Source organism: Lemur catta, unplaced genomic scaffold, assembly GCF_020740605.2.
Source record: "Lemur catta isolate mLemCat1 unplaced genomic scaffold, mLemCat1.pri scaffold_65_ctg1, whole genome shotgun sequence".
Taxonomy (NCBI): Eukaryota; Metazoa; Chordata; class Mammalia; order Primates; family Lemuridae; genus Lemur; species Lemur catta.
In genome coordinates, this window is record NW_025423864.1 from 889341 (window position 1) to 1011236 (window position 121896).

At 42.0% G+C, this 121896-nt stretch overlaps 1 long non-coding RNA gene and 1 pseudogene across 1 annotated transcript; one reads left to right on the forward strand and one right to left on the reverse strand.

Annotated features, from left to right (window-relative positions):
• Positions 1-11929: 11929 nt before the first annotated feature.
• Positions 11930-103738, reverse strand: LOC123629950 (annotated as a pseudogene).
• Positions 103739-104040: 302 nt separating this feature from the next.
• Positions 104041-121107, forward strand: LOC123629972. The gene is made up of 9 exons (XR_006732478.1): positions 104041-104845; positions 106640-106719; positions 111497-111634; positions 112536-112700; positions 115845-115929; positions 118413-118539; positions 118627-118685; positions 120581-120755; positions 121068-121107. It is a non-coding gene; the product is annotated as an uncharacterized LOC123629972 (long non-coding RNA).
• The last annotated feature ends 789 nt before the right edge of the window (positions 121108-121896 follow it).

Below are 121896 nucleotides of genomic sequence, written 5' to 3' on the forward strand. Positions count from 1 at the left end.
CAGGGACAACAACTGAATCCTTAGATGCAGGGCAGAGCTGGGGTGGCGGTGAGGAGATGGAATTTCTTTTTTTTTAATCCTGTCTCACATAGTTCATTAGAATTCAAAGTAAATAAAAACCAGAGCAGGGGACCAAGGAGTAGGGGGATGGATATTGCAGCTTCTTTAGTCCATACCTCGGATACATGTGATCCTAAACATTTTAGAAACTTCAGCTTCTAAGTAAAGAAACCCAATTTAGGGGTAGACATTTCATAGTTGGTGGAGAGACTCAAAAGATTGTTTTTTCTCTGCATAAAATTGACTGACAATTAGACAGTTGTGGGAAATAGACCCCCCCAAAAGCGCCATTGCACATTCTGGAGCAGCAGGTGGAGGTGCAGCAGCCACTGAATTAGGGATACCGAGAGCCAGGCCAGTCCTCACCCAGAGAAAGTCTGTGTCCCTCGCTGCCAGGGTAGCAGGCGACTCCAACGTCCTTGCGATGGCCACAGTCATGCCGCCCCCAGGGCTTCCTGGAACAGTCGAGGAAACTGGTTTCCTTTCCGGAGCAGGTGACATCGTCCAGCCATATGGGACCCATGCTTTCTGGGAAGTGGTTTGCAGAGGTTTGTTTGCCGTATCTGTGACAATAAAACAAACATGGCTGGTAGACTGCTGGCTTCAAGGAACCACCACACATAAAACAACCTCATGAAGTGTCATGACTTCAGAGGGTAAGTATTTGTTCCTTTCCTACCTTGGGGACAAAGTTCTAAGAGCTATGTTTGCTCCATCACACATGTTGGTCATCTTAAAAATTTTCTATTATTTCACTGGGTAACTAATGAATAACTAAACCTCTTTCCCCATTCATTCTTGTGTTTTGTCTGCAATGTAACCCGCCCATCAAAGAGAATGCAGACAAAGAGGAAAACCCTCAAATTCCTGACCATAGAAGTCACAGTGTGGACCAGACGGTGAGAACACGGAGCTCGTGTTGGCCACCTGAGCTCACTGATTCCATCTGCTTCTCCAGGCTTCTCTGCTAACTGACCTCTTCTCCGCTAGGAAAAGTGCGGATTAGTTCAGGGATGACTCAGGCACTGTTCCTAATCCGTGATGAAATTTGGATTTCGGCCCATTAATATCAGAATGACAATGTTCTTGGCTTTTCATAAGATTATAGAAACCCAACTTTTTATAAATTATATTTGCATTCCAGCTGACTTTATTTGTAACATTGCACTACCAAAAAACTAAATATGTTATAACAAATATATACGTTACAGAATAGGAAAGATCTACAAAATAAAAATGGTAATTTAGTCTACAATCCTTTCATTCTCCCCCAATTTTGTTTTCTTTTGTCCCATAAAATCCAAACCTCCAGAAATCACTGAGTTTAAGGATATTTTAGGTATCTTTCAGTTTGAACAGTCTATGAAATCCAACTCTTACTCATAAGTTTTATGTCCATCATCTCCCTCAATTCATGTTCTTATTATTTCTGTGCTAAGAATACAAAGAGATCTTTCTCCCTGGCATGAGTTTTCTTAATTTCTTTCTATACAAGCATTTATTAAAGAACATTTTACTAAATTAAAACAATGAAACATTTAATAGACCGTTCTAAGGCTTTTTTTCCTATTTGCTAATTAGGCCTTAACTAGAAAAGTAATTCACCTAAATGTCCCATTGCTATCATTTTTCACCATTCTTACATGAAATGCCCCAATCTGATTATCATCTGTCCTTATCAACCATATAACATACAACAGGAAGTCATTTTACTTTGGGATTGCATTTGTACAAAGAAACCTAAAAAGTTTATCCTTTTCTCATGCCCCCAAAAATTATTTTTCAAAAATTCCTCCCTAAACTACAAGTAAATGTAGCACATGCTTTTACTACCATCCAAAACAATCACTTAAAACTTCTAACACACATTATTGAGAACATTTTTAGAATCAGTAAGTTTGTATACTACTGTGTATGCAAGAAAAACCGAATGGATTTATGAAACTAAATAAAATATGGAGAAAAAAAATCAATGTCATTCGTTTTCATTAATAAGGAAAAAATGTGGATATAAATAGTAAACAATAGGATTTATGACTCTCTAAATCTATGAAATTGGAGTATAGTTAACAGTCTAATAGAGATTTACTTAAAATGACACGTATTAAGTAATTCTCATTAATTAAATGTCAATACACTGTATTTATTTGGCTGTTACGTCATAGCCCTTTACCCAATAAGCGCTCTGCCCAAGAATATTCAAGACATGGCACAATTACATGCATTTATATCTTCCTGATAGCATTATTGTAACAGGCAAAATTAAACTAAACTAAATATTCAATAAGTTATGGTATGAACCTTCTATGGATATTGTTATTAAAAATTATGACTACATAGCAATATAATGGTAAAAAATATGGATATAAAAATTACACGTCCACTACTAGCACTGATATAAAGTCATACACACAAATTATAATAATGATGGTGTAAGAATAAAACATTATGGATTTTTTAAAATTTTCTTTCTTTTCCAAACTTTCTCTGTTTTATGTTACTTTTATAAATTTTAAAATATACATTTAAACACAGCTTTACCTAGCTTGAATGAAGGCATATTTTTAAGATGGAATGAATATTTGCAAATAGCTCTATCTGAAGCTGCAATGAAACAATGTTGCCAATTTTCTTCAAGCTTCAAACAATTCCTTCAAGCATGACACAGAGACACGAAAAACAAGAAAGAATGGGCGTTCATTCAATATTTAACGGAAAGGCATCGTTTGCGGTTACGGGGACATACTTGGGTCTGCTCTGGAATGCACTGTGTGTGGCAGGGGATGAACGTCCCCAGGGTGACACTTGGCTTTTACGTGAGTGAGGGCAAAGGCGAGTTCTAGAGGGCGTCTCATAACAAGAGGGCTGTTTTTCTCAAATAAAAGTGAGAATCACCATCACATTCTGAGAAAGGGAATAATGAAACACGAAAGCATTTGACACCGGACGTCTCTGCAACATTAGACACGACGATGTCGAAACTAATGACATGCAACAGTATTGGAGCGTGAGAATAAAATCGAGCAAAGTCTTGCTGGAAGAGACACAGAGAGACCTAGAAGTCACCCTGGCTTCAACCAATTGTTCAAGACGAGGGGTGGTGGCGGGAAAGGTGAATGAGACAAACAGCAAGACATGATCACCCATCACCTTACAAACTGTCATGGCTTTTATTGTTGTGCTTCCCTAGATAGGCAGAGAGATGATAGCGAATATGCATTTGTAGTATTATAGAAATTCCAGGCCGGGTGCGGTGGCTCACGCCTGCAATCCTAGCACTCTGGGAGGCCCAGGCGGGAGGATCGCTCAAGGTCAGGAGTTTGATACCAGCCTGAGCAAGAGTGAGACCCCGTCTCTACTAAAAATAGAAAGAAATTATCTGGACAGCTAAAAATATATATAGAAAAAATTAGCCGGGCATGGTGGCGCATGCCTGTAGTCCCAGCTACTCTGGAGGCTGAGGCAGGAGGATCGACTGAGCCCAGGAGTTTGAGGTTGCTGTGAGCGAGTCTGACGCCATGGCACTCACTCTACCCAGGGTGACAGAGTGAGACTCTGTCTCAAAAAAATATAAATAAATAAATAAATAAAATAAAAAAAAGAAAGAAATTCCAATAGAGATTACACAATAATATTTTTAAAGACAGAATCTGGCATTCAGCTGCCTCATCCCAGTGAGCCTTACTTAAATCCCAGCTGCCGACAAACCACATATGTGTTCAGCACCGTCCAGCCGTCGTCAGAGACAGAGCCCCACTGTCCCTGGTGATACACCTCCAAGCGGCCCTCGTGGCTGCCTTTGCCCCCTGCGAGTCTGATGGCCCCATCTGTGATGAGAAGGAGACACAGAGACTAAGCAAATCAATGCTCAAAAACAGGCAAAACAATGCTGTCATTTCATGAGAACTATCAGCAGCTCCAGGCCTCTTGTTAAACTTGTATCACATCTGTGCTCGGTGACCTGGGGTTACTGTATCGATGCTGAAGTGTGACAGTGTCCCTTTCTATCTGTACTCCTGTCCTCTGAGTAGAAAAATATATCCTGATATAATTCCGAAGTATCTATTTAAATTTTTCTGGACTAAGTAATATTTGTGACGTTTCCTATAACATTAGTCTTTGAAATCTAAGCAGCATGGGCCATTTAAATGTAAAAAGTAAGAACACATATTAACTTGGAGATGGTTCAAAATTTCAACTGCAAATAAAAAATATTAAAATAAGACGACAGAAGAAACTATTCTGGATAAAGGACAGTCTGTCGGGTCAATGCATTTATTATTCCTTAGGCGTCCATGAGTCATAAACACTGGAACGCACATCTTGCCTTTGTTCTTTTATTGATGACACAGATCTGAATTGGAATCTTATTAACTGAATAATTAAAAGAGCTTCGAAGCAGATACACAGGACAATAAATTTAAATTTTAAAAATGTAGATTTAAAAGCCATTTTCCATCCCAAATAATCCAAATAGTCCTCCTATCAAACATATATATAATCTTGGGTAAAAGTCAGACTTCTCATGAATCTCTGGGATCATTTAAAGCAAATAAAGGTCTCTTAGCAACAGAACCATTTACGAACATAACACTGCACTGTCTGCAAGGCACGCGACGAGTATTACCTCATCGGACCATCACAGCAACGCTACAAGGCTATCTTCATTTGAAAGAGGGGGAAGTTGTGACTCAAGAAGATCATGTGCTCTGGTTTAAAATCTGGCATAAATTATCTATTTTTATTGACTACCAATGTGTTAATCTGCTAATAAAAACAAAGGCATGTAGAGAATTGTCAATAAAAATATAAATTTAGTATTTTGTAGGCTCCAAGAAGTTATTTTTTTAATTTTTATTAAAGAAAGATTTAAACAAAAAAATTTTATTCAAGTTCTTTTTGCCATAAAAACAATGGATTTGTGATAACTCAACTTCTCTTGACTGTTCATTTCCTTCTTCTCACCCCCAACATGTAATCACACACACACACACACACACACACACACACACACCAGTCTGCACTCAGACACGCCCTTCTCCTACCCCTTGACATGTTTCCACAGTTGTGCTACAATCTGGAATAGTCTAAAAACTGAGCAAAGCTAATTGGTTTCTTTAATAGTGTGCTTTCGTCAGCAATCGCATCACTACGGTTTTACCAGCTTTAAACACCTTCTGAGAGTCAAGCCAAGGTAACAGCCGAATGGACTAAAGACGTAATCTTTACATCTACTGCCTGAAATTTATCACTGCACACTGATTTCATTACTGAACCCTACATTGCAACAAAGTCTCGTGTCCTGATCAAGTTTTACAGGACTGTAGAGCCTTAAATTGCACAATTCAGAAATATCTGTGAATAAGGAGATAGTATTTTGATATACGATTTGTGTTCATTTTTTTTTTTTTTTAGTTTGATTTGGGGGATTGATGTGTGTGCCCACGTGGTGATACCATCTAAACTGAGGGTGAGGGGCGCCGGGGCAAGCCCCAGCGGTGCCGGGGCAGGGGTCCGCGCACGAATGGGGCCAAGTCCTTGCCTGTGACGGGGGTGCAGGATACTCCCGCGTCCTCTCCGTGGGCACAGTCGTGCTGTCCCCAGGAGCTCCTCGCACACTGCTCGACGGAGAGCTCGTTCCCCGTGCAGCGCACTTGGTCCAGCACCACGGGGCCGGAACCTTCGCCAAAATACACCCCACTCCACGCTTTGGGGATGCCACTGTGGGAACACAGGATTCCGGATTAGACATCGGAAGTTGGTCTGGCGCATTTCTGTGGTCCCTGGTAAAAGCACAGTTATTAATCCTACTTGCCAACTCACTTCAAAGCTCATGCACGACTTTCTGTGTCTCTTTTTTGTTTGTTTGGTGTTCTTCTTCTCATTTTCAGCCCTTACACACGTTTCAGAGATCATTAGGGATGCCCCAATGTGTACCCTCCTTTTCTCCATTAATAATGGAACCTTGGCCGGGCACGGTGGCTCATGCCTGTCATCCTAGCACTCTGGGAGGCCGAGGCGGGAGGATCGCTCGAGGTCGGGAGTTTGAGATCAGCCTGAGCAAGAGCGAGACCCCGTCTCTACTAAAAATAGAAAGAAATTATATGGACAGCTAAAAATATATATAGAAAAAATTAGCTGGGCATGGTGGCACATGCCTGTAGTCCCAGCTACTCAGGAGGCTGAGGCAGGAGGATTGCTTGAGCCCAGGAGTTTGAGGTTGCTGTGAGCTAGGCTGATGCCACGGCACTCACTCTAGCCTGGGCAACAAAGCGAGACTCTGTCTCAAAAAAAAAAAAAAGGAACCTCAGATTTTCAGGAGGACAATGGCTATCTGGAATAAAGATCATTTCTCCCAGCCTCCCTCCCCTCCTTCTTTTTTTTCTTCAATGTATTTTTTGTTGTAAATTGTCAAGATAGTTGTAATGTTATGGGAAAAGGGCAACTAAAATAAGGGGAAGAGATATAGGATCAGTGAAAAAACAAACTAAAAATATAGATGCTGTAGTCTAAAAATGACAAGGCTGACAAGGGCTGAAAATGCAATTTCTGCAGTCATTCATCATTTTGACAGGCGGTTACCATCACTGGAATCTGAGGTTCTAGTGGTGTCACTTCCAACTGTGGAAGAAGTAAATTTACTATGGATAAACTTGAGTGAAGAGACGTTTTTGTTAGAAATAGAGGTGGCTGCAACAGAACTGAAAATCACAGCGACTTAAACAAGTTTAGACCAGAGGTAGCTGCCGGCTCGAGGGCAGTAATTAGGGCCCCAAGCTCGTTCTCGCTTGCTCTACTGTCATCCTTAGGGTGGCACCTTCTGGCCCAATGTAGCTCCTCAAGCTCCAGCCACCCCCTCTGCCCTGCAGTCAGCGAGGAGGCGGCAGTGGGACAAGGACAGGACACTTCCTACAGTGATACGTGACACTCCTACCTAAACATCACTGGCCCAAACTCAGTCATCTAACATGGGTGCAAAGTTTGATTTGGGGATGATGAAAAATTCTGGAGAGGGACAGTGGTAATAGTTGTACAGCAATGTGAATATACCTAATGTACTATAAACTTAAAAATTGTCACAACGGTAAATTTTGTGTTACATATATTTTACCTCAAACTCCTGGGCTCAAGCGATCCTCCTGCCTCGGCACCACCCCAGTAGCTGGGACTACAGGCCAGCACCACCACACCCAGCTAATTATTTTCTATTTTTAGCAGAGATAGTGTCTGTTGCTCAGGCTGGTCTCGAACTCCTGACCTCAAGCGATCCTCCTGCCTCAGCCTCCCGAGTAGCTGGGACTACAGGCATGTGACACCATGCCCGGCTGATTTTTTTCTATATATTTTTAGTTGTCCAGACCATTTCTTTCTATTTTTGGTAGAGACGGGGTCTTGCTCTTGCTCAGGCTGGTCTCGAACTCCTGACCTCAAGTGATCCTCCTGCCTCGGCCTCCCAGAGTGCTGGGATTACAGCGTGAGCCACGGCACCCGGCCAGACTCTGAGGTTTAAATCTGGGCTACTCTGGGGAACTGACTGAAACCTCCCAGGCGTGGACGCCACAGCTGGACACAGGGATGATCAGGGCTGACCCGCAGGGTGGTAGGAACTAAGCTGACATGATGCACGAGCTCAGTGAACACCGGTTCCTGTTCCTCTCCCGGCACCGCCAAGCAGCTCCCCCTCTGCCCTGGCCCCCAACAGCTGATGAACAACACATCCTTCACAGGATGCAATTTACCTAAATACTTCCTGGTATTTAGTTTAAACAGACACCAGAGTTTTTACCTTCCCTGCTCCCCAAAAGGCAGAGCTGGGGAGTGGGGAGGGAGGAAGAATCAGTCAGCATCTTAACCTTTTCTGGTTTTAGTGCTGTAAATCTGTTTTATTTATTTATTCATTTTAACGTAATTTTAGGAAGAATATTTATGGAGGTAATTTGTAGCCTATAAAACACTGGACGAACATACACGTTATTTTTATTACAGATTATAAGGTGATGGCCCAAAAGTTAAGCTGAGACTTGCATTACTCAACTTCAGATTCTCAGTGAACACATACATAATCAGAGGCAAACCTTTGCAAGTATTTTAATGCCTGCAAAGTATTTTACCAAAAAAAAAAAAAAACCACAAGGTTGTAGTGGCCAAAACAAAACTTTTTGTGCAAAGAAATTATTCATTTTCCTATTAACAGTGTCACTCTGCCTCCCACTAACTGTGACTTCGGGGCCACTGGGTGACCTCAGGGGGCCGAACTTCCTTACCTATCAAACAAGGTCTCTTTCCTGCTCAAGAATTCCATATACCAGGCTATCTTTATTGTAAAGTTTATAAAATACTTTTTTAATTTTCATGAACAGTAAAATACATGAGCAAAAAAAATTTTTTTAAAGAGCAATTTATACCAGAAAAAAATTTATTCTAACTACTCAATAATATGGTTGTACATGATCATTTTATGGCCAAAAAAAAAAAAAAACCTCAGGGGAAAGAAATGTCCAAAATTTTAAAATTCCTGTGTAAATTATGGCACGTCCACACAATAAAATATGATGTCACAGGACTCAGCCATGCTTTTAAGTGTTTTGAAAGACACGGGGAAATGCTTTTAATGTTAAGCAAACAGAAAGGAATTCTAATTAAAATGTGTGCACCTGAAACTTCACTGGGTATATATGTAGTCTCAAGTTATCTAATTTTCTAACATCTGGCTGCCTCCTTTCCTGCACCTTACCTTTCTCCAAGTTCTGAGTTAATCCAATTTAAGTATCTTAAGTATAATAATTTGTTTTGTATCTAGGAAGCTTGCCAGCTAGCAAAATACACAGACAACATTAAAAGATGAGGGTCAACACAGACAGCATCGCACAGGGAAATTGCAAGCACTATTCCAGGGAGGCATGACGTAGCTGCCCCCTGGGAATTCAACAGAGCAAATAAGACAGAGATGAAATTTGCTTAAGAACAAAGCATACATTGAGACAAGCCACAATTACACTCTGATGTCAACCATGTGTCATTAAAAAACTATCTCATCTGAAAGTACTTAGCCTTTAAATCAATGAGCAAGACAGATTAGAGAGGAGGAAGAGTTTCAGATTACTCTTTAATGCAAACTTACGAGAGAGCTATAAAATCCAGTGCAAGAAAGGCAAACCAACAGTGTCAGCTCAGGGCATCAGAGAACTTGTGCTAAAAACAAATCTCTACAGAGCTGGGTTCCTAGTTGTTATGAGGGCTTTGTGGAGGATCTTTGGTGCCTTGTATATGCAGAGATATTTTTCCTTTTAGCTACTTTTCCAAACATGAATCCCCTCATACAAAAAGAGCAGTGAGCTAGTGCTTGAAAAAGATGTTAGCACTTTGCTTAACTCATGCGTGTGCTCAACACGAACATATGGCCTCCTTGTGACTCCATCTCTATGTTCTGTGTAACTGACTGTTGTTGTCAACATGGCTTTGGTTCGAGAACTACTTAGATAAGTGAAAAAAAGTCTCTGTCACTAAAGAAAGAACTCTGCATTACAACATGCATTTTTAGGATGACTTCAATAACTATAAATGCAACTAATATTCAGTGTCATTTAAAGTTTCTATGCATCTTTCTAAGCAACAAAAGCTTGGCTTTTCTTTTTTTTTTTTTAGACAGAGTCTCACTCTGTTGCCCAGGCTAGAGTGAGTGCCGTGGCGTCAGCCTAGCTCACAGCAACCTCAAACTCCTGGGCTCAAGTGATCCTCCTGCCTCAGCCTCCCGAGTAGCTGGGACTACAGGCATGCACCACCATGCCCGGCTAATTTTTTCCATATATTTTAAGTTGTCCAGGTAATGTCTTTCTATTTTTAGTAGAGACAGAGTCTCGCTCTTGCTCAGGCTGGTCTCGAACTCCTGAGCTCAAACAATCCACCCACCTGGGCTGCCCAGAGTGCTAGGATTACAGGCATGAGCCACCGTGCCCGGCCAAAAGTTTGGCTTTTCGCCACAGAAACATATTAATAATAAAAATGCCTTACAGCTTAAACTTAGAATAATCCATATTGCCACTGGTAATATTAAATGTTATTACTATACTCTTAAAGGTCTTAATACTTTTAGCAAAGACATAGGTTTCCTAGTAACTCATATGAAAATCAATTAGCACACTCCATGCATAATTAATAACTCAGTAACTACACATATATACACTTGGAGTGTTTTTTAGAAGATAAAATTCATAGATACAGCTAACTAAGTAAAAGTTCTAGATAGATAGTGTTTGATGATCTCACCATCAAATGCTCAGTTTACTTTGAACATATAATAACATTTGTAAATATAACAGTACCTAATTGGACTGCCCTTGATAACCAATGTATATGGTAGACTGACTATGTGAGCTAACTGCCCTGTAGACACAAAACTCCATAAATTAGGAAGTATGTTATAGATGAGAAAACTGGGACTAAGAGGTTCTGTTGCTTAACTCCAAAAGTAGGACGCAATCTCAGGCTGTTCTCACAATCTTATGCTATGCTAACTCCAACACCAACACCGGGAAGTTTAAGAAAATTGGTCTTGAAATTGATACCCAGTCAGAACACTTAAAAAAAATCTAGTCTCGGGAATTTAATGATTAATTAGTTTCCTGAAAAGGAACCGAGTGGCCCTACTCCCGACTAGTCCAAAGAAAATGATCACACCAGTAAACAATGCCAGTAATTATGGTCACACCTGTTGGCAGAGGATTTATCATGCTTCTTCCTGCCCCATGTATGAACTACAAATTAGTAGTTAGACCCTAGACTCAGTTACAGAGGGAAAAATGTAACTTTACAGTGAAGAATCAGAACCTGGTGCTCAATATTGGCCTCAGGTGTAGGGAAAACCAGCTATTCCATGACCACTGAGGAGATGCAAGATGAGAACATGTCACCTGTGATGATTTCTAGCCAAGTGTTTGCTTTGATCTTCAAGCCTTTGGACCTAAACTCTATTTCAAGAATTGCAAGAACCAGAGGAATAAACTGAATGCACTAGGAAGAAGAAATGATGAGAATTCCAAAGAGAGAACATTCTCTGAACAACCGGCCTGGTCTCTCCAACAAGTCAGGGCCATGGAGAAAAGAGAAAGAGGGCGCTCTGGAGCCAAAGAGACTCAGGACACAGCACCCAGACACACTGCATGTCCTGGACCAAACTCTGCTTCAGACAAACCATCTTCCAAGGACATTGCGGGGGCAGCTGTTAAAATTTGAATATGACAGAATATCAGACAATGTTAAGAATGATTACCAGTCATATTAATTATGATAATGATTTGGTTATGTAGGGCGGTGTTCTTATTTTTAAGAGATGCATACTGAAGTACTCAGAGATAAAATGTTAAAATGTCTATATTTTGAAGTATAAAGTTCAATATAAACAGAGTTTTGAAAAACAGGAGAGCCAATTATAAAAAAAACTGGAAAAAATTTGAGTATCAATGGTTCAAGGTTAAAAAATCACGGCCCAGTGTCAAGGGTGATGGCTAACCGGACAAAATGATACACAAACAAGATTTAATCCCAGGCTGGGTGTGGTGGCTCACGCCTGTAATCCTAGCACTCTGGGAGGCCAAAGCAGGAGGATCGCTTGAGGTCAGGAGTTTGAGACCAGCAAGAGTGAGACCCCGTCTCTACTAAAAATAGAAAGAAATTATCTGGCCAACTAAAATATATATAGAAAAAAAATTATCCGGGCATGGTGGCACATGCCTGTAGTCCCAGCTACTCGGGAGGCTGAGGCAGGAGGATCGCTTGAGCCCAGGAGTCTGAGGTTGCTGTGAGCGAGGCTGACGCCACGGCACTCACTCTAGCCCAGGCAACAAAGTGAGACTCTGTCTCAAAAAAAAAAAAAAAAAAATCTCCGGCTTCACCTGGGCACCTGTGCTGGTTTTTCTTATTACCAGAAGGTGTATGTTTCACAAGCCTTTTAACCATCCCTTCAGGGTCTGGGCCGATCTGCGCTGCCGTGTACCTGAGCCCTCTCCGCTCGTCTCCTCGGGCAGCTCCTGCAGGCTCAGCTTCCACTCCAAGGGCACGTCGCAGGGTGTCACCGTGACCGACAGCGGGGTGTTGTCTTCTTCAACCACAAAGAAATACCTGTGGGAAAGCGAACTCCATTCAGACCACGGTAATTCTTTCTAACATTTACAATCCAGAGTTAGTGGAAAAATCATTTGGTTTTCATTTTCATAAAATTTCATTTTATTTCCATTTCATAGACACTGAAACTTCCTGCTTGGCACAAAACGTGATACGTACGGCACTAACTGTGCAAGTCCGGCAGCTCAGGGCTCCGCAGCCAGACTTCTCACCAGCAAACACAGCGTGAAATAAGCAAAAAACACTGAACCAAAAGCATTTTGACTTAAAAATCAACCCTCACCAGTGTCTGGCTGTTACTTAACATAGGCCCTGCCATTGCAAAGTAAGCCACTATCAAGGAAATTTCCAGGTTTATTGCTGTGTTTTCCATAATTTTGGTGATAAATTTGCACGTTACACTGAGGCTGCTCTGACATAGTCCCAACTATTTCGAAACACCATCTTCACAGCAACCTAGTTCTGAAACGTACGTTGATCTCTGGCAAAACAACATTGTATTCACATTTTTACATTAGTGACTTTTATTCACAGCTTTGCTATTCCGTATCTTTTTCAATAGCAATATCTAATCACCATCTGAGAAATATTTTTAAAAAGTAAAGACCACTGTGTCAGTCAGTGGAAAGATACATTTGTCTGTCACTTCTCTATCACCAGGATTTTCTGTTGAATTAATAAGTTGATGATTTTTTAAAATTTAAAAAATTCAAAATATTCTGCTCTATGCTTTCTCCTCGGACTTTGTGATCTCTCAAAAGACTTTTTAAAATGCATGAAATATTGCTTATCTATAAAAATATTAAGACTGTATATTCTTACTCCAAGTGACTTAGATAATTTCACTTAATTGTATTTCAAAGCCTATAATCTTGCAAATGAGGAAATGGTGATTTTAGTTCTAGCAAGCCCGGAGTTGCTCACTGATTCCATGGTAAAGAAAAGGGGGTTTTGCCTCCTATAGATTGAACCTCCTGGGCACCTCTTCTCTCTCTGCTCTCTCTGTATCTGAGACCACCACGCTCTCCAAACTGACCACCACAGCCATCCACGCCTGCAGTCTCCCCTGCTGGCAGCCTCTCGCCTTCCCAAACTCCAACTCCTGGCATGCACCATGGGCCTGTGCTTGGAGCATCCCTCATTCACCTGTGCTCTCTTCCTGGGTGAACTCACCAGGCTCGTGGCTTTAACCTCTGGTACGTTAATCACCCCCAAATTTAAAACCTCAGCCTGAACTCTTGCCTAAAAATTCCAGTTACAACTATCTTCTTGCCATCTTCACTTAGATGTTAAGGCAATTTCACACTGAAGATATCTAACCCAAATTTCAGATTATTTCCCCCAAATTGGCTTCTCTTGCAGTCTGTCCCTTCTCAGCAAATGACCATGCCACCCTTGCAGTCATGTAGGACAAACAGGGTCACTGTCAACTTTCTCTTCTGCTAACACACTATGAATGAGCAGACACCTTTGGCTGCACTTTGAAAATATACCCAGAATCTGGCTCTTTGTCCTGCTCCACCTGGTACCACCTGATATGAGCCACCACCTCTTGCCTGGGCACTGCAGCAGCCTCCTGACTGAGCTTCCTGCTTCCACCTGGACCCCTCAGTTTATTCCCCCCTCCAGGCAGGCGGAGGGGTCCCAGTGAACCTAAGGCAAACACACCACACCCCCTTGCTCAAAACCCTCCAAGAGCTTCCTGTTTCCTGCGGGATAAGAACTTGCAATGTCTTACAAGCAAATATCTAAACCCTTCTCCTCCCCCCTCCACTCAGCCCCTTGCTCGCTTTGGAACACGCAGACTCCTGCCCCCGCCTCTCACCTGAGATCCTCCTCCTCCAGGTAGGGACCCTGCCCGCTCATCCCCTCCCCAGCTCTCTCCTCCAGCTCCACCCTGTACAGAACCACCCTGACCCCTGGTGTAAAGTATGGTACACTTCCAGCCCACAAAGCTCCCTTTCACTCCATTTTTCGTCAAACCACTTACCACTACCTGACATGCTATATATTACTTTTTTTTTTTTCCATCTTCCCCAACTAGAATGACAGCTATAAGAGAGCAGGGCAATCCCAATACACATCTGTTGAATGAATTAATGAACAGCTGTTTCCTACACATCTACTTTCACTATCTCTAAATGATTCTTCACACTGCAGCTAGAGTAATCTCCTAAAAAAAAAAATGTAATTTTTAAGACAACTTTTAGAACCGAAACTTACTTAACTTTTCGGGGAGTGGAAAACTAAAGGAGATAAACGATTTGAGTGATATGATTATATAATATGGAATGCTGTGTTTAAAGAACACTGCAAAACAAGCAGTACACATGTACATTTGGGAAATGAAAGTAACTTCCAAAGAAAAATTTTGATTTGATCTGACATACTCAAAAATTTCAAGGGACAAAATAATATGAAAAGCAAAATGTACTCAGTGAGAACTCAGTTAACAGTAAAGGTTAACTTGAAGTGCTAGGACTGCTTTGTGTTCCCTTTCCTGTTTGCGCAGACTTGAGTCTTAGCAAGGACTAGGACAGCAAGTTCCTTCTACGTGATCATCCTTTCATTTTGTGCCTCCCTCTCATGAATGTCCTTTAAAGACTCATGACAAGTCAGCTCCTGGTCCATTGCATTCATTCACATAAATGATTTCACCCGGGCAGTGCTGAAGTGATACCTAAACAGTAGTTCACTTCAGTCAAAATAGGAAAACTCACCTCCGAGCATCGTCCAGACTGACCAGACGGTGATATCCTTGGGCCAGAAGTGGAAGGGATTCCAAGCGTCACCTTCCCTTACTCTTGATCAAAATAGAAAGATGACCCGATGGTGGGGGATACCTCAATCTTTGGAGAATGGCTTATTGACTGTGTGAGACAGTTTAGTCCTTTGGAATGCCAATGTGCCCCAGGTTAAAAGGAGAAATTGGGTTTGAAATATAATTATCCAAAGAGCAACCATGTGTTCTGCAAGTGTAGAGAGGGGTTTGAGCACTGCAAAATAAGTAACTTTATTTAATTAGTTTGTAAGACATATTTTATTTATATGAGGTAAATAATTTATATGAGTTCAAATTCTAAATAATTTTTAGAGTTCAAAATATTCAGAAACATATGCGAGCCCAATTTGTTGATGTTGGCATAAAGGTAAATGAACAATGCCAGCTTTTTATCACTGGTTTGATTCCCTCGGGATCTGATCAGATTTGTCAAAGAAATATCATCCATATAAAACTTAATGCAAACCCTTGAAGAATCATCTATTCAATTAATTTCATCTTAGTCCTACAGGGGCCTTCTTAGAAATTTCCTACTATCCTGAAAATAAGAAAATAATCATTCTAAAATGCAAGAAATGCAAGGATTGCCCCCTCTTCCCAAAAGGAGATCACAATCAGCAAGAACCAAACAGCTCCATTTAATGAATAGAAGTTGCATTGCCATTTTTTTTTTTACTTAGAGAAAATAAGTAATGCCATTCATAGGTTGATTTGCAAATTCCCTAAACTAAGTCTAAAAGGTTACTTTCTTTTTTGGAGGCATCCTTTATGAGATTTTTGATAAAGAAAGCACTGCAGGGAGAATACCTTTTAAGCGTATCTCTAAAGAGATAACTGCTGATTTCAGCCCCGTCTGGAATGACTGACGAATCATGGAAAAACGCCTTGTCCCGGATCTGCATCTGGAACAGCTCCTCGTCTCGCGTGGGCAACTTCTGGGTCCCGCAGCCGACGGGCAGGAGGAGCCACAGCAGACAGCAGCGGAGCAGCGCCATCCTGGGCAGCAGAAGCGATCGCTTGGGTTAGTTCTGCAAGCAAAACTCACTAAAGCGTTCACATTATGTGAGCTTTGATGGAAACTTAGGGACGTATCACATATTTTGAATACATGCACATGATCTTGAAGGCAACTCTCCTATTCTTTTTCTTCAAACTGTTTTACGAAGTTGAGAATGAATTCGCCAGAATTTCAGACATTACAGAGATGCTGAAATGAAAGGATTCTTGGTGCCTTAACTTCCCTGGGTATTCAGAGAAAACCCTCACTTCACTGAGGCGGAAGCCTATACGGACAGTAATGGATAATGTTACATCGATGTGTCAAAGCTTACGCTGAAATGGTCACTTAGGGCGAGTTCTCTTGGCTGTTATAAAAGCCCTGGCAGTGGCTGGCCGGCACCACTGCTCAGCAGTCACCTGACACCTGAGCCACTGCCTTCAGCGTGAGTCACAGAGACCCCCTGAGAGCCACAAAATTATCCCTGTACAGTCGTTTTTATTCTCCCTTAAAACTGGACTAAGAATTATACATGTATAGATTATGCTTATTCCAAGATCAAATTTCATGTATCAGAGATTTTTAGAGATTATAAAGTTCAGCTCCCTCACAGGTTAAGCAATTCATCCAAAATCACAAGGTGAGTTGCTTGCTGATGTCCGGATGTCACAGAGTCCCAGACTCTTCAACACAACACTGACATACACACACCTACAACACGAGAACGCGAGCTTGGCTCCCATTTGCAGATCAAGTCAGATCTTTGGAAAGTCATATATTTAGACCCTTTGTCTTAACCTCTAGCAGAGCATTTTCACTGAGCTGCATTTTGGCATTTGCCACTGACTTTCATCACAACCTTGTAAGTGATTACGGATGACCCTACTGCACATGGCCGTAGGGACGTCGTCAGAAGCTGGCTTCCACGTGTCTCAGTGCTAACAACACTGAGGTGCACAGGCGCTTGGCACGGCAGGTGCCAGGGAAAGGCTGTGCCTTCCGGATCATTCGGTACAAGTTCTCCTCACAGGAAGAGCCATGTAAGGAATTGTGTTCCCTTACCTTTTTCACTCTACCTACATCAGGGATTTCAAGCATTACAGAAATATAGTGTTTTCACATTTAAGTACCTTAAATAGTGGGAAAGCCAAATGCAAACATCTGTGATTATTCAAGATGAGGTGAATGCTTGTTTTATTTTTAAACAGACAGGATTACAGATACGAATAATTAAAAATCTCTACTTAAAACATCATTGGACTTTAATTTCATCTTTCTTTGAGTGTTATCAAAAATAGATCGGGACAACTAAAAATATGTTTGAAAGAAAAAAACTGTTTCTTTTTTATAATGAGGATGTGAGAAGTAGTTCTTGCACCATGAGCTTGCTCAGAAAGTACTTAACTTCTTTTTTCCGAATGTTTTGTCTGCCCCGTGTCCTGCAGCTTTCTACACAAAATACCTGCAGTGATTTAGCTGCCGGGCGCGAAGCACAATGCTCCTCTCCCTGCCTTCCTCCCGTTAGTCCTCACAGCGACCCTGTGAAGTGGGCACCGCCACTGTGTAAGAACAAACCTTCGCCATGCAGGCAGAGAGAGGACACAAATCCAGGTGGATCTGACCGAAGAGCCAAAACGTGCCTCCTTTTTAACATCTCTCAAGACAGCCCAACGATTTTTTACAGAGGTTTTTATTTGCCACTGTTATTTCTTAATTGTATTACAACGGAAAGAAAATTCAACTGAGAGCTAAGAAACTTGACGCGTAGTTTCAGCTCCTCACTAGATGTAGGATCTGTTCACTTACCCACCCCAGGCCCCAGTCTGTACGGGTGTGGATAGGTGATCTCTAACGAGAAACGATTCTGTGACTGAGTATCAGACTCTTCCCAACCAGCCGCAGTTTAGGAACCAGACCAGGCTGCCGAGGTTTCCTGAGATAATCTGTCCCTCAAACCCCAGATGACTGTCAAGGAGAAACCCACGGGGCGCTGGGGCTGTGAGTGGGAGCTCAGGCGAGTCACTAAGAGACCAAGGTCATGTCTACGAAAGACAACTGGAGGGACCAAAATCAAGGCCAAACAGGGACATGGTCTGCTGAACCCACAGGACCTCCAATCACTACCCCCAGCCCCGACTCCTGCTCCCCCTTTGCCTGGAGCTAAGAGAAATGGAAAATCTGAGTAGCATTCGATAGGCTGCCTGTGTTCAGAAATACTTACGATTCTAGCAAAATAAAACACATTCAGGTCACTTCTCTTTGTAGTACCATTCCTGATACTGGCCTCCTGAGAGCAGAAGAGGCCAGACAATGAAAAAAAGTCTCTTTAGACACAGGTAGGATGTGGCTTTGCATCCTTGTTGGGAACGCAGAGCAAACGTGCCGGGGGAGTATGCGAGTGTGTGGTGCCAGGCACCTCCGCCCGGAGCCACCACTCGAGGGCAGGTCACCTCCCCAGGCCCGTGCTTGCCCACAGAGCTGCAGCTGTGCCTGTGCCTGTGCCACTCAGCAGGACAGGCGGCCAGTGTCTCGGGCTGCCTGGGACACGCAGGCCAGCCCAGAGTCAGAGACATCGCTAGGCACGGTCCATCGGAATTTTTCCAGCATTCTCAGCTAATTATAAAAGATGAATTTTGATATAACAACAATATTAATAAAACTTTGCTGTGTACATGCTGCAAGCCAGGCACTCTTCTAAGTGTGTTACATATAGGTATGTATAATCTGACCTAACGCTGGCAACAACCCTGTGATGTGGGGGCTATATTTTTCTCATATTAAATATAATCAAACCAAGGCTTAAATACCGTATGATGTAAAAAATATAAACTATGTACTATGGGTGACTTAAAATATGGTAAATCTGATTATTCTATATTTCTCTACATCAGCTACTTAGCAATTTAATATTAGTAAACATCTCAAATTATAGGACTCTGCAGAGTAAGTGTTAGGAGATAATTCTCCAGGGGTCTCTGTGTTTGATTTTGCCTGTCTTGGGAGCAGAAGTGCTGGCTGCCTCTGTTCCACGTTATCTTTCCCAGGATGTTTGTAGAGTGAACAGCCTCGGAAGGCAGAGCCTCCAGGGCAGAGGGCAGGCCTGACTGCTACCCATGAAAACCAGATCTGGGTTGCCTGAATTCAGAACTTCTCTCCTGCAGCAAACCCCCCTGCGTGGGCTGGTGCCCTCTGGCCTGTCTGCATCATCCTACGGGCGCTGGGCAGGGGGTGGGGGCTCAGGGAGCCAGTGCAGCGAATGATGGCGCTGCGCCCACCGCTACAGCTCCCAGTAGTAAGGCTCAGAGTCGCGTTCGTTCTTCCAGCATCCATGAAACTATGGCAGGCATTTACTAGCTTGCAAGTGGAATAAAATCTCAAACTCTTCACAGTTCTTGACACTAAGCTTTTCCTTTCATATTTTACTGGTTGGCCTACTTTATTGGCTCAGGTAGACATTTTCATTTAAACTACCACCAATAGAGAACAGACTCAATTTGATCTTTTGTTTCATCAAAAGATCGTATTTCCCCAACTAAAATTCTGTCAGGTCCCACTTTTTGTTTCTGAAACAGTTTTAACCATCTTAATTGCCACACCAATTATGGACAAAACAGGTATTTTTCAGAAAAGTGTTTAAAATTAGCATGGCCCCCAAATGCAAGAACTTATATTGTCACTTTATGGTTTTCAAGATGTTCTCTATTAATAATAACATTCAACTACTATTGGGGAAAAACTTGGATATTAGGAAGCATTAATCATCTGTTCAATTTGATGAGGTTACAGGCAGAATTTTTTTAACACGATGTATTTAAAATACGCAATGAATATAGTTGATCAAAAAACTACTGTGCAGATACATTGTGCATATTTTTACAACTTATATTCACTGATCAAAAATTGAACCTTTACATAAACATTGTTTATACCGTAGTTTTAAGATTTTATAGATTTTTTTCCCTTACCATGAAATATTCTCTCTCAGACATTTAGTTTAAGAATTACTCACTTTAAATAAACATCTGAAAATTCATTGTTAAACATAAGTCTTAGTTAAGTCAGTTTATAAGAACAGACTTCTCTCTAAGATTACAAAAGTGCCCTCTAATGGCATAACTTTTCCTCTCATTTCTTTTTGCTATTTCCAGGTATCCAGAGCATATTTAGATTTAATGTTCAGATTAAATAACACTAATCCAAATTTCACCTTCAGCACTACTTCTTTTTTCATGGCCATCTGGTGGGTAGTGCAGGAAATGTGTCTGTACAGCAAGAAATCTTACATCTTTGCAGTATTGAGGCTCTAGTTCAAACACTAGTAGCAAGTTGCTAGGGTAATTCCAAATATATTTACTATGCAGATCAATCAATTTGGTTGCACAATTATTCACAACCCAGAAAAACTAGGTGGTGTTATCCTATTACTGAGGAGATTAACTTTGTTTCGATTGAAATGTTCTGATGAATCAAGCACATGGACACTAAACTGAAACTCGGACATTGTTCATGTTGCCAAAAGCCTTCTTCATATTTATGCCCTCAGATCCTGCCAAAACTGAAATGAGAAAAGAAAAATGACCTAATGATTTGATACACCTCAATCTTTGCAAAATAGATTATTGTGACATGAGATAGTTTTATTCTTTGGAATGTCCATGTGTCCTAGATTAAATGGAAAAATTATTTCTGAAATATAATTAGAGATTATTAGTGTGTACAAAGGTAGAGATGGGTTTGGGTACTGCAAAGTAAATAAATATAATTAGTTTAGACAGTATATGTATATAGACATACATATTTTTTCGGTCAAAATATTTAGAAACACTATGAATCCAATTAGTTAATGCTGGAGTAAAGGTAAATGAGTAGTAGTCCCCAAAGAAGAGTCATTTCAGTATAAAAACAGAATGTGTGCTGCCCCTTCTCTGGTAAGCAGATAAACACTACAGCTTAAGACGCATATGTGGAGAACGGTTTTCTTTTCAATATTTGAGGACTTTGATGATGGGAGCTGCTTCTCCCCCTCAAATCCTTCGGTTTTAAAAGAAACGCCAGTGAATAGATATAAAGCATCTGCGTTGTTCTGCAAGGAGTAGGGAGTCGAGCAAATGATGGATAACTAAAAATGTACAAATAATTCCAAGACATAATGTTCAGCATCAGTTTCAACTTCTTATTCTATGGAGAAGCCTTTAGTGTAGCTAAATGGTCAAACTGACCTGGTGTAGCCTTTTCCCACAAACCTGTGGGAATGCTTGTGAATCGTAAAATCGCCAATGGTAAGCAAAACAAAAAATTAAAAGGAGCTTGAATAATTTGCCATTGTATCAATTAAATACCCAGGATGGCCACAAGAAGCACAGTGTATGTAAAAGACAATTAAACTTGCCCCAGGATACCTGCAGTGGTTGCCCCACTGTCATTTTGCAAAATTTATCTGCAATTACATACGATCAACTAGTCAATTTACCAATCTTGGTTAAACCACAGGTTCACTTAGAGAACATAAACATTTATTATTTGAAATCGTATAAATAATGATAATAAGTAAATAAGCCTGGTTAATTTTTTACTACTTAAAAATATATTAAATGGATTTAACCATGAATAACAACTGTCTTAAGAGTAAGGAAACATTTCAAACCACTAGAAAGCTTGTCTTTAATATTTATAGACTGCTGTTTAGTTATGCTAGCTCACCAGCGCAAGGGATTTGCAAATCTAGTAAATAAAAGGTTCCTTTGGGTTTTCATATAGCTGTGCAAGGCTCTCTGAATAGAAGGTATGACATACATGAAGCCATTATGACCCTTTCTTGGCACTGGAGGCTCCTCAGGACAGCAGCCAACAGTCCTGCCTACCTGTGACAACACGTCAAAGCACATTCCCTCATCCCTCCACCACCAGCCACCAAGGTCCCGTAAGTCACTTGCAGAAACATGAGCATATTTGTCAAAGCTCTTACAGACAGTACATATTACAAAACTTAAAATCAGATTCATCTGTATAAATACAACACAAAGTATACAATTTAAAAAAAGAACCCATAGTATCATTCAGATTCACTTAAAAACTATCCAATGTGCCTGATCATGTGTAGGCCACAAAACTGAAATAAATTCACGATGACCAAAAAGAAGGATGGGAATTCCGATTTACTTGAAGCAAATGCATCTGGAATAAATGAAATCCACTGTTTTATTACAGAGAGTGGAAAGTGCATGAGTATAATTTAGTGAGAATAATTTCAAGGAATGGTCTGCCACAGAGAATTCTGTTACTTTCTTTTCCTTTTTAAGTGCAAATATTTAGTCTTTAGAACTTCTATTTTAAACTCGAGGGCGTTTTGTTTTTGTTTGGATCTTCCATGCCACATCTGATAATAACTCTGAAGCATTTGATCTAACTGCAAAGAAAAAGAATGTAGTTTTGGTAGCAGGTGGGGTCCCCGTGTTTGCCGAAATTGAGAGTCCCTGAGCAGTGAGCAAGCAAGGGCTCTGTGCACTTTCGCCTTGGAATGCCCACCATTTGCTAGCTTGGACAAACAGAATCCCTCTAGGCAAAAATGCAGCAATAAAAAAAGCTGGATTCCCAAAAGTGGTTTTATTCTGTCGTCTTTTGCAAACAATGAAAATGTTGACTGAAGTTAGTTGGATGTTTTTAAAAATCCAAAAATTCTCTGATACAGTTAAAAAATTTGAGAGAAATATAGCATATCTGTAGTCTGATCTTTCCATATTTGAAAAGGGAGAAATAAAGTAGGGAGAAGTAAAGGCTCCTGGCCTGCCCTAAGGAGCGGTTTCCGGCTCGTGCTAGGTGAGCCCTCATTCTGCAGGTAACTGTGGAGAGCAGTGGAAAGATACCGACTTCCGCCCGGCCCAGCGAAGGAGAGCTCACTTGACGCACAGAACCCATGTGCTAACGCTCCCTAAACGCAGGCTGTCGGCACGTGATGGCATGACTGGGAAGGGTTTTCAAGTTCATTATGTCAATAACCTGCGGATTGGGGATTTCCACATGCATTTCAACTGCAATGACTCCAGCCTTCTCCAGCACTTCCCTAAATGGCTGCCAACTTTCATTCTGGAAGGAAATTAAATTAATATAAAAAATGTGAAATTAAAACATGCCAAGGAGTTAAACTTTCCATTCTGTCATCCACTCCCCCTGACCCTCCCGGTGCATAGTTCACGACAGGGCTGAGGTCAGGGGTCATCCTGTTTCAAAGGCTGGCCAAGCCTACAGAAGGAGATGGCTTGAAAGAGGATCAGACTTTCAAGTAAGTACCTTGGACTCCCACCACCACTCCTGCCAAAAGAACAATGAATAATAGCAATGGTCAAACAAATGCACCACAGATAGGAACAGTCTTTAATCCAGAAAGCCAGACCCACTATATTAAAGCAAGGAGTACATCTCCCAAAATGGACCTGATAGGTGATTAGAAGATATCAAAAACAATGTAGAAAATAACGCAAAGAAAAATGGGCACAAAATACTGCATACCTTCTTCCTACCAAAATGTCATGTGACAAGTGACGTAGCTGGGATAACTTCCACTGTCTTGGGAGAAACTGATGACTGCTGGAATAATGAAAGCTCCTCAGGGAACAGTAATATGCCTGGTTGCTTTCTTAGTTTGGCAACTAAGCCTTATTTCCTGTTGACCTGCCACAAAATGAAAATGACTTCCTGTGTAATGTTCCCCAAAGCGGTTTACAAACTGCACACCTCATTCTCTACCGAAATCTAGCTACGATGGAGCATAGCAGATGCCACAGCATTTAGCAACAGCACACGCCACCCAGGAAGGCGAGACATGAATTGCCATGGCCAACAAACAAATACTGAGTCCTCGCTGTATGTAACACCTATAAATTAGATTTTTATAGTCATGGTAGCCAAGAATTGTACGACTTCACAGATTCCTTAGGATACCAAGAGCTAAATATGGCCCAAAGAGCTAAAATCAAGAGAATAACAGTTTGCCGAGAAATGACTCCATACTTTAAACTGAAGTGGGTGATATGAGGGCTCAGAATAAATATCTTAGCAATTTATAATCTGCTTATAAAGACAAAATATATATCCAGGTAGCAGAATCCAATAATGTCAGTATATTCACTCATTCATTATTTTTTCCTTCAACGTCTGTGTAATGAGTCCCTGCTACACGCCAGGCACTCTTCTGGGGAGAGTGATGACCTCATGAGGGGGACATTCTAGTGGGAGTGAGAGACAACACATAAACAGATACGCAAATACGAAAACACTGGTAGACTGGTAGCTATGCAAAAATTAAAATAGGCTTGTGTGAAAGACCGTGTGTGATTTCTTGGAGGAAATGACATTTATGCTGAGATCTGAGTGACAACAGGAAGCCAGTGAAGCAAACGTACGGCAAAGAGCATTCTGGGGAGAGAAATGGCGGGTGCAAAGGCCCTGGGGTGGCACTAAGCTTGGGGTATTAACAAAAGGAAAGGGCATCAGAGAACAGAGTGGGAGAGAGGGAAAGGTAAAGTGCAGACCACACAGAGCCTTGCAACCATATTAAGGTGGCTGGATTATATTCTGAGTGTGATGGAAAGCCCTCGAATCCCAGCAGGGCCACGATACGATCCATGTTGTCCATGGTGTAGAAAATGGATTTCAGGGAAACTGCAGAAATAAAAAACAACCTCATCTCTGTAAAAGCAAAAAGATCAGATGATGGCTACTGCAGTTGTGCAAGGTAGAGATGGTGGTGGCTTGGAGTTTGCAGAGAAGATGGAAGAAAACGGAGAGCCCTGGGATGTGTTTTACAGATGGCGGCCCAGAGTATGCAGGTGAGCTGTCGGCAGAAAGCGAGGAAAAGAGAGGAATCAAAAATAACACACTGACTACAGGAACACACATACAATAAAGTGATAAAACATAATGGAAGAAATCAGAGAGAAATAAAATTTGTCAAGCAGAATTTCCAGGTGGCATCAAATAAATTACGAATAGTGGGACATTTTAGATGCCTTTTTAAAAACTAGTTATTATACTTAACAAGGTGTTGGAGCAGAGGAGCAAAGAGGAAGGTGGTCTCTCCATGTGATGAGAAACACAGAGGAGGAAGGCCAAGGTGGAAAGTAGTAAGATGTGTCGGTTAGAAAAATAAAAGTACTGATTCCCATTGTCACGGTCGGACATGGGGTTTGCCAGACGCAGGGAGGGCTGGTGGGACACACTGGAAAAAGGCAGTAAGTGCATCCCTGCCCCCCAAACCTGCTTCCTCAAACTTACATTTCAAATGCAAGAATGCACAGTATTAGAGGCCAACTAATTTGTCAAGAGTACCTGGAGGAGGAATAAGTTCAAAGCCCTATTTTAGTTCTGGAAAGTGGTAGTTTATAGCAAGTAAGAAGGAAACAGCATAAGAGAGACATACAGAAGTTATGAAGAAAATTTGACAAGAAAGTATTACTATTTGGCATACATGACTGGACATATTCATAAGCTGTGTCCAAATAAGATGATTAAAACCCATGAGCCTTCCGACAAACACACACCTGCCAAAGTCATATAACTTAGGCTTCCAGGCACGTTTTTGGGAAGCAACAGCATCAGTGGAGCAATCCTAAAGTCAACGGAATAATCGGGACTGCAGGGGGCTGCCCAGGCCTGGGCCACGAAGATGCAGATGGTGAGTTCACAGAGTGGACCAGACCGGCGAGAAACGCGGGCTGGAGGAGAAAAGAAGTGACGGGCAGCATCCTTAGGATGGAAGCCACGCTGGGAAGTATCACACCCTAGAGGAGAAAAATCAACAATCTCTTCATACATTTTATAGTACACACGTTAAGCGCTCGTTAAATACGGATGAACTAATGGACCAAACTGAATAATCACTCTATCTTCTGACCTGAGATCATTACTAATTTTGTGTGTTAGTGACAGCAAGGATGAAACTGAAAACCAAAAACAGAATACTATAGCAGGAAAAAAATTTTCTAAAACACTACCCAACTTTTCACTCGTCCATCAGCAACAACCTTGAATTTTTACACACTTTCCATCTATCTATCTATCTATCTCGAATCATACGTACTGCCTTCTCAAAGGATCTTAAAAATTCAAAAGGTCTTTCTAGGTCTAGTTACCACATTAACAAAACAAGGTACTTAAATGATTCAAGCTCAAAGATATTCCTGTTCTCAAGACAAATCTGGTTTTAAAAACGGCTTTGGTGGTTCTGCCAGCTCTGTCTGCTAAACATCTGGGCTGCACCCTCCCTAAAGTCTGGATCAAAGAAATGTTTTATAACCTAGTTTCTAGTGACGTAATAAGCAGCGATACCACCAAGGAGGCAGTGACAACAGAAACTTTTCAAAGAGTCAGCATGGCGGGATGGGAGAGCTCCCAGCTGACACGGCAACTGCTGCCAGCACTGCCCGAGCCACTGCGGACAGGCCAGCAAACAACACGTGTGCCGATCGTGAGCTTGCAGAGCCTGTGCTCGTGGGTTAGAGACATGATGCACAAGCAAACAAGGAAATGCAATTAATATGCTGATTCCAGAGAGCAGTGAGCACTGTAAGGAAAACAACACTGGCTGAGAGGCCGGAAGGGAATTACGGAGACAGGGTGGGTGGGGGGAGAAGGAGCCCTTCTGGGCAGAGTGGTCAAAGACGGCCTCTCCGAGGAAGCAACATTTCAGCAGAGACTCAGATGAAAAGTGAGCCACCCAGAGCCAGTGGGGATGTTTCACAGTTGAGGACACTGAGGAAAGAGAGAGGGGAAGGGCAAGGTCCTCCCAGGCTTCACACCTGGGAAGCTGCCTCACCTGTGGGTTAACTGCCACCATCAGCCGTCAAGAGGGACACACTGCCAAGCTGCAGGGATGAGGACACAGGCACTGGCTCACTGTGGCCTGCCAGTGGCATTCCGTGAGGGACAACTGGCCAGTGCTAAGCTCAGGGAGGACGGCAGAGGCTTGGAGGCCCATTGTCAGATGAGAGACGTATCAGAGATCTGGCCCAGCATGGCTTTCGAGGGAAGGAGACTGAGCTCAGCAAGGCACAGACCCCGAAGGAAGGAGTTTGAAAAGCAGGAGGTGTCCTGGCAGAGGAAGGATGCTTCCTGACTGTCCAGAGTGACAAACAAAAAAAAAGAGTGCTATAAAATCTCCGGGGAGAGTCTTAACAGGATTGTGGCAGGGGGGTGTTTACTTAGACGATATGTTATCTGAGCTCTCCCTGTACACTGTCAGGAAGTCAACTGGTGTTTATCAAGTGCCTATTGCCAGTCCCCTGGAAGCCCCGGAGGCCGATAACGTGGAATCAGAGTCCTCTGGTGAAACTTGAGACTTTGTTTCTTATGGTACTTTATCTTATTTGAATTATATTTTTTTTAAATATATTTTTTCTCGTCCCTACAGAAAAGATCTCCATGAGGCTTACATGACATAAGTTTAGGAGCAGAAATTACCCTTCACCTATCTTTAGATCACCTGCGCAGCTGTTTTTAGTCTCCTAGCATAAAGTAGGTGCCAGATAAATAGTTGCTGAATTATACTGCTTTCAAGAAGCTACTAGCAGAGAGCAAAGCAGTCTGACATACGGTATAAGGAAGCCTCTTTTCCGTCCTTAAGAATACGAAAATGTCCTGGTAAGGATAAATACAGTGCATTACTCAGGAGGGCCTCTTTCCTCTGAAAACGTGTAAATTTTGACCTGGCTGGGATACATTCTGATCTGAGAGCAGGCATGGTATAGAATAGTGCTTCTCAACCCTTAATGTGCACACGAATTACCCAGTTTTCCCATCAAAATGCAGGTTCTTGTTCAATGGGTCTGGGGGGCGGGGTCTTGAAAATGGTCCCTTTCTGACAAGCGCTTGGGAGATGCGGACCCGACAGTTCATGGACTGCACTTTGAGTAGCCGGGTTATACGGCTTTGTCGCTTCCAACCCTAGTATTCTCATGTATTTTTATTTTCAAACTCCCCAAATACTAAGACCTATCACCTGATAGTGGCAGCACTATGATATTCACCTCCAGCACTTTGGTTGTTCAAACATTCTGATCTCTAATTTTCATTCATTACCAAGGTTTAATATTTAATATTTTAGACATCTATTTAGGGAGAGGAGTGGATGAAATAGAGACTGTCCATATCCTTTCTTCCTTTTTTTAAGAGAACTATTATTATGGCCACGTTATTTCACAGTGATCTCTTTTCTCTACCTTATTTACATAAAAGAGAAGTCCATTCTCTCTGAGTAGTTCGTGTTTCTCTTAAAGCCCAGTAACGGACCAGTGGACCACTCGTGTACTTAGCGGAGTTTGGAAAAACACTAATACATAAAATGTTATCAAGAAGAAACCACTCATTACTACCACAGAATAACAAATACCACAGATTAAAAAAGTGATGCTTCATTCCATGGGCCTAATCCCATATTTTCCCAAATAGCTGATGGTTCTCAAGCTTCACCTTCTCCAAGCAGTTTTTTTGATGTGTCAGCACTAAAGCCTGTCTATCACCACAGAGAATTTGTGGTGGCCTCCAGTGCCAAAGCACATGACGTAACCAAAGTAGTAATTTAAAAATAACTATAATGAAGGTAATATGATCCACAGATAGATGAGTGAGTAGATATACCAGGGATCTTAAATAGTTAAAATAGTTAAACCCTTTCCATGCCCTAGAAATATTCTTATTTCTAGAAAAAAAAAGAAGAAAAAAGAAGGTACACAAGTATGTAGTTGTTATGCTTTAGCAAAAAGAAATAATTTAAAATTCAAATATGTATTTATTCTACCAGCCCTCTTATCTAAGCACCACCACCCCCCCCAAAAAAAAACAAACCAAGACACATCTTTGGAAAGATTAGATAATATTCTCCAAGGACACTGGTTCCTAACAATCTAGTAATTTGGAGAACCCAGCAGAAAGCATAGTTAACACATCACTTCCCTTTTTATTCCCTCTCATTCTCTCCTAGCTCATGTGTCTCAGGGTCTCAGGTGAGCTCTTCCCACATCTTAGTTTCCTGTCAATTCACGATCGAACGTTCTTGCCAACACCTGAATTTAATTTTTGGTCTGCTCTTCACTCTTCCATCCTCCACTATCATGCAATTTTTATTTTTTCATTCATTCATTCATTCAATCATTCATTCAAATTTTGGTACAGTTAAAAGGCTGCCAAAGCAAAACAAAAAAAGATCACTTAGAGTAAAAAGATCTGAGTTGAAGAAGTCCTAACCAAACCATTATCACATTATCTGCTTTTGTACTTTGAGTGAGTCTTTTAATCTCTTTCAATCTCAATTACCTCATCTACAAAATGGAGACAATTATTCCCAGGATTGTTATAAGATTAAATGAAATAATGATGTGAGTACTCTTTTAAAACTAAAAAGGTTCTATTTATCTTTAAATGGTGTAGGCCAGTTTCTCAAACTGGTTGCAAAATTTTATTCAACAGCAAAAGACATGTTTCGACTTGCTCTTCAAATGGAGATAGAAGGAGTTCCAGCATCAGATTATTCTATCTTTATTCACCTAACCTCTAAGGTAAGAGGTTAGGACCCTATTCAAGTAGAGACTGACTAGAAAGAAGAACAAAGGAAAGGCCACAGTGTTGGATTTTTAAAAACAATCACATCAACAACAGTAAACTCTTAATATTTTTTAGCTTTGCTACACTGTATCTGAGGACATCAATGTTGTTTAATAAACAAAACTAGATTAGAACTGGTTCAAAGGTGAGCCTGCTCAGGCTCCTCAGGTGCTAGATCTAGCCAAGGATTTCAGAGGCACGTGTTGAGATTAACGCACGGAGGATCAACATCAGTTCCTGGGTTGTTCTGCATTATTATCTCTGGCTTAAGAGATGATTAAAGAAAAGGACACTTTCAAAAGGCAGATGCTGAACACAGACCCCACAGTCATTTCTAATAATGCGTTTATAGCAAATTATGATGAAATGATACAAGCATATAAACCTACAGCAATTACAGAGATGACAAACCACAAATACTGACCTGGTGTGGGAATTCAGACCCACAATTATGTCATCCTTCTCCCCGCAAGGAAGTAAGATATACAGTTAGGTGTGGTTTGTTTTGTTTTTTTTTTAAAGGAAGCGCTAACGAAAAAGCTGCAGCTTGGGGTCCACAATGTTCCGTGGTCATTACACAAAATAGAGGCTGCTGCCAAGAGAAAAAGAGGTTTCAAAACTGCCTGGTTGTTGTCACTGCTTTGTAAATGTGTGAATGAACTTTAAATGTACAGATTTTCTTTTTAAATTACAGATTGAATTTGGTGGCTGGAGTATTAATATGGGTGTATAAATACTTTTACGGTCTGAACTTATTTTTTCTTATATTTCAAAGGGCTTTAAGCTTTTAGAATAGAATATATCCTCATATATATGTCTATGATAGTTCTCATTATTTCACTGAAACATACAGTTTCATTCAATATTTTGAAATAATCCATTTTAAAAATCTTAGGCTGATCTAATTTCACCTCTTACCTCTCAAGAATGCCACATAATTAATGGAATAATGTAATAACTGTATAGGTGAATTACCACTAATTATTACTAATTTTCAAAAGGGATTCTGTAACTTATTGATTTTTCAGTGATACAGCTGCCATACGTAATTGGAGTATGTTTAAATATCATGGGTTATGGGTCTCTAATAAACTTATAACTTACTTTTTTAATCCCCAATTTTCTTATTAGGCTCTACTTACTGAAGAAAATGTTTTTATTTTTTCTTTTATCAAATAACTTGTCTCCAAGGTATGGCAAAGGCTCTATTACATGTGTATGCAGAAAGAGAGAGAGCTCAGACTCAACACATAGCACATCCTAGAACATTTTAACACCCAGATTTGAATGGCTCGTCAGTCGGACTAATCAAGAAGGCTAAAGAAAGGAAAAGGGATTTGATTTCAAGAGATAGTCTCACAGCTATAAGTAGGCTTAAGAAAGCAAACTGATAATCGAGCTTGCCTTTTACGATTGGAGCAGAATTTGTGCGAATGGTGGCTGGGGGTGTGGGAAGGCCAGGGGAGGTTTACGTCAGAACCTACACACATTCTGAGATGGAAACTCTATTATACTTTCCATGATTTCCCTATTAAAAAAGACTAACCTTCTGGAAGGACAGATGTTAGGCGTTATTTATCTGTTTATCACTGGTAGCCCTTAGCGCCATTTGGAACTAGAGTGTTTTTACTCTAAAAGAGAAGTTGTTTCTGCTGCACCTTAAATAATGATTTGAAAGTGGAAAAGTTTAATGGTTTCCCCTAAAAAATTCTCTATTAGCTAACTATTACCAAAAACAAACAGTGCACAGGAAGCCTAGAATTATGGTCTCGTGGATGCAGGCTTAATAAATGATACTCCGAATCATTAAATTGCAAAAACATTCTAAGCAAATTGGGTCCATGCGAATGAATTTGGCAATTAATCTCAACTTAAAATTTTTAGAAATTTTCATCAGTTTTGCTTCTGAAACCAAAAACTTATGACTTTATTTAAAAAGTTTCTGCAAGTTTAGATAAGTCTCTTCACTAAAATGGAGTGTCAGGTTTCTCAGGCGTAAGAGGATACAGTATCTTCCTCACTGGGTTGCTCTGAGGATTAAGGAAAATGATGGATGTGGAAGGCCTATAACAACCAAGGGTTATATAAAGTTATACTATTATTAATAAATAGTCATTTCCATTTCTGTTGTAAAATTCAAAGCACAGAAACAACTGTAACATCGGTTAATAACTAACTTAACTGAAAAGCAATAAAATTTTAAAGAAAAACTTTAAAATGTAACACAACTGATATGGTTTGGATGTTTGGCTCCTCCAAATCTCACGATGAAATGTGATCCCTGCGTTGGATGTGGGGCCCGATGGGAGGTGCCTGGGTCCTGTGCCGATCCCCTCAGGAGTGGCCCGGTGCCCTCCTGCAATAATGAGTAAGGTCTCCCTTTATTAATTCCCGAGAGAGCAGGTTGTGTGGAGCCTGGCACCTCCTCCTCCCTCTCTTGCTCATCTCTTGCCATGTGACACACCTGCTCCCCCTCACCTTCCACCTTGATGGGAAGCTCCCTGAAGCCCCCACCAGAAGCAGCTGCTGATGCAATGCTTCTTGTACAGCCCACAGAAGCATGAGCCCAATAAATCTCTTCTCTTTATAAATTACCCAGCCTCAGATATTCCTTTATGTCAACGCAAAATGGACTAATACGATGATATTCATGAAAAGTGTTGGGAAGTATTTTTTAAACTATCAGAATACTGAAATTTTCAGAACATAACGGCATATAATATCTATTGATAACAGAGGAATTATGAAATGCTTATACAAATAACTAAGAATACTCCCGACAACAGTGACTAGTTTATGTGGGAAATTTTTCAGCTTCCTGCTCAACTCCTTTCAAGACCTCTCATTCTATAATGTATTGTCTACACCGTGGTCTTCAAACCTCTTAGAACTGTGATTTAAAAATATATATATATATTAATGTGTAATGTATAAAATACTTAAAGGCAATCTATACTGGGATGAGTATCATAACTATAGTGGATGACATTGTACATTTCAAATTTTTTTCAAGTTAATATCAGTGGTGTTTTGTGAACAGGGCTAATAAGAATGTCACTATTATTATTATTATTACTACTTTATTTTTTCGAGATGGGACCTTGCCATGTTCCCCAGGCTGCAGTACAGTGGCTATTCACAGTTGCGATCATAAAGCAACACAGCCTCGAACTGCTGGGCTCAAGCAATTCTCCTGCTCCAGCCTCCCAAGTGATGGGGTCTATAGGCACGTGCCATCACGCCCAGCAGAATGTCATCATTTTTACTTCAGAGAAGCTGTCACCATTTCCATTTTTTGTTGTTCCACGACCATCTGATATGCTGAGTAAGACTGTGCCTTTGTTAATTTGTTTATTATTAATAGTCATAAAACTTAATTTCATTATTTATACATAAAAGTGAATATAAATATTAATAGATCTGCTATTTCCTTCTTACACTATAATGGGGCATCTTGTCCACCGCAATGAAACAAAGAGGACACTCCCTTTCAGAGGCCTTTGCTTTACCAGGCCGGTGCTCTCAGAAGCTGGATACCTACTCCGTGTGACTTCAGAGGCAACGGGAAACTTCCACCACAAAATTAAAAGAGTATCTCGTATCTTTCATTGTATCGTCCTTAAAAGACAAGTTTTTAAATGCAAATATTCACTGGGCCTAACCTTGCAAAGTTAATCTCAAATGCACTTTCTATTTCCCGGACATCAGAATTTTAAATCTTTGATTCACACCACGGCATAATGAGCATGGGTTACATAATTTGTGGGGCCCAGGGCAAGACCTCTTGTTCAAAAATTAGGAATTTCAAGATGGTGACACTGGAGCATTCAGCCAAGCCCCAGGTCCCTCTAAGAGTGGCCCATGAAGCTGACCCAGGACGTAACTTAATACTTTTATAACAAACTGAGAATTATCAGGGGAAGAGAATAAAGAGCAGGTATATACTAAAGGTAGACTGTCCAAAACAGTAGAGCCTAGAGGATATAAATATATGTATACACAGACATACACACACACATATATAGATATATCACCCCTCTCTAAAATTTTGTCTAAGCTGGCCTCATTCCTATCTGGCTTTATCTAGCTATTAACATATCTTGGTAATACATTAGCTGATATCAGTTTATCCATTTCCCATGGCAGGGCTATTTTCATATTTATAGGGGACAATAAAAAAATTACTTTAAAAGTAAAGGAAAAATTATTTTTCAGGTAGTCTTTTAGTACCCTGAGAGGCCCAGGTAACATCTGGGGGCAGGGTGGCTTCCCTGGTATCTCCCAGGCCATCTCTCCTGTGACCCACCTGTTACTTCATCTGCTAGTATGGTGAATCTTGCTACTGCGATCATTAATTAGAGGGGCACAGTTTTGTCTCCATTTGGAGGTAGTTTTATTTTTCCATAAAAAAGTAATGTATTTTCATAGCACATTTTCACAAACTTCGACAGATCACCCAATAGAACTAACAATATCAGAGACTCAGGGAAGCAAAGAGATAAACAATTGCTGTCCTTTTCCAGTTTGCCAGGTGTTCTAGCTAGCAAACTCTGTTACCCTGTTGACAACAAATGCCTCTTCAATTACAGGATCTAATTACTTGTGAATCAGTCCAAATTTGAAGCTTTTGACCGTATCAATGAATTTTAGTGAATGCTGTAATTTAATATGAAATTATAACCTTGAGGACTATCAACATACACATGATATTTAGATCTACATCATGATATATATATGCTAGTGTTATGCATAAAAAGGTACTTATATGTTTTCTAATGTATTTTTAACAAAATTACTCAAATGGATCAAGTATGTTTATGTTTGTGTGGGTTTTTTTTATATGACAGATAATTTAACAAGAAATGTATTTCATCACTGGATAAAATGCATAATGTTCCACTTGGCAATGCCTACAAGCTTAGCATATATATGAATTAAACTCAGTCATCAAAGCCGTCTCCAAGTTGTATATGGATTACTATGGTTTACTTTTCACTACAATGTGCTGTAAATTGTAACCATCTACATTCCAGTAGGTACCTAACATCATAGCATCTAAATTGAAGAAAGCAATCCAAAACAACTCAGGCCCTTTTACACTAGCTTTTCTCTCTTAAACACAATATCAATATTTTCAAGAAAGTACCACAATGCCACCCCCTCATTTTGTTTACCAACTGTCTGGATACAGTATTGTCTGTGTTGCATATACTAACTTGTTCATAGTTCCTATGTTATAATTTGTAAAAATAGTCATGGTGATTTCAAAAACAAGATATCACACCTTACAGGTATTTCTAATTATGAGTTCAGATTTTACTGCTTATTTTCAAAAACATTAAATTTCAATCTCATATTTTATGTACATCTGTATATATAAGGACATTGCTTCAGAAAAGAAGATATAGTTATGGTGATTTTTAGTTGTTGATAAAACACACATTTGAGTATAGTCCAATTTGGAATATATGTTTTCTGAGCACACAGCTGGAAGAAGAGGGTGTTTACCTTGATATTCTCTTAGAGGGAAGAAACATCGACAGAAACTTGTACAGTCTCCATTTATTTCAGCTGGTCACCACTATTTGTGGTATCGGCTGAAATCATTCCCATTAGAAATGCATGGATGTTGTTAACTCCATTTTTGTAATTTGGTTGTTACATTTAAACGTCTCCATCCTGCCAAGAGAGTGTCTAAGAGTTCCGCTCAAATGAGCTGACTTCTAATCATCCATAATCATGTTTTTATCAAGTTCCTTCCAAACTTTATATAACCCCATTATTTCTAAAAATGTTATTTTCTCACAACTATGAAAAGGGAACAAGTTATTTCAAAAGAAGAATTAAAAGAGACATTTGGTAAATTAACTATATATTTATACTACTACCTCCATCCATATTTTTTTTAGATTCATTTCAGTTTTCATAAGTGAAACTAAAAATACTTCAGAGAACTATAGGAAACATTAAGTATGTGTCATGTTCAAATTTGCTACAGGAAAAAATTAACAAATGAAAACCAAGACTCATTCACTAATTTACTAAAATAAATCAGCTTCCAAAGCATCCGGAAATTATTGAAGGAATAATGACATGTAATCTTGGAAGTTTCTATACTTTTCTTATAAACATGAGGTCTCTGGACTTCAAAGTGAAATTTAAATCAAATTTAACTCAATAAGTTCCTTGAAAAAAATTGACATTGTAATAGGACCCAATACCCAGCTGTTCTGTGGTCAAATCTGTCTCTTCATTCCAAGAGGAAAAATCTACAGAAACATATTGCTAGCTGGCTTTTTACTCCACATTGATCAAATTCTCTATCCTTAATTTTTAAAATGTAAAACAAGCAACTCATTTTTTATTTGGGAGGGGATTAATAAGATATACTTCATGTTTTCCAAATATTTTAAAGGACTAAAATTCATGTATTTGTTGGTGTGCAGTTTTTAGTAAAATACCAAAAGGAAAAAAAGGTGTGGATATTAAATCTTTGGGTTATGTGTTTAGGAAGTAGGCAGCCAAGAATCCTGCTTTTAGCACTGGCTGGGGCACTCATAGGCTATGGAACAGCAAATGCCGGGTGTCATCTCAGAAGTTTCAAGAAATACAGGAAATACATGCATCCAAGCAAACGCAGACTCAAACTGAAATGCTGTGGTTTTTCCCAAATATATAACTGAATTTATAGTCAATATACCACTATATGATACAATAAAATATTAGCATTTTTATTTTTCCATGTCATACTCTGTTATTGTTTTTAATGACAATGAAGTATGTACTGTTCTTCCTAGGTGGAAATAAACATGGAAGCGTGACGGCATGCATCCTAGATGTCATTTAATTTTGCTCTTGTAATATAACGGAAAAATAAAGCAGAATTTATCCTAACTTCAAGGCACGAAATGCAAAGTATTTTTAAAAGGAGTATTTAGTAGATACCGAAGGACTTTGATTTTAAAACCAGTTTTCAAGGCAAAACTATTAGAAAGGAACATAGATCAGTAGTTACCAGGAATTAGGTTAAGGGAAGAGGATGACATCAAAGAGACATAGTGTGAGAGAATTTTTGGAGTGACAGAATTATTCCATAGCATAACTATGATGGTGGACACGTCATTCTTCCCATTTGTCAAAATTCACAGAACCTACACCATGAAGAATGAATTTTACTGTACACAAATTAAAAATAAAACACAAACTAATTTTAAAAAAATAAAAATTTAAAATAAAATCAGCTTTCAAAGCAAACATTTGGTGTGGTTTACTATTTATTATTCAGTTATGCTGTGGCTTCTACTAAATGGCTGTGAACCAACAGGGGAAGAATAAATTATGTTCTTCAGAATAATCCTTCCAAATAAACATTTATAAGGTCTAGCTATTATTTCAAGGTCAAATGAATTAGCTGGATTATTTTTGTTGGTTATGCTTGCCTTTGACCCACAGATGACTACGGGATATACTTTCTTCCTAATCAGTAGCTCGTGGCGACTGACTCTGGCAGGGTTCAATCTGTGAGCTGCTGCTGTGGGCCCCTGGCTCCCCCAGGCTAGGGCTGACAAGAAGACCGAGCAGAAAAAGTGGGAGCGAGCACTGGTTGGTCACAGGTATCAACCTCCTCATCACAAAGAAACTCAGGAAGGGAGATTAAAATCGTTTTAATCAGCACGTATTATGTGCAATTCACACACTGCTCCCAGGCTTTCTGATAATTCAGGTGCAATCATTCCATTTCCAGTATCTGCTCATCCATCATATCAAAGTAATATGTTCTAACAACAGCAAGAAAAACACTCAGTTTTAAAATAAAAATTCTGACCTCTGGACAGTCTGAATAGAACTGCTATAGAAATAAATACACAAAGATAACAACAGATACACTTTATTTCTACACCCCCGTTCATTTCAAATAGTTTATTAGAGTTTTAGAACATATTTTTCCCCCTACCAGAGAGTCTCTTTGGTGAGTCCAAGTGAGAAAACTGAAATCTGAATCGCCAAGGTTCATAAAGCCAATTGAAAAAGCCTCTTGCCGGGATCATATAGTGGTTAGCACTCTGAGCTGTTAAAAAGTCTTTGCATTAAGTTATCTGAGGACCGACCCACTGTGGCTGCTTCCAACGCACCATAGCCTCTGCACGACAGTGCAAAGGCTGTGACATCAGTTTTGAGTCTTTAACATTCATACTTTATCACATGAACATCAAACAGACCCAGGACAAATAAACTGAGGGTAGGGGCTTCCCTTACTCTTAGAAGAGTACTTTCCAATTATATATTTTGTTAACATCTTAAGAGATAAAAGCTGTATCTGCAAGTGATTAAAAGATGTTTTATATTCGTGGCTTGATTTCTGCTAAAATGAATGCGTAATTTAAACCACACATAATTCATAGCAATTTAGTCCTATTACAGAGTTCTAGCTTCTTTTTTATGATACTTACTAATTAAAACAGAGTGTTACTGCCATGCTGAGCCTGAGTCTTTGACATACAGGTTTAATGAATAAAATGTCCTGACACACAAATGAAAACAATGATGCAGGCAAGGCTGCAAGCTGTTATGTTTCAAGCGTGTGGTAAAGATTAAGGACATTCACCGAAGTTAAGAACTGTGCAGAGAAGGGACTCGAAATTTCTTTCCTTAAAGGAAGAAGTAAAGGATTTTTAAGAGAAATCTGAAATAGTCCTAATTTCTCTAACTTCTTGGCCCCTTGTTCCCAGTTGTCCCCTTACCCCCTCCAGGAATTTAAACTCGTAAGAGTCACTTTTGAAGAATAAGGGGTATTTTAATATAATCCTGAATACAGGTTTAGATTGAAAATGGGAATCGGGACCATAATTAATTATGTTGCCAAGATTTTTAAACTTTAAGCAGACAGACTGAGGCAAATGACATTTCATAAAGAGTACAACCTTCTAAAAGTTCACAGATTAAAAGTCTGATAAAATGACAGTATCTTTCTGACATTTGATTAATCCCATATGCAGAAGGACTGTGAGGAATTAATGCCGTTTTGGCGTTTTCACTTTCTGAAACCACTGTAATAAGAGACTGACATGCAATCAAGTATAAACACGAGTCCTCAGCGAGGGTTAGGGCCTTATTATCACTCTCAATAAACAGTAATGAATGATAATAAATGCCAATCGCCCTCGCTACCCTCTGCTCCATACACATAGCGTCCATCCATCACTTCTTCCGGGATAACAGAGCAGTTGGATCCCACCAAACCCTCAGCAACCGCCCCCTTGGGAAGGGGGTTTTCTCTCCCCTTCTGGGACCCCAGGGAGGGCTCTGCTTGTCTGCAGGGGTGGAGAGCGGAGCAGGCCCCATTTATTTGCACTGATGACTCCCCCGTCCCGGGCGCTCAGGGGACGGGACGGGGCGGGGGGGGGGGGAGGGAAAGGGGGAGGAGGGGGGAGAGGGAGGAGGTGGAGGAGGGGGGAGAGGGAGGAGGGGGAGGAGGGGGGAGAGGGAGGGGGGGAGGGGAGGGGAGAGGGAGGAGGGGGAGGGGAGGAGGAGGAGGGGGAGGGGGAGGAGGAGGAGGAGGAGGGTGCGGGGGAGAGGGAGGAGAGAGCCGCGTGTCTGCCGAGATCAACTAAATGCAAACGCAGATTCTCCCTGCCATCCAGCGGGACCGTCAGACAAGCAGCGAACAAATCCATCAACCCCACGAAGTTGCTAAAAACTCTGCAAAAGACACACACAGACAGACGTTTGCTCGGGTTCATTTCCCGCTCCAGGTCTCGGCTTCCGGGAGCCACTCGTGCCCGCAGCCAGGGTGGGCAGCACCCCGCAGGGGCAGCTCGGCGCCAGCGGGCGGGGCCGGTGCGGGGCAGTGCGGGATGCTGCGGGATGCTCACCCCTGCTGGGGCCGGGTGCGGGCAGGAAGGGCGCAGGAGCAGAGGACATCGCCCCCCACCTCGGGCAGCTCGCCACGGGCCCCAAGGAAACAGCTGGGACCCGGAGTCGCGGGCGCGGCCCCGCGTGTCGCAGCCGGGAGGGAAGGTGGCGCGGCCGGCGCGCCCCGACCCGCGCACGGACGGCCGAGGCCGCGACGCCGAGGCGCCCGGCTGCGGCGGGAGGGTCCCACCGGGGGCGGCTTTGCCCTCGGAGCGAAGTAGGAGCCGGCCCCAGGCCCCCCGCTCCGCCCGGGGAAGTTTCTCTGACGCCGCCGCCCCGACCTCGCGCCCTTCGCCCCCCGCAGCCGCCCCGCACACCCCGGCCCCGCAGACCTTCCCGCGGGCCGGAGGGCGCGGGCCTGGAGAGGGGCACGGCGCTCCCGGCGGGCGGGCCTGCGCGGGGTGAAGGCTCCGCGGCTTCCCGGACCCCGCCGCACCCCGGGTCCCGGTCCCCGCGCCTTCCCCGCCAGCGCGACGTCCGTCCGCCGCCTAGCGTTTCTCGGGGCCGCCCCGCCACGGGGGCAGCCTGGAACCCGAGGGAAACCCGCCCCGCACCCCGCTGCCCGCAGCTCCCGGGAGCCGGCGCCCTTGGGAGCCCCGCCGGCGCTTCCGAATCGGGCCCGCGGGAGCCCGCGAGCGAGCGCCCCTGCGCCGGCGCTGCCGCTCGGGCGTCGGGCTCTGCCTGCTCTCGCCGCTCACCTCAGAGATCCGTCCGGCCTCCCGGGGGAGGCGGAGAGCGGCCGCCCCGAGGTGCGGCGCGAGCAGCCCGGCGCCGGCGTCCGGGAACCGGGCGACCGGAGGGCGGGGGCGGAGCGGGGAGAAGCGAAAAATTCCGTCGGCCGAAGCGTCCCAACTTTGCCGCCGGCACAGCAAACTTCAAAGGCGGGCGAGGACGCGCGGCGGGCGGCCGCCGAAGTGGCCGCGAAGCGAAGCCGGGAGCCGCGCGGGCCGGGGAGTCCCGGGCGGAGCTGGGAGCGGCGGGAGGGCCTTTGAAAAGGCGGGGGGCGTGCGGGCGCCGGGCGGCGGGACGATGCCGGGCGCGCGGCTGGGTTCGCTCCGCTGTCTGGCGGCTCCGAGCGGGGAGTGTGTGTTCGCTCCGAGTGTCACCGCTGAGCCCGGAGCTGTCCCCTCCCAGCCACAGCCGCTCCCGCCCCGCCGCCACCGCCCGCCCCTCCCTCCGCTGCCCGCCGCCTCCCCCCATCCCTCCTTCCCTCTCCCGCTGCGCGCCAGCGCGCTCGCACACTCCTCTCTCTCTCACACACATATGCACACACTCCTCTCTCACACTCCTCTCTCACACACACACTCCTCTCGCACACTCCTCTCTCTCTCACACACATATGCACACACTCCTCTCTCTCACACTCCTCTCTCACACACACACTCCTCTCTCTCACACTCCTCTCTCTCTCACTCCTCTCTCACACACACACTCCTCTCGCACACTCCTCTCTCTCTCACTCCTCTCACACTCCTCTCTCTCTCACACACATATGCACACACTCCTCTCTCTCACACTCCTCTCTCACACACACTCCTCTCACACACACACGCGCACATACTCCTCTCACACACTCCTCTCTCTCACACACACTCCTCTCACACACACGCGCGCACATACTCCTCTCACACACAGACTCCTCACACACACACACGCGCACATACTCCTCTCACACACACACTCCTCTCACACTCCTCTCTCTCACACTCCTCTCTCACACACACGCGCACATACTCCTCTCACACACACACTCCTCTCACACACACACGCGCACATACTCCTCTCACACACACACTCCTCTCACACACACCTCTCTCTCACACATGCAACTTCTCTGTGACACACATCTCTCAGGCACACAACTCACACACACCTCACACACACCGCACACACACTTCTCACACACAACCTCACACACAGTCTCTCACACACATTCTCACACACACACACCTCTCACACATTTCTCTCACACATACCTCTGTCACATACACACCTCTCACACATACACTTCTGTGACACACACCTCACACACACACCTCTCTCTCTCTCTCTCTCACACACAGTCCCACACCCCGCCCAGCGACCAGCGCTCCCCACACGCGACCCCCGCGGGCAGCTTGGCGGGGACACACGCCGTCCCTGCTTCCTGCTGCCACGCGGGGAGGATGAGGGAGGCGCCGCGGCAGCGAAGCTGCAAAGCCCGGGAGACAGCGCAGGGCCATGGCAGTGCCAGGGCGACCGGGGTGGTCTGGGGGCGGAGTGGCGAGCCGCGTCCCGTCCAGGCGGCCGGAGGTCGGGGTGGGAGCGCTTTCCGCGCCGCCCGCCGGCCCAGCCTCCCCGCCGCAAACTCGGCAGCCCTTTGAGCAATTGAGACCCAGCGGAGTGCGCGCGGCCATTGGGGCTGAGTAGGCAATTACGATAAGAAGATAAGAAGTTACCTGATTAGCAACCTGGCCTGGGCAGGAGGACGGGCGCGGGGTGCCCAGCGAGTCAGTGATCTCATTCTCCAACCGCGAGCCTAGTTTCCCGCAAACCTGGTTTCCAGACTCTAGTGTGTAGAGCTGGAAGTTCTAAGCATACGTGACATTTGAAATACGGCCTCGGCATTGAAAGCGCTGGCCCCTTCTCACGCCACGGTGCAATGAGGACAAAGAAGATGAAAACCGGCCTTGCCGAGAGGACGCTAGGAACGACCCGGTAACGGGCCGCCCGGTGCGGCTCCCGGGTGAGATTTATAAACCGCTTACATGGCAGGAAATCGTTTCGTGGACGCCACAGGATGCTTAACCTTTACAAGGAACATTCCAGGTCACTGGGCAAGCTTGACTTCTGCAGACGAGAGGACAGTGAGGTGGGAAAAGGGACCCCTGCATCTCAGCTCGGGAGACAAGTCTCCTCTCTGGAGAAGGCGCTGCTTGCCCTGGCGACGTACGCCCGGGCTTCGGGCCTTCGGGAACACACACTAAGTTCCCAGTGGGCCGGGGGTGTCCGAGCTGCGGAGGTTTAGGGGTAAGACACGGTGCCACCTTTGAGGAACTCACAGCCTGGTGAGGGGACAGAGGCACAGATGAAAATGTGATCAGCACTATATAAATGTTCGTGCCTGGTCCTTCCCAGCTGTTCTCGGCAGGGATCCTCGGGCAGCTTCTGACGACGGGGCAGCAAACGGGGATGGCGGAGGGGACGGGCATTCCAGAACCAGAGAGAAGCAAGAGAAGGGATTAGGAAAGTGTCGGAGTGCTCAGTGTGTCCCAGGAAGGAAGAAGTCAGGTGTGGCTGGGTGGCGGGTGACGTGAGCAGGGCCAGGGTCCGCCGGGTTCTGCTGGCCTGAAGAGCCAGAACTTTCCTGAAGGTGGTGAGTGGCTGGACAACTACTGAAGGTCTTAAGCAAGGACAGATCTTAAGGTTCTTACGTGTCATCACATAATGTGTTTTAGAACGTTTCCTCCGGCATCATGGTGCCAGACGAACAGGAGAGAGAGCACAGGGAGAAGGTTATTTCCAGAGGAAAATATTAGGTCTGAACCAGGACAGCAGAAATGCCATGTGGGAGGTCGGGACGGCTCGAGAGAGATCTAGCAAACAGAATAGACAGGCCTCAGTGATGGACTGGATAGAGAGGCTAATGGCGAGGAGGCGCAGTCGAGACTCACTCCCAGTGTTCTGGCTGGGGCGACAGGGCAGCTGGTGGTGCCCGTTAGCCAAGACAGACAGCACACGGAGGGAGCGGTTTCAGGAGGAACGAACGAGTTCTACTTCAGACTTGTGGAAGGGGTGCCTATGTGACATCGGAGTGCAGCTCCGTGCGGACAGCCAGAAGCGGAGTTCCCAGGAGAGGAGGTCCAAGCCGCAGGGATACACAGCAGTCATCAGCAGGCAGGGGTTTTGCAGAGCCAGGGAGAGGAGGAGGGCAGGCGGGAAGAGAAGACTTAGGATGGAATGTGGCAGAACACTGATGTTTTAGGCATGGGTAGAGGAAGAGGACCCTGCAAAAGAAAAAGGTGAAGACCACAGAGGAAGGAGCAGGGTTGATGGAGCCAAGGGAAGACAACACTGATGACCGGGGCAAACTGTGGAAGACACATGAAGACAACCAGACTGAAAAGCGATTGCGCCTCTTCACAAAACGTCTCTGTGATCTTGACCCAAGCAATTGTAGTCTATGTTGTAGGTGTAAAATTGCCATTAGGAAGAAACTGAGTCCTAATGACGTCAAAGTGACTTGTCATTAATACATCCAGCCAAATAATGACAGACATGAATCTGTCAAAAAGTTCTGCAGACCCTGTGAAGGATATTCTTATGAAAGTTCCAGAAAATACCTGTGTTTTGAACATCACAATTTGCAAATATCAATATACCCTGTCTTCTCAAAAAAGATATGCCCATAGTAAAACCAATGGCATTGTGCATATTTATATTTTTAGTTATGTAAGTATTTTCAGTGAGTCCTGAGAGATTTGGGCAACATGCCATATTAGACAGAGCATGCATTATTTAGCCAGACAGACTTGTATTTAATTCTAGACTCTGACAATTATTTGCTGTGGGACAAAACCTCTCTGAACATCAGGGTTTTTTTTTTTTCAAATATAAAAATGGAACAAATTATAGCTGACTTACAGATGTTTTGTGAGTATTGGGTAGCATAACACATTAAAGTGTTTGGAAGATATTTATTTACTTATATCTGAATTTACTTTTAAATTATGAAATTCATAAATATTCAGTAAACTGGGAAAAAAAGTCCAAAACAATTATAAAATTGAGAGTATAATTTAAGTCTACTTAGGAGAACTCCTGATGCAAGCCTATGTCTTAAGGCAGTAGTCCTCTAAGTGGGATCTGTAGACCCCTAAAGGCTCCTGAGATCCTTTCAAGGGAGATCTGCAAGGCCAAAGCCATTTTCATATTGATCTAAGACATTAATTTGCCTTCCTTTACTGTGTTGAATTTGCACTAATGATACAAAAGCAATGATAGGTGAAACTGCTAGCACCTTAGCATGATCAAGGCAGTGGCATCAAACAGTCCTAGAAATAACTGTATATTTTATTGTCAGAAATGTCGGTTCCACTTAAGAATGTCTTTAATGAAGCAGTAAAAAATTATTCATTTTATGAAATTTCAACCCTTGACTATGTGTGGTGCTGGACATTGTGGCTTATAATCCCAGGATTTTGGGAGGAGGAGATGGGAGGATTATTGGAGGCCAGGAGTTCAAGAGCAACCTGGGCAACATAGCAAGACTCCATCTCTAAAAAAAATTAATTAGCCAGACATGGTGGCATGCACCTGTAGTCCTAGCCACTCTGGGAGGTTGAAACAGGAGGATCCCGTCAGTCCAGGAGCTCAAGGTTACAGTGAGTCATGATTGTCCCACTGCACTCCAGCCTGGGTGACAGAGCGAGACCCTGTCTCTAAAAAAATAAAAATAAAAATAATTTAAAAAGTCCCTGTGGCAAAATGGGAAGCACAAATGAAGCTCTTCTGCTACATACTAAAGTATAGTGTTTGTTCTGAACCAAAATACTTGTGTGTTTTATGAGCTATGAGCTAAACTAGTTTTTTTATGAAACATATTTTTACTTGCAAGAACAACCGACAGACAAACTATGGTTATTCAGACTTGGATATTTGGCAGACAGATTTTTACAAATGAATAAAATGAGCCTTTCACTTCAAGGTAAACAACCCACAATATTTATTTTCAATTAGAAGTTTGAGCTTTCAAGTAAAAAATTAGAATTTAGAAAACTTATGTCTGCCACCATGAGCTGGACAGTTTCCCTGATACTTAGTCTTTCTAATAAGACTATGATCATTTAAATTAATATGGTTTTAGATACTATACAGCGAATTATATTATTTGGAAGATCTGCATAAATCAGTGAACCAGTATTTTCCAAATGACTAATAACACATGGTATTATAAATTCATCCACAAGTTAAAGATCCATTTAAAGTGCAAAATAGACAAATGGATTTTGATATAACACAGTATGAAAAGGTAACTGACATGGTTTCATATTCCACATTGCAATTATAAGGTTTAAGAAACTACCACTTGTTGAGTTTTGGTGTAGCATTAAAGAAGAATGAATATCCAGAATTATTTGAAAAGATGATTAAAATGCTTCTTCATTTTTCAACTGTATATCTTAGTGAATCTGAATTTTCCTCATTTACTTCAAACAACAACAAAAAAACCCAAATTGAGACAGATTGAATACAGACATCATATTAGAATCCATCTGTCTTCTATTAAGCCAGACATTAAAGAGATTTACAAAACTGTAAAACAATACCACTTTTCTCACTAACCTATTTTGGAAAACATAGTTATTTTTCAGAAAGTGATGTTATTTGTGTTAGCATGTAGTAGGTTTACTACAGTTATTTTTAAGTGAGTTAATAAATATTTTAAAGATTTCTGTTGTAATTCATAGTATGTTGAATACAAATAGAAATAACCCATAAAAACAAAAGCTCCTTGGAATCCTTAATAATTGCAGACTGCAAAGCTGTCCTGAGGACTACTATCATGAAAATAGGTTGACAGATCATCAAAAGCTTGTCACAATATTCTGCCTATAGCTTGGCTATCACCTCAATTGTATTTGTACAATTCTCATTTCACACAAATGTGAATAGGTCCTTCTATACATAAACTTAATTCTATAGAGTGTTATAATCGACACCTCTACTCCGGGGACTGGGACAAAAGAACTAATGGAAAGCATCCTCCAAATCCTGAAGCTTGTATGAAACAGTATCACGCCCCTGGCCGCACCAGCGCTGGTCATTCCTGTCTGTGGTTCGGGTTCAATCCCTCCCTGACTGCACTATCGCCATGGGTTGGGGGTGCTACACAGTTCAGGAACTGGTTCTCCAAAGCCCCATAAAAATTAATGATTACCTCTAATGTGATGACTCTTACACACGTAATCAATGTGAAGTTGAAACATCAAGTCTTAGTCACCTATTATTCATCCTGAGGGCATTTATTCACTTAATTAAACATTTGTTGAGCGCCTCTTATGTGCCAGGCACTATGCTAGCTGCTGGGAACAAAAGAATAAACAAGGCCCTAGCTCTGAGCACCATGCAGTTTAGTGAAGAATTAGGTAGTTACTGGGTGATATAACGAGGGCATAACACGGTACTATACCAGTCAGTCGGTAGGGTGAGAGTGGGGCATCAGGGAAGGATTCTTGGAGAAAGTGACATCTAAGTAGAGACCTGAAGGATGGGTCAGTCACCTTGGGTTAAAGGACGGGGGTGTGAAGGAAGAAGGACTAGCATGGACTATTCTGTAATAAGGAAATGTTACAGAATTGGCCATTACTATAAAAAAAATCTTAATTTTAAAATACATAAGATCAACCTATTTTCCTTGAGTTTTAGTTTGTTTAATAAGTAGAACGGACTATTTTAAAATTATTATTAATATTATTTTTTGAGACAGAGTCTCACTCTGTTCTCCAGGCTAGAGTGCCGTGGCATCAGCCTAGCTCACAGCAACCTCAAACTCCTGGGCTCAGGTGATCCTTCTGCCTCCGTCTCCCAAGTAGCTGGGACTACAGGCATGCACCACCATGACCGGCTAATTTTTTTGTGTATATTTTAGTTGTTTGGCTAATTTCTTTCTATTTTTAGTAGAGATGGGGTCTCGCTCTTGCTCAGGCTGGGTGTTACAAAACTATTATAGTACATTTAAATACATGTAATTTAAATCAGAATTGCTACTATCTTACAAAAGAAATCATTAGATTAAAATAAAAGATTAAAAACTCCAAATGCAATTTGCACAGATTTCCAAAAATTAACTTAAAACATGGAAAAAAATTTAATTCTTAACTTTGTTCAAGGTCTTGAACTCAGTGCTGAGATACAAAGAACATAATATTTGCCCAGGAAAAGTCTGTAAGATGAGTTTAGACATATTTTCTTTCATTCCTTTAGACATTCAGTAAATATTTATTGAATGCCTATTTCCTTCCATACCCTGAGCACTCATTATTACAAAGACAGATGTCACCCCTACCCTCAGAGAGCGCACAGAGGAAGTGACAAGTTAGTTGGCTTTCAGGTATCATACACAGCATCAGACACCAGAAGACAACTGCCAAGGGAGTGGTAAGATTACAGCGTATCACTTACTCACCACTGAGAAAGGTTTGAAACGACGGAGATGTAAGAGCATCAAAAACACAGAAGTGGCACCAGGAAAGGTTTGCAGGGAGGAAATACCAAGGAGCACTTAAAAGACAGTGAGTAGAATAATTTGGCTGGGGTGGATGTTGCTAATGGAATTAATAGAACTAAAAATTGAATATGTAGGTTGGGCATATTGGAGAGAAGGTGTTAGAAGAGGAAGTCTGGGCTTTATCCTCTTGGCAATGGGTAACACCTAAATTCACAAAAGAACAAAGCAAACCCCCTTTGTCACATGTAAGAAGGACACTGGTAGTTTGTAAAAGAGGCATTCTTTTGATGGCAATTAATGGGTTCCTCTGACATATAGAGATGTATTCTTAGATATAACAGGAGTCTAAGATTATGTGATTAATACGTTCCTATAATTTGGGTTCATTTAATAATTGCTTTATTTTCTCCATCCCATGGCTTGTTTAGGCACAGCTACAGAAGCAAACTCTTTCATGTGAGCAATTTGGCCCCAGTTCCTGACAGTTACGTGCCAGTGATATCATACTGCCCTAAGGCCACACAGACATGAAGCCTGGTTATTTTTCAAACGTTGCGAAGCTGAATGGCACCAGATGTAGTGGAAAGAACACAGGCTTCCCAGTCAGAGCTCTTGGGTACAGTTTCCTACACACTCACACTGGATGACTTTGTGACTATGCGAGCTTGGAAAGTTATTTAATCTTGACGCTCTGTTTTCTCATCTGTAAAATGGGGATAATAAAATTTCTCTGATACGGTTATTGTCAGATTAAACTATTTTGCTTATGTAAAGTGCCTGATATGTAATAGGCACTAAATAATTGTCTGGATAATAGTGGCCAGTTCTTATTTCCTGGATTCAATTTCCCTTAAAATGCACAAGACATTTGTCTCTACCTAATCAGAGGACCATTTGTCAGTGAAAAAAAAAAAATTAATGGAATCATTCAGACCCTGCTCATAAGGATGAACAAACAAAATGATTAATTTCAGGTTTGACAAAATGTACCCAATCCAATACTCTTCCCTTTACAAATTTTATCTGATTTATTCCTAAAACATCTAGTGAAGAAGACGTAATTGTTTTCTTTTCACAGATAAGGAAACTGAGGTTTAGGGCCATCAGTGGCTGGCCAGAGTCTGAGCCTTCTGCTGTCAGACTCCAAGGCCTGTGCTCTTAACCACCGCAGGCCTTCCTGAGATGTTACCGGAAGCCTCTAAAATTTTTTTCTTTTCAGTGCTGTCATGTTAATGGGCATTTTTTTAAAAAGGGATTTCACCACATAATTTGATTTGTTGGTTCCCTGTAAGAGCGAATCTGACCACATGTACTGTTTTCACAAAAGTGTACCTATCCATCAATTCTAGCCACAAACCTCTCAGGTCAGAAGCCTTGAAGATTAAACCAGAGGGAGGTGGAATAGTCCAAAGTGATTTAACTGCTTGAATCTTCTTTTATTTGAAAACCTTTTAAACTCTGTCATTGACACAGTATGAGTCCTTTCCTAAAAACATTTAACAAACTAGCCAGTCTATGAAAAGCAGTGCGGATGGGAGGACTAACACAATTTTTAAAAATCTCAGTGTGTGTATCTCATAAAAAGTAGCATGTGATTATATATACCTTTGGTTCAACCAGCTTCCGTTATAAGTAACTTGCTAACCCTAGAACTTAGTTACTTCAAAAAAGGGGGGAGCATCTCCATATTAACATCTTGGCTGTTTAATCACTGTTACTTATTGAGTGGCTTCTACGGGACTTCTACTGTCACTGCTTATTGGAACCACAAGAGCCACCTTCAGTAGGTGTTATCATGATTCCCACTGTGGAGATGAGGCTACCAAGGCCACCCAAACTTGTCATATTTCTTGACAAGAAGAAATATGAACCCAGGAAGTGCTTCTAGATATTACACTTACTCTTCCCCTTTTGGAATGGATTCAAGGTAGTCACAAATGTGGAGAATAAATCAAAGAAATTAATAATAAGCCAAGTCCAGTCCTCTCATCACCATGCATTTTAAACTATTTCCTAGTAGTTCGGCATATAAAAAAAATTCCCTTTGAGAAAATAAAACTTTAATAGGATAGCATTATTTTAGAATTATGTTAAGATTTTCAGTATGTGTTATCAGACTCAAATATATTAAATTCCTTATTGGATTAGACCAGTTAATGCTGGATTATGTCACATTTCTACTTTTAAACACCACATCTAGGAAAGAAATGTGTTAATATTTACTTCATTGTGCCAAAGCAGATTCTGTTATAAAACTAGATCAAATATAAGTCGCCATAACTCAAAATCTATATGTGGAACGTAATGAGAAACAGGGGCTGTTCTTATTTTCTGAGTTAACTACTCAACTCTCATTATGCTCTGTTGAAGAAAAAAATTGCATTATTTTGGGTCATTTAAAAGAAGTAGAGCCATTTTTTCTGGATAATAAATTATAATTGAACCACTGAAATTATTTTGGGAAAACAGTTTCCATACCAATAGAGTCTAATGTAACTTGGAAAACTCTTGGAGTTATAAAAGAAAAATTTGATTTTCCCTAATGTAAGCTTAGATTTATCCAGCCCAAATTTTCTTCATCCCTTCAATTTAATCCTTATGTGTCATTTTCTCTTCCAAAAAAATAGAACCGAATATAGAGCCTTGAATTTTTCTCTTTTGTCTTCCTCGCCTTTTATCAGTGGCTCTCTATGTTCCTGAAGTCAGAACTTTTTATTAATGTGGTAATCAGACAGTGTTCTATCATTTCTAATCCTCCAACCTAAACTATTCGGTGAAAAGCTGAGGGAATTCCTATTTTGAAGAAACTGTAAATATAGGGGTTGGACATTTTCCTGTAATTAGTAGAGACTAACATAATGAAAATTCAAATAAGTTTGAAACTCGGAGGTCACTTGAAACACTAAACTCAAAAGGGCTCATTTGTACATCTGTCAAAACATGGTAAAATCATTCTGATTTTGTAAGGACTTTTCAAAGACCTTATCTGTGTGGGAAATTGCAAGCTGACCCATGAGCAATATGTAATTTATATTAAACACAGAGTCTCATTCAAGGACTAAAGATAATCTTATATCCAATCAATTCCAGTCCAGAATTTTTGTAGCTTATTTTGAGCAAGAATGTTCTTAAGGGAATAAGTCATACAAATCCAGCAGGGCCTCAATGCAGAAAGAACTTCAAAAGCTCCGGGAGGTCTGACTGTCTTCATCTTTCCATCAGTGAACACATTTACAAACCTCAGTGCAGCAGGGCACAAGGCAGGGGAAGACACACGCTAAAATGAAGAATAAAGGTAGAGAACGAGGAGAGAAATGGGTGAAGAGAAGAGGAGACAGTGGTTAAGAATTTAAACTAGTGATGAGAAAATAAAGACAGGTAAAATGGTTAGGGAAAGTGAGCAGAACACAGGGAGGCAGTGGATATAAGAAACGGGAGGACAATAATGAGGGGAAGTGCAAGTTCATTAGAAGAGTCCAGAAGTCCAAGAGAAAAGGGGCAATACATAACTCGGCACCAACACTGGAAGTGGTGCCAGAAAAGGGGCTATATAACGTAGGAAGCATGGAGAAAAATCTCGTTTTTTTCTCTTTTTCTCCAAGGCAGAAGTGACAGAGAAGAGCACAGAACAGTGCAATGAAAACGCTTCGCGATGTTCTACTAGAACACATATGGAACATCATAAAGCCAATGTTTACGTAATGAGAAAACAAAACGGAGTAGTGCAGTGATGCTGACTGCAGGGAACGTTGGCCTATTTCCAGAATTGCCATCTTGCCACCAGTTAGGAGTTAGGAAAACCAAGAGTTGCAGATTTTCAAAGGCAAGCTGTCTGAAAGGGAAGACAACAGAAAGCTGAAGCAGGGAGGATCTTGAAGTTAGAGGGATCCTTTTGGTAAAAGGAGAGAATGTAAATTGGATTTTGTATTTGCACCAAGTGGGATTTGAACGAATTTTCCTTAAAGCAGAGTTTCCCCAAAGTTTTCCATATTTAAATACCGCGTCTATTATTACTTACTTGATTGATTTGTTTAAGCTGCATAACAACTTTTTAGTAAACAGCTTATTTAAAAACGAAGTTAACAACCTAAACAGTAATGCCTGTTTTATGTGCTGGTTATTGTTTTTTCTTCTCATACACATTAAAATAAACGAAATATTTGCTATGGAACCACCTAAAATAATATTGCATGCCATTGCTGCTTTGCGTGAGACAGTCTCAGGCCACGAGGAAGGCAGGAGGGACACTGTCTGATTTCCCATAGCGGCAGGAAGCCCCTGAAAGATGCTACTGAGACAAACTGCAGTAGAGCAATGGCAGCGAATCCCAAGGTCGGGAATGAGGCAGGGCTGCAGAAAGGGGGAGAGATGAGGAAATGTCACTGTCACTTCTGTCTTCTTTTGTTGGACAAAGCAACTCACAAAGCTGGTCCAGATTCAAGAGGTGAGGAATTGGTCTCTCCCTCTGATGCGAGGAACAGCAAAAAATTTGTGGTCATTTTTAACTCATCACGGCTCATATATAATCACAAAATAAAGTCCATAGATGACAAGCCCATAGCTAACTTTATACTCAGCGGTGACAAGCTGAAGATTTTCCTTTAAGATCAGAAACAAGACAAGGATGCCCACTCTTGCCACTTCTATCCAGAGAAATTAGGCAAGAAAATAAATAAATGGCATCCAAATCAGAAAGGAAGAAGTTAAATTGTTTCTGTTTGCAGATGGCTTTATCTAATATATAGATAACCACAAAGACTTTAGCAAAAAAAAAAAAAAAAAAATCCTAGAAGTAATAAATGAATTCAGTAAAGTTGCAAAATTTAAAATCAACTTACAAAAATCAGTAGCGTTTCTATACCTTGAGAGCAATCTTTCCAAAAAAGAAATCAAGAAAACAATGCCATTTACAATAGTGACAAAAACCAAATACTTAGGTATAAATTTAAGGAGGTAAAATATCTGTACACTGAATATTATATAAAAAACAGATTAAAAAATTGAAAAAGACACAAATAAATGGAAAAATATACCATGTTGATGGATTGGAAGAATTAATATTGTTTAAATATCTCCAGTACCCAAAATGATCTACAGATTCAATGCAATCTGTGTCAAAACTCCAATGACAGTTTTTACAAAAATTAACAAATCAATTCTAAAATTGATATAGAACCACAAAAGATCCCAAATAGCCAAAGTAATCTTAGGCAAAAAGAAAAAATCTGGAGGCATCATACTACCTGATTCTAAAATATACTACAGAGCTATGTAATAAAAACAACATGGTATGACATGAAAACCTAAAGATAGACCACGGTAACAGAATAGAAAGCTCACAAATAAATCTATGCATTTATGGCCAGTTGATTTTCTACAAAGGTGCCAGGAACACACAATGGGGAAAGGACAGTTTCTTCAATAAATGGTGTTGGGAAAACTGGATATTCATATGCAGAAGAATGAAACTGGACCCTTATACGACATACAAAAATCAACTCAAAATGGATTAAAAACTTAAATGTATGACTTGAAACCACAAGATTACTAGAGGAAAACAGGGAAAAATCTTTTTGTCATCGGTCTGGGCAATGATTTTTTGGATATAAAGCACAGGCAACAAAAGTAAAAACAGGCAAATGGGATCACATCAAACTAACAGGCTTCTACACAGCAAGGCAAACAGCCAGAGTGAAGAGACAGACTATGGAATGGGGGAAAACATTTGCACACCATATATCTGATGGAGAGTTAAAATCCAAAATATATAAGGAATTTAAACAACTTGGTAGCAAGAAAACAAATAACCTGATTAAAAAAATGGGCAAAGGACTTGAAGACATTTAATATTAGAGAGTCTCAAAATAGATTTGAGACTCTCTAGTATTAAAACCACAGACTTAACATAAATGTAGACTTTTCACCTAACAAATTTGTAATATTAACACTTTTAGTTAATCTATTCAATATTCACATGAATACGACAGCATATAAATATCACACATATAAATCAGCCAAACATTAAGATTGTTTCAAATCTACTTGTTTCAAGCAAATACAGTGGAAAATTATTATATCTGCAACTAAGTTAACCAAGTTTGTGTAGAAGAAAAAAGTAAAGCAATTGGTTGTCAATGGATTACAGCTTCAGCTGGAATGTGTGAGAATAGGGACCATTTAGCTGTTAGGACTGTGAGCTGAAGATGTAGCAACTTTATGTCTTATCAGGCCCTGTGCTCCCCGGGGGGATTGTGTGCCCAGAATGATGGCTTTCTCAGACTTACAACAGAATCCTTCTCAGTGACTGAGTGACTCTTAACAGTAAATACAGTTAGCAGTGCAAGTAGGCCAACCGGAGCTGTCAGCCCTAGGTGTTGCTGGCTTCAAAGGTGTTAAGTGGAAACTTGGGCTGGAGGAAAGTGGTGGTGGTGGGGGATTTGGAAAGTTTTACAAAAAGTTACATAATCACTTGCACATAAATAGAAGACCTCTGGAAGAATAAATAAGAAAATGATAACATCTGTGGTCCCTGGGGAGGATCTGGGTGGCTGGGGGAAAGAAGGAGAGAAAGACTTGCTTTTCACCGTATGCCCATTTGCACTTCTTGAATTTTGTACAGTTTATACATTACCTACTCAAAATAACAATAAACTAACCAAATGTTTAATCCCTTTTTGTCTTGTCATTTTCAGTTTCCAAATGGCTTTCACTTCTGTAATTGCCTCTGGTACTTGCCACAGCCTGTGAGGCAAATATGGCAAGTGCTTATTTTCCACATGAATTAATGAAGGACACAAGTCTCTGCCTTCCCTGGCATCACGTAATCAATTAAAGCTCAGGTTCAACACAGGTTTTCTGCCTTCCAATCCAGTGGTCTTCCCGTCATATCTTGCTTCCTTGGGTGAGCTGAGGGCCGCAAAACAGATTGGGTAGGAAGAGAAATCTGCCCCTACGAGGCAGGACTGACAGGCCAGTCTGTGGGCTCCGCAGCTCTCTAGGCCTGGTGGCAAGACTGCTACCACAGCCACAGCAGTCTGCAGACGAAAAGCAGACTCCAGCTCCATGCCATGTGAATTAAATAAATACGTACTAGATGATGATGATCCAGGCATTATTTGCAATCTTTGCCAAGGACTTCCTACTTCTTCAAGACAGTAATTATCCACATTTTGCAGATGAGGAAATTGAGGTGGAGAAAGATTACATAAGGAATATATTAGATGAAAAAATCCTAAAGCCAGAATATGTCTTCATTTCATCTTTCCCAAAACCCATTCTTTTTTCAAGACACTGGGCTGGCCGCTCTGGTGGATACACAGGTAAGTAAGAGAGCAGCTGTCTCAGAAACAGAGGTGTGCGTTGTGGCGTCCGGAGAGAACGGTGGGGCAGAGAGAAGGTAGGCACTTAGGACGTCTGTATGGACCTAACTATTATAAAAGAAGTCTGAGCAAAATGCCGTAAGGACTTACAGGAGGAAGCAATCTCGCCTCACTCCGATGAGCTTTCCATGAAAGAGCTGGGATGAGAAACAGGCATTGGCAAACACCGGGAACTGGAGATATGAAGTGCATCTGTGGGAGCTTTTAGACGGCTAGCCAGTGTCTAAAGCATAATCTATATTAAAAAAAAAAAAAAAAATTTGGCCGTTGGCTCCTCTGGATCAGGTCTTTAGTTGCAGGAGCACACTGGGCACAGCTAAGATGCTGGTGACTAAAGCCCCTCAGGGAGACGGTGTGAAAAACAAAAAACAATTTGTTGAACGAATGCACATAACAGAAACATAGAAAGACCACTCTGACGCCCAATTTCCTATCGTTTTGTCTTGGCTGAGCTCTGAGTTACTATTGTCTTATTGGGGTGATTATTTCCTGCTTGACTGTGGTAAAAATCCCGACACTGTTAAGACACGTAAGAATGCCAGAGTAACTCTGCTGCGTCAGCCTGCTCTCTCCACGTCCAAGGGTGGCACTGGGTTGGCTGAATGGCAGAATCCAGAATCCTGCCACCAAATCTCCCGTCCTTGGTCTAGAGTAGTTTTCAAACTCAGCTCCAGAGATTGTTTTGGACCTTTGAAAGCGTATCAGGAATTCTACAAACAATGAAGATTTTAATTGCCTGAAAAACCCATTTATTGATTTTATCTGTTCTGTGTATTTATTGTGGTGCCAGATAAGATTCCATTAATTTTTTTTAATCCCAGCTAGAAAACATACATCATTGGAATACATTCTCAGCATTGCTCTACTTCGAAATTCTAAACGAAGGGAAGTGAGGTGGTCCACAACAACACCGTGCGATGGGAAGAACACCGGGTAGGATGGTGTGCAAGCGTGTCCTACTGTGATCCTGTTAACCTGAGGGGAGCTTTGCCACTGTGTTGGGGAAGGACCTTAAAACAATACTCTACCCCTCTAGACTCTGCTCTTCCCATCTATAAGATTTGAAAGTTGAGGCCAGGCGCGGTGGCTCACGCCTATAATCCTAGCTCTCTGGGAGGCCGAGGCGGGAGGATCGTTTGAGCTCAGGAGTTTGAAACCAGCCTGTGCAAGAGCAAGACCCCGTCTCTACTAAAAATAGAAACAAATTATCTGGACAACTAACAATATATAGAAAAAATTAGCCGGGCATGGTGGCGCATGCCTGTAGTCCCAGCTACTTGGGAGGCTGAGGCAGGAGGATCGCTTGATCCCAGGAGTTTGAGGTTGCTGTGAGCGAGGCTGATGCCATGGCACTCTAGCCCAGGCAACAAAGTGAGACTCTGTCTCAAAAAAAAGAAAAAAAAAGAAAAGAAAACAAAAGTAATACTGCAATGCTTTTTCATAAAATGCTTCTTAACATCACTTTCATGACTGAAGTGTTGGGGAATATTCTGGCATTCCATAGTCTATATTCACAGGAATGGGTGTATTTAGAATCTGCCAGTCTATCAGCTTTACTCTGGGAAGATAATAAAAATATTTAACTAGCAGTACATATATCAGTCACTTCTATGTGCCGGCACTGTCTTCGCCACTGTGGTTATGGTCGTGCACAACATAGACACACTCCCTGTTTACCAACTCATGAGCATACAGGTACCTAAACAGGCAAAACCAATTAGGTAGGATCTGAACAGTGTAGGATGCAATCAGAAGTACACAGGATGGATATCAGGCCCAGGTGCGGTAAGTTAGAGATTTTTCTGGAGGAAGATGTGTAAGCTGAGAGGCTTGATGGATGGCAATGAGTCAGCCTTGCAAAGCAGTTGAGAGGTGGGAATAAGGGTGATCTAGACATAAAAAACAGCACCTGCAAAGGGTCAGAGGTGAGAGACACCATGGCATGCTGAGGGAACTCGAAGAGGCCAGAGGAGCTGGAAGGTCAGGTCTGAAGGGGGTGCGGCCCCATGAGGCCAGAGGCAGAAGCAGTGGTCGGGTCCTGCACACCGTAGTCAACTGCCTTCAGGCAGCGGGACTTAGTCTTACAAGTCATTAGGTTGACTGACGTGTTCAATCAGGGGAATAATCAGATTTGCATTTGTCAAGTTTCCTTTACCTTCAGGGTAAATGGAGAAAGCAAGACTGGAGGTGGAGCCCCGAGTTGGAAGGCCACGGCAGAAATCCAGGTGAGAAAGATGATGGAATTGGCAGGGGTGGGTCAAACGACTAAAATACTCAGAACAAGGGAGAGGGAAAATCCAGGGAAGACACCCTGGCTTCTGGCTTGGGAAACCTGATGACTAATATTGCCTTTTAATGTGATGAGGAACAAAAAATAAGCCATGGATCGGTTGAAAGGAAGAAATGTGACGAACCTGGTTTGGTACCATTGTACTTGTGTGCATACGGACCACATAAAAAGACACGTGTAGCAGGCTGTATTTTGTAGGCACAAAGCTCAGAAGAGAAATTTGGGCTGGAACTAAAATGAGATACAAAAGTCCCTGGCCTTATGGCGTCTGGAGCTGTGGACTAGACGATCATTCCGGAAAAGCATATAGAGTCAGAACAGAATCCAAGGATGTAACACTGACCCAGTCTGTAATTTAAGAGACGGATTGGAACGTAAGAGAATACCCAGGAACACAAAGAGTCACGGAAGTGCAAGGGAAGAGGGTGATGTAAGAGAAAAGAATGATCAATAGCGTTAGATAATGTAGAAAGGCCAAATAAGGAAAGGTTTAAGAAGTGCCCGGTAGATTTAACGTGTGTCCCTCACGGGAACAGTTTTACTGGAGTGATGGCGACGGAAGCCAGACTGCGTAGGGAAGAGAAGGAGTAGGAGCTGCGGCCGTGGTGGCAGCATGTGTGGGAAACCAACCCTCGACAGAGATTTGGCTGTTGAAGGAGAAGAGAGAGGACGCCAGCTGAAAGAGCGTGACAGGTTGACAAGGTCTCAGAAGAGACTTGAGCATGTTCCTATGCTAACGGGAAGAAGCTGGCAGAGAGGAGAATGGTCGGTGGGAGGAGACGCTAGGGCAGGGAATGAAGATGGAAGGTGCTGGTGGGAGCCAGTCGCTGTCAGAAAAAAGCAACCCCTGCCGGTGACAGAAGAAAGGAGTGACGATGGTCCAGATGGTCACAGGGTGGTAACAGGAGCTCCTGTGATCAGGGATTTCAAGATGCAAAGATGAGTATGGCAGGACCCGGGTCCTCCTTCCATGTGGGAGAGAGAAAAACCGCACGCAAATGATTCTGTTCTGCAGTACAAAGTGATAAACGATAGGAGAGACACAAGTCAAGGGCAAGGAATGGTAGTTCAGAGACCGGAAAGGTGGTTTCTCATTGGTAGGGAGTACAATCACCTCAGGGAGGTGAAATCTAAGATGTGTCTTAAAGTATGTGAAGAATTTGGAGATGCAAGCGATTGCATAGCAAGAGAATTTTAGCAAAGGGAAAATACCAATAAGTGAAGGTGGTGTTTAGGGAATGATGAGTGGATAAAATTTGAATTAAATGTAAGACATGTGGAGGAATAGGCAATAAATCTCAAAATACAAGTTGGAGCTGTATTGAGGAAAGCCATGCATATCAGACCGAAGAGTTTGCACTTGTTCTCAGTAGGCAGAAAGAAGTTATGGAAGAATGTTTTATAATGCTTAAAAAGTAGAGCATTTGGGAATCAAATTAAGAAGGTACGACAACATACAAAAATAAAGGCATGGAAAATGTTGAATGCTTCAAAAGGTCTGCTAGCCATTCAATAAATATTGATCAATAAATGAAAAAGTAGTTGGATGGGTGAACAGAGGAACACACAATGATTCTAACACTGGACTCGGGTTTACATAATCTTACACTGACTGCTTAAATAACACAAGCAGGCTGACTTCAGTTTCACCTCCACTGTTTATGCCAAACATCAACAGCGTGATCTCATTTATGTAACAAATTAGCCCACGCTCCTTTAGTAGACTAATTTAGTTGTCTAGCTCTAGAACTGGAAAGTGAGCTTCTAGACTTTTCAAAGTACAAAAATTTTATAAGTAAAATTACAGAGTTTGAACTACTTTTGTATTTATACATACAATATTAAATCAAAACCTAGTGTTTAAAAAACTTCATTTTGACAAATGACTTAAAGGGAGAATACAAAGTTGCTATGTTAGTTTTTGAGAGCCTTAATGTATTTGCTAAATTTTACTAAGTAAATATGTAAGAAAGAACATTTACTCTGAAAACTTAAAAAAATATTTTTTAAGAAAGTATTATAACTATTCCAATATAATTTTAAAATCTCTCTTCCACTTTTTTTAGAGAAAAAAGAACCACAGTATTTTCAATGACATCATGGTGACTCAGATGTGCTTTAAGAAATACATTTTCTATGATATTTCCGATTACTACCGTGAAGACTTTTCTGAGGGGCTGACTGACTTCCTCTTATCAGTTGTTGAAAGTACACACTTGAGGGGCAACATACGGAGGAAGCTTGTCACTCAGTTGGAGGTTTGAAGCCTCCAACTAAAATGCTTTTGTACAGCGTTTAAGTTTGCTTCCTCAGGATCGTAGTTCCTAAAGATTATGTTAACCATTCATTCCAAAGTGATATTTAATTATAAAACATAATATGCTATAAGAGGTTGAGTGAATACTGTAAAAAATGTCACAAACATTATAGTAAGAGAACAAAAAATTGATCAAGCAGCAGCATTAAGTACATGAAAATAATGGAAGAAATCATAAATTTCAGTTAATAAAGAGATTTTTATACTTATGTCAACAACTGCAAATAAGAAAGGAGTGCAATTTGCAACTTTACTATGCCATTTGCATTAGCAAATAGTAAAATACCACTTTAAATACAGTTGTGTATACTGGGTAAGAGTGTGTGAACACACAATGATATTGTTTCCTTGAGAACTGGACAGACATGCCTAATAGATACACTTAATCTCTGTGTGTGTTTTTTTCACTTGAGGGTTTTCTTATCTTTTTAAGCACTTTAGGTTTAGGGTTTTTATTTAAACCTCTATGAATTTTTTATTTCTGACTCATTGAGCAAGTTCCCAGAATCCTAAGGCATGTTTTTTTTTTTAACTAAGATATTTTCATTTGTTGTGATGAAACCTGTGAAGCATACAGAAAATGAATTTTTTAAAAAGAGAACTCAGCATTGAGATGTCTTAACTAAAGTCTTAACAGAGATGCAAAGATTTTCAGAATATAAACTGAAAATGGCATACGTTATAAACGCTAATGTCACTTATATAAAAAGCAAAAAACAGAGAAAAGGGAAAAAAAAAGGAATTCTCCATCAGTTTTTATGTTGTAACTTTCAGTGGGAAAGTTATAGAAATAAGTCCTTGTCAAGGCACCACCCTTATTCTTTTGAAACAATAGTTCCATCTAGTGGACAATTTACCTAAAAATAAATCTTTGATTCCAAATGTTAGAGACAAGTTTTTTTCTTGTGATAAAATCAGCATTAAAAGAAAATAAAAAGGACAACAACAGAGATAATTTGTTTACATATAAAATTCACAATGAATAAGATAGAAATCAAATGATTAAACTGGAAAACAAACAAAAGTTTCTGACAGTAAACAAAAGACTTTCCTGTAAGAACACACTAAAAATTTGGTAAAAGTGTGGCTGATTTATGGATGTAGAAAGCCAAGCTAGGTAACATAAGCCCTGGAGTGACTGTGGCTAGAAACAAACTACAACTCGTTAAAAAAAAAAGATCTGGTACAAAAGCTTTCAAAAATACAGAGTAACAGAGAACATTTATTCATTTTGGCACCAGTATCTAATCGGCTTGAGTTATATGTTGGTCACTTTCTAGCAGCCACAGACACTGGCAATTGCTTCATTCATATAGTTCAGGAGGCGCTGCCTATTAATGTAAATGATTGTCTAAAATGAACTATTGGAGAAATAAAATCTTCACCTCTAAGTTGCCACATGCTAGCTAAATCGCCAATCAATTCAGATGCTTCATTCAAATATCTGTATTTATTATCTGGATAATTTCAAAATGTTAGCATGGTTGGATTTTTAAAATTGATTTTGTGGAGTGTTAATTCCAGCTACACTATCTCTAAAAGCAGATTGAAGGCCTACAGTGTAAACTTCCGGACACTTTGAATAAAATATACCTGAAGTCACAGTTCTTGTCACTATTGCCCTGCTTTTCATGAACTTAAAACTCGAACCTTCTATAAATGGCTGTGAACTATATCTAGAATTGATTTTTTACCAAAAGACCAAAATGGTTGATTGCATCATGATTTATTTTGTTCAGAATTAAAATGGTTGAGCTCTGAGTGGGTCTTTTAAGACGTGCAGATCTGGTTTCCAGGCGTGAGGGTGTCTGGACTGAGCCAGGACATCTCTGGGTCTCTTTTACCCATCACATTGCTGGACAGTGACTGCACCAACACCAAGCAGACAGACCGACCACCAGGGCAGGCTAGGACTGAACAGAATCTTCCTCTTTTGCACACATCGAAGCCAATTCTAGGGCTTTCCAAAGTTTTTCCTGGATTGAGGCATATGAAATAGCGCCCCATCAGAGATTTCCACGTATCTTTGGGGTGACAAAATGCCACTTTGAAATTATAAAACATCCCAGTGAAAGAATATCTTCTATCTAGCCTTCAAAAGTTAATCATCGTTGTTCTTTCCCTGGCATGAGCAGTCTTAGCAAATGTCTTTGTCACCATTTAAGTACTTCTTCATAGACACAAAATAATTCAGACATGAATGATCCTGAACCTCTTCTTTAATGATTTTTCTCCATAGTAGAAGTTATAACATAGATCTGAAGGTAAATCTGGCAGAACAGACCTTTTGAGAATGAAATGTGAAACGGGTTGACAAACCTGGAACGGTGGTGTGATCTATGTAAGTGATTGAAACAGAACTTCACAGCTATTAGAGGAAAGAGTAGGAGCCAAGTGTCGACGTGTGATGATGGGATGAAGAAAGCAGCTTGATTAAAACGCAGTGTCTTTAAAAGCCTGGTGGCTGCCACGCGCGGCTGTCTGGAAACAGCGCTGACGGCCGGCGTCTGCTGCGCTCCCGCTGGGTGTCGGACGCCACGCACACTCTAGGTGCTTTACTGTCTCTCATTCATTCCCACGACGTGCGCTGCAGAAATCGCCAGATCCACGTCAGAGAGGAAGAGGCTGAAGGCAGAGGAGTTACATCGCTTGCCCCAAATTCACACAGCAAACAGAAGGCAGAAACGGCATTTGCCGTCTGACTTCAAACTCTGGACTTGTTCTATTTCACCAGCAAAACTAATTTTTAAGCCTTAAATGAAATGCTGATACCTAAATCAGGCGAAAAAATGCTTCATGGAAAGCAGTTTGAAAGCACTGAATTACTCCATGCAGAAAAGGCTGTACTGGTCATCATCATTATTATTATTATTACTGACAAAAGCCAAAAGGTGGAAACGACCCAAGGTTCCATCAATGGACAAAGTGTATAAATATAATCATATAATGAGATATTATTATTCAACCTTAGAAACGAGCAAGGTTCTTTTTTTTTCTGCTTTATTTCTGAAATCATTTCTTATCTGCTTACATACCAGACTGAGGTCAGTAAAGGCTCACTCACCAGTGTACACAGGAACGGTACGTAGGGCTGGAACCAGGACACGGAGCTGCTGCAGGGTCCATGGTCAGGGACCCAAGGCTGGTGGGCGTGTTACAAGGGACGTGGGCAGACGGGGCTCCTCCCGGTCCCTTGCCAGTGGGGGTTGGGTGCAGGACCACGGCCAGAGGAGAAGGAGCCAAGTTCACTGGGATGAAGCCACTTTCTGTCCTTGGCCAGGACTGTGTCTGGAACGCCTGTCACTGTGGTGTGGGATGACCTCCTCAAAATGGCGCTCCTTGGTCTTGGGCTTCATGGGAGTTCCACGGCCTCCCTCCTGGATCCCAAAGCTCCCACAAAAGCACTTGTGTCTGTGTACGGCTGCCGGATCATTGTTTGTGTCGGGGACACAAAACAGAAACCTCCTGTTCCCCCATCTTGCTGACCAAGAGTGAAGTTCTGACATGTGCTACAACAAGGGTGAACATTAACAACATTACGTTAAGTGAAATAAGCCAGACACACAAGGATATTGGGCAAATGCGTAGATACTGGAACTAGAAGGCTAGAAGTTGCGGGGGTGAGGGTGGGGGGCGGAAATTGGGGAGTTATTGTTTAGTGAGTACAATGTTTCTATTTTGGATAATGAAAAATTCTGGGAATAATGATGACGGTTACACACCATTGTGGATGTAATTAATGACACTGAATTGTACACCTAAAATGGTTAAAATCATAAATTTTATGTTATGTATATTTTACTACAACAATAATAAAAAAAATGCTTTGCTGAAGATGAGAGAGATTGAAGGAACAATTCAAAGATTTTTGGATAAAATCAGGAACAGTGAAGTGAAGCGAACTGTGGGCTTGCATGTCCAGAAAAGTAAGAGGACAGATGCTGGACAGCTCTGTCATGGGGCTGGGATCCAGCGATTCAGACAAGTCTGGGTGCAGATAACCAAGGTAGAAGGGGGCGGCAAACAGTGCATCTGCCTACCTGGGAAAGAACGTCTGCAAGTTAATCCTGATTAGTGGCTGAACCTGTTCCCGACTCTACTCAAGAACAGGAGACCCGTTACTTTGCTTCCCCGTATGTAAGGGTTGAACTGAGTTTCCAGTACCTCCAAGTCAGATGTGGAGGCCCTAACCCCCAGCACCTCAGAATGTGACTGCATTTGGTGAGAAGGCCTTTCAGGAGGTGACTAAATGAGACTGTCAGGGTGGCCTTGTCCAGCTGACTGGTGAGAGGAGGAAATTCGGACAGATACCAGGGATGAGCACAGAGGAGAGACCAGGTGGAGACACAGTGAGAATGCAGCCACCAGCAAGTCCAGGAGAAAGTTGCTAGAAGAAACCAAATCTGTTGATACCTTAATACCAGACTTGTGGTGCCCAGAACTGTGAGAAAACTGATTTCTGTTCTCTAAGCCACTCAGTCTCAGGTTATTCTGTTACGGCCGTCTTAGAACACTGAAACGCCACGTGAAACTAGTTTCTTCAGATACTCCTGTTCTACGGTAAAGCAGTTTTATAGATTTAACATCTAACCCTTCATATGCTGTGCTGAAGGAGGACACCAGTGGGGAAGTGGAAGGGGAAAACCCTGATAAAAATGTCCTTTGAGGTAACGTGAGCAGCAGGTGCCTAGAAAGGAAGACGTGGACCAACATTTCCCATCACGATAAATTCCCTTTCCAGGAGCGTCACCCACAGAAGTCACCTTCTCAGCCTCCTGTCCTCCTGCCGGTGACTGGATCAGCATCTCGAGGGTCCGGTTAGGTCCAGCCCCTGACCTCATTTACACGTAGGCCTAGAAACGGACACAAACACTGCCCTGGACAAATCACAAGTGGCTTAAATATTTTAATAAACAAATTTTATTACTAAACTGTGAGTATGCACAACAACTAAACAAGAGGAAATGGCACATTTGAGGCATAATGACAAAATAGTTTTTTCTTAGCATGGGTTCTTGAATTGATTGGAATCCCATGGTCTTTGGGCAGGTACAGACGCCAGGCCCAGTGATGACTTTATCGTTTGCTGTTTGCTGTGTCTTCTGCCCACGTGAACTGGGTCTCCAGCGTGGCCCAAGCATTGTGCTGGGGATGACAGGGGTGCAGCTTGGGCACCACCATCTCTGTGCTCGTGGAGAGCCAGGGCAGGGCACGGAGAGAGCTTCTCGCAGAGCACCGCGGCCCAGCGCACGGCGGCAGGGAGCACCGTGCAAGCACGGAGAGGACAGAGCCGAGCAAGCGGGAGGCTGGGGAAGGGGCTGTCTCAAGGAGAGGGTGCTTGAGCTTCATTGTGAAGGAGAAATTCATTTATTCATTCAACAAACAAGCATTTACTGCAGACCTACTGTGTGCCAGGTGCTTTTCTGGTGTACATCAGAATCATCTGGAGGGTTTGATTAAACACAGATTGCTGCTTGCTGAGCCAGGAACTCTGCAGTGGGGACTGAGAGCTTGTGTTTCCAGCATATCTCTAGGTGACGGTGCCACCGGTCCAAGAATTGTGCTTGGAGAACGGCTGCTCTAGACACAGCAGTGGGAAAGGGGGCAGAGACAGCAGCGCCGCAGATCAGACTGTGCAGTTCTGCACAAAGCAAAGGCACCGGGACAGGCAGTGGGGTGGGAATGGAATCCAGCCCAGGCTGGACCTGCCAAGCCCTGAGGGCAACACCCACCTAACGGAAGGGCCACCTGTCTGTGTTTTGTCCAACCAAGGGGTCCTGTAAAATTGTCTGCCTCTGGGTGTGTCTTTTTATCATTGATGTGCCTAGAGAGACCACTGTTTTGTAATCTGCACAAAGGCATGGGGTATGCTGGAGGCTGCAAGAGACATGGAAGCAGGGTTGCCATGGAATCGGAGATGGCGCAAGATGTCCAGAATGAGCAGGTGATGGTAAAGACACGAGGACTCCGCGTGGCCAACCGGGATGACTGTCTGTCGTCTCTTGCGCTCAGGAACCTTCATTCTTCTCTGCAGAGAGATTGTGTGTTAAGCTATTTCACTCACAAGGGAGGGGACTGTCCTTAGCTCACCCTGCCACCATGGCCAGCTCCTCAGCTCACCTGTTCATAAGCCAGGGGATGCTGTCCCATACTAAGTAGACAGTGGAAAAAGGCAAAGATAAAAGACTCAAAGTCCAGGTTAAAGGAAATAACGGTATGGGTAGAAGTTCATGAGTAAATACACAGAGAAGACCACACAGGGACAAGAAGCCTGGTGAAGATGACAAAAGCCATGCGTGCTCGAGATGCGCGCTGGGAGAGTCATGGAAAAAGACTAAAGGAAATTACCAGTGTGCCAAGTCAATACGCAGCAACAGAAAACAGTATTTGCGTGGCTGTATTTAGAGCTGATCTGAGAAGACAAAAAAGAAATTTGCTCAAGAAGAAAGCTGATTAGGAGAAGGTCACGGAGTTTTCAGGCAAGATGACAACATTCTGAACCCGAGATTTAGCTTCACTAATGAAGAAAGGGAAGATCCTACAGATGAAGAGACTTATTTTGAAAATTTTTAGAACAGGCATAGCCTGAGGGTTATTTCCTGGGCACGATACTTTCTGCACACATCTGCGGTGTTTCTGCTGCCGTCCTGCCCTGTGACTGCTCCCCCACCCCTTTCCAACTGGCTTCCTGTTTAAAAGACTATGATTAATGTGTTAAAATGGATTTGGGTGAGAACAAGAAAATATTGAAATTTCAGCATGTCTGTCGTAAAGGCCAGGGGCTTAAAAGGTTATTTAAGGTCTTCTGTATCTTATTGATCAGATTTTTAAGTTGTGATTACAACATCGCACAGCAAGGGGGAGATGGTTCAGTGAGTGCTACCTGCTCTGTCAGACTTTCAGCAGCACAAGAGAACTGCCACTCTGTGTCACCCAATTCACAGCAGGTAAAGTCTGCTCTTCTGCTAAGTGACTCTCGGGGCGCAATAAAGCCCCAGGAGGGATTGTTAAACCGGGCTGGTGGCCCCCACTCCTCCAGTTTCTGGTTCAAATCTCGTACTGTGGCCTGAGAGTGTGCATTTCTAGCAAGTTCCTGGCTGATGTTGATGTTCCTGGCCTGGGTACTGCAATTTGAGAACCACTGTTTCTAAAGATGAATAATGTCCTTTCTTAGAATGAGGAAATCAGTGTCTAAATGGAAAAAGTCACAGATTTTGGACAGTTCACCGAGCGCTGTGCCAAGGCTGCCGAGGTACGAGCAACACTTGAGCGGCTGTGTGCACGTCTCACTCTGCTCTGAGAGATGTCACCAGCTCTGCCCAGACCACTTGCCAAAGATTCCACACACAAATGACAGGTGAAATACAGCAGCGTTTCAGAAATTCTACCTCTGTGGAGAGAGTTGATCGCAATGTGAGGCAAGGCTGTTTGGGTCATGCCAAATAAATGAAGGATGTGGAAAAAAAAATAGAATGTTTGTTTTAAATTTTCTATTAAATGATTTAAAAAATTCTCTAAAGGTAAATTTCAGGGCAGATATTTGCTCCAATCATGAATCAGAATGAAATTTGTGCTGCAAATATTTTTTACCATGCCGCTCTGTATTTGAAGAATGCCACCAGTTGGAAACAAGGACAAAGAGAATAGTAGAACGGATGTCCTGGTGATGTCCACAAGCAGGTCTGGGAACCTGTAACGAATCTTTCTCAAATCAAAGGCACCACTGGGATTCAGAAAGCCTCCCCTCACCCATGCATTATTTAAGCAATTGTTTAAGCACTTCTAGGTAAAGTGGCTTATTTAGCCCCTGAAAAATCACTCAAGTAACTGGAAACAGAAGCAGCTCTTGTACTCTGCCCTTTCTTCTCTGAGCACTGAACACCTCTCTTCCGTGAATAGTCTTCACCCAACGACATGATCGTCGAGGCAGAGCTCCAGTGGAATAAGCTCAAACTGGTGAAGTTTTCGATATTCATCCGTGAGCGACCAGGCCTGTCATTAGTCTGGATTATCCGTATGGGCCGGTATGTGAACACGTAACCCTCAGTCTGCAAGCTGACTCGGGAGAGCAGGGGGTGATGGGGTCGGATTTCCAATGGGGTGAGTTTAACACCACGCTGTTGTTCTGAAAAACAGCACTGTTGGTTCTGAGGACGAGAAGTGCAGGCGCTGAATAGGCGTCACAGGAAGGCGTCAGGCTCCTATTAGGGATGCTGTCGGAAGTGGCTGCTGGGGGGGGTGGAGCTCAGTTCCTTTACGAGGAAGGTGGGGACCATTGAGTGAGCGCTGAGCTCCTCTCATTAAAAAGGACTTAAGTGGAGACTCCTGGCTGCGAAGGGGAAGCCAGCCGGGGTGAAGGAAGAGGCTTCTGCTAACAAGCCTGGCATGGGGCTTACACAGAACACCAGCACCATCCACCTCCTTTGTGTTTCCGCACGGACTGCCGTGTGGGAGAGGAGGCCCCGGCGCAGGGTAGCGGGGACATCCCTTTTGAGGGAGCCCTAGACAAGGAGCCAGATGGTAAAATAAAGACGAGCTGACATCAGCATCATGTAGCCTCGCCCTTCAGTTATGGCTCTGTCATGCCAGGGAAAGCCATCTGTCCCCTTCTAGTCATATGCTGTGCTTTTGTGGCATTGTTATTATCTTGACTGTGCCCATGTAAGTGCGAAAGGCTGAGACTAACGCAGAGCATTAGCCGTGTACACAGAGGAACCGCCGTGAGCCCTCTCCCCAGGCTGCCAGCTGCCAGTGGTGCCATTCTGCACCCTGCCCATGGGTGGAACCAGGTAAGCACAGACCCCAGACGGACCCATCAGGAGAGACTCGCTCTTGTCCACTTTGGTCACGTCGCGTCAGCACCCACTTTGAGCTCAGCACCTTTTTGTCCTTGCTGCTTGTACGTGGGGCTTTCCAAACATGGAGGGTCACATGGTCCCTGTATTTGTCCCCTACTGGTTGGCCTTCGGGAAGTGTGCTCATCGCACACGAGCCCAAGGCAAACAGCATGTTCAGAACATACAGTCATTATTGCAGGACTATTCTCATGAGGAAAGCTTAAGAAAATCACACATAGATGTGACTCTCCCTTCTAGAACCAATGACATCTTGAAAGTGCTGTGGAACCAATGGGACAGGACCTGGAGAGGAAGCTGCAGGACAAGGGTCCTGGGGGCAGAAGGGACACAAGCGGTGGTAGGATTTGCAAAGCCGACCGTTGTCACGTCATGATGTTGTTGCTCTGAAGAGGTTTCCAAACAGACTTATTCACTGCATCAAAGCAAGACAGCTGACTTTTAAAAATCTCTATCATCAACACTAACACTGGCTTTCTGACTCTCCAAACAAGAATTCTTGCCGTGTGTTTGTCGTTTGTAAAGTAGTTTTTCTTCTTACCCTCCATTGGTGCCAGCACGTCAGTGATCTGAAGCCAGGTCATTTACGAGGCCCTAGTGGTTTGGTCTTGGTCTTGCTGGATTGTGTCCAACCACCCAAAGGGTTTCCCCTCTGCTTTCATTTGAACTGTGTTTCAACAAAAAACTTATTGTCAAGATTACTTATGTAAATTGTTAAACAGCCTTCAACCTTTTCTTGGTCAATCTTAGGAATTTTATGCATGATTCTATTTTGTGAAAGAAATAAACGGAGTTGTAGCCGTCATGACGTCATTCACTGCCCGGGTGGACGGCTTCTAAGGACTCAGCTGTCATTGCTCATAACGCTCTAGACAGGCCCAAGCACCTGGAAAGGGAAGACCACCGCCGTCACTGCCAGGACCACCAGAACACTGCTGGGGAATGGAGAGGTTTCCGGGTACCAAACTAAAAATAAACAAGGTCTTCCAATGAGAAGATTCGGAAAGAATGAAAACAAATAATTAAAAAACAAAAACCCCCAAAACCAAGTCTTTACAAAACCTATTGCAAGCGAAATTCCTGTAGTGGGACGTATATGGCTTCTGTTTTCATACTTCAAAATCTCACTTAAAGCATGGAGATCTTAACTATTTTTTTTTTATTTGAGACAGAGTCTCACTCTGTCACCCGGGCTAGAGTGCCATGGCATGAGCCTCACTCACAGCAACCTCAAACTCCTGGGCTCAAGCGATCCTCCTGCCTCAGCCTCCCGAGTAGCTGGGACTACAGGCATGTGCCACCATGCCCGGCTAATTTTTTCTATATATATTTTAGTTGGCCAGATGATTTCTTTCTATTTTTAGTAGAGACGGGGTCTCGCTCTTGCTCAGGCCGGTCTCGAACTCCTGACCTCGAGCGATCCTCCTGCCTCGGCCTCCCAGAGTGCCAGGATTACAGGCGTGAGCCACCGCGCTAGGCCTTAACTATTCATTTTTAAAGCATTTCTGAAGACACCCTTAAAGAGTTCTGGAAGGAGCGTTACAGCCACCCTGGGAAACCAGTGCAGCCACTGATGCCTGGCCCTGCGTCACCTGGGCCGATGCCACACTGTGCCGAAACACGGCTATTACCAGCAGCTGCTGTTTTTTGCATGCCTTTACTATGTGCCCGATGATTTACATACATTATTAATCTTACGAAAACTCTGTGAAAAAAAGGAAAGAAAAGGTGAAGTAAAATTGCTTCAGATTGTCCGAATATTAAGAGGAAGAACTGAAATCAAACTGGAGTCTGTTCAATTCCAATTCCCATGTGTTTTCTACAACTCTTCACAGTATTTCTTTTTCTTTAAGAAGAGAGAATTGTTTTAACATAGAATATAGTTGTGAATAAGCTTTTTATTTTAAAGGGTCAAATAGGTGCATGATCTATCATAATAGCAAGTTTGGTTTTCCAAACTCCAGTAAAATAACGATGCCTGTCCATGAGATGCGTCCATTCCCCACTGATTTCACTACATCTCACATAGCCTCTCTTCACAGCATTCAGCCACAGAACTTAACTTTTTCTAGATTCCTCGTGGAAGTATTCCTATTTTAAATAAAATCACTTTATGCACTGTCTACATTTATGAAGCTAGTTTTATACTAAAACACACTAATTAGTTTATGAATGTTGGACTAAGGAATTTTCACATCCTGGCAAAGGATTTTAAGTGGTGGCACCTATTGCAACGTATGATATTGTGGTCTAACATCATTAGAAACACATTCCTGACATTTAGAAAAGGAAGAGAGTGTTCTGTCAAGTTTTAAAACTACTGAATGTGTATTACTGAAGGAATACAGTGTGTTTGGAGTTTGCATGGCACATTTTTTGCTGTCTCAATTTATTCAATATTCAGATATGAAAACAAATATAGGTCATGACTTAGACTGCAAAATTGGCCCTCAGTTTTTCATCTCTGATGGAGACCTTCCAAGAGAGTCTACATTCCAAGCACATTTATTATTGTCTTGCCATTTAGGGTTCCCAGTGTGCAACTTTTAGAAATGCTGGGTCCAGCTCACCACCTTGTGTGAGACGAGGAAATGATGTTTGAGCTGTGGGTCTGGGCACAGAGACAGGTGTGGGGAAGCTAGAATTTCAAACTTTTGGATTGTCATTTGTATAGTATATTTCAAAATAGCTAGAAGGGGAGAATTTTAGGTTTCCCAACACAGAGAGAAAGACAAGTGTTGGAGGTGATGGATATTCCCATCACCGTGATTTGATAATTACACATTGTATACAGGCATCATAATACCACATGGACCCCCAAAATGCGTACAGCTATCATGTACCAGTAAAAAAAAAAGAAGAAAATGTTAAATTTAGGGAACCACAAACATGTGATCAAAAGAATTTTGGGAATGTGAGAAGTTCCATGACCCTGAAAATTGACGGCAATGCTAGAATAAAAATCTCCCATCTGAGAAATCTTTGCAAATTCTCAAACAACTGTGAATGACATCAAGTAGTACAATGGCAAGCAACTTGCAAACCTGATCATGTCTTTTGCTGGAAGTTTTAAAATTCAATTCTACTTGGTGGTGTTTTTGATGGGGAATATGCCTTTAATTTCATTATGTATTACAACAGGTAAATGTACGATGTTAGCTTTGTAACACAGCCAACACTCTGAAATACATCCATTCCGTATAAAGGACACTAAAATTTAGGCCAAAGTTTCAAGTTTGAAATAAGACCTTACACGAGGCTATTTATTATTTGAGCTGTAGATCTCATGACTTTTTTCTCATACATGCCTCTTGTGTTCCACTTTGTCTTTTCAGAAAGCACAGGGACTAAGATGCAGCCTAGCAATAGGCAAACCATTTCAAAAATGCCAAATGATTGCTCAAAATGAAATCACAGACTGAGGCTGACAAGAATAAGCATGGAATACATGTGTATTACTATGGCGAACAACCCAAGCTGACTGAAAATGGGCGGATTAGCTGCTCCCAGACTGCTGGAGAGACAGGCTTCCGACTTTTCCTCTCAGCAGCTGGGTCAACATGGAAACTTCACTACCACACAGACGTAGGGAGGCTGCAGGGTTCGTCAATTGAGCACATCAAGGACGCTATTAAGTATCCGGCGTCATCCTTGTGTCCTGCCTGCCTTGCCTTGGTGAGGCCCTGTCATGTTTGCAAAATGACTCTATCTCCAGACCTTACACAGCCTCACACACGGATGTCCAGAGACAAAATAAATAAGCAAAAGGGCTTTCTCTCTCATGCCTCTTTTTAAGAGCTTAGAATCTTTCCCTCAAGGACACCTCATCCGCATTGATGTCCACGCACGTCTTGTAACTTAGAATCAATCAGGTCAGGTGCTTCTTCCCAGCCCAATCCCACACTGGGAAGGAACAGCTGCGCTGCCTTGTGATTAGCTGGGGGTAGCCACTGGGACAAGACTCATCTTCCCTGAGACCTACACCAAATATGGGTTCTAGAGTGAGGAAAGGGGCTCTCAGGAAGAAAACCAAGTGTCTGCTACACAGTGCTGCACCAAACAACAGAAATTAATATCCCCAAAGACCAATGAAGGAAATTTTAGCATGGAAGCTACCTGCTAAAATAGAATGGATGAAAGAGGGACACCTGGCAGGGGATGAAGGAAGGAAGAGCATCGGGAGGGAGGATGCTTCTGTCTCTCCCTTCTGGATCTGGAAGTTTCCTTTCTGACTCCAGATCACCCACAGCAAAGGCGGCTTAGCATATAGTTAGTGTCATGACTTGAATTCTGTCTCCTCAGAAGACATATTTATGGGCTGGGTGAGGTAGCTCACACCTGTAATCCTAGCACTCTGGGAGGCTGAGGTGGGTGGATCGTTTGATCTCAGGAGTTCGAGACCAGCCTGAGCAAGAGCAAGACCCCGTCTCTACTAAAAATAGAAACAAATTATCTGGCCAACTAAAAATATATATAGAAAAAATTAGCCGGGCATGGTGGTGCATGCCTGTAGTCCCAGCTATTCGGGAGGCTGAGGCAGGAGGATCGCTTGAGCCCAGGAGTTTGAGGTTGCTGTGAGCTAGGCTGATGCCACGGCACTCACTCTAGCCTGGGCAACAGAGTGAGACTCTGTCTCTAAAAAAAAAAAAAAAAAAAAAAAAAAAAGATATATTTATGTCCTCAACCCTGGAACTTGTGAATATGACCTTTCTTTGAAATATGACTGCAACGTAATCCTGTAATTGGGTTAAAAAGTGGTCACGTTGGATTAGGGTGGACTGTTGTACTACACTAACTGGAAGAGGAAATGGGGACGCAGACACAGAGGGAAGCTGGCCTGGGAGGAAGGAGGCGCAGCTCGGAGGGGCTGCCTGAAGCTGTGAGAGGCCAGGAAAGACCCTCCCTTGGGGGTCCAGAGGGAGGCCGACCCAGCCCACGCCTTGACTTCGGACTTCTGGCCTCCAAAGCTGTGAAGAAAAAGTTTCTGCTGTTTTAAGCCACCCGATTTGTGGTACTTTGCTACGGCAGTCCTAGGAAATGAATTCAGTCAGGATTCAGTTAATTAGTGATTATTAGACATTAGTATAGGCCAGCTATAATATTTAGGCTTTGATCTTCTATATTGTAAAGAAAGAACTATGTTTGCTCACAGCACAATCTCACAAGCCTACATTTCATGCCTTTCCAACCATGCAAGAATCGAGCTCGAGCTCATTAGACCAAGTTCAACTCTGCACCACATGAAAAATTTGGAATGGACAGAAGTGGCTGGCATGCAATGCAATCAGAAAACTTAGCCTGCGGACATTTCAGAAAGGAGGAAACAAACAACATGTTTTCAAGGTTATACTAACTCTACTATGCCATCATTGTTCTGGAGGCATAGAAATCATTTTGCATCTTATTCTGATAACAGATGAGACAAGATCAAAATGTTCTTTTGTAAATGCTTCTAAACAGAAACTGTAACTCATTAACATCTGTGGACTTCCATGTATGAAAAACATCATTATTTAATGCCATGAAGATAGAAAGCCAAGTCTCAAATGACTTGAAAACCTTCACTTAAAATCTTCAGTTTTTGAAAGAAAAGTTGATTTTCAATGTGTCTCCAGAGCATTGTACAATAGCCTCCGACAGTAATGGAGCAAGGTGAAAATCCGCTGACGGGAAGACTGGGGTGGCACTCAGCACCTACAGCCCCTGGCCGGGGGGCCTTCACTGGTCCCCATGCTTTAGGGGATCCGCTCTGGCCTCCCCAGCCACATCCCCCCTCACAGCGAGACTATCCGTCCCTCCAGAACAAGCTCCTGGCACCCAAACGCAGACCCCCAAAGTCACTGCCCAAGTGACCTTGGGCCCACTCCCAGGATGCAGGCTGTCCTCTTCGCAGGCCTGAAGGCTGACTAAGGGGTGCTATGTGTAGGGTAGTGGGGGGCAAGTGGACAGAGTTGGGATGTGCCAGCTGGGCTGTCCCCATGTCCACGCTCAAGGGTCCTCACAGTCGGAAAGTGGTGGGTCCCAGGCGGCCAACACTCAGGGCTCCCTGTGCCACCATGTGCCGGCCCTGGGTGGTTTTGAATCTGAGCTTTCTAAGTTGTACTCGGGTAGGAGGAAGATAGACTATGTGAGTTTCTGAGAATGATTCATTAATTTGCGTAACTCCATATATATAAAAATACTACATAACACACAGTTCCCCATTTATTCTTGTGCGAGGCCTCAGAAATGTCAGAGGAGAATCCAGTGGTATTATTGAAATGTAATCACCTGCCATGCCTTTTATTAATCGAATGAAGCTACTTCTCTGTAAACATTTAATAGAGCTACTACTTCAGGTTGAGCTGTCGTAAGACGAAGATACTAGGATCAAAATATAATGTGATACATTTATTGTGGGTCAGAAAAGTAATTTTTCAGGAGTTGCAGGAAATTAGTCAAAACAGAACTGGATGATCTATAACGCACAATATACTGGTCAATATTAAATATCCTCATTTCTAAAAGGTTCATTTCTTATAAATATGAGTAAAATATAAGCATTTACTAAAGGAATAAAATAGGAATTTTAAGAAATAATTTTTGCTTATAGATTATCAGAGATATAGTTTTATTTTTCTACTCATTTTTCTTTCCATCGCTTGAACTTTCATATTTTCAGCCCAAAATATGGCATATTGACTAGTATATTCCTGAATATATCAGTCATATAGTAAAACAATGTCTTCCATCATAACAAAAATGTCTGTACAATCAAAAGATTTTTAAACCTATAATTCCCTAATGATCAAGACCACAAAATTATTGTATAATTCTGAGCAATTTAGTTAAACCTACAGACCTGTGAACTAAAATAAAATCTTAAGGCTCACCCCCCATGGGCTGACTGAATGGACCCCCTCTTGGCCAAGGGAATATCCTAAAACTAAACTGTCTGCCAGGAGGAGGGGGGTCAGACAGGCCTTATCACACCCCCTCCCTTCTTGGGGACATCTTTGTAACCCACTAACAGGCCTAAGGGGATGCAAGACAGACCTGCAGGTCCTCAGTTTACACAACAAATGTAAGTCCTGTGGCTTCTCTCTGATTAACACCTCCTTATCTTAAAACACTCCAAGCCTTTAGACAAAGCTTCATGTCTTTAGCCAATTACAAGTCAAAGAATTTTTAAACCCACCTGTAAGCCCCACCCTTTCCAATGTAGCCTCCCACGTATTGATTTATAACTTTACCTGTAACCCCTGTCTCCCTGAAATGTGTAAAACCAAACTGTAACCCAGCCACAGCGAGTCCACTTGCTCAAGGCTTCTTGGCTTTGAGCCTCAAATTTGGCTCAGAATAAATCTCTTTAAAATTATTTTACAGAGTTTGGCTTTTTTTCTACTGACAACCCAAAAGAGCTTTCCAATTAAATGAACCAAAAAGCAAGAATCACTACTGACATTATATGCTGGCACGTGAATCATTTGTGACAAGGGTGATTTCAGAGCTCTTGCCGAGTCAGGTGACCTGGCTTCAGCTGTGACATACACCACTGGCTGTGGAGCCAGAAGGAGCCATGGCAAACCCACACAGGCAGATTTCCGAGCCAAGAATTCCTTTCGTGGCCCCCCAGCCATGGTCAGCCCTCTCCCTGGTGCAGACAAGCCTCTGCGAGCTGCCGAGCTGTGCTGGCGTGGAGAAGGACAGGTTTCCAACGGCAACACGCCCCTGTCAGGTCCCACCAGGCCTGCCCATGCACACATTAGTTCACAACATACTAACTGCACTCTTACTCTCACACAGGACTGCGTCCTTTACCTGTGAGATTCTACGTGTCAGATGAGCAGAACAGGTAATATATGCTGTGGTTCACAGCAAGGTGAAATTATTGAGGGTTAAACACTAGTCATATTATTATCCAAATTGGAGCCCCATTCTCATCTTTGTAATGTTAGAAAATTTCAACATAGTGGAGGGGCAGCTTTTCAAAGGCACTACAGGGTTTGCTTCAAAGCTTAGGTCTTAGAATCCTGCATATCAGAGATTCTAATCCCAGTGCTACCATTTACCGTGGGATTTAGATATATTACTTAAACTCTCCAAGCCTCAGTTTCCTCATGTGTAAAACAGTTTAAAATAAAACCTATTTTATAGCATCCTTGTGAAGATTAAAATAGTAATATTTTTAAAAATACTTAGGTGGGTACGCACCGAGGTTTATTCTTTACTGTAGTTTTACATCTGTAGACACACTGTATATGTATACGTCACAAAATGAATTATATTTTTCCTAAGTAGACAAAATCAGCAGGTCTCATACACTGACTACGAAATTTCATTTTTGCATGTTCTATTTAGTTTCTGAATGTCACCACAATTCATCTCTATTTTACATAATTATTAGCATAGTGATATATAAATGGACTTATGATATTACTGAATTCTCTACTGAGTAATTTCTGAGTAATTCTCTATTGAGTATTTTCTAGTGATTAAACTCCAACTCAAGGAGAAAATATCTTTAATATTCATTCCAGACCAATATAAAATGAAAATTATAATTGGGTAGCAACTCAGCTATTATACAGCAATGGATTTCAAAAGCACAGATGTTATGCAACAACCATTCTGGAAAATACGCCTTTCTAACGAAAGCTCTCCATTACAGCTGGAGCCCAAGAACTTCATTAAAACCACTAGTTATATCTGTAGTAGAAAGCAAAGAAAAACAGCAAGTCCTATAGTTTTCTGATAAATACCTACCTGGACATTTTATTATAGAGTTCTCACATTTTATATTTCTTCTCTGTGATGTTACCATAAGCTATGGCCTTTAACACTCCCAGTGCTGTGTACAGCTGTCCAGGTTGTATACTGCACAACTCTGAGAGCATCCATTCACATAGACTACCATGACAAACCCAGCAGCTCTCTGAAGTTCACAACTCGAACTGTGGTATCCCTGGTTCCCTACTTTCACTCCACAATGGACTCCCTATATTAAAAACTAGAATTCTATGATCTCAGCTCTGAACTAAATGGCCTGAAATTAGAATAGATCTTCAGCTTCTTTAGATAGATTGAAATTTTTGGAAATTAACAAGTCAGAGTCACAGTTGTGTGTCATGAGACTTCAAACATGTGGCAGACATTAAGGACTTTGGATTATATGTGATGAGAATAAAAGTGGGATTATGATTATATCTCAGTTTATACAGCTTCCTTCTAGGGGGCCATGTGAGACCATAGAAAGCATAGTGGTAGAAAGTATAGCAGATTCTATAAAAAAGAAGGAGAATGGTAAACTAAAGAAAAGTAAGATTACAAAGTACTCTTAGATATGAGTACTTGACAGGCGACTTGTGGTTTTTCCCAGCACACTACGAGGTGGCTGTTGTGGGCAACCCCGGCCTACACGAGCAGCTCTGCCATGGAGTCTGACATTTAGCCAGAAAGGAACACAGTTCTGAGCCTTCGGCTGCCTCTGTCTGTCTGCCAGTGACATTTAAACCTGGAATAGATGAGCACTTGTCCTTTGTAGTACAATCGCAGAGCTTTGCTGCTGTTACATACAGATATGCGGAAAGTTTTCATTTCTAGCCCCAGATGGAATTCTGGCTCTGAGACTGGAACAGGACCAGAAGCCAGAATGGAGATTCACGCATTTCTGCAGCTGCACATTTTCTTTGTTTTTAGGAGTTTAATTTAACCCCAGGTACATCAAATTAAAGTTGTGTGGGCAACACGACTTTATAGTAAGTCTTGCCCGAGCACAAATGAATACATGTTGAGTCAACATCCCATCAGAAAGTCAACATGAAAGACTGAGCAGTGCAGCTGTGCTCTCACCGTTGGCCTTGTGCTGTGCGTCTGGCGGAAGCCGGTCCGGAGCGTACCACGGGCAGTCTGGCTGCGTGGAACAATAAAACATTATTATAGCAATATGGACTTCAAACAAAGTGCAGCGGCAAGTCACAAAGCGTCATTATGTTATGTGGCTTTTATTAAGCAGACAACACAGAAGTAATTTCTTCCCAAATCTGTCGCCAAGCTCCTTCATCCTGCTCACCTCCCTCATCACTGCCACCATCTCTCCCCACCCCTCTGAAATCCACTCTGGCCAGAATTTCTCCTACTCTGCGGCTGTGATACGTTTTCTTTCTTTCTTTCTTTTTTTGAAACAGATGTGTTTTGGATATCTGCAGAAGTATAAACACTTGTGTAAAACTGACCATAGCCCATACATAAAACAAAGCAACTTACCATCGACACATACTTTTTTAAAAACCCTCACACTGGAGGCAATGAGGAGGCCAGGAAAAAAAATGCAAGTTTAATATATGTTTTCTATTTTCTTCAAGGAAGAAACCTAAGCTGTTAGACGGGGACGGGGCACGCAGAGGTTCAGGATGGCGACGCAGGGCTCACCCTTCCCTCTGCATGGTTCTCCAGCAGAACCTACTCTCCAAATTGCTGCACCAGGCTAGTCTAGAAAGACCAGATTTTTCTTGTGGGATTTTCTCTTAGGTTTATACTAGTTAAGAACAGCTAGATATTGAATGTCAGGGAGCATGTCAAACAAATTGCATTGAATAAACAATAAGGTACAGACTTGAACTATTAAGATAGCTCCAAGGCCAGCATCTTTGTATTTAACTCCTTGGAACGGAGCAAGCTCAGCTTTACCTGGCCACAAAGTAGGCCTGCCTTCCACTCCGAATGCCCACCCCAGCCTCCTACTTCCACACAAGACACAGACAATATACATCTTTTGTGCCATTATTCAATTATCTCCTAAAAATAACTTGAGGAAAATTTCTCTAACGTGAGCCACTAGAGAGCACTGATAGGGCTGCCCGGCCACTAACAGTAGCCTACAAAGTTCGATGACCTGACACAACACTGGGAACGCCGCCTGTCTCAGAGCCGGGACAGTGTGACCTCACCCTGCCCCACTCAGGCACCTGGGCTCCTGGCTCCTTTGGCTCATGAAAAAGCTAAAAGGGGAAATGAGATCACCTCTGCTTTTTATCTTCTCATCTATTTTTAGACGTCTCCAGTAACACACAGGGTAAGTGATGTGAGCCTCAGTTTTATAGCTCAGAAGAGTCACCAAAAGGTGAATATGCCATCATGTCACCAGCATCATTGCCTGTGACTGAATTCAGGCTTAGCTATTAGCAAGAAACATGGAATATTCTTTTGAAATTAACTCTGAGGATTTTGCTGTAAATTCTGCCATTATGTAAGATTTTTTAAAAAACTGAATACAGCTTGAAACTGTAGGCCATTACGCATGGCCTGGAGTCCTGTTTTCAAACGTGGATCTGTGTTGGTGCTAAGTTTGTGTGGTCTTGATGGCCTCGCCCCTTCCAGGTGACAGGAAAGTCTAATGAGAAGGTGAAGTCCTTTCTTCCTTCTGTAAATGAAGAGTTGACAAAAATGCCATTTCTACTCCTAAACTTGAATGACTTACTGGTTTTATTGTTAATCTTTTATAAAAATCTCTCTCCAATTCCCCAACCTGTAGAAGCTAACTCCTAAATAGATTTCTCTTTATGTTTCCCACAATCTTAGTCTACTCCTACATTCTTGGAAAAAAAAAATTTTAAGGAATAATAGCTGTGTTTGAAGATTCCCAGAAATGTTTCTAGTAAAGACTGAAAAGAGGAAATGAGAAAGGAAGAGGTAAAGAAACAGGTAAAGAAAAGAGGAAATGAGAAAGGAAGAGGGAACAGCACTAGCAACAGGTAACATGAAAACCCAGTTCTCGGCAGTGTGCTGTGTCACACCAGGGCCAAATCAGAGATGCTCATTAAATCCTGACATGCTCATGCCACCCAGAGAGTCGTCATATCCTCCCTTGAGACACGGGCTTTGAGTCACACTCAAGTACCAAAGTATGAGAGGTTTCAGGCAACCAAGAGAATCAGGCGGTCTGTATGTGCCTTGCCAGGAAAATCCCAGTTAAAATCTCAAATTTTTTGCATCATTGGAAACACCATTAATAAAAACTAAGGAATGTGGGGTGAACTGTCCGAGCAAATCCAAAGTCTAGAAAAATGTGTAACTCTTTTCCTGGATAAAGTTTCTGTCTACATAGGCAAAATGGAGAGCAGACGCAGAATTCAGACTGTGGGGAGAGGAGGGGGCGGATACTGCCACTGAGAAGGAAAGGAAGGGCACTTCGGGTTTGACTTATTCAGGTTGACTGTCCAAATCAATTCCACTCACAAATAATTGCTCAACTGTTCGCTTCATTCTGCCTGGGCAGACACAGCCGTGGAGAACAGTTTAAGTGGGTCACTTTTTTTTGGATCCTTTAAGAAAATCCTTTCAATTGAAAAATGTCAAAAGCTATTTTGCACACAGGCAGCCATATCCATAGTTGTTCAATTTACGTTTATAACTAAAAGAAGCATCTCATTTTTTGTTTGCCCATATTTACTTTGCTTTTCTTTACACATAAAAACATCCTTTGAGTAGAGTCGGGCATGCCAATTGAAAATGACCCATATGAAATGTTACATGTTTGTTCAAGAAATCATACCTCAGTTTGAGACCTTTCAGTTAATTTATTCATATCTATGTGTCCTGTGGATTCAGTGTCTCAAAGATAATTATATTGTACACCGACCACCGGAACAGTACAAATTAGGGGATGAGAGAAAATAGAAGCTCTTTCTACAGATAGTAGTATTACATGCCAAAACTCCAGAGATGCACATAATTTTTACCTAAAGAGAACACTAAGTATTTATTTGCCACAATGAAAGCTCTTACTTACTGGGTGCTCCTGTGGATTCTGCACAGCCGCAGGGCCTGCTGGTCCCCAGGGATCCCGCAGGTGGAAAACCAAGCCGCAGTGACAGGTTGGCAAACACATCTGGGGAGAACAAGGCTGTTGGTTCATGGGCAGTGGGTGAAACTGGGGAGTTACACTGACACGTGCTCTACACAACAAGCTTGGGTTTCAATCTTGAGGTGCCCAATCTGGAATAATTCTAACTCAAAATAGTAAATATGTCAGTATAGATTCAGGACCAATACAGACGAGACTCCAAGGCCAAATTTTATCTAAGGTGAAACTATAGTCACTTCTTCATTTTGAAGAAATTAGAAACACTTGAAAAGTATACAGAGTTAACTTTTTTGTTTCTGAGTTATCGTCATAGAGGGTCCTCACTGAAGAAAAACCATCCACTGAGGCATAAAGTAAGTTTTCTTAGATTGCAGTCAGAGACAACTCGAGTCCAGAAAGGAAATTAGGAATTAAGAGAAACAATATTCATTCTTTAAGGCCACTAGAGAACCCACAGGATAGAATGCTTCAGTGATCAAGACATTTTCTTGAAAGAGACAAAATCTTTGCTATGGTTTTCCACTGTAAATTGTGTGAGCAACTGCAAGAAATACCAAGGAAATATATTTCCCAGATGTTTGTGGGTGTACAAAGAATCTCCATCTGAGTGAACACACACTAAGGCTTGTGCCGCTGGAAACATGCTCCAGAAAGCGCGTGTTCTGCCCGAGTGTGACGGCTGAAAGTCTTTGGTAGTTCCCAAGCGTGGTCCACCCACTGACGGTTCAGTCGGTAATGAAAGGCACAGGCTGCTCTGGGCCACCTGCAGCAGCGCACGCCTTTAACCGGGACCACGAGAAACGCTGTACATGGGAATAAACGTGTGAGTGACTTGCAGTTGCCACCTCAACTGTGACAAGAGGGCTTAGGTAAGGACCAACATACCTGTTTTAATTGCTTTTCCAGTTTTTCTTTCTCCATCTGACAAGCTTTTGTCTATGGACAAAACAAAGGCATTTGCTTATCAAGAAGAGTTCAAGTCATTGGTTCCAAATGCACTCTTGACCCAGCTGTCAGCGACAGACTCAGAGACCTGAGCACTGAGGCGCTGGCAGCAGGAACGCCAACAAAAACAGTCACATTCTGGTTTTTCCAATCACACACTGATCCTATCTTGAAATTCCCAAATGAAGTGTGGAAAGCTGGATAGCTTTAAATCCTATTCCAACTTTTTGAGGCTATTGTAATTCTGAGTTTTAAGCTGATCTATTTAGATATAGATACAGAAATGGCTTCCACTGCTGACTGAATGAAGCTGGAATTGGTCATTCTGACATTCAAAAGCCCCCACAATAAATGTTAGATGCTGTACATGCACTTAACACAGGCCAGACACTGATCTAAATCCTTCACGTACAATAACTTATTGAATCCTCTTAATGCCCCCAGGTGATACTTAATATTATTATCTCCATTTTGGAGATGAGGACATCCACACATGAGATGTTGAGTAACTTATTCAAAGTCACACCGACTTCTCCCAGCCACATCTAGCACAGTCACCTGCCCTGGGGTCCCTCCACATCTGACACACCTAGAGGAAGCCCCTTTTTCTCTGAGTGTTTATTAATTCCACCCTTATCCCTATACCCCATTTTCTGCATCCCTAAAAGGCATGGCCAAATGTCTCCTCCTGGGCGATATCTTTCCAAGTTGCGCTCTTCAGAATTATTCCCTCCTCCCTTGGTCTTCCCACGTGGAGTCGTGTGTTTACTATGAGGCTTTGTCCAATATGTGCTATGTATAGTCAATTCTTGCTCCTGGCAGTAGTTATGTTCCATAAAGTCATAACAAATACCGGGTTAGTGAATTCTGAACCATTGTTCCTAGAAGAAATGCAGGCTTCAGTTCCTGCAGGCCTCTGGTCACAGTATTTTTGTCAACTAATTGATACATAACTTTGTTTTATGTGTTGCTGTTTTATGTGTTTATGTTTTATGTATTGCTGATTCATTAACACAGAACTCATGGTCAATTGCACTACAACTTACGCCTGCATGAAGTTTACCTAACACACGTGTTCTCGGTAAAGGCATGTCACAGCCTTCATGCGCTTAGGAACACTGACAGTACTTCGGCACTACGCTTCGTGGCCATTGTAAACAATGAAATTACCAACAAAAAGCACAAAGCTGTGAAACACATGGCACTAAATGGATCACAAGAAAGAAACTTTCTACAGTGTGAGAACTGAAACAGGAAGGCAGCAGCGCCGTGTTCAACCTCAGCCAGGAATGTGCATGTCAGGTGACTCTGCCACTGCCTGCTCAGGCATGCGAATGCGCCAGGAGAGCACTGCAGGGGCTGATCTGGGGAACACACACACGTCAGTGCACAGGCAAATTCACATATACGGAATCTGGTTGCTCAGGTGTGCGAATGTGCCAGGAGAGCACTGCAGGGGCCGATCTGGGGGAACACACGTCAGTGCGCAGGCAAATTCACATATACGGAATCTGCAATGCTCAGAACAGACTGTGTATGTCTCTCTAATTATATCGTGAGTTCTTTAATAACAAGAACTGGTATTTTATTCCTTTACAGTACAAAGCAGAATGCCTTGCAGAAAAAAAGCACAGGAATTAGAATACAAGGAACTGAAAGTAGCATGTTCATATAACTAAATGAAACTATTAAACATGCACCCTTCTAACAGACTAAAATAATTTATGAAATACCTTTGAGTCATGACTTCAGCTCGGTGTTTTTATAAAGGCTTTTTTCCCCTACTTAACCCTGAGAACAACTCTGTGAAGTCATGAAGCAGGCATCGTTATCCCTATTTTACAGGTGAGGATACTCAGAGAGGTTAGGTAACTTATTTTTTAAAGAGAGAGGTTTTAGAGTTATAAGAAACATTTTAGAGCTCATCTAGTCCAACTCCGTCATCCGACAGATGAAGAAAGGGAGTCACTGCAGGTTGAATAACCTGCTCAAGGTCACACCAACTGAGCACTAGAGTGGCAGGACCACCAGGTCTTTCCCCCCAAATTTCTCTGACTCCTGAGTACTTAAGCAGGTCTCACTTCACCACGTTGCTATCTTACCATTGTTGCTGCCTTAAAAACATCCCCGGTGACAGAATGAATCGGTTCTGGTGTGTCAGCAACTAGTTCCAGAATGATTTGACCTAAACATTCCTTTAAAAGTCCACTCGGACAATAAATAATATGTTATTCAACTAAGGTAACCCCAGTCCTTTTTATTATATCATAGCATTTAACCTGCTGTAAATACACTTAACAAAGATCATCAAACCATCTACTATATTTCTTTGTGAGTTCTAACATCCTTTTTCCAAAGTGAAGGACACTTTTGAAAAATAAATGATTGGGCTATCATTATTTTAAAGGAAAATTTTAATAGTTTTAAGATATCATTTACATATCATTAAGATTGTCCCTTAGTTTATAAGCACAATTATACCATACTGTGTCTAGACAATACATTTATTTTGTTGATAACTATCAAAAATTACAGATGGCACAGGAAATGACTTGTGGATTATAGCATATAACATGGCATGGATGAACAGATGTTCCTGGGCTGGATAAAAGTTCTGTAATGGCAAGGACATTGCCAGTCTTAGACATCAATTCATCACCAATCTGAACTTATTATAGAAGAATGGATAAAACTCAAATATAGTAGGAAGTGAAACTATTTATACAGTGACAAAAGAAATTAAGGAAGCTCTGCATGTAAGAAATAAAGCTAAAAGAGAGATTTCTTAACCTAGAGTAACCAGAATATTTTCTTACCCACTGTTTATAAATTATGTATTAGGTTGCATAAATTATTTTCAGAAAATTATTTTATTATATTTTACTATTTTATTCCTCTAATTTCTTAGAGAGAAAATTGTTCTCTTGAAAATTTTTTCCATGTAGAATTAGAAATTTCAAATTAATCCTTCAATAAAAATCAGAAAAGAAATTAAGTTTGATTCACAATCTACTTTGTATTTGGAGGAGGAAGGGGATGACTAAGAGTTTAAAATGTCTTGTAAGACTAAGAATCTTAAAGCTAAGAGCTGCCATAGAAGGTACCACAACGATCTCTTATTTATTCAAAAGCATTGCAAGATTTTGCAAATCAAAAATGTTGCGTTTCGGCCGGGCACGGTGGCTCACGCCTGTAATCCTAGCACTCTGGGAGGCCGAGGCGGGTGGATCACTCGAAGTCAGGAGTTTGAGACCAGCCTGAGCGAGACCCTGTCTCTACTAAAAATAGAAATAAGTTATCTGGACAACTAAAAATCTATATAGAAAAAATTATCCAGGCATGGTGGTGCATGCCTGTAGTCCCAGCTACTCGGGAGGCTGAGGCAGGAGGATGCTTAAGCCCAGGAGTTTGAGGTTGCTGTGAGTGAGGCTGATGCCACGGCACTCACTCTAGCCCAGGCAACAAAGTGAGACTCAGTCTCAAAAAAAAAAAAAAAAAAAAAAATGTTGCGTTTCATTTTATTTTTTTAAGCCAAATTGTGTTAGCTACATTTTTCTTCATTAACATCAGTATTTACCCATCATGGCAACTTCCTGAGTCTACTTTAATATATCCTATTACACTTAATTTTAGCGTGCTTACATTTAATATATTCTATTTTAATAAACTGGTAACCATTATCTGGCTTCCTTGAAAGTGCTCCAGTTACATTAAATCTGGAAACCCACGGAACAAAATCCTCAGTTTCACATGTAAATGGCCTTTAGAAATATGTATGTTTTTGGCAGACAGGAGCACTCTCACATAGCTCTTCAAAGAAAATGACAAGAATTTAGAAACCACTTCACTCTATTTGAGTACTAGGTCGTTCAACTCCCATTCCACCAAGATAAATATTATGAGAAAAAGATCAAAAGAACTGTATTTTATAAAAGACTTTGGAATCCAATTTCTTGGGTAATACTTTACTATACTTTAGTTAAAAAAAATTTCCAGTCATTTTCATCTCCTCACAAGATTGTTTAAGAATGATTTCATTGCAGGTGCTAATCTCTCCAGAAAATCCAGTGTCAACTAACAGAAGTCAAAAAGTCTTCTTTTTTTTTTTTAAAGAAAAAAAAAAATAAAATACACATATTCTGGCAAAGAGTATTTTGTTTTGATTTGTACCTGAGAATTGAGCCTGTTCAGCTGGGACTGGGAAGTCTGATTAATCTGCTGTAGCTCCTCTTTCTCTTGATTAAGTCTTTCCCGATCCGATCATTCTTTTTTGAAGTCTTCTTCATATATTTGCACCTAAGAAACATTAACTTGCGGTTATAAAAGCTTCCTTTACTCTTAAGCCATTTAAAAGATTTCAGAAAAGGTGTTTTCTGGGCCTTTGCAATCTGAGATGTTCCTATGCTCTCTTCATGAATATTTCTTCATGGTATGATGGAGAAATACACAGGACTATTTAATTTTATCTTTCGCTTTGTTTACAGTGGCAACTCTCAACAATTCCTGCATCAGGAATTCAGAAGGAAAGTAACAATATGTATGTTTTGAAACAATTCCTCTCTGCTGCACACTCTCCACCGTGGTGATGAACCCTCTGGACCAGTCATCTGGCACCAACACAAGGGCTCCGATGCATGACACTGCTTGAAGTTCTAAACGACAGTTTACTGACAAGAGCTGTGAAGGGAAGCCACAGAATACTGACATGCTAAAGCGCCCAAGTATAAAGTATAGGTTGAGTGCAAAATAGAAATGAAAGCCTGATGTGTGTGGAAAAGTAAGGCGTTCACAAATTTTGCCCTTTATAAGTAATATTTTAGTGGAACACCTCTTGAGAGGTACTTCAAATATTCCAGAAGGTGATCAATCTAAAAAGAAAAATAGATTTAATTATTGTTGTTGCTTTTAATGGGCATAGTGTTGACTGGTGGCTTGTAGACTAGCATGTGAAGTTATGAAAACAAAGGAAACTCAGCTAATGAGGCAAAAAAATTCCTCTTAGACCATGACTTAAATTACTTACATTGGAACACAGTAGCTAGATTTTTGTCTATAAACACTAATGCACGTTGTACCTTCATCACCAACAGTGCAATAAATTTTAACTAAGGGTTTTTCAATTTTAAGTCAACAATAATAGAACAAAATAGGCAAGACAAAAAATTAAACACTTTCGATAGCTCTAGATGCAGATGTACATATTCCATTTTTAAGGCTTTATTTACCAGAAGCATTGCAAAGAAGCTATATACAGCCAAGCTGGCATTTTTATTTTTATTTTTATTTTCTTGGTTGAGAACTGAGGTGCAATTCCAGAGACAGTTTAACGCTCTGTAAACAATTACCAGAAGCCTTTTACATGGGACCAGGCCATCTGATTAGAGTGGAACACCCTGGCAATGTCATCAGTTCAGCCAGGTAGAGGCAAAGACTCTAATTCAATTTCTTTGTGTATTTAAGCCCTTTAGTGTTTCACGTGGCACTTGGTGATGTGGTGATTGTGGGTGCCCAGTTAGAAATGTGCAGTTAAAATGCTTATGAAGAAAGTTACCAACAGAGCCACCCCAAAACTAAGAAGATGGATCTCCCACTGGGGATTATGAAAAAAATCATACCTGTCACTGTCTTTGTCAAATATGAGCTAATCCATTACTGTAAACTCCATGTGTAAGAGTGACACATTATGTACATTATACATCAGCACCAAAGAGGATTCAAGTCTTTGAACATAAGCAATGCGTTCTTTTTGTTTTTCAAAGGAATCCTAGCTAGCACCAACAGTGTTTTAGGGATTGAGAATTTGACAGAGCTTTGACACTCTGCATATTACCCTATTCTCTTCATGGGTTTACTTTTAAGCCATGCATATGACCACGATTATTCAAATGAACTTGGTAGAAGAGAAAACCCAATTTCACCATCAAGTGTTATGACATTTTTAGATCTACTTACAGATAGGCTACTTCCTATGAAATAATAACAATAAATAACAACAATAACACAAGTGCTCAATCTTTTCATGTACTGCATCAAAAATCGTTGTCATTGGCACTTGCTCAGAGCAAAACAGTCAACAAATCAAACCCAGGGACATCAGAAAAAGACACTTTCCATCCCTTTGTTCTATGACGCCCTCTTCCCCACTGCTAATACATTACCCGCAACATGTGCTTCAGGCATTGGGATTCCTGTATGTGTCCTGTATTTATCGACACTGCCATGAACTGTTCCAGCCTTTTACCTACATTAGTTTATTTAACCTTTCACAGGAAAAGAGATGTGCTATGCATGGTTGGGCCCTCAGCCAAGCGCACACCAGCTGAATGAACTACAGTTAGACACAAACAGTGTAGGCAGCTACATCCCTACAGCCCTAAGCTGCCGGCAGATACATGCATGAACTGTTGTAGCAAGCGCATCCTTACTCTTGCTGCCCACCTGGCAACAGTGAGGGAAGCTGGGTGAGTGGGGAGGAGGGAGCTGATGGGCATCAGTAAGTTGCCAGGTGGTGCTACCCACACATGGGAACAGCTGAGCAGACCTGGCTCTTCAGTGATTATGCCCAGTGCAAAGGATGCCCTTTAAAATTGCCCTTCCTGTTCAAAAGTCTGGAGGCCAGCAGCTACGAAATCACAATCTGGCTGCCACCATTTTCTGAAAAGGCCCAGAATTTGGATTAATAGCATTTTTAGGCCAGGCGTGGTGGCTCACACCTGTAATCCTAACACTCTGTCTAGGCTGAGGCAGGTGGATCGCTCAAGGTCAGGAGTTCAAGACCGGCCTGAGCAAGACCCCATCTCTACTAAAAATAGAAAGAAAATTATCTAGCCAACTAAAAAATATATATAGATAAAATTAGCCGGGCATGGTGGCGCAGGCCTGCAGTCTCAGCTACTTGGGAGGCTGAGGCAGGAGGATCGCTTGAGCCTAGGAATTTGAGGTTGCTGTGAGCTAGGCTGATGCCACAGCACTCACTCTAGCTCGGGCAACAGAGCGAGACTCTGTTTCAAAAAAAAAAAAACAGAAAACAGCATTTTAAAAATAATCTCTACATGAAACTCTCTAGACCCAGTGCTAACAGAATCTCACCCAAGGGTTAATTAGCATACCCCTCTTTTGACTGTGTGAGCTTGGCCGTGCCATTTAATCCAGCAGACACTCAATTCCCTCTTTTATACAGTGTGGGAATGAACTAACTGATCTATAGTCTTCCTATCAAGCTGTAAAATTAGATAATTTTAATTAAAATAAATGCAAAAAACTTTTGACATATTCTGAGCAGCAAAACAAGTGTCCAAAGGAGTGTGACAAACCCCTGTCTTCTTGTGTTCATGCCACTTCCAGCTTCTCACCTGCTGCTTGAGAACTTCCATTTCTGTCCTCAGCTCTTGAAGGCGGCGCTCTCCAGACTTCCACAAACAATCCCCGGAAGATGAAGAACACTCAATGCTCAGGGCATCCTGAAGAGCCTGTGGTAGCAGATAAGCACACGGGTGATCTAAGATTTACCACATCACATGAATCCATTTATAACAGTTACAATCATTTCAAATGCACCCACAAGGTAGAATTTCATCTTTAATGTTGCTTACAGGACTGAATAACTTTCTTCTTTTTGATTTTTTGCATTATGTATTTTTTTCCCCAGAATCTCTGTCTTTTCTCCATGATAATGCTTATGCTATTCAATCCCCATTATTACCTAGTGGGGCTTTGATGTTGGACCCTCCTCTACCTAGCCAAATAGGAAAGGAAACCATATCTATCGCCTTTTTCTAGATTCTCTGGTTTAATTACATTTAACTCTGTAGATGATGCTCAGACCTCAGGGAGCATGAGAGGTAGCAAACATGCCCATCCCTGGGCACTGCCAGTCTGAGATTCTGCATCAGCAGATCTGGGGGTAGAGTCTGAGAATCTGAGTTTCTCAAAAGCTGAGAAATGTCCCAAATGATGTTTTGAGTAATATTCTGCTATACAACCATGCCATACCCCCAACAGGAGAGAGGGATGAAAATAAAACCCTTGGGTATTTTCTTCAAAGCAAATAAACTGGATTGAGTACACAGTTGTGTGAACTTCTGACAATCACAAGTTCATTACTAGGCTGACGTATTACCGATTTCTGCTGAGTGAATGGGTCAGCAGGCTTGTACAAGGAGGGCAGGCCCCAATTCCATGCTGTGGTGCACGGTGTGCACAGTCCGCTGCTGAAATCAACATTTTGAGTAACTTCCATCACAGTGGTAAAAAAGAAAAGAAAAATATTCATTGTAACATAGAAGAACAATAACATCTTACACGTCATGATCTTCTAACACATGTGCTAAATGAGAAAAAAAATCTCTTTTCGTAACTATCACTTAATATGTATGTTTTCAAGTGACAGTTCAAGGTGTAAACAGACATGTGGGACAAAATCTCTTCTGGCTTTAAGTGTCCTTTTATTTTTCTCACTGCCCATAAGTAATGTATTATGCTCATTAAAGCATAAATCTTGGGTCTAGAATTGGCTATTGAACATATTACATACTAGCTAATTAAATTTGTTTATTCATCTATTCATTCATCTACCCATTCAACAAATATTTAAGAACTTATTGTAAGCAAGGCCCTGTTTAGGCACTCAAGATATGGCAGTACACAAAACAGAAAAAAAGTCAGGACCACATTGTGCTGTTGCCTTTGTGAGTCCCTTTCTCCATAAAAATACGTATTAAAATTATATTTTACAACTGCCTTGCTATAAAGGCAAATATATATGAAAACATATATTCAACAAAAGTTTATTTTTTCTTTTGATTTTAAATGACAGTAAACATTTATGGGCCCCTAAACGTATTGTGGTCCCTAGACACTGTGTCTACAGTGCTTAATGAAGACAGCTGTACAAAAATCCTAGCCTTATGTAGCTTGTAATCAAGATTGAGAGACAGAAAACAAATAAGATAATAAATATAAGACATTAAACATATATTAGGTAGTAACAAATTCCAAGAAAAATTAAAGCAGGAAGTATGAGGAGTATGTAATTTTAATTAGGATAGCCAGAAAAGTTATCTTTGGGAGGTGACATTTGTATAAATATCTGCGTTTACATAAATCAATTTTTCTCATTGATATTTTATGATTATAATCACCAGAATTATAAAATTATTATTTTTCTAACTTCAAAAAATTATGAACTATAAATACAGATAAATAAAGATGAAGTGTGCACATGGACATAAGCAAAAAAACAGCATTCTTGGCTGTTCTGATATCTACGAGATTTATATCTTTGTGCCCACATTTAGGGACATGAACTACAGAATATAAGAAAACTTGTAATACGGTGTCAAAAATGCGAGGGATTTTTAATATAATCTTAATTAGTTCCTCTAATTCATTTGCAGAAGATTTTCCAGCAGAGAATAGGAGGAAAAAGATACATATTTGCCCTAAATTTGTCTGTCTAAACATTGTTTTTCTTTTTTAGAGGATAAAGTACATTGCCTGTGAAGTCAATCTCCACCTTGCCATTTTCTCCTGATGAATAACTTGTTCCACAAACAGATCTAATACAGGGTCACATCTGCAAAGCATCTTATCAACTATGCAGGCACATGCTTAACATTGAGGATCTTTAAATGACACCTGGGAACTCTGGTTAACTACAGCCATGGGCATTCAGTCCAAAACACAGGGTCTGAGCACATTTTCAAGGCCAAACACCTACTCTCCTTTCAGAAGAAAGACAATTTCTATGGCTTTGGTCGTGAGATAGCTAGTTGAGAGATGCGTATCTCAACTCAACCACGTGCTACAGCATTCCCATGTTCCACACATGGCTTGGCGCTTGGAAGTCAAGAGCAAACGAATTTTTATTTTTCCCCTGAACTAGTCATTGACCCCTTCCCCCTGATAAGTAATTAGTCCATAAAACCACACACACACACACACACACACACACACGCATTATCCTTTTGCAGCAATTCACAGGCTGCCCCTCTGAAGAATTACATTGGAGTTAAGGTATTATAACACTTGCATTTTCCTAAAAGCCTTGACTATTCCTGACCCCCCCCTACATCCTGCCCCCAATAAAAGTGGGTTTTAGGCTTGCACTTGGGAGGGCCACAATCTCAGCCTTGGGTCTGGCATTTAGCATGCTTCCATATAGTGTGCATCACACCCAGCTCTAGTGATCATTTTAAAGAGCAGCTTGTTTCCTCAGGAAGCTTTTGTGGTTGACCAAGAGATACGTTACTGTTCGCAAACACCCACTTGCTTTGTGTGCTTCTTCAAACTAAAAAAAAACAGTTCTTATAGTCTATAATTTCTCTTCACTTCTCTTTTTCATGATGATTCTTTGCAGGGACATAAATTCCCTAAAGCCTCCTTATCCATGTATGGCTGAAAGCTGTAGACATGAGTTATTTCTAAAATTACAGATAATGTCTTGTGCAAGCCCCCAAGGCTGGGACCCATGTTGCAAGCTAGATTTTGTTGTGACTCTCAGTAGGAAAGTGTCCTTACACAGGGACCTCTCATTCTGATCTCCCATGCTTGGGCTGGCCTGATACCTTATTGAGGCGTCTTATTTCACATTCTAAATGTTCCTTCTTCTTGTTTGCAAGAGCATTTTTTTCCTTCAAAAGCTTATTTTCTTTCTTCAATTCATGCAATTCTTCATTTAGGCTTTCCTTTTCCTTCTGAGGTAAAGAGCAAGAAAATAAAATCAAACTCAGTAAATGTCAAATGCGATATTGTAGAAAAAGTGATATATCAGCTGCTATGGTAGATTGAGAGGGTCACCCTTCTGAGATATAATAATAACATAACCTGCAAGATTTTCACTGAACATTCCATTTGACCAATATCCTTTGGGTGAAAGACAAGGTTAGGATTGAAGAAATCTTTCTTTTATCAAGACTTAGTGGAGTAGCTTAGAAGTTTTGTGACCCTAGGAAAAAAATCAAGATCCCCAAGTCTTACTTTCAATAGTCAAATAAATGGGTCTGCAGAATAAACAAGTTCCCATATACTAAGTGATGGATAAGTGATTCAGAAAAGTAGCTGAAACTCCTAAAAAGAAAAAAACTGTCATTGCAACAAAATAATACTCTATCTGAAAGCTCAATCCTGCAACACTCTGTACTAGAGAGTGGGAGAAGACAATTTTTGGGCAAACAAGACCCTTCACTATAGGTAATTATTCAGAGCACTGCATTGTTGTGATTATTATTTTTAAAAGGTAGAAATCAACTAGTTCAATTGCCACCACTGTTCCATTTTTTAGATCTTTATCAAGAAGTCTAGTGTACTAAATGACTGAAGGTTAGCTGCTTAGACACTAACAGGCTCTGGATTCAGACAATGTCCCCTATCTCTTAATTTTAGATGCCAGATAGCAAATGTTTTGTCAAGCAAATTGGATTCTTAAGGAGATTGAGATTTTAACCAGGTAAAATAAATATTGCAGAATTTAGGCAACTCGAGATAAGAAAATAGCTAATACATGTGTTAAAGTACGTTATTTTAGTAATTGATCTTTCCCAACGCCACTATTAAATTTTAAAAATCCACTTTAGGTAATTCATTGTCATTAAAAATGCAAACATTTTTTATTTGCTTTTAGTTAAACAGCATGGCCTCTAGACTTAGAAAATGAACCAATCATTTTCTAATTTAAGAGAAAATTATTCTAACTAGAAAACGGTCCCAACTGCACAGGGAAACAATTAATTACAAAGATTCCCGGTCAGGGTGTGATTGGAAAAGGAGATGCCGGCTACCCGGCTGAAAGGGAGTCGCCACAATCCGTTTTCCCTCCTCACTGCGGCAAACACGTCCCACGAGCCAGAGCCCCCGGGCCAGCACGTGCCACGCTGGTCTTAGGCCACCGCCACCGCCTCCCAGCGTCAGGGGCCAGATGCCACCACGGAACAGCCACCCTTGCGTTTTCTCTTACTTGGAGGCCGCTAGTATTTAAGGCTTTCTCCTCCCCAGTTTCTACGCTATTCAGGAAGTCCAGTAATTGAAAGTAAAACCGGGGGAGGGGGGGAGGGAAGGATCTATTTCAGGAGAAACTGCCGTCTCAATCGTCTCTACCCAGGTCGCGGCAGGGACTGCCGGAGGCTCAGCATCTGGGCACCGGGTTCGAGTCCCCCCTCCGCACGGGTCACCCTCCGCAGCCTCGGCCTCCTCGTCGTTCCTGCAGCAAAAGTCACATTTCCCTCACAGGCGGGCTGAGAGCGCTAAAGGAGACGATGAGGCCGAAGTGCTTCGAAAAGTGTTGTTTTTTATGATTACAAATGCATTAGCTGTTTGTAAAGTCTCTGTAAGCTGTCTTGTACAAATACGAGGCATTGCTATATTATTATTAATGCCAGTAATAAAAATAATAACTATGAATAAAAGGAAAAGTAACTCTCGCCGAGCCCGAAGCGTCCCGGGGGCTGGCGCCCTCCCGGCGGGCCCGCGGCCATCCGCGCCTGCGCACGACGAGGGCCGAGCCCGGCGCCTCCCCTCCCCCGCCCCCCCCCCCCCCCCCCCCGCGCCAGCCGCCGTCGCCCTGACGGGGTTTCCACAGGAAGCCCCGCTACGACCTTCCGGCGCCCGCCCACTTCCTCGCGCGGCCCGTCGCCGTCTCTCAGGCGCTGCTGCCGTTGCTCCCCATCCGGCGCGCCCAGCCGTCCTTCCGCGGCATCCAGTTTCATCCTCAGCTCCGCGACCTGGGGAGGCGTTCACAGACGGTCGCCGCCGAGCCCGAGCTCGCGGCGACGGACACGCCCCGCCCCCGCCGGGCGCGACTCGGCGACTGAGGGAGATGGTCCGCGACGCACGCGCCTGTCCCCGCACGGCCTCGGGCTTCCCGCCTCCCCGGCTCAGCCCGCGGGGTCGACCGCCGGGGCCGCGTCCCCAGGTTGGTCACGCTGCTCTCGGCTCTCCGGGCGGCCTGGCACGGTCTGGGAAAGCCAGCGGGCATCGCGGCCGGCGGAACATGCCCGCACGGAGAGAGACGGGCGCGGCCTTTAATCCGACGCCCCGCGGGACGGACCGACGGCGGCCGGGGCCTCCCAGACGGCGCCGCCCCCGGGACGTGCGCGAACTCCCACCCCGCGGACGCCGCACCTTTCAATTGAGCACTCGGGGACATCGTGCTGGGAAATAAAGGGACGAATGCTGCTCTTCCTCATGTGTGGTCGAGTTTCCTTTATATAGGGAAACTCGCTTTCCCTTTTGGAGGACAGAATGATTTTAAGTTATAAATTGCCTTTGACCTATGAAAGGAGATTTTGTCCAAAAAGTTCCTTCCTCACCAGAGCAAAAGCTCCTTGAGGGCAAATGTGCTTTAGAAGGAAGAGGGGGGGCCCCGTTTGTCCTCCCACTTTCGCTGTCGCCACCGTTTGTTTCCATGGAGACCAGCTTTTGCTCTCTAATTGATTAATTAGAGCTAGACTTGCCTAGAACCGTGTGAACTTTAAATGTTTCTCGCTGCACCTGTAACTTGGGCGCTGATGGCTGCAGGTATCGACAGCACAGCTGAGGCCGGACTCTCGATGGACTGTGATAAATGGGCGATAAATGGGCGTAAAAATCCCGAGATGCTGCTGGGGGCTATTTTTAGCACATTTCTGTAGCCCCCTCAAGATAATTCGCTGACGCTGATGGTTAATCGTCAATACCGAGAGGCCAACAACGTACTCAGCACCCCTCCCTCGCTTTTCAGCAGGCGGCTCCCGCCGGTGAGTCCTGATGCTCTTGGCTCCACCAGGGCGATTGGTTTCAAGAAAAGACCAAACAGAGGTGCTCACCTTTCTTTCATACTTCTAAATTGCTGATCCCATTGCTGGTTAACTTCCAGGAGCTGAAATGATTAAAATTTGATGAATCAAAAAAAGAATGCCCGCCCATCTGGAAATTTGGCTACAATGAAATCACTTTGTGACCTTACTGAGATTTTTTTGGAAACCATGAGTGAGGATGAGATTCCTTCCATCAAGTTTTGATTGGGCGAGGATAATTTAATTGGACACACTCTCACTCTCGTTAGAATCATCTTTTAGGAATTGATCCATGTATGAACAACTATTAAGTCTTAGATGTATCTTGACAAATCAGTTGAACAGTTTATCAGCAACTATTAACTTGTCTTAAGTATTTGAATTTTCATCTTCTTTGTTTAATCCAATCAGAATCTGTTAAAAGTCTATAAGAAATGATAGCTTTTGGTAAGATTTATTAATGTATGAAGGGTCTTCCTCCAAACCTTTCCATATTGGTCTATGTGTTTACACTGATCATTATAATGAAATATTTTTTCCAGTTCTTTTAAAGCAAAATTTATATTAACAAATCCTAGACTCCATTAACTGATAATCATTGGCTTGGAATAATGTGCTTTAAAAGATTAACACATGATTTGTGATATATGCCCAAATGGATATCACCTTTTTGAAGGTATAGATTTCAAGGAATAACAGATTCATCCTAAGAAAATATTTAGAAAAATGTGAGGCAGCAAATAATTTAAGGATCTTAAAACTATCTGCTAATTAGAAGGTAGAAAGAACACTATGATCTGTGTTTTAGTATTTTTGTAGGGGAAGCTCACAGCTTCCTACATTAAGAGAAATTCCAGCACTTATCAATATGGAACAGACACTGAGAAGATAAGTCGCGTGACTAAAAAATAGCAAGGCCTTCTCCTAATTAAAGGACAAAATACCTAATCCAGAGTGGCAGTTACTAGATACATCTTACACTGGAAATCGATATGGTTATTTAGCATAAGACTATATAATATTATTATATAAATATACCTGATCTGCTCGCATTTTAGGGATTCACATTTCTATGCTATAACAACATTACTCTGCCATAGCTCAGTAATTTTCCAGATGGGCACAATATTCAATGCAGTATCAAAGAGGAATAGAAGGCACTATAGAAGAAATGAAAGATGTATTAAATAATACATAGAATGGGTTAGAAAAGAAATTACAAAATTACAAGTCAACTGTACTTATGAAGCCTTTGACAGTTTGAGTTTCAAGGTGTGTCAAGCTGCAAGGCATAAAGGGTACAGGTGATAAGCTCACGTGGTCCATGTGAAAGAAAGATCTAAGTTTTCAGAAAATTAGTATTATAATTACCAGATTTATGTCTTTGTTATTTCTCATTCATCATTGCACAAACACTGAGAGACCAAGTACAAGATATGTGGGTGAATAAGAAAAAACCACTTGTTTTCAAAATGTGCAGACTAGTATCCTAGAGGTAAATACTGTGACCTGATAAAAATAAAAAGCACGAGGTGCTACACTATTTTATTCTGAGTGTTAATCTACGACACATGTGGTTTCAACTAATATTTCTAAATTACCTCTTTTCTCTGTTTTTCCAAGCACCTTATCTTTTGTTCAAGAGAATTTGTCAAGTTCGTTCTTCTTGATGATTGAGCACACTGAGGACAAAGAAAAAAGGAAGATTGAAACAAAAGTCTACAAAATAAGCAGGAGAAATACTGTCCTTCACAAACCTCATGCATTTGGCCAACTCTCATGTCATGATTTATAAAAATACCTGATTCTAGCAGTAAAAATCCTCACACTCTAAGTCCTTCATAGTAACTTGTTGATGAATCAGCTTCATATTATATTTTAAACTCCTTTATATGGATTAGTTACCCAAATAATTCTCTAATAAATTATAAGTGTATCTATATACTGCAATGGGCAAGCCAGAGATTAGAATTTAAAATTTCATGAATTTGGATTTCAATCTTTTCCAAAAAAAAATGACAATTCAGAGTATGATGGCTTATAGAAATCATGTAAGTTTCATGGGTACATTTTAGGCATTTACATAGTATACATTTCTAAGAAGTCATTTTTATAGTTGTGCCCATGAACATGTATGTGAGTGAGATTCTGAAGAGTAGCCCTAGCAAAAGTCAGAGGAGTGATAGAACCATCAAGAATAAAGAACACATACAGCTAAAATGTGGCAAGTTGATTCCAGAACTAAATAAGTTAATTACTTTGATTGCAAATGTGGTGGTTCACACTTGTAATCCTAGCACTAGCCTGGGCAACATTGCGAGACCCTGTGTCAAAAAAAATAAAAAATAAAAACTATAGCAGTGCATAGTGGCACACGCCTGTAGTCCCAGCTATTCTGAAGGCTAAGGCAGGAGCATTGCTTGAGGTGGGAGTCCGAGGTTACAGTGAACTATGATTAGGCCACTGCACTCTAGCCTGGGTGACAGAGGGAGACTCTGTCTCTAAAAAAACAAAAAACAAACAAAAGAAAAAAAACACCCAAAACCAAACCAAACCAAACCAAAAATACTTTAATGACCATGACACAAGTATGTTATAGAGGTGGGCATAGATTATCTGGTACCTTGTAACTTTAGTCAGCTCCTTGAGTAAAGCCACTAGATCACAAATTTAGATTGATTATAAATTATTGGCATAATGAAAAATTTAACCACCTTTCTTTTTAGACGTATTTTTTTCAGAAGGGGGAGTATTCATTTAAAGAAAGCTCAAAAGCTCCGGAAACCACCATCTGCCTAACTTGCCACCAGCAACCTCGCTCACAGCAACCTCAAACTCCTGGGCCCAAGCGATCCTCCTGCCTCAGCCTCCCGAGTAGCTGGGACTACAGGCATGCGCCACCATGCCCGGCTAATTTTTTCTACTTATATTTTTAGTTGTCCAGCTAATTTCTTTCTATTTTTTTAGTAGAGACGGGGGTCTCACTCTTGCTCAGGCTGGTCTCGAACTCCTGAACCTGAGCCATCCTCCCTCCTCGGCCTCCCAGAGTGCTGGGATTACAGACGTGAGCCACCGCACCCAGCCAGTTTTTTTTTTTTTTTTTTTTTAACCTTCATAACTAATTTTCTCTGGAAGAAAAGTGTAAAATATTTGACCCTTGATTTTTATTTTATAAACAAGGATTACTGAAAAGCTAGTTACTAAATCTGCAAGAGAATCTATTTGTAACTGTAGGAGTACTAATTTCTGAAATTCAGAAGTATGCACAGGTATAAGCGGGAGAGGAAAGAGGGAGGGAAGGTAGACGGCACAGTGAATCGGAATGGCCCGTAAGCCGTGAATGTGTCACTAGGAGTTTCACTGGCGATTAAGCAACATTTTACTCTGGTTCATATGTCTCAGGTGTGTATTAAAATGAAGTGAAATAAATCAAGGTTTGTGGTCACTTTTCATTTGTATTTACTTTGCTTTCCAGTTGCTAGTGAAGGTATCTAATAAAGATTTTTAGTCACTGGTTCTAGTAAGCATCTGCTTACAGAGCAATTATTCCCTGTAAATAATTCCCTATGGTTACTCCCTGTGAAGTATAATCTGTGTTCAAAGTAGCTGGGCATTCCTTTCTCTACCATAACAGCCGTACCAACTTCTAGTATATTTAAGGTCTGACACTACTACATTAAATACCTAAATGAACAAAAGAGTTCCACCTGGTTTCCCATTATACCTTGATTATCTCAAAAAAAAAAAAACTTTAAGAAAGCACTTTACTTCATTCATTATTAGCAAGTATCTATTGCAATAACTGAAGAAGAATACTGATATCAGTTGTAAATATGTAAAAATTTTACTATAGATACTCTATTGCTATAATATGTTCTATCTCTAACCAGACCAATATTCTTTTTACATTTTATATTGAACTAAATTCCTATAAATCAAGAGCAAAATATGGAACCCATGGAGTTGGGAGGCCAAAAGTAATTTTGACAGATTTAATCCTCTCATTTTGTAAAAGAAGAAATGTAGCCCAGAGAGGGTAAAAGCAATGCACCAGTTACCCAGATACTTTTTCTGTGTTAAATAACATTGATTAAAAATATAGAGCACATCTTAGCTAAAAAAAAAGCAAACTAGCTGTTTCTACTCCTATTAATCAATGCACAATTAACTGCTAGGAATGCTACCAATGCCAGGTGTGCTCAATTCATCCCCTAGAAATGTGTTCTTACCTCTGCATGCTCCATAGAACTTTCCGCAGCACTCATTCTAGAAGTTTCCTGTACAAGATGTGCCATGGAAGCTGTTTTTCCTGGAGTCTTGGAAAGCAGTGGGAAAAAAAGGGGAAAAAAAGTCTCTTATGGTATCTTTTAGGGTGAGAGCAAATATACAAAATTTAAAAAACATACTCCGCAGTTAACTCATGATAGAAGATAACAGCGATAGTTTTTCATTAAAAATAAACAGAAGTAACTCTGGATATGAGTTACACAAAATAAGATTATAAGCACAGTAGCTGTGATTTTAACTTTTCTTCTCTTCCAAATGGGGATTTCCCAGGATGTCTCAAATGGGCAGGCTCTGACTAAGACCTGTGGCAGATCAGCCTTGCTCTGGTATGTAAATCATCATTCTTCCTTTACTGGCAGTTTCTCCCACTGGAGGGAGGAAGTTCACCACCGCAGAAAGCCTGGGCAATCCAAGTCTTTCCTCAGTAGTCGAACTGCTATAAATTCATTGTGCTTCCCAGAGCAGTTAGGTAACTGTTGACTGTTTGACAGCTCGGTTACCTGTTTCCCTAATGGCAAAGTTTTCTGGCAATGCCTTCTAAATATGAGTTTAGATTTGTCGAACTTAATGAGTCATCCATAATTCTGTAAGTGCTACCAGTTCTTATGCACCTAAAAGAGAAAATAATTTATTGCAAAAAAAAAAGGGCATTGTTTGCTAATCTCATCTTCTTTATTGGCAGAAAGGTTAAACTTGGCTTTCAAGTTTAAGACTATCTTTGGGCTGGGCATGGCAGCTCATGCCTGTAATCCTAGCACTCTGGGAGGCCAAGGCAGGCGGATCCTTTGAGCTCAGGAGTTCGAGACCAGCCTGAGCAAGAGCAACACCCCATCTCTACTAAAAAAATAGAAAGAAATTATCTGGCCAACTAAAATATATATAGAAAAAAAAAATTAGCCGGGCATGGTGGCACATGCCTGTAGTCCCAGCTGCTCGGGAGGCTGAGGCAGGAGGATCACTCGAGGTCAGGAGTTTGAGGTTGCCGTGAGCTAGGCTGATGCCACAGCACTGTAGCCCGGGCAACAGAGCGAGACTCTGTCTCAAAAAACAAACAAACAAACAAACAAAAAAAACCAATTCTGTGTTTCTATGTTCCTGTCTTCACCGTGGCATCCACAGAACCTCGGCCACAGGCTGCCTGGCCCACGCCAGGTGCTCAACACGTTTTGCTGAATGAACACATGGATGACTAGCTGAATACCCAGGCACCCAATTTATAGACTTTTGGCTAGTGTGCCTGTGTGTTTACTTCCTGCTGGTTTCTTGGTCTGTTTTGGGGATACACTTGAGCCAAGAAGGAATGACGTGGCCTTAAGGCAGTATTCAAAACTATAGGTGGGAATCAAATTGCTCATTCAGAGTTCTAAAAGTTACAGCTCACACAGGGTCTGACTTTAGGGGATGGAAGCAGAAATTTCCTGGAGATTGACACTTTATCAACACTAAAACTGCTCATTAGAGAAGGAAAAACAACCCGGCCCAAACCTTTGAATTGCAAGAACTAGTGTTTTCAAAATAATTTTTTTAAAAATTTAAAAGTTAATTCCTTTTGTTAATTCCTTTTGAGCGAGAGTCTGTCTAAAAAACAAAAAAAAAGGGTGGGGTGAAGGGAGAAGAGTACTGCCTGAATGTCACTCAGTCCTCATGAGGAGACTAAGCCCTACCCCCCTACTTGTAGGGACTCATCCATCACCTGTCGAACTGCCCAGATTGAATCTCAAAGAGCAGAGCCAGCTTCAGCCTTCCTCCCTGGGTTAAGCCCAGGAAAGGTGCGTCTTGCAGAGAATTTCCCAATTTCCCCTTACCGGCGGGATGCACAGCTGTGATGGGGCCTAGTGACACGTCCAGGTAGAGAGGTCCTGAGACAACTCACCCCCCAGAGTGGTGTGGAAGTAGAGCCAGACATTTCCTGTGTTCCTGGGAAAGGATGCAGAAGTGGCTAACTGAGGTTGAGTGGATTTGAGGAAGGCTCGACGTCAAATTGAACACAAAGTACATGGACCCAAGGTCAGGAGATGTGCTGGAAGCTTAAGTGGCTGCTACCGAGGAGAGAGACCGATGAAAAGACCACCAGGGTAGATTACATCTGTGCCAATGGCAGTGTCACATGGTACGTTATTGAAACCCTGACGCCTCCACACTGAAGTTGCCAGAAAAGTACAGGACATCTAGATAAATTTGAATTTCTTATAGACAACAATTTTTTTTTTGTAGACATATGTCCCATGCAATATTCTGTTGTTTATTCATTGCCTACAATGAGCGTGAATTACTTTAGAAAGAACTAAAGATACTTTTAAACAGAAGTATAAATTATTTCATTTTTTTAATGCCAGCCACGCTGTCAATCTACTCATTAGATTTTTTTGTAATAATCACTAAAGATGGTTTCTACTCAGGAGGACCATGGAGTCTGAGTTCCTGTTGTTAATTTAGGATGCATTTCTAGAAAGTGGTTCACAAAGTTCCTAGCGTGAGCTTACCCTTGCATTTTATTTGCTTCTTTGAAGCACCATAGACATCCAGCTCCTCAAACAGGAGGAAGTCCAAAGTCAAACAACTCCTTTAATCAGTACAACCTGTTTTCTTTTCTTAAAACAAAACAAAACAGAAACAGAAACAGCAACTACACAAAAACAGCGTTTGGGCTGATTTTAGTAACCCAATTTGAATGGGTTTACTCAAACTGGGTTACTTCCTCCCGAGGAAAGAGTTGTCACTGTGTTCAACATTCTTTCTAATAGCGTGATCTCTTCCTCGTTCTCTTGTGGTCACAGCTGCCGGAGCACTTTCAGCTGGAAGGTGCCGTGTGCTGAAGGAGCTCTTTAGTGACAGGAAGTGACTGGGTGCGAGAAGGTTTATAGGGCTCCACTTCGGGCGACAAGGAAGTACGAGACTGACTGTAAATGATTTGGGGACTGTCCCCACAGATTCTTCTCGGTGAGTAAACTATGGAAGGGCACATTGAGACGCAGCGGAAGGAAGGCATTCTCTCTCTTACCTTTGCAGAACAGGAACTTCTGCGACTCGGCCCGGCCTCCGTGGTGACCCGCTTTGCACCAGAAGCATTTCTCTCGATCAGAGCCCGGATCTGGCTGTCCAGCTCCAGGCTTTCACACCTGCCCAGGGGGACACAGGAAAGTCACATTTTACAAAGGTGATCACAAATCATGCAAGGGTGGAGCGAGCTCGTGAATGACACGGAGGTGTTATTTGTGTCGGATACCTCTCTAGAAGCTCCCAGACTCTGACCTTCTTTTGTTTTCATTAGTTCGTGACATAAAAGCCCTTCGAAAGAGTATTAGAGTTCGATTTTCCCTTACTTGCACACTTACGCAAAGTGGGAAAGGAGGACGCAGACAAGTTTAGAGATTTCCATAGTATAACAATGACAAGAACTGAGCACCCACAGTGAGCCAGGTACTTTAATACATTTTTCTTATTCAATGAGTACAACAACCCACTGAAGTAGTCACTGTCCTTGCATTTTACTTACTAACTTAGGTGAGGTCAACTGTGAAATGTTGGCAAGCCAAGATCAAACTCAGATCTGTAGAATTCTATAGCCCGTGTTAACCATTTTTGTTGTGTATCTTCAATTAACCTGGGAGCAAATCCCTAAGCAATTACTTGCTGCCAAATGGAAATATTATATTACAGCCGAAGAGTATCTGGCAGCTACCTTAAGTAGAAGCTAGCCCAGTGGCTTCATGTAGCTGAGAACCAGAGTGAACTGCTCACTGTCACTTAACCGTTCACTGATAACACCGAGATTTAAACCAGATCTTCTCCTCCAATCAGATTTTTCTTTCCCTTTTTATCATGTTGGCATGACGGAGGAATTTTCTCATTAAAAACACAACTCACGAGAAAAATGCATTAATTGTGTCATTTTTTTATATACTCTGAATATAGCACTAAGACCTGAGGTTTGCAGTGGAATAGAGAAAGAGAAACACCCTACCAAACTTTTAAACACAAACAGAACCAGTCCTATATAATCCTTGCGTTAGTTCTAACATCATCCTCGCCCTGGGATGTGTTCCCTGAATCTGCCCGGCTGATTCAGCGAGAACTGTGACTGCAGTGGCCTGTGCTCTGGGCTCTGGCCTGAGCTCATCCTTATTTTTCAGCGAGGAGACTTGGGGGTCAGTGGGGCTAAGTGCCTGCTCCACCGTCACTCGTGATGGGCAGGGTGACGGTCACACTGAAGCCCGAGACTTTTCACTCTGTCCCTGGGCTCGCAGTGATGCTGGGAACCATAAATTCAGCAGGACCGTGGAGGGCTCTTTCACTTCCAAATAATTCATTTTAGATTTTCCATTTTGACAGGCCTTTCTGTTTAAAGAAAACAACCTGTTGGTGGCTCCAGCTGCAATGTAGGCGGCTTGTAAAGGCGATGTTAGGAGAAGCTTGAGAGAGAAGAGATGAGGGTCGGGAATCCACTCTTGCCCCTCCTTTCTGGAACTCCCCGGTTTTTAAAGTGGTGAGTTCTTGACCAGTTCCATGGTTAGGATTCAGGGGGTCCGTGAACCATCCTTAATGAAGCTAAATAAAAAATGTTATGTGCTTATTGTCTCTTTCTGAGGACAAGGTCTATAGTTTTTATCACGTTCTTGTCCTGCTTATAAGTTGGAACACACGGATCCAACTTTAGTTACTGTCATGAGGACTCCTTTAAAATCAAATCTCACTGTGGCTTTTTTTTTTTGGTGTAAGAGTATACTTTAATCTTTCTTTCTTTCTTCCTTTCTTCCTTCTTTCTTTCTTTCTCTTCCTTTTCTTTTCTTTTCTTTCTTTTTCTTTCTTTGTTCCTTTCTTTTCTCTCTTTCTCTTTCTTTTTTCCATGGAGGAACTATAAAAATTCAGAAATAGATCTTTTAATCAAACACAGTTACTAAAATCTTCATTTGAGGGGCCCTTCTTACTAAATTGCAAGTGAACAGGGAATTATAGAAGCCATACCATTGGGCTAAGAGCTCGAGCTGAGAGTGACATTCGGTAAATCCCTGTTTGGCAAGTGGCTTATTCATGGCTTATTTTGAACTTATATAGACACAAACCTCCTTTGGTGCAATCCCTCCTTCCTGCCCTTCACTCACAGAATAAATCAACACAGAAAGTAAATAGGAACGATATTAATATAAATTATATTTTACCAACAGGGTAGTTGGTTAAGCCAATTTGACACTGAAAATTTTTTTCAAAAAAAAGTTTCCCTACATGATCCACGACTGTGAGCTGTTTTTCCCTAGACTAACACTGGGAAGTGACAATCTGCCCTGTCACCCCAGTGAGCAAGCAGAGAGGACAGGGGAAGACACATGAATGATTTGCAGGTATATTTGGAGCCCTCATACGTTTATTACTTGTTCAAAAGCATCTGTACTTACAGGAGTCTCTAAAAAATTACCTAAAGGATGCAGCGTCTTTGAATGCCTTTATCAGGCTCATCCAGGGTTTGTTTATTTAAATTTTATTAGATGATTAGAGCCTAGGCATTGTTAACTTGTAGAATTCTGTCTGGGAGAAAAGATAACCTCAAAGGTTATGGTTTACTGCTGTGTAGGGCAGGTTTGTATCTAATCTAACCATCTTATTCTGACATTCCTTTACTGAATTGCCCCTAAGCACCCAGCTCTTCAAATGCTCCTTGAATGAGCCTTCTTATCTTTCTGGATACCTCATTAATGAATGAGTTCAATAAAATCTTAGACATATCTTCATTTTATGTTTGCATGAGGGTCATGTTTTCAACTTTTTGCAAACTGTTATGTTAAACACTTTAGACACTTAGAAGTACTTTAAGTGTTCGATTAGTACTTTAAGTTTGCTCCTGGCTATTTGGGGAGAAACAAATTACTTGATAAAGAAATTACTCTGTGTACGTGGGTTTTAGGTGATTAAGTTCAGGTATCTGAATTATTTTAGTAATTGCAAATATTGACAGATGTGGCTTAAAAAGGTAGTAGAAGAGAAAAAGTTTGCTCAGAGAATTTTTAAAGTAGCATTGTCCTTGGGCAAGAATGAATATTTCTAAAGTTTTACCCAAAGGTATGTGGTTTCATAATTTAAATAAATGTCTCAAAATTGTATTTTGCATGTCTGAAATGAAAGCTCAGAGAATGGGGGAATATTTCTTACAAACACGGACTCTGTCATTGCCCTCAAGGTGCATTCTTGGCTGGATCCCTGTGTATTTCCTCTTTGCTTTGTTGATGTGCTGGGTCGCTGTACTGATGCTGCACACCTGAGCCCAACTTCCTGCATCTGTGCCCAGGTGGACGGTGCCGGCAGAGCAGCCAACTCGAAGCAGAGATGAAGTGCAGCTGCGGGTGCTGGTGTGAGCCCCAGTGAGAGGTAAGCTGTGGACAAAGTTCTGTAAAAATCATATTCTTGGCTGAGCGCAGTGGCTCACAGCTGTAATCCTAGCACTCTGGGAGGTCGAGGTGGGAGGATCACTCGAAGTCAGGAGTTCGAGACCAGCCTGAGCAAGAGCGAGACCCCGTCTCTACTAAAAAAATAGAAGGGAATTATCTGGCCAACTAAAAATATATATAGAAAAAAATTAGCCGGGCATGGTGTCACATGCCTGTAGTCCCAGCTACTCGGGAGGCTGAGGTAGGAGGATCGCTTGAGCCCAGGAGTTGGAGGTTGCTGTGAGCTAGGCTGATGCCACGGCACTGTAGCCCGGGGAACAGAGTGAGACTCTGTCTCAAAAAAATAGATAAATAAAAATTTTTAAAAATAGAAAAAAGAAAAAAAAATAGTCCATTTGCTGTTAGAAATATTGCATCAATTCAATGCTGCCTCTAGAGGGCGCTCTGCATTCAGTTCCCATAGAAAGTTCCTGAAGGCCCCTTTTTCTGAAGGTTTTCATTTTGAATTTTGAGTTTAGGAAGGCGGGGGCTAGAGAATAGGTGGTGTCCATGTGAGTAATAATTATAGCTCATTTGTTTTATTTATTTTAAAACTCTTAATGAAAATTATTTCTTTTATTTTCTTTTTTTAAAATATGGAACACTTCACAAATTCACAATTCATCCTAGTGAGCATGCCAACTCCTGTGTATTCCATGTCTTGTTCCAGTGTTAGTGTCTGTGCTGCTGAAGTGAGCACAATTACTTCTTTTTTAATAAAGTTTTTTGAGTTGCCAATAATGTTGGACATTTATGTAATAGACTTACATCAAACAGCTTAAGTAGAAGTTTTTCAGAAACAGTTCTAATAAATACATCGAGTTACCCCACACATGATAATAACCGATCATGATTTGATTCAGGGTATTTTGCACCACCTCTAGCAAAACTAGTGTGGGGAATCTGACAAAAAGTGGCTTGCACCCTATCAGCCAGATGGAAAGACAGGGAACAGTCCCCCAGAGATCAGACATGACACTGTCATGTGTAAGTCGGTTTTACAAAAAATTGCAATAATTCGTGTTCTCTCTTGTCTTTTGTGATGTTCATAGGGATGTGAAATTGATGAGCCTGGAATTTCTTTTGTGACAGAAATTAGTAAATACTCAGAGAACTGATCAAATATAGGACACTTTCAACATCAAAATATATAATGATGAGAATGTATTGTAACTCATCAAATAGGAATCATTAATTTATATTGATGAAAAAACTTCCAATAAACATAAATGGGTATAAGACAAAGCTTTTCTTTACATTGGAATGCCTTACCAATAAATGTAGAGAGCATTATGGTATTAGAAAATCACTATCTGACAACCATGATTAATAATTCAAATGAGAAATATCAATGGATGTTAAAACTGGTGGCTGAAAATTTGATGAGAGATGGAATATTTACATAATTCCATAGTCCCCCCCAAGTACTTAGAGACAACTAAAGGAAATACTAAGAATAACTTCACGTTGGAGAATCTTGGCAGATACCACCTTGATCAAAGGATCGAGGTTAGAATCCCTTGTAATGGGAAAAATCAAAACTGGACCATATGCATGACAAGACACATAGCTCCCCATCTGTGGTGTCCCTGCCAAAAATGCATAACCTGAAATTAACTACAAGGAAGCGTTTGCCCAAAACAAACTGAGAAACATTCCACAGAATATCAGGCCCATGGTCTTCTGGAGTGTTCTGGACATACAGGCCAAGACTGAGGAACTGCCCCAGATTTCAAGAGAATAAAAACGATGAAAACTAATGTAATGTATGATCCCGGATTGGATTCCTTTTTCTGTGGAGGACATTGACAGGATAATTGGCAGAACCTGAATGGGGTTTGAGTATTAGATGGGAGTACTGTATCAATCAACGTTCACATTCTGATTCTGATGGCAATCTTGTGGCTGTATTGGACAGCATCCTTGTTTGTAGGATATGCATACCAAGTCACCCAGTGATGACTTGCTTTCAAATGGCTGAGGAAAACATATTTTTGTACACTTCTTAGAAATTTTTGGTAAGTTTGAAAGTATTTTAAAAGTGCATGAGAAAGTACTTAAAATACTAAGCTTAAAAAATGAGATCTGATTTGATCCTTGAATTATGCTCAAGGTAGAAATCACTTTATAAAAATGAAATTATTAATAGCATTTCATTATGTATCAGGAAATAAGATTCAGGCCAATAAATCTTTCTTGGGATTTGTGAAATTAGTGCTAACCAAAGCAACTAAGATGATTTAGAGTTTTGTTTTGTTTTGTGTTTCTAAAAGGATGTGGAAGAAGAGCATTTGTGTGAATCAAATTACTTTGATGGTCTGTTCTAGCCCAAGGATTTCAGAAAATGAAGTGAATATTCCTGCCATAATACTTAAAGAAAAAACAAAATATACAAACAAAAACCCCAAACCTTGAAAGGCCTTCACCTTGGCTCCGAGGGCTGGCATTTCACCTCCCTGTGGACTCCTCGTAATCACCACAGGGAATTTGAGGGCAAATTTAGAAACCTTGCTGAAAATATGTTAGCCCCCATGAAGGAGAAATGAGGATTGCTGATACTGTTCTTGTTTAATAAAGAGAGCCCTGGAACAAACGCAAATGCCTCATCAGTGAGCACCGGACTGCCACGATACAGACTCACTGCTATAAAGTCATCTAATCTGTGGAAGGAACAGTTTCTTGCTGAATAAATACACATGTGAAACCGTCACTAAGCTTATAGGCAAAGGCAGTTTAAACCATTGAATAAATATGAAAATGTTTGTCATTTAAAAAATAGATTCTAGAAAAGAATCAAAGGGTACAGATAACAGACATTTCTGGGTGAGTATAAATATTTGATTTTTCTTGGGGATTTGGGCTAGGAGAATTTTCATTCTTGTTTCTTTTATAAATTATTAGAAAGATAAACAATGATACTACTAAGGCTTTTCAAACCAAAATGCTAAAGCAAAAGAAATAAACTGCAGGAGAAGTGCACAAGTTTGTGGGAAGAGGCTGAAAGGTCACACATGGCTTCATTGTAAAGAATTGCATTCAGAGAAAAAAACCAGAACAAATGGACTCGGTATTTGCGGCCTAAACTTTCAGTTGCAAAGAGAGTTACAAGGCATTGTAGATTATTTGCTTATGAAATTACCCTTACAGGGCTACATGGCAAAACTTTAAAATGACTAGATTTTATCATTCATTCAGCAAATAATTATTGAACACCTGTTTTGGGCCACATACTTTTCTTGGTGGTTGGCATATTCTTGTATCAATGAACAAAACAGAAAAAAAAATCCCTGATCTTTTGGAGCTTACATGTCAAAGTTTCCGTTAAAAAAATGACAAAGACTGTAACATTATTCTGCCTCTGAACAAATCTATAGTGAATTTGCAGTCATGTTCTTTAATAAACACATCTTGGAAGATCTAGTGAAAGTCAACTCAAGTATCAGGAAGATTAATTGCCTCTAGATAGAGTTAAAAACTAGTATATCTATTTGGAAAATATCGATAGGTTCAAAGAGAGGGTTAACAAAATCATGGAACATGTTACGGGCACAGCCCCTCCTCTCAAAGGTGACTGCTGTGGCCTGAGTTGTGACCCATGAGAGCATCTACTGTTTTAGGTCATAAAATATACATACAGCTCTGAGGTGTTTAAATATTTTTAATAAAAGTGAAGAATTAGGGAGGGTAATGAGAAAGAGATCGTCTTTAACATGTAAATCTTTTAAAGAGATCTTTTGGAAAGAGTACAGATCCTCTTGGATGGCCAGAGATACAAAGTTGTAAAAAATTAAGAGGCAGTTTAGCGAAATTCTAAAACCAACCAACCAAGCAAACAAAAAACGTGAGAAAACCCAGATGGGGCATGGCGGGCCCAGCTGAGTGCTAAGAGAGGAGACAGATAGTTCAAAGCAAAAAAATACAAAACAGAACAAAATGAGACACAAAAATAGAAGATCGAGAGAAAAATCCAGAGAAAAGGACACCTGAGAGACACCATGGAAACGGGGGTGGCACCAGCTCAGGGAACCAGTGAGGGACGAATGTTGGAGCGAGAAGACGTCCAGGGATGTGCACGTAACACCTGCAGGGGGTGCAGCTTGCAGAGGTGCCTGTAGGGCTGGTTGTGACTGAACCGTGTTTTCATTTAAGAGCAAAAGAAGCCAGGCATGGGCCTGTGAGAAACGAATGTTTCTGTCCTTCTACTTGGAAATGCCATCGTCTGGCAGGAAAACAAGGACTCCAAAGGCCCCGGTTAGAGGAGGGGTCAATGGACTGGGAGAGGCGGCGGCGGCAACTGGCGACTTTGATTAGAGATTTCAACCCATGATTGGGCTTATCACTGAACTGATTTTTTTTTTTTTTTGAGACAGAGTCTCGCTCTGTTGCCCAGGCTAGAGTCAGTGTCATGGCGTCAGCCTCGCTCACAGCAACCTCAAACTCCTGGGCTCAAGCGATCCTCCTGCCTCAGCCTCCCGAGTAGCTGGGACTACAGGCTTGCACCACCATGCCCGGCTCATTTTTTCTCTATATATTTTTAGCTGTCCATATTATTTCCTTCTATTTTTAGTAGAGACGGGGTCTCGCTCTTGCTCAGGCTGGTCTTGAACTCCTGACCTCGAGCGATCCTCCCGCCTCGGCCTCCCAGAGTGCCGGGATCACAGGCGTGAGCCACCGCGTCCATTGTGAACTGATTTTTATCTCCCCAACCCCCCACTCAGCTGGAACTGACGGTGTGTGACCAACTGCAGCAGCCAGGGAACAATGGCTCCGAGGAGAGAGAGTCACAACGTCCAGCGGTGAGTGTCCTTTGGTTTCCTCAGGGAACACGGGAGGCCAAGGACACTTAGCTTTGCCAGGTGACGTGAGAGCTGGTCACTGTCAGGGGACCCACCCGAGCGTCCCGCGCAGGCTGCCGTGTTGGGGGAGGGTTGGGACCTGGCCAAGCCCAGAGGGCCCTCGTGGGGGGGGCACATGCTGGGCAAGGGCGAACCTGTGTATAGGCTGGGGGCGACCTGGGAACAGTGTCCCTCTCCAAAAGCCACCGTCACAGGCCGGGCCGTCACCCGGCAACACCGGGATGGCATCTGGCACTTCGTTCGCTTGTCCGTCGGGGCGTCGTGAGCACTGTCGCTGGCGTCCTTTACCGCCCCGAATGGACTCAGTGTGCTGCCGGCGGTCCCTCTGGCTCTTGTTCTCACCCGGGTAGGTGACACCAGCCGCACCCGGGACTGCTGAGCGCCGGGTTCACCAGAACAACTAAAGAAGGGTTGTTTTTACAAAGAAGACCCTACAAAAATTGCAAATTCCCTTTTGCATAGTCTCACATTAAGAAGAGGTCACCGGTTGGCCACGGTTTCTCAAAAACCGCGGGGGGCCCGCGGCCGTCTTTATTTAGACCCGATTTCTCAAATCTGTCCCTCGGTGGCACTTGCGAGGCTGCGGGGTTTTCCGCGCCTCTTAGCACCGCTTCTCATGTTGACACAGAGGTTTGGCCGTGGGCAGCTGTCACTGCCAGGCTGCGGGGTCATAAAGAGACCCCCGAGCACACACGGCCCGGCCACCAACGAGCTGCCGTCTGTTCCTATGGTAGAACGATCGGGTTCAGAGAGAACCGCGGCGACACTCCCTGCCGAAGCCATTGATCGCTGATCAGAGAGTCCCTGCCGGCAGTCAGGCACCTTGGCTGGCCTTTCCTCAACAGACATTTTTGTTTGTTTATTTTTATGTAAACTGCCTCAGAGAAACTTTTGTTTGCAGATTCCTGGAACTCCAGCCCAGCCGGCCATCCGAGTCCTCCGTCCGCTCACCGAGCTGTGCTGGCAACTAACCTGTCACGGTGGGACTGAGCCCGAGGGAGGTGCCACAAAGTGAAACTGGCTCCTGGATCTGCCGGGTGAGAGTGAAAGTAAAGGTCACTTTTTGGTAAGCCGCTCTGAGTCTCAGTAAAAGCGGAACCCGGTGCGGGGGAAGAGGGTGGGACTTGAAGGTCAGGGGGGAAATTTGGTGGCTATGGTGACTCCGGGTGGCTTGTGGATGGACTCCACGCTGTGTCACCGGACGCTTCGATGAGTCTGGATGGGGAGGGGCAAGAAAGCAGGTTCTGAGGTGTGAGAAAAGTTCAGGAAGCTTGATGATCAGACGTGCCATGAGAGGGCACAGCAGGGTGGCCGTGCCCAGGCTTTAGTTAGTGCCTGGAGGGACCCAGCAGGGCTGGCCACGAAACCACAGGCGCTCCATGCAGGACGGCCGGGCTCCTGCGGCTCGCGGTGGAACATCTGGTTACGGGGCATCGTTTTGTGTCTCATGTGTTTAAAATTAGTTTCTAAGAATTATGTTGTGTGCCTTAAAGTCAAACAAACTCCCCAAAATAAAAGACAATAGTTATTCTTTTTTTTTTTTTGACAGAGTCTCACTCTATTGACCGGGCTAGAGGGCCGCGGCATCAGCCTCACTCACAGCAACCTCAAACTACTGGGCTCAAGTGATCCTCCTGCCTCAGCCTCCCGAGTAGTTGGGACTACAGGCATGTGCCACCATGCCCGGCTAATTTTTTTGTATATATTTTAGTTGTTTTGCTAATTTCTTTCTATTTTTAGTAGAGATGGGGTCTCGCTCTTGCTCAGGCTGGTCTCGTACTCCTGACCTCAAGCGATCCTCCTGCCTCAGCCTCCCGAGTAGCTGGGACTACATGCCTACGCCACCATGCCCGGCTCATTTTCTTTTCTATATATATTTAGTTGTCCATATAATTTCTTTGTATTTTTAGTAGAGATGGGGTCTGGCTCTTCCTCAGGCTGGTCTTGAACTCCTGACCTTGAGCAATCCTCCCGCCTCGGCCTCCCAGAGTGCTAGGATTGTAGGCGTGAGCCACCATGCCCGGCCTCTCTGAGGTTTTTATCAAAGACATTTCCATTGAGGTAAAAACCTGGCCAATTTCCAGTCTCCAGACATACAAATCTCATGCTGGGAGACAATACCAATCCTTCCCAGACAAATGATAAATTGGTTCTTGGGAAAGTTCTAATCTGGTCTTTTTTCCAGTGGTATCTCCCAAATACTTCTTAGCACGTGGTTGCAGCTTTAGAAGCAATTGTTGCTTCGAATCCAAGAGCTTATGTAAGCATAAAGTATTAAAAAAAGACAGATATGAAGACGGACTCTAGGGATCTTCTTGGTCCTTGTGTCCCAGCCAGGCCTCAGAGAACGGAAGGTCCACTGCATGAGTGTTGTTTGCATGGAAGAAGTTTTTCCAGAAGGTGCTTTAGAGAGTGTGGCTGAAGGCACAAGTTTTCCCAAAGTCCCTTGTCTTAAATCTCTGTGGATTTATCAATCCAATAAGAGTTCATTTTGTTTAATATATTACATATAAACACATGGTTGAGAAGCTACTTTCTTAGTGTGGAAAGAGAAGAAACTTAATTAAGCTGTTGGACAGAAACCCAGGGTGGCTTTGATGTTCTTGTAAGGCTGGTGGCAGGCACCCTCCCCTCCCCAGTGGAAAAAGAAGAAGCCCACCAGACCCGCCAGGAACGATGCCTGCCACCAGCCTTACTCAGGGATGCCTGTCTTTATGAGAAAGCGGCAGACAGCGTTAACTTCCCTGCAAGGTGGACAGTAACTGTGTCCATGGTCCTTTATTCTGCATTTCCAGAATAGCTTACTTTAGGGCAGGTAAGAAGGGGGTTAAAAATAAAGAGGCCAAAAGAATTGTAAAAATGCTGATGATATCACAAAAGAGATCATTTTAGTTTTCGCTCACCGCTTGTGTAGTCCAACGAAAACATCTGCCTGTCACCCCATAAACGTCCCTGCACTTCTCTTCCCTTTATGAGCAAAATAATGGAGCTTTACGGGACTTTTAATAGCCAGCAGCTGTCTGGCTGCTCAACGCTGCATCTGGGAGGCAGCGTGCTGTTCACACGGAGGGAAAAAAGACAAAACTATTGTTGGTTTTCTTAAAGGACGCCAGTGGTTTACATAAAGACATTTGAATGGTTTGAATAGGAGGAAAGACACAGGAGTTCCTTATGTGCCTGTGAGAACCGGTATATTGTTAGCAGAAGGCAAGGAGGGAGTGATGTCATTCCCCTGTGTTTAAGAGCAGGTGACCGACTGCCATTAGGAGTGAGTTTCATGCCAGGTGACACGGGCACTTCATGAGAACCTGGGTTCATCCTACTCTTCTGAGATGAGCTCTACTTCAGGCTAAAATGAATCATAATAGTTTTCCTTCTCACGCCTGTAATCCCAGCACTCTGGGAGGCCAAGGTGGGAGGATCGCTGAAGGTCAGGAGTTCGAGACCAGCCTGAGCAAGAGCGAGACCCCATCTCTACTAAAAACAGAAAGAAATTACATGGACAACTAAAAATATATATAGAAAAAATTAGCTGGGCATGGTGGCGCATGCCTGTAGTCCCATCTACTTGGGAGGCTGAGGCAGGAGGATCACTTGAGCCCAGGAGTTTGAGGTTGCTGTGAGCTAGGCTGACGAAACGGCACTCACCCTAGCCTGGGCAACAGAGTGAGACTCTGTCTCAAAAAAAAAAAAAAAAAAAAAGTTTTTTTTGCAAGGTTATAATTGTAATTTTCTGCATGCACAATCATTTTTTTTTTAAAATATACTTCTTAAAAGAATTGTTTGGACAGAGAAACATCTGCTTTTGAGAAATTAAAGTGAAGAACTAGCATCATTATAAGAGTACTTCAAACAAACAAAAAAAAGGATGACCCCAGGATCGTAACAGGTGGAATGGGGCTGCCTTTAAAATGATATGCTTCCAGGCTATGTGAAAGTGAAACAAAAACTACAAAATACTGTGTTTACGCTGATAATCCCCCACGCTGAGAATCAAAGTTGTTTCCTCCACTCCTTGACTTTTCTTATGAAACCTTGCTTGGGATGACAACCATAATATCAATATATTAATATAATGTGTCAGGAGATGGCAAGTGTTACCCTTGCCGAATCTACAGTATTGCAATTATTGTAAAAAGGTGACTCAGGTGCTCGCCACTCTGCTCCTGCCGTTTCCTCTCATCTCCCTGCTCTCTGCCTTCTCCCCCAGGTCCCCTGAGACCAAGACGCAACGGCAGCTCATCCCTCAGCCCCGCATCCTTCCTTCCGAGCCCCGGATCACGCAGACCTTACAGGTAACTTGAAAGGCATCTTCTGGGCATTTTAGATTACTATCAAAGGCCCCAACTCTCTCTCTCTCCCTTAGAAATACGGGTTTTTGACCACTAGAGAAAAAAGTATGTTACCTACTAAATTCTGTACAATCTTCATCGTTAGTAGATACAGAGAATCGGAACGTTAATAAGCATCGCCGGGAAGAGGGGCTGTAAGGTGGGACGCAGGAGCCCGTACAAGTCCCTACGATCCTCCGCACGGAGGGAAATGGCCGTGGGAGTCCGAGCTTGGGGCGAGGTGACCCCGGCCCCTGGGGAAGCAGGGGTCTCTCCCCGCCCCTCCCTCCCTCCTCTCCCTTTCTTCCTCCTTCCCTTCCTTTTTCTCTTTCTTTCTTTTCTTCTCCCTTTCATTCTTTCTTTTTTGAACTATAACATGTAGTCAAACATGTTTTTCTGCTACCAAAGGAGCATGGGGCATCTTCTGTCCTAGAAATTGTTCAACATCATCTATTTTCTATGTTTCCATGATGCTGATGGTATCCTGGAAGTTTTTGATAGAATCAGTTAGTCCTCAGACTGTTCCTGTGAGGCAAATTTGAGTTTTACTGAAGTTTTATAAAAATGTCCACGAGATGGGTCGAGGCCTGTTGCAGACCCACGACGCCCAGGGCTGCCTCGCCGTGTGCTGGCTCTTCCCTCGGGGTGGAGGGAACCGCGTTGAGCCGGCGAGACCCCAAACACACCGCGCAGAGTCGTGAAGAGCGGCACACGGAGAAATGCTGAGTCGTACACAATTAAAGGCTAAAATGCTTGTTAAAATACTGAATGGAACCGGCTGAGGGGAAAGGGAGAAATCAATATGTCTGTATTTATCCAAGCCCTATTCTTCCACATTGCCAGTCGGTTTCAGACACCATTGCTACGCTAGCCTGTTAGCGACCCCATCCCCAAATCGTAATGGCCTCCCTCGTCCAACCATGATTTTCATATCGGAAATATGCGTGGGTCTCTTTTAATGAAACGATTCTCACAGAGAACCCGAACAGATGCCCCAGACACACAGGGTCTGGGAGTCCTAGTTTAAGAAACATTGATGTGTTAATAGAAACCTAATTATTACTTCTTTACATTATCTTTCGCCCAAAAGATGTTGCACGACAGAAGTTCTGTCTTTCTAAACAGAGACGCTGGCCTGTGGACGGCACTCCCGGCCGCTCAGTCCTCACTCGGGATGCCCACCGGACGTCCTTCTTCTGTGCCGCAGGCCCGGGGCAGAGGCCGAGGCGGACGGGTCACTGGTCACTGGTCTTTTTTTTTGAGACAGAGTCTCGCTTTGTCACCTGGGCTAGAGTGCCGTGGCGTCAGCCTCGCTCACAGCAACCTCAGACTCCTGGGCTCAAGCGATCCTCCTCCCTCAGCCTCCCAAGTAGCTGGGACTACAGGCATGCGCCACCATGCCCGGCTAATTTTTCTATATATATTTGTAGCTGTCTATATAATTTCTTTCTATTTTTAGTAGAGACGGGGTCTCGCTCTTGCTCAGGCTGGTCTCGAACTCCTGACCTTGAGCGATCCTCCTGCCTCAGCCTCCCAGAGTGCTGGGATGACAGGCGTGAGCCACCATGCCCGGCCTCGGTCACTGGTCTTGATGCCAGCACTCGACTCTCCTGCCACCACACCTCTGTGCACACTCTGCCTTCAGTCTGGAATACTCTCCCCTTCTCTTATTCCATCTTTCTCCTCATTTTCCCTTTGCCAGAAATTGGGTCCAACAGCTTCTTCTTGCACCCTGTCCTAACCTCTAGCAATCTACTTTCCTCAGATTTCCCAGGGCAGTTTGTCTGTGTCTCCTTATGCGGCAAAACATCCCACTGTATATTGTACTTAGCTGTGTGCATGGCCTTGCGCTTCTATACTGCAAACAGCTAGAGCGTAGGATCCGCATCTGATTCTTCTCCTGCAAGCACGTAGCAGGGTATCGTGCACATAAAAGGTGCCAAATAAGAAATCAAAGACATAATTCTGGGGCCCAACAAGTAGAGTGAAGCTTGAGCAAAACCTTGAAAGACTGGAAGAATGTGGAAAGCGGCTGAGGAAGGAATTTTTTCATAAGGAACTTAGTCAACTTCTTGCTATATATCTGAGCTAAGGATTAAACAAATCAGGAGGAAAGATACAGCTACTTCTTCACCTTATTCCTAAAACAGAGTTGTTTCCTAGGAGAAAATTTGTGCCATTAAAGAGAAATCAAACTAAGTATCAAGGTTTGTCAATGGAAATTTGCCAAATACTTTATAAATCAAATAACCTTCATTATCTACCATGATTCTTGTCCCTCACTGTCACCTCATCTGTTTCTGTCTTTTCTGCAAGGCTCCACCTGATAGGTGCTCATCCACTCTTAATAAACTCACCATCTTTGTCAGAAAACAGAGGAGCTCTCATTAGAATATCACTATGAGAGGCTTATAACTTCTAAACAAAGTGTTGTTATTACCTTTCAGAGTCTTCATACGGAGTGGTGAACACCACCAGTTTCTCATCTTTGTTCATGAGCTGTCCGCACGGAATCTAAAAGAAAAAAAATTGAAGGACGTGAGGCTCAGACGTGTCTCAAATGAAGTTTACTATGTCAGTCACTGAAAGAAAAATCACCTGTTAAATTAATGCATTTTTTTCATCAAAAGCCATGTTTTTATTCTCATGTCTTGTTTTCAGCCCAGCCAGATGCGAGAAGACAGACCACAAGCTTACCTTCTGCCGGGTCCTAATCAAAGGTAAAACACTGGGTGTAAACACAGGCTCGGGGCTTTCAGTTAAGGAAGATGCTCATGACAGGTAGAAATTGTCCAGGAGCAAATGAGAGAAAGCCAGACATTCCAACACAGAGAGTGGAAAAGTTGTCCAAGTTGTCAGATGGATGTGTTTGTAGTTTAATTAACCGCAGGACAGAAATGAGTTCTCCAGAAATGACCCAGGACACCAACAGCCTTCTTCGTGGAAGGGTGTCCACACCAGCTTTTTCTCCAGTAGGAATGAATGATTATTTTCATGATTTTCGGAATAACAAGGGCTCTGGTGATGCGATCATTATAAGAGGAGGAGGAAAAAGTGTGCTTAAGACACAGAATTTTTTCATTTCCCATTTTCTCTATTTGATATAATTTGCAACCTAAGCACTGAACTGTGGACAAACATTACCAAGACAGCACAGCACCTCATGGGACTTCCAGTAGAATCTTGAGGTTGAAGAATTTGAAGATTTGTGTAGGTTTTAAAAGCCAATTCATGCAGGCAATTAACACATTTTAAATGCATCTAGAAACCACTCATTGCTGTGATCCCATTAGAAAATTTAGGGAGTTAGGTTTATGGGAAACATGAAGCCGGCTTGTCTGAGTTTTATGTTTCTGTTTAATTGTAACAGCATCCAAAAAAAAAAGAAAGAAAGAAAGAAAGAAAGAAAGAAAGAAAGAAAGAAAGAAGAAAACAACATTTGTTAAAATACTCCAGGAAGGATTCATTTCAGCTATTGGCAAGCTGTCTGTATATAGTGTGGGAGGGTGGCTTTTTTTGCTTTGTTTTCAGCTTGTGACAGCTGTTTGAAAGTCATCTGTTACCACCATGGTCGCCAGTTACGAGATGAAAGCCAGTGTCTGTCAGGACTGTTGTAGGAGGTGGACCACCAACTAGAACAGCTATCTTTTATTAATAACTATGCAGGATTGCAAGACCGCCCGCCCCTTACGTGGCACTCGGGAGGTGGTACACAATTTCACAAATTCATTGAACAGGAAGGCAAGTGACATGCTGCCTGACAGAGTGACTTCTATTTCTGAAAGATGAAGTTTTAAAAATTGAATTAATAAATGAAATGAAATAAACTTGTAGGAAGGGTTTTTAAATGTCCTCAATTGTTTTATTATTCCTAAAATTACTTTTAAAAATGCTAAATTTCCCAGCATATCTGAAAGTATACATGGATCCTAGCGCATCAGGGAATCATAGAACTTAACACTTTAGAGAACACTCCAGGAATCACAACACCATCATTTTACCATAAAGGAGACGTAAGTCCTGAGAGGACAAATGACTGGGCCAATGAACGGCTGAGCTAGGATTAGACACCAAGCCATCTGACTCCTAGTCCATGACTTTCTATGATTGTTCCATAATTAAACATCATACAGACGAAGTTTTAAATTTGAGGTAAAATGCGATCTGTTTTTATACTAATATATTTTAAAGTAATATACAAAACTTTTACATTACAAATACACCTTGTGAAAATATATTTCTTAAGCAGTACCATTGCATTATTTGAACTCTGGTGGTAAACCCTCCAAAAATGCCATGTGGAAAGAGAAATCTCCAGACTTAAAATTTTATAGTTTAAGATTCACAAATAATACCTCCAAGGCACTGGAAACAGACAAGACAGGTACTGCCTCAAAGGTATTAATTATTGTACTGAACATTGTAATTCCTTCCTAAATTGCCTTTTCCTGGGCTGGAATTTTACATTTGTTATTATTTTGTCAGGAAGTAACAGTATCAACTGGTGATAATCGGAAAAGCCAACATCTCAGGCATAATGATAATCTCCAATTGATCTATTTCCACCAGAATTCTTTCCATTTCTACTGACAGAAGTGTTTTTCTAACCAAACAGTGACAAAGGAGACAATTGGACAAAAGATACTCTGCAATCAAAGGGCTTCTCTTTCAAGTGGAAGCAAATAAATAAAATAAAGCCCACCCTGAGGACACAGGCCTTGTCAATATCATTGCCTCATTTCTTTCAGAGGAAATAAACAACAGAAGGCCAGGATTGAGAAAACATTTGGGTGCGTCTCTAACTTTATCTCCACTAATTACGAGTTAGGGTGGCATCAAACCGTAATATAAAGAATTCTGCTGCAGTTTTCTCTCCTAATTTTCCACTGAGCAGAAGCCCAGAATCAGCCTAGATGCGGGGGTGGGGATGGGGGGGGTGGGTCATGCACGTCCTGAACTTTTGCTGACTGGTGTGGAGACCTGGGAACGGGACCCCTGCTTAGACAAACCAGGACACACCGTGGTCTGGACGCCTCATTCTAGTAGCACACGGCAGTTACCTCTGGCTGTGGTTCCTTAATTTCTTTTTTTTTTTTTGACAGAGTCTCGCTTTGTTGCCTGGGCTAGAGTGCCGTGGTGTCAGCCTCGTTCACAGCAACCTTAAACTCCTGGGCTTAAGCAATCCTCCTGCCTCAGCCTCCTGAGGAGCTGGGACTACAGGCATGCGCCACCATGCCTGGCTAATTTTCTCTCTATATATATTTTTAGTTGGCCAGATAATTTCTTTCTATTTTTAGTAGAGCCGGGGTCTCGCTCTTCCTCAGGCTGGTTTTGAACTCCTGACCTTGAGCGATCCTCCCACCTTGGCCTCCCTGAGTGCTAGGATTACAGGTGTGAGCCATCGTAAGTCACTCTTTATACCTAAAATAACCAGTGTGTATGTTCAAGAAGCTTTATCCCGAGATCAGTCATTGTATCTCCAAAAATATTAAAAAAGAAAATAATCAAAAGGACTCCACTTAGGCTAGAAACAGGAACAATGAAGCATATCAGGTGACTATAAGACTAATCTAAACTTACATGTGTGAGGTTAAGATACCATTAAAATATTTTAGATAATTTCTGTGCAAAATTAGCCAAATGTTCAAGGTTTTTGAGAATATGATGATGTCATTAAAAAAAAAGCATATGTTGTAAGTTTTCATTCATTTGTTTCCTCTAGAAAATATCCTTTTATGCCAAAAAGGTACTTAAGGAGTTTGATGGCAGTGTGGAAAAATTGGAGAAGAGGAAAATCAGACACCACGCTCATTTACAGGAAAGGCTCAAGGGCAATTGAGAATGAGGCGATTTTTGGCTACACATTTGGCTAAACCAAAAGAAAGAAATACCCAAAAGAGCCATAGGTTTTTTTTTTTTTTCATTTCATAT